The 136910-nt window shown below is 60.2% G+C and overlaps 4 protein-coding genes and 1 long non-coding RNA gene across 24 annotated transcripts in view; 3 read left to right on the top strand and 2 right to left on the bottom strand.

Moving 5' to 3' along the window:
- Window positions 1-734: 734 nt before the first annotated feature.
- Window positions 735-2640, top strand: LOC309633216 (uterocalin-like). 2 transcript variants are annotated; one of them, XM_082401713.1, is made up of 5 exons: window positions 735-962; window positions 1066-1199; window positions 1458-1531; window positions 1887-1997; window positions 2435-2640. In XM_082401713.1, the coding sequence occupies exons 1-5, from the start codon at window positions 867-869 to the stop codon at window positions 2623-2625; spliced, it is 606 nt and encodes a 201-aa protein (XP_082257839.1). In that variant the 5' UTR covers window positions 735-866; the 3' UTR covers window positions 2626-2640. The 2 variants fall into 2 exon arrangements, with proteins under 2 accessions (XP_082257839.1, XP_082257840.1); XM_082401714.1 differs by lacking the exon at window positions 1887-1997.
- Window positions 2641-9631: 6991 nt separating this feature from the next.
- Window positions 9632-15454, bottom strand: SOHLH1 (spermatogenesis and oogenesis specific basic helix-loop-helix 1). 7 transcript variants are annotated; one of them, XM_082401807.1, is made up of 11 exons: window positions 15098-15453; window positions 14486-14508; window positions 14232-14317; window positions 14094-14141; window positions 13364-13473; window positions 12781-12988; window positions 12192-12295; window positions 12060-12103; window positions 11206-11392; window positions 10644-10714; window positions 9632-10020 (listed from the first exon to the last, which is right to left on the bottom strand). In XM_082401807.1, the coding sequence occupies exons 1-11, from the start codon at window positions 15133-15135 to the stop codon at window positions 9803-9805; spliced, it is 1137 nt and encodes a 378-aa protein (XP_082257933.1). In that variant the 5' UTR covers window positions 15136-15453; the 3' UTR covers window positions 9632-9802. The 7 variants fall into 7 exon arrangements, with proteins under 7 accessions (XP_082257933.1, XP_082257932.1, XP_082257935.1 ...); XM_082401806.1 differs by having other exon boundaries at window positions 14486-15454; XM_082401809.1 differs by having other exon boundaries at window positions 12781-12928; window positions 14486-15452.
- A 2382-nt stretch (window positions 15455-17836) lies between these two features.
- KCNT1 (potassium sodium-activated channel subfamily T member 1) lies at window positions 17837-87366 on the top strand. 5 transcript variants are annotated; one of them, XM_082401819.1, is made up of 32 exons: window positions 28884-29036; window positions 51842-51883; window positions 59770-59849; window positions 60345-60444; window positions 62684-62740; window positions 64095-64143; window positions 64223-64282; window positions 64401-64475; window positions 64543-64626; window positions 65362-65456; window positions 66385-66565; window positions 68172-68336; window positions 68605-68741; window positions 69642-69705; window positions 69835-69943; window positions 70377-70485; window positions 71278-71427; window positions 71750-71988; window positions 72271-72505; window positions 73619-73724; window positions 75387-75559; window positions 75922-75993; window positions 76097-76231; window positions 76358-76469; window positions 79849-79950; window positions 80334-80417; window positions 80529-80654; window positions 80988-81008; window positions 81759-82086; window positions 83461-83523; window positions 86099-86183; window positions 86296-87366. In XM_082401819.1, the coding sequence occupies exons 1-32, from the start codon at window positions 28942-28944 to the stop codon at window positions 86414-86416; spliced, it is 3654 nt and encodes a 1217-aa protein (XP_082257945.1). In that variant the 5' UTR covers window positions 28884-28941; the 3' UTR covers window positions 86417-87366. The 5 variants fall into 5 exon arrangements, with proteins under 5 accessions (XP_082257941.1, XP_082257945.1, XP_082257944.1 ...); XM_082401816.1 differs by lacking the exon at window positions 28884-29036 and adding an exon at window positions 46539-46708; XM_082401815.1 differs by lacking the exons at window positions 51842-51883; window positions 83461-83523 and adding an exon at window positions 17837-17961 and having other exon boundaries at window positions 28878-29036.
- Window positions 87367-97939: 10573 nt separating this feature from the next.
- The window catches only part of CAMSAP1 (calmodulin regulated spectrin associated protein 1), a 55435-nt gene continuing 16464 nt past the window's right edge, over window positions 97940-136910 (bottom strand). Inside the window, exons 3-19 of one of the 9 annotated variants that reach the window (XM_082401798.1) lie at window positions 134752-135014; window positions 133794-133955; window positions 124252-124332; window positions 123284-123316; window positions 121143-121284; window positions 112402-112541; window positions 112218-112314; window positions 110553-110709; window positions 110004-110095; window positions 109379-109463; window positions 106374-108756; window positions 105337-105473; window positions 105008-105216; window positions 104624-104726; window positions 103062-103177; window positions 102484-102602; window positions 97940-99075 (exon numbers count right to left, since the gene is read on the bottom strand). In XM_082401798.1, the coding sequence (XP_082257924.1) occupies window positions 98773-99075; window positions 102484-102602; window positions 103062-103177; window positions 104624-104726; window positions 105008-105216; window positions 105337-105473; window positions 106374-108756; window positions 109379-109463; window positions 110004-110095; window positions 110553-110709; window positions 112218-112314; window positions 112402-112541; window positions 121143-121284; window positions 123284-123316; window positions 124252-124332; window positions 133794-133955; window positions 134752-135014 (4622 nt within the window). In that variant the 3' untranslated portion in view covers window positions 97940-98772. Of the gene's footprint in view, window positions 99076-102483; window positions 102603-103061; window positions 103181-104623; window positions 104727-105007; window positions 105217-105336; window positions 105474-106373; window positions 108757-109378; window positions 109464-110003; window positions 110096-110552; window positions 110710-112217; window positions 112315-112401; window positions 112542-121142; window positions 121285-123283; window positions 123317-124251; window positions 124333-133793; window positions 133956-134751; window positions 135015-136910 lie in introns of those variants that run through there. The other 8 variants (XM_082401797.1, XM_082401800.1, XM_082401799.1 and 5 more) reach the window with 8 other exon arrangements.
- Window positions 125008-133778, top strand: LOC309633257. Its single transcript, XR_014247402.1, has 3 exons — window positions 125008-128238; window positions 128306-128365; window positions 128676-133778. It is a non-coding gene; the product is annotated as an uncharacterized lncRNA (long non-coding RNA).

A 136910-nucleotide genomic window follows, 5' to 3' on the forward strand; every position in this document is an offset into this window, starting at 1 on the left:
GATGGGAGACCCCACACGAGCATCTTCAAAGGGTCTTGCAGCCAAGAAACGGGCCGGCAGTCAGCAGGCAGGCAGTGTCGTCACTGCCCCTTCAAAGGTGAGGAACCAAGGCTCGGAGAGCTAAGGACACAGCCCTGGGGGGGTGAGGGGGCCAGTGTCTGCACTCACGCTGCTCTGCTCTGTGCCCCACGGCCCCGGGGGTCCCTGTGCGGCACGAGGGAGTCAAACTCAGTCAGGCTCCAGCAGGGGAGTCGAGATGGGGCACATCCCGGCTCCCGCTCGCAGCACCCCCATTCCCGCTGTGCCTGGCTCTGCCCAGATGGCCCACTCCAGGGGAAGCGCCCGGCAGCACGGCCCAGGCCGTGTCACGGAGCCACCCCTGTCCCCCAAGCCAGGGTGGTCGGTCAGCCCCCCGGTGAGGCAGGGCATCCGGTGCTGCCACTCCCCCGGGGCCGCCCCCCGAGTCCCAGGGCCCCACGACCAAGCCACACAAACGCTTGGGTGGCCGTCAGAAGGGAGACCTCAGGGCTGCCCAGGGCTGCCAGGTCAGCAAGCGGCTCTGTGACTTGATCATCGGTGGGAACACGAGGACCCTGGAAGCCTGCCCAGGCGGACACACCCGCTGTTCTTGGAAACAGCATGACTGCACCACGGACAGGCAGGGGGGCTGCGGACAAGGGCAAAGTGGCCATTGTTGGCCGCAGGCTCAAGAAATAGAAGGTAATTGTGGTCAATGGGAGGGGGCTGGTGACAGCCCGCCACGTGGCCAGGAACCTCTCCCGGCAGGGGACAAAAGGGCCGCCACCACGGGCTCTGGACACCTGTCCGAGGTGCCGCCGGCCATCCCTCAGCCCCCCTGACTCGCCATGAACCTCCTGCTGCTGGCTGTGGGGCTGACCCTGCTCGGCTGCCCCCAGGCCCTGCACTGGGGGCCCCAGGACCCCAACTTCAACGAGACTCTGGTAGCCAGCCGCGGGCATCGGGCGTGGGATGGAGAGGCGGCTGGGGGCAGCGGCCGCAGGCACAGGGCCAGCCGGCACCAGCGCCCCCCCCTCTGCTCCCCAGGTCAGCGGCGAATGGTTCTTGGCAGGACTGGCCTCCAACCAACCCAGACTCCTGAAGGAGGACGAGGACGCACGGCTGCTCATCCACCGCGTCCAGGTGACCCCCAGGGCCCTGCAGCTCCACCTGCGCAGGAAGTAAGTCTGGGGCAGGTGCGGGCGGGGCGGAGCCCAGGTGAGTTGCACGACCCTGTCCCCCGCCCCCCTCACAGCCTGCTTCCCGGGCTCAGAGGTGATGTGGGACGGGGCGAGGGGCTCGCTGCCTGGAGACGGACACGAGAGTCCAAGGTCCAGGGTGGCCGGGCTCCCCCCAGTCCCAGCGAGGGGCTGCACGGAGAAGGCCGAGCCCTGCCTTCCAGACCCCAGGTTCCCAGGCGACCTGTCACCCCCTCCCAGGGTAAATGGTGCATGTGTCCCGATTACGATGACGGCAAATAAAACGAAAAGGAAATTTCAGTACCTGCTGGAGAGTAAGTATAGACTTGCCATCCTCCAGCCCCACCGCTGGAGGTGGAGTGTGGCCCCTTCCGCCCGGCCCCACTCCACCTCCAGTTCGGGGCCGAGTGTGGCCAGGAGCCCAGCTGCCAGGACGCCCACCTCGAGACGGCGTCCCCAGGCCGGGCGCGGCACCCCCCTGGCACCGGCAGCAGTGGCGGGCACGCGTGGGCGGAGGCGTCCGGGAAGGGCCCGAGGCCCACACCCGGTCCTGCCCAGCCGGGGCCCGGCTGGTCCTCAGGAGCAAGTCATCAGGCCCTGTGACGGGACCAGAGGGGTCCCAGGGTCTGGTTCTTGCCCCGCCTCCCACCCTGACCCCCGGGGTCACAGATGCCGCCCAGAACAGGGTCTTCCTGGGAAAAGCGGACCCCAAGAGCTACATCATCCTCTGCAACCACCGCGAGGAACGTGAGAAGGAGGTGGTGGCAGTGAGCCTCCTCAGTAAGTGCCCAGAAACCCCCGCCTGCCCGTGCCCACACGTGGACCACCCGCCACCCCGCAAGGGCAGAGCAAGCCCCTCCCCCCGCCCCCTCCGGGGACACCCAGTGCCCTGCAGGTCCCAGTCCCCAGGGAGGACACTGGGCCACAGCCAGCAAGACACAGGTCGGACCCCGGCCACCTCGAGGCCGTTTGGAGGTGATGTGACACCCTCAGACGTTCCTGGGGCCCCAGCCCTTTATCCCAACGTGGAGTAAACAAAGGACAGGGGACAGCGATGACCAGGACCCAGAGAAGAGGCCTGCCCCCACCCGAACGCTGGTCCTGTCCCCATAGCCACGCCCACACCCCGAGAGGGCAGCCTCCCAGCCCCCAGAACCCCACCGCCCGCTATCCCAAATGACCAGCAAGAGAGATGGCCCCTGTCACTCTGCCCCCAGGCCGGACACCTGAGGCAAGCCCGGACGCCCTGCTCATGTTTACCGACTACTGCAGAAACCACAGGATCCACACGACCAACATCATCGTGACCAGAACTGGTGGGTGCCCACCCCTGCCCCAGCCTCGGGGGGCGGAGGGCACAGCCCGGACCTCCACTCAGCTCGCCACAGATCGCTGCCTCTGCGCCTGACAACAGGGAGGCTGCGGGCCCAGGTGGGTGACCTCTGACCCTGCGGACACTGCAGCAGGGGGGGCCTGGGGGTGGGGGTCGGCAGCAGGTGCTGCTCAGCACACGCGGGGCCTTGGCGTCTCGGAGACTCAGGATGCAGTGCCGGGGGGCGTGGGAGGGACCCAAGGTGGGGACGCCCATCGGGCTGACCCAGGCTGACACGGGCAGGGCCAGCGGGGGGCAGAGGGGCCTGTGGACACACTCGGGGTGGGCCTGTAGGTGGAGGGCTGTAGGGGGCAGACCTTGGGGGTCCAGGGCCCGGCACGCGGCTGCCTGTGACAAAAGCCCCTCCCCATCACCTCCTCTGTCCCTCAACAGACGCCCCCAGGCCGTGACCCGGGGGAGGGCCCGGGGCAGTGGGGAGCCAGCTGCCCTGGCTCTCAAAACAGTGCCCCGCCCCTCCCGCAGATCTGCCCCGGCCATCCCACACCCCTGAGCCTGCCGCACCCCCTCTTGTTCACAGGGGTGTCTGCCAGGCACCGAAGGACCAGAAGATCTCGGTTAACCCAAGGAGCCCTTCAGCTGCCCCACCCGCTAGGAGCAGCCTCCGCCCTCCTGGAGGCCTGTCCTGCTGTGTCCAATAAACGATTGCCCCGGACCCAGTGTGCTCTGGGGGGCCTCAGCCCGAACACAAGCCTGGCCGGTGCCAGCATGGTGACCGGGAGCTGCCCACTGACACCCCATCCCAGGCCAAGGCTGCTGGGGACGGGGGATGGGGACCCTCCTGGCGACACCAAGCTGGCCTTGGACTCACGTCCACGAGGTTTGGAGAAGCTGCTAGGGGTTCACCGGGACGCCGTTCAGAGCGCAAAGCTGGGAGATGGTGCAGGGAGGGGGCGAGGCCAGGCCCCACGGCCACCCTGGTCCCCTCAGGCTCGGGGCTGCGGGCAGTGGCAGCCCCAGGGCTCACCCCAGTGGTGCAGTGGGGTGAGACCCCGGCAGTGGGGTCTCCGGGCAGAGAGCACAGCTCCGGTGGGTTGGCCGGCAGAGCGTCTGCAGCTTAGGGGCCCCTTCAGACCACACCCTGGTCTCCCCTAAATGACAGTGGCTGAGGCCCTGGGGGCGGACACGGTGGCTGGGAAGGTAGCAGAGGATGTGTCTTACCCTCCTCGAGCCGCCAGAGCCTGGTGGGTACCCCCTGAGGCCCGCTCCAATTCACAGTGCCCAGCCAGGGCTCCCACCTGGGGCCAGGGCCCAGGAGGCCCACCTGAGTCCCCCATCAGCCAGGGCCCCCTCCACTGGACCCCAGCCTCAGGGAAGCTCCCTGCCCCACAGCCGGTGAGCCCCTTTGCTCCCCCAAGGGCTGTACCTCTGGCCACTGCCGCCCCAGGCCAGGGGGCTCTCTCCGGTGGCCAAGAGTCCCCCGAGGCCATGTCTTGGGCCAGGCTCGGCCGTGTAGCACCAAGGCTTGCATCGTCCCAGGACGAGGGGGAGCTGGCTGCAGGGTCCCTCAGTCAGAGGAAGGGACCGCCCACCTCCACAGCTGGGACCAGGCCACACCCCAGCACCCAGGCAGCGCTGCCCCCGCCCTCTCTGCCTGCCCTCGCCCTGGGCTCCCCCAGGCGCCCCGCCCCCTCCACCCGAAGCCCATGTCCCGACCCACGTCCGCTCCCCTTGCCTCCTGCACGCCCTCAGCCTCGGGCAGCACCCACCCCCGGTCCACCCCACGGATGCCCTGGGTCCCAGTGGTCCGGGTCATGGTCTGCGGGTCTCCTCGCTCACTCCCACTTCCCCTCAGCACAAGCCACTCTCACCCCTGAGCCGCCGGCCCCCGCCCCCCTACTCTGGGAAAGGCCTAGCACCTCTTGCCTCCAGCCCCGATTCCACCCCCAGCACACTGGGGTGTGGGGGGCCTTTAGGATAAGGGAGGAGGGACCCCATCCCATCACCAGAGCTAAGCCGGCTCCGAAGGTGGTTTCAGAAATCCTGGATCCCAGACACAACTGCAGTGGCGGGGGGTTCTTGCTGAGCCCCGGGGTGTCCCGTCTACTCCCCACCCCCCGTCTCCTGCGAAGCAGCAGAAATTACAGGAGTGGCTGAAGCACACCACTCGGCAGCTTCTCATCCAACCCCTGGGGGCACGGCCCACCCGCTTCACGGATGGCCGGGCAGGGGGCTCAGGAGCACCCGCCTTCCCGCCCGGCCCAGCGCTGGAGGGGAGCCCCTCCTTCACTCCGCTGCCAGCGCCTACCACGGCCAGGCCCCCAGCACCCTGGGGCACACATCACAGGCGGGGGTATCAGCCGGCCAACCCCCAGCCCCTGGCACAGCTGAGCCCGCCCACCAGGCTTGGGAAAGTCAAGTGCATTTGGAAAGAGCCCAAGGGGCCATTTGAGCGAAGCCAGGCCTGCCGGGATCCCAAGGGGCTCACCCCGCCATGTACGCACAAAACACACACGGGCGCACACACACACACACACACACACACACACACACACACACACGCACACGCTCAGACGGGCCAGGCCAAAGGCATCTGGGGCAGAGGTCACAGCCCTGCTTTGGGCATCCCAAATATAAAAGGACATGCTGGTGGCAGGGGTGGGGGACAGCCTTCTAAGCCTGGTCTTTGTCCTTTGAGGCTCCGTGATACTCTGATGGGGACGGTGGGGTGAGTGCTGGGCCCTGACACCACGGAGGAAGAAGCACCCCTCCGGCACCCCCTCCGAGGACAGAGCTCCCACACCCTCCCCCTCAGGCCCTGAAACCGCACCAGAGACGTGCCTGGGGGCACTGTTAGCCCTGGAATCCCTCCCCCATTTGTAAAGCAAGAGCCGCTAAGGCGCCCGTGGGTTTAAAGGAGAGAAGAAGACTGGGGAATGGGAAGCCGTGTCCTCCAAAGGACCCTGGGGAGTCAGACTGCGGCTGTGATGTTGCTGGACTCGTCCCCCGGAGCCGCCCTCCACGAGGGGCGGGGACGCTGCAGACCCCAACACTCCTCCCAAGTGCCCTTCTGCGCTGCTTAGAACCCCTTCCACCACCCCACCCCGGGCACCGGGTTCAGGAGCCGCCTGCCCCAGCAGAGGCCGTGTGCCCGGTAGGTATCCTGACCCCTGGCCCCTCACAGACGGAGGAGCTGCGTTCTGAATAAGCTGCCCCCCGCCCCGATTTACAAGCCCCCGTGCAGCACAGGCGCTGCACCCCTGGGGTTACCGGGGGGCAGCCTGGACAGGGGCTTCCCAGCCGCCTGGCATCTGGGCTGCGTGGACCCACCTGGCCGGCTTGGCTGCACGTGACCGCAGGAAGCGCCAGGACAGGACGGCGGCCCAGCTCGGCCCCGCAAAAAGCCCAAGGGCGTTCTCCAGGGTCCAACGCTCCTCCTCCTTGCTGAAGGGTCTGCGTCTTGGTGGCCACTGTGCCATCACCTGGCCTCCGACGTCCATCCCAAACCCAGGAACAGGGCACTTTCGGGACAGTCCCCGAGCAGGCCCAGAGCAAGCTGGGGGGCAAAGGCTCATTGAGGAACGATACCCTGGGAGGACCCACCCAGAGAAACCCCAGCACCGGGAAACAAACCCACCACTGGCTGCCCCAGGCAGCTTCGCGGCCACTGAGGTCAGCCTGGGACGAGCCCTGAAGCTTCTGAGCGAGGCGTCCCCTCCACCTGCCACCCCGCACTTCACCAACAGCTTTCCTTTTTGGGTTAGGATCCCAAGCGTTCCAAATGAATTTGAGTGCATCCAACCTCCACGCTTACGAGGATAAAATGCAGTTTCTAAGGGGCGTAATGGGATTGTTTTCTGCGCCGAGAAGGCAGCACACAGCACCCATCCGTTCAGCGAAACCTCCTGGCCTGACTCTCCAGAAGGCAAACGCAGGAACCGGGAACGTCAGCTCGACCCCATCAGCAGGGACGGGGGAAATTCACATTATCCAGAAGCTTCTCTCCCACCGTCCCTCAGAAGCAGAGACAGCCATGTCCCTGGGGCTCGGGGAGGACCCAGAACCCACGCTCCTTAGAACCGGCACCACCAAGGGCAGCCCCTGCAGGAAGGGCTGGCCTGGCCCTGGACAAACCAGACACCAACTCTGGCCTCGCTGGGTGCTCCCTCCGCTGGCACCCAGGCCCCATCCAATGGCAGGGGCTTTGGAGTGCACTGGAGCGCAGGCCCCCCTTGCCATGGCTCTGCACATGCCACCCTCTCCAGCCCCATAAGCAGCAGGTGGGGCGCTGACCCGCTGGCCCACGAGTGGACACTGTGGGCGCCAGGGCCTCCCTGGGCAGCTGCCTCTGCAGGGTCAGCAGCTCCGAGGGCACCAGCTGCCTGCGTCGAGGGGCTGGGGGCCACCTGCAAGTCCCAGAGGGGCAGAGACTGCCGGACAGGGCGGGCGAGGGAAGGGGACCACCTCCACCTGCACCCCTTCCGACCACCAGCCCCGAAGCTCATTTCTGCCGAGACCCCTTCGGAGGAGAATCAGGATTCACATCCCCGGGACCTCCCTGGACCCCACGCCTCCATCCTGTGGCTCAGCTTCCCTCGCCCTGTCCCCCAGCACTTGGCCAGAACAGTGTCCCCTTCTCCTCTGGAAGAGTCAAAAAGATTCCAGAAGATTCTGGAAGAAGGAGGAGGGACTCATGGTGGGCCCTGGAAGGCGACCAGGTACAGCACCCACAGGTGACACTGGCTCCTGGCCACGGCGTGAGCTGCAGCTCTGAGACCCCTGCACAGGAGGGCCAGACCAAGGCCCCCCCCCCTCCCCGGCGTCAGGTACGACCCTGAAGAAAATGATGAAGCCAGGTGGGCCTGGGCATGGCTGCCCTGGGGGACCTTGTCATGCCATGGGCACCCTGCTGTGCCCAGGTGGCAGGCTGTGGCACCCGCTGGGGGATGACGAGGTGTTCTGGGTTTCAAGAGACCAAAGGCGGGGCTGGAGGAAGACTGAGCCTGTTTCTGGCTCTTTCAGGCCTGTAGAGTCCAGCTTCCAGGGCAGGTGGGGCCTGTCCTTTGCCCAGGTGTCCCCGTGTGCGGGGGAGCACACACGGGGGGGGCACAGTGAGGCCAGGCTGGTTGGGTGACAGTCTCAGGAGGGCTGAGACCTGAAGTAAGGGCACCATTTCTCTCACTCAGTGGGCACCTGGGTGGCAGACGGACAGGATGGGCCTGGCCTCGCCAAGAGGTGGTCACAGCCTGGCGGTAGGCAAGGCCCTGGGACCGTGCCCTCCAGACCCCTGAGGATGAGCAGTGGCCGGCCCCTCCCAGGTGGGCAGGGAGGCCCTTGGCTGTGCCAGGCTCCAGGTCAGGACCCGTGACCAGAGGCCGTGTGAGGCTCCTGGGCAGCACTGAGCACCTTGGCCACGGCACCGATGGGTAGTGACCCAAGGTGGCCTCGAAGTTCAAGGAGCAAGACGGGCAGCAGGGAGGGCAGGAGGCGGCAGGGTAAGCGGAAGAGAAAGGCAGGGCTCAGGGGCGGGTGGACGGCGGTGCTGGACAGAGCAGCTGGTCACCTCCCAGCTCAGCCGGGTGACAGTCACCAAGGCGCAGCCACAGACACTGCCCAGCAACAATGTCCGGGGCTGAGGGGTTCGTGGACCTGGGAGAGGGTGCAGCCTGAGGGTGTCTGGGGTCCTGCCGAGCCCCACGTCCCCCTCTGTGCAAGCAGCACCCACTGTCCTACTTCCGGGAGCCCCTGGGGGTGGGGGGAGGAGAGCAGGTCACCTCGCGAGCTGGGGGTGTTATGCTGAAACCCCCTCACGCCCCAAAACAAGCCTGTAGTCACCACCGTGCTGACTTTCTAGATCCACCCCTGAACACCCAACTGCAGCCAACAGGAATAATCTGGTTCGAAAAGGGCCAGAGCAGGGGAGGGGTGGAAAGCGAGCTGTTCCCGGGACGCCCAGCTCCTCTTCACTCCAGCAGCCGCGACAGCCCAGCCGCCACCAGGCCCGGGCGGCAGCCCTTTCTTCTCCCCGCCTCGGAGGGGGTCCACTTTCCCTGCAGTCCCCCAGGCAGCGAGGGAGGTCTGGCCCCAGACGGCCGCCCGTCCCGTGTGGGCGTCCGGAGCGGGGCCGTCTGACGCAGCTTCGTGTGCGTGGTCCCAGGGCCCGCGGGACCGGACCCAGGACCCTGGCACAGGCACAGGGTTGAAGGCTGCTCTCCTCCCGTGACGGGGCAGGCGCTGCTCATCCGCCCCTGCTCCGGCCCCGCCAGCCTGCCTGGGCCGCTGGACCCTTCTCAACACCAGCTCCGAGCACCCCCCCGCTTCACGGGCTGGAGGCAGCGCGAGCCCTCCTGCCACCCGGGGGGCGTCCTGCCCCTCGCCTTCTAAAGGGCTAAGTGGGGAGTTTAAGAGTCAGGGTGGGTCCATCCACCCGCTGGGGGTCTCGGTCAGGCTTCTGAACAAGCTGAGTCCCAGCTCCCAGGCCTCCCTCCCAGGGTGCTGGGGTGAAGATGCCCACGGCTCCAGAAAGGGACAAGCAGGGATCAGGGTGGGCTGAGCCCCTGACCAGCTTGGGTCAGAGACTGGCACCGCCCTCGCTGTGGCTGAAAGGTGATGGGATTCAGGCAGGGTCACTCCTCACAGGAAGCCAGCGCCTCCCCGATCCCTGGGGACGGGAGCAGCCGCGGGTCCAGACGCAAAAGCCAAGCGACCTCTGCCCCACGCCCCCCAACGGGCCCTGCACGGGGAGCGCAAAGGCCACCACCTCGAAGGCAGAGGTGGTTCCTTTCCCAGGCGCCCCACCCTGGTCCGGAAAGAGGCCTCCCCAGTGGACCTCTGTGGGGCCCCTCAGACCAGCCTCACAGGCGCAGGGAGCTGGGTCCCATGCCTGCCTCTTGGGGAGCAGACCAAGGACACAATTCTCCGTCTGTGGACCCCTCTCCTCCCTAGCCCCAGGGCCGGGATATTTAGGGATCCCACAGGCCAGGAACAAATCCCCAGGCAGGGGGGCCTGCACTTTGAACAGAAGCGGTGCCATCTGCCCAGTGAATCGCGTTAATTACACGAAAGCTGCACAAGTTTTGCTTCCTCCAGAAAAACTGCTTTTCCTCTTTAATATTCAGCCTCTGCTCCTCACAGCCCCACCAGCCTCGCTGGAATTAGAGCACAGCTGCAGCCCAAACCCAAAATATAACGCCCAAGCGTGCGGCACGGGCTGCTGCAAAGGCCCCGTGCCCCGCGGCCTGGCACGACCCGGCCCTCAGTAAGCAAAAAAGTCGGGGAAGATGCTGTCTACCTCGTCCCGCAGGGCCGAGCTGGGGCAGCTCACGTCTGAGCTCCATGGCTCCAGGGGCCCGTCTGGGGGATCCTGGGAGCCGGGCTCATGGTCGCCCAGGAAGCTGGGCTCTGCCTTGTCCAGCGGGCTGCTCCTGGCGGGGACCCGAGAAGGGACACTACTGCCTCTGCCCTCCAGGGACCCTGGAAGCAGACGGGACACGTCAGCAGAGCAGGCAGGTACCCCAGGGCACGCAGAGTGGACACAGCATGCGGAAGGGCCCCCCCCCCCGCCCATCTGTCCCACCCAACCAGGAAGCCCTCTGCTCATCCTTGAGGTGGGAGCAGAGGACCCCTGACCAGGTGGGTGGGCCCACTCCCGCCGGCCCAGCTCGAGACCCAGGAGCGCCAGAACCAGGAAGGGGCTCCCCCACCCCGTGACGCCAGATCCTGCAGAGACGGGACTCATCGCACATCCAGACGCCTCTGTGGGGACAAGGTCTCGGGAGAAGGCTCTGAAACTGACGCACAGCCGTACACAAGCAACCCCGTGTTGCCGTGCACTCATGCTCACAGGTAACTCCCCCCCAACACGCACACACACCACTTGTCATTCCCACCGGTGGTCCCCAAAACCACCAGCAGAGAAGGAAACGGGAGCTCAGAGACAGACGCTGGGACCTCAGTGTCACACAGCAAGCTGGACCCCGTCCCATCTCCCCAACAGTCCCAGCTGCCCGCCCAGCCCGCAGGAGGACCAACCCAAACCCCAAAGCCCGTCCCGGGTTAGGGGAGAAGGTGGCCCAGGCCGAGCGTCCCCCACTCACCCAGCCACCAGTCGGGACTCGCAGTCAACAGAAAGGACGACCCGTCTTCGGCGTCACATCCCGACACAGACCTGGATCCAACAAGCACACCCTCACCCTGAGTCACCCCACGTGGACCCCACGCCTTGCACCTCGAGAGAAGAGCGTGGGCCCTGAAAGGCAGCTTTGGGTTCAGAGACAGACGGGGTGCTCCCCGCCCCGGCCGGACCCTGAGCCCACCCTCCTGCCTGCCCGGAGCCAGCCCAGGCCGCTGTTGCTTCCTCTCCAGTCCCCGCAGCTCCCGGCCCACGCCCCAGCTGGTAGAGCTCGCAAAACACAAACTCACTTACTGTCAACCAAAACAGACGACCGTTAAGGAGACAACAGCGTTTCCAGAAACACGTTAGAAAGCCCCATGGCAGCGTCTGGCTGCTCCAGGACTGGGCCAGCAGCCTGGGCCATCCAGGCAGACACCGAGGACGTGGGGAGCAGAAACTTCCCAGGCAGTGGGGTCCAGGCAGAGCTCGGGCAGGGCTGGGAGGAGGCGTGTAGCGGGTCATGCACACACCACTGGGACACCCACCTGGCATCCAGCGTTATGGCCTTGTCAGTCCCTTGAGCTGGGGACCCAGCCTGGCCCAAGCAGCTCTGAGACTCTTCGCTCACCAGCGGCGAGGGTGGCTGCCGCGAGCGGGGAGACCACAGCGGGGGCGGCCTCAGCGCCTTGGAGGGACTCAGGCCTGGAGACCGGGGGACCAGGCTGGGCGGCTCTGTGAGGGAGGCGAGGCGTGGGTCAGCCTTCCCCACCTGGAGAGCAGCCCTCCCCTGAAGACCTGAGTCCCTGCCCACTCTGTCCTGCATCGGGAACACGTGAGTTTCAGGAGCAAAAAGCCAGCAAGTAATCAGGAGAAGATAGATGCCCGGAGGTGAGGCACCTGACACCTGGGGCCAGGGAGGCTTCCTGGTGGAGATGCCAACTCGGCCTCAGCTCAACCATGGGGAACTCAGACCTGGAGACCCTCGTGCTACTACCTCTCCCTCCATCTCCATGATTCCTGACCAAGGACTCCACCCTCAGACCACCGTGCTGTATGATCCCTGCACCCTCACACCCTGAGCTTGAGTCCCGACCTTCTTTGGGGCGCCCAGCTCTGCTGCCGGCCCTGGCGACAGCAAGACCCCTCCCCGCCTTGATGGGCACACCAGGGGAGGGGGAAGGCACAGTCTCGCCTCCCGTGGCACTCGGGGACCGGCAGCCACGGTCCAAGCAGTGACCAACAGCCGTGGCAGGCATCCAGCATGAGAGGAGTGTAGTCGTCATGCTGCCTTGTGGGCCTCGTCGGGGGCGGCACGACGGGAGGACAAGGACCCGCTCACGCTCACCAGGCAGGGCCGGCAGCCCACCCAGCACTGCGGCCGCCCCCACCGGGGCCTTACCGTCGTCCACACCCGCAGCGGCACAGCTCGGGGAGGCCCACTGCCTGAACCATGCAAAGACAGAAGGAGAGACCTGTGAACGGTCTGTACACACCATGCCCGGGAGTCCCCTGGCCCCCCAGGGACACTAACATGGTCACGCTGGACGTTCCCACGCCGGGGTCCGGGGCACCTGCTGGGGTCTGACTCGCCAGGGCCAGCTGCAACACGTCCTTCTGCCGCGTGTGCCACGTCTCCTTCGAAGAAGCAAGAATCAAAAAGGGAAATAAACACAAAAAACGCAACAGAGACCATCAACCGGAAAACCCACCAAAAAAAGCAGGCTGTGGTCCATCACTGACCACCCTGCCTAGGGTCCCAGAGGTCCTCCCTGAGTGCAGACCGTGTCCTCAAGACTGGGGGGTGGGGCAGGGAGGGAGGCTGAAGGCCATGTCCACCCGGGGACCTCACAGCAATGGGCCTGTTACCCATACCGGCCTTGGCACCATGGGCTAGAGTACAAGGAACGTAAATGGAGGCCACAGCTTGTCCCCGGGGCTCCCGGAGGAGGTGCGGTGCACAAATGGAGGCGTGTCTGCCAGAAATGCAGCAGCCCTGGCAGTGCAGGGCGGAGGGCAGAGGGAAGCCAGGCAGCCGGGTGGTCAGAGCTGCCCGGGGGGTCGGGGGGGATGCCCATGGCTCCTCCCCAGAGGGCTGACCGGGCTGCTGCAGGACAACTCACAGCCTGCTTCTCCCAGCCAGGCACCAGGGCGCTGGCGAGCTGGAGGAACTGCACCGACATCTCCAGGACCGAGGCCATGTCCTCCAGCCGGCCGTCGAACTGGGGCAGCAGGGCCCGCAGGCGCTCACAGCTCAAGGAGATCCGCTTCCTGCCTCCAGGGAAGTGACCACCGACCATGGGGCAGTCTGGCCTTGACCGGGAAAAAGCACTGCAGCCACCAGAACCCCCTGAGCCCTTCAGGGATCGTGTCAGGACACACACGGGCCCAGGGCCCTGGACCCCAAGCTGCAGGCTATCCAGGTGTTTGCCGCGGGCTACAGCCAAGCCTGCACCGTCACTGCCTGGGGGTGTCGGCTGCACATGCACAACCTCGAGATGCCCAGGACTTCAGGTCAAAGAAAGGGCTGCAACGGTGGCCCCTGGGACCCCCACCCCCAAGAGCATATGTTATATTCACCTCGGGGATGTGTTAAGCGTTCCCTTACCAGGCAGACGGCACGAGCCTGTCCCAGCCACCTGAAACCAGCTCGCTGGCACAAACCTGACCTCCTCTGACCCCCTCCCCCACTGCGCGGCCCCCCACCTGCGCTCCCTCTCGCTGAGCACGTTCCGCGGGAGGCAGGAGACTGGACCCTTCGCCACCGCAGGGGCCTTGGCCTGGCCTGAACCCTGGCCGAGATCCTCGCAGCATAACTGGGTAGCAAACAGGAAAGGGCCGCTGCCGAGAAAAGACAAGAGCGCCGGGCTCCGGGATCCCAGAAAACGCCCCCGGAGCCCCGAGGCGGTGATGGACATCTTGGGAGGCGGGTGTAGGACAAGGCCTGGGTCGCCCAGGAACACGGCCCTGGGCCCTACCTCTTGGCACCCCTCCCTCTTTCCTCGCAAGGGCCGGGGGTCGGGGTTCTGCCCCAGGTGGGCCATGCTGGGTGGGGACGGGGACTCGGTGCATATGAATTGGATAGAAGCGCCAAGTCTGGACACTCCGAGCACCCCCGGGCAGGGGCGTTCCAGCTGACCCCCTCCGGCGCCCCCCCCAATTCTCACCTGCACCCCTCGGAGCCGGACACTCCGGGAAGCCCAGCGTCTGACGCAGGACGCCTGGACGCCATGGGCACGCCGCTCGAGCCGGGGGAGAGAGCAACAACACGCCCGGGCCCCCACGTGCACCCCGCCCCGCGCATGCCGTCCTGCAGCCCCTCCCCCTCACGTGCACTCTGCCCACCCCCACGTGCTTCCCTCCCAGGCAGCACCTGGCCCGCCCCCCGTGCGCGCCCCGCCTCCCGCACATGCGCTCTGCCCCGCCTTTTACCCACGTGCAGTGAAGCTCCTCTCGCCAAGGAGTTGCCAGAAAGCAGCCGCGCCTGGGGTAGGTGCTCAAAGTAGGTGGTCCTCTTCCACCCCTTCCGGGTGGTCGGCCCAGCTCCCGCTCAGTGGGGTCTCCCCTCACCTACCCACTGCGGGCGCCCCCAGGTGCCAGCCCCGAGCTGGGCGCTACCCTCAAGGGTCTCACGACTGGGGGGCCAAGTAGACGACGAATCTGTGGAGGGAGGGGCAGGAGGGTGTCCTCAGGGCGAGGTGGTTTTCAGGACCGAGCTGGGCAGCGTCCCAAGCAGGAAACAACACGAGCCCAGGCAGTTCCCTGGGCTGGCACGTGAGCGAGGTGGGCAGGTAGGATCCCCTCTGTGGCAGGAGGAATTGGTCTTACCTGAGAGCAGAGGGGCCGGGGAGCTACAGGTGTGGGAGGAGAAGGTTTCAGGATTAGTGTGGCCCGCGGGGGACATTGAGGCCCAGGTAGGGGAGCTAAGATGGGAGCGGGGAGGCCGGTCAGCCAAGATCTACGGGACTCCGGCTGGTTAAGGATGGGCAGAGGGGCCCCACCTGCCTCTGAAGGCCTGCAGATCCAAGGTTCACTTGTGCCCGTCCCCCAAATGGCATCCTCTTCCAGGGTATGCTCTGCCTAAGCCAGTGCCACTGCCCACTCAGGAGCCAGGAGGCATGCAGATGCTTCCCAGCCCTGTCTCCGATCCCACGCACCCTCTCTGTGCCTTCCCTAGCACCCGGGCTTGCCTGAAGGCTGGCTGGCCTTCCTGCCTCTCCCAGCCCTGCCCTCTGCCTGCCCCCTGCCTGCCCCAGGCCCGGACCTTCATTCTCAGGGCTGAGCCTTCGCTCCTCCTCTTCCTCCCCGCCGCCCCCCTCCAGCTGCAGACTCACTCCGCGAAGCCCCCGTCTCCAGCAGGTTCTGGGCAGGGGGCTCCCAAAAAACCTCACTCTGCCCGCTTTTAGTGCTCAGTGTGAGTGGTTCCAGGTCTGCGCTCACCTCGTCGGATCTCCAGGGGCCGTCCCAGTGCTGGACATGAAGCCCACCGGGGCTTTGTTGGAGGAGTGACGGAAGGAAGGGAGGGAGGAAGGGGAAAGCGGAGACTGGTCTTTTTTCAGGGAGGTGGACCTTTAAGGGGAGGGGAGGGTACTAAAGCTCTATTTCAGTCGGGAGGACTTAAGAGCAGTGCTGTGGGCTGCCGTGGGCGGGCGTGGGGGGCAGTTGCTGGGGGAGTTCACGGGGAGGCGAGGCAAGAGGGAGCTGGGGCAGGTGTCACTGCGGTGGTCGAAGTGCGCCCCAGGTGCTGGGCCTGGGACGGAGCCAGGTGACAGAGCAGAGCCCCTGCCCCCGGGGAAGCAGGAAACCTGTCTCCAGCCGAGGAGGGGCTCAGGGCTGCGGGTGGGCGTCATGGGGTGGGGCTTTGGGCGGCGGGAGCACCCAGAGATAGGCGAAGTGCAGCCGTGGGAGGTCCTGCCATTTGAGGGCTTGGGCCCACGTCTCCACTGTGCTCAGCCCCGAGTCCTGAAGGCGGCATGGGGGAGGGGCCGGCCAGCCCAGGCTGGGGCCGCAGGTCAGATGCTGGGGGACTGGCGGGGGCAGTGATATGGGGCACATGGAGTCAGGCCCTGCAGGAGAGGCGGCAGGACCCTAGGAGGCCGGGCCTGGGATAAAGGGAGGGCTGGGCAGGGGACAGAAGTCGCGTCGCGAAGCGATCGAGGGTGACGCTGTGAGGATTGGTGGGCCTGAGGTCAGGTTGGGGAGCAGGGAGGCCAGGGCCCGTGTGCCAGGCCAGCACTCCCGACAGAAGGGGGCGCTGCGGGGCCCCTGCTGCCCAGTCCTGCTCAGCCCACAGCCTGGCTTCTGTGTTGAGTCCAAGAAAGGCTGGGGATGGCCGGTTCTGCCAGCACGTACGGCCCGGCATTTATGGGAGGTGTGAGAAGCCCGGCTCCTTGCCCTGGGAGGGTCCCCAGTGCCCAAGAGAGGGCAGTGCCAGAGCAGACCCCGCAGAGCATGTTGGCCCGGGTGTCCAGGGGCACAGTGGGGAGCTTTGGCGGAGCGATCCCATCTGCCGGCTGCCTTGCTGGGGCAGGTGGGCTGGAAGCCGGGGTCTGGGGCTCTCTCACCTTCCTGCTCCTGGTTGGGGAGGGACGGACACGCCGTTGTTCTGGGCTTGGCTCCTCCGTGGTAGAGAGGGGCCAAGTTTTGGTTTCCCTGAAGCTCTCAGGAATGTTACTGGGCTTGCCAGAGTTTCCCGTCACTGACAGCATGCCAGTCATCTCGTTGACCAGCCAGAGGGCACCTCCAAGGGGCCCGCAAGATGGACACACCCTGGCAGGAGTCCTGGGGGAGGGCAGAGACCTGCTGGGGGCCAGGGGTGGGTGGCACTCTTGCAGCAGCACCCTTCTCTCAGGAGGAAGTAGGCAAAGTCCCCAAGATGTAAGACTGCTGCTGAGCCTGGGGACAAGCTGCACTCCTTCTGGGGACTTGGGGGCAAGCCATGCCTTTGCCAAGTTCCCCCCCCCGCCCCCCCCCACACACAAAGTATCTGTGATCAGCTTGCTGTTTTCTGGAAGTAAACAGGGATGGGACTTGAGACTCGCTGCAGATGTCAGGACCACGAAGTACATGCCACGCACCCTCCAAATCGGCTGGCCCAGCTCTGCCCTGACAGCCCCCGCACTGACCACCCCGCGGTGGGTGGCTGGGTTGGTGCCCCAGGCCTTGAGATGAGCTTCGCGGGTGATGCTGGCTCAGCTCCGCCCCCCCCCGCCCCCCCCCCGCCTGACGCCGCAGTCCCTCGCCCTTCTTTGGGAGACGCCTCCCTTCCCTCTCTGTCTATTCCTCTGTGTTTCCGCCACGCTTATGGTTCACTGAGGGTCAGGCCAGCACTGGGGACAGAATAGAGGCTTCTGCCTGCGGGGGCGGGGGGCAGCTGAGCCAGGGTGGCAGTGTGAGCGTGTGGGGCCCTCCAGCGGATCCCCCTGCTTCCTGGATGCCTTCCTTTGGGTCGTGGGGTTGCAGCAGGCTGCGGGCCCTCCTCTGCCTGTTTGCCAGGTGCTCCGTGTGGGGCTGGGGCGAGAGCGGAGCAGGGCGGCCGCGCGCGGCAGAGGTGCCGGCGGCGGCAGGTGGCAGCGTGCAGTCACTCCCGCCTCCAGGGGTCCGACCGCCCTTCCCTCTCCGGGCCCAGCGGCCTCCCAGGTGTGCCGCGAGGACGGACAGACGGGGTCTGGGTGCAGGTCTCTGCAGGAGTGACAGGTGCCGTGGGGGGATGGGGGCGGGGCAGGTGCTGATCGGCCGCCCATCCCAGCGGCTCAGAGCGAGGGCAGGATCGAGCAGCGCAGGCGCCATCGCCGATGCTCGCGCTTTAAACAGGAAGCGCCCAGAGGCCCCCAGCCCTCTCGGAGCCCCTCCCACCATGCACCCCTGCCCCCGGGGGCGCTCTTAGGATTTTCTAGCCTTTAAAGAGCCTCTGTCCTGTTTCCCGGGATTACGGGGGCGCCGAGCGTCGCGATGGAGGCGGGTCCCCGGGGTGGGATGCGGGCGGACCCCCACCCCGTCCCCAGCCTGGTTCCCGACGCGGCCGGCAGGGGGCGCGCCCGCACAGGCGCCGGAACCGACCCTGGAACAGGCTCTTTTTTCCCACCCCCACCGTAGCCAGAGAAAAGTGTTTCAGGGCAAAGAGGGGGAAGAAGTCGCCAATCGCTCCCTGACTCGTTTGTTCCTCGGCTCCAAGTCGCAGCCGCCGCCAGCCCAATGCCGCTCCCGGACGGGGCGCGCAGCCCGGGGGGTGTTTACAGGGGGGCGCGCGGCGGGGGCCACACCAACCGGACCTTCGTGTTCGACGACGGCCGATGCGCAGCCAGGTACGGTCTGCAGTGCTCTCCCCCACGTGGAGGGACCCCGGACGGGGCTCATGCCACCCCAGGGCCCCTCATCCTCAAATCCCCACTTCCCAGGACTACCTGCCCCCAGGACCCCGGAGCGTGGGGAGCGTGGGGAACAGGGGTGCCCTTCAGAACCCGGTCGCAGTGAGGGGAGCACTTACTCAGATGACCAGCAGGTGGCCGGAGTGTGGCCATTCTTACATGCGGGGCTGTGAGCATCTCCCAGGCACCACGAGGCGCAGACCCTGCGGGCAGGAAGCTGGAGTGCCCTACGTGCCAGAGGGGCCAGGTGCTGTGCTGGCCTCCCAGCCCACTCTCTGGTCAAGCCTGGGGGAGGAGCCCGTGGGGGTGGCAGCGCTGTACCCAGCGAGGCACAGGGGCCAGGGTTCCTCAGGTAGAAGTGGGTTTTCAAGGGCAGCTTCTCCTAAGAAGACCCTTGTTTGGGGTGTGGGCTGCAGGTGGGCTGTCAGATGAAGGGCAGGAGTCCTGGGTTCTAGACGCTTGGTGATTTTCGGCTGGTCACTTGTCTTTCAGGGTCCCTGTTTATTCATCTGTGTGAGGAGAGAATTAACTGACAGGGGCTTTCAGGTGGCCTGGGAGCCGACCTTCCCTGTGCCGTGTCCCATGATGCCACGAAGCTCCTGCCTGTCCAGGTGACTGGCACAGAGGGCACCGTGCCGGTGGGCGTCCCAGGAAGGGCAGAGCGGTGACAATCCCGATGGGGGTTTGCCCCAGGGCCCTGTCCTCGGGGCCCTCTCCCCACCCCACCAGCCCCAGAGGACAGGCACACACATCTGCCCCTCACCCTGCGCCAGGAGCCAGACTCCAGGTCACCCACAGCCGCTGCCCTGTGTGACCCTCCCTGGCTGGGCAGAACCTTGGACTCTGGGTCCTGCTCGGTCAGCTGTTCTAAGGGCAGAGAAGGGGTGGATGCCGGGGTTCAAGGCCAGGTGCTACGGCTGTTTCCTTGAGGACTTGGCTTCCCAGCTTGTCAAGTGGGTGGCGGAGCGAATGGTCTTTAAGGGCCGTTTGTGGTGAGGGACCAGGATCAAGAGGGGACGCTTCCAGCCACACGTCAAGGGTCAGGGTGGTCCCTCTGCAGGGACAGCACCGGTCTGGCACCCGTGGGGTCCTGGGGGCACAGCTTGGGGTGAGAGGCAGGCACCCTGAGAGCAGGCTGTGCAGGTGGTGTCCTTGGGAAGTGGAGTTCACCCCGTAAGGTGGGCACAGCCTGGACCTCCCTCAGGCTGCCCTGAGGGATCAACCAGGTGGCATCTGTCAGGCACAGAATAAGTGACCAGAGAGGGGTCTTGTGACATGATCTGGCTGCCCCTCTGCCCATCTCCCTGCTCGGACAGGTGTCACCCATCTTTCTGGCGACCCATGTCCAGTTCCCCTGCCCCACTTGACTGCCTGCTGCAGGCGAGGTAGGGGCTTGGTCCCCCAGACTCCTCCGCGTCCGCCGGGACAGTGTTCCTCTCCCCCCGGTCGGAGCTGACCTCTGTCCCTGCAGTGATTCGCTGTCATGCTTCAGACACATCTGGAGTGGCTGCCGGGCCCAAGGGTATGTCAGGCCGGCTGGGTAGAGACCCCCCGACCGGGAAGGTCAGGCAGGGTAGAGATCCACCCCCCCCACCCCACCCAGAGCAGGGGAGACTGGCTGAGAGGGAAGCCTGGCTGGGGTGGGGGGGGGGCGGCGGAGGCCAAGGCTGGCAGCTCAGGGAGGTGGGCTTTAGCTCGGAGAGGGAAGACCCCTTGTAGGCGGGTGAGGATCCGGGTTGGGGGAGCTCGAGGGGCGGGTTCCTGCACCAGGCTTCCCAGCAGGGTCAGCCCTGGAAACCAGAGTCCTAGCTTTGCGCCTTCCCACTGGAGCCTCCTGGTCCCCCAACAGCCCTGCCTACCCAGGGCCAGCATGGGACCCTCTGGGCCCCAACGGTGGAAGGCGCAGATCCAGGGCTGGCATCCCGCCAGGGTGCATGTCTGGCTGGAGGTCACGGCCAGCCCTCCCGGCCCATATTAGGGAGCGGTGCCTGCAAGGCAGCAGGAAGTGGCCCAGGCTCCGTGGGAAGAGGTTCACAAGGCCCGAGGTACAGGCCAGTCCTGTCCGGCAGGAGGGACAGCTTCCTGGTCTGGAGGCTGGAGGGAACTTGGGGGTCTGCCTTCGGCCCGGGGTGGCTACGGCCACAGCTCGGGAGGACAGAGGTGAGTGAGCAGGGGATGGGGTGGGGGTACCTGCTCGGAGCTCGGCTTGTGTCCAGCGCGGGTCCGTGGGTATCGTCTGTGCGCTCATGCGGGTTCCGTCCACCGTTCACACGGGTGTCCCAGACTGTCCATGTGTCTGACCGACCCCGAGTTACCTGGCACGACCCTGCTTCGGCAGGGGTCGTGCTTTGTTAGAGGGTTTCGTGACTGAATCATGAACTCTCCCCTTAGGCGTCTCCTTCGGTCCCCGAGGATGTGGGGATTTGCAAGCTGCGCCCGGGTGTGTGGAGCCTCTGGGTGGAGCCCCGAGACGGGTGCTGGCCCAGGAGCAGCGCCTGATGACGCGGGCGATTTTAAAGGAGTCGTGGGAACTCTGGGGGCTGTGTGTGCGGATGGGCCACCCACGTTCACCAAAACCTCTTTCTCCTACCGTGCTTGGGGATGGGGAGGCCTGGCCCGTAGCCGAGGCCCGTGCTAGATGCTGGCAAGTTTAAACCATTTGCAGAGGACGAGGCAGGGTCAGTAGGCCAGCTCCGGGCTGGGGTTCCTGGAAAGGCCTTTCCCAAGAGGTCTGCTCTGCGGTTTAGACTTCCCACAGGGGGTGTGTTCAGGGGTCCCTTGTGCAGTCTCTCTGGCTGTGGCCAGCTTGTCCTGCATGGGGCAGTGAGCCCTGGAGACCACCCTGCAGTGCCAGCCTTGGGGGCCTGGGGTGCTGCCCTGCATGTTGACCATGACGTGACCAGAAACCCCCCTCCTGCCCATAGGACAGCCCCCCACCCCTGGGGTAGAACCCACGCGAGCCTTCAGCGAGCTTCACAGAGACCCTGGATGTCGGGCCAGAGGCCGCTGTTGGATACCTCTTGGCAGGTGTCTGATCTTGGGAAGAGCTCAGTCTTAAATCAGGGACAGAGGCCCTAGGTGCCAGGCGAGTGCGGAATTTCACCCCATCTGGCAGACATAGGGCCTCTAGGTTGTTGGGAGAGGTGAGCCTGGAGGTATTGGCAGATGTTACAGGACAAAGGACAGGGAAGCCAGCCAGGGAGTTGGATTCTCCAGGACATGAGGCTCTAAGGAGAGGGATCTGCCGGGTATGAGACGTGGGCAGGATGTCCCCACCTGGGCCTCAGCTTCCAGACAAGGCCCAGAGCGCCCCTGCAGGCCGTGCCAGCCCTCGGAGCCTGGCGGCTGAGCAGGGACACGGTGGTACCCCAGTCCCACGGCCGTGGGAGTGGGGCGCACAGGGCAGCCTTCCGCCTCAGCCCCCCGCAGCTCGGCCCAGGCCTCCCCCGGCACCTCCCAGTGGTCACCACGCATCCAGCCAGGGGACGGGCACCCGGGGGGTGAGTGCTGGGTCTGCGATCTGGACGTGGGCTCGCTGCCCGGCACTGAGGGCCCCAGGCACACTGCGTCCCCCGCTGGGGCGTGCAGCAGAGGGCTCTCCCCAGAGGTAGATCCAAGCCCAGGTGGGCGGCCGGGTAGGGTGGGAACTGCAATCCCCGTGGCTTCTGCCTCCCCTGTGTCCGGGGGGTGGGCCCACGGGGCGCCATCACCACCCCTGGCCATGCCCAAGGCCCCGTGTCCACACGGCTACCAGGCCCCTCCTCCCTGTCCTCTGGGCTGGCTTTGTGCCACGGGGTAGCTGCTATGAAGTGTCTGTTTCAGTAGCTCTCCAGCTTGAATTTGGCTCAACGACGTGTTCTGAGCTTTCCCTTTGGGATTTGATGCAGCTCGGAGACGGCGGTGAGCAGCGTCCACGGCGTTGACTCAAAGGCTCCTCCCCTAGGGAGAGGGTCGTCCTTCCCCAGAGATGCACAGCCACCAGCTCTAGGCAGCTTGAGCAGCTCTGGCTTTTTTATTATGGTGGGAAGGAAACACTTAGCTTTCCTGTCGCGGTCAGCAGGGAGATTCGGCGGCTTTCTGCTTGCCCGGGCACCCGGCCCAGCGCTCGACTGACTGCTCCCCGACCCTGGTGATGCCGTGACGTCTGCAGGACTCTCCTGCGGGGCACTGGGCAGGGATGTGTGCGCATGTGCGGGCAAACACACGTGTGTGCGCATGCGTGTGCATTGTGCATACATACATACACGCCTGTGTGCACGCAGGCGCACACAGGTCCATGCGTACCCACACATGTGCACACTCGTGCACACATCCCCCATCCCTCTCTCAGTCATAGGTCTCCAGTGTCCTTGGAAATTTTGAACCAAGTGTGAGCTATTGGAGAATGCATCTTAGGAGAGGGAGCATGTCTTTGAGCCAAAGGGGGTGTCCCTCAGTCCTCCTCCAGGTTGGCTTGAGCATTGCAAGCAATCTGGACTCCTTTATAAAGGAGCCTTGGGGGGAGAAGGGACATTTTCCCAGGATGTCATATGCCCTTCCTCCCCAGAGACCTGCCCGTGGCTGGGCCCAGGACAAGGGCTGGGGCTGCGGCTCCAGCCTGGTGATGCGTGGGGAGAGGCAGGTCGTCCCTGGCGCTTCTCACGTCTAGTAACTCAAGTCTTGCTCAATACGTCTCCTGGTGTAGCACCAAGGATGAGTCACAGCCCTTAGCCCACCATTTCCCCCCCCCAACACCGAACTGTCACCGTGCGGTGGGGACGTCCTGCACACCTGGTGTGAGCCAGGCAGCCAGAGAAAGCCCCGTCTCACTGGGGTCCTCTCCGAGCAGGTTGTGTTTAGTTTCTAACCTAAATGGGATCCTTTGGAAGGGCTGTTCTTTTGTGGAGACGTGTCCACTCGGGTCACTGGGACCTGCATGTTCACAGCACAGCATGTCCTGCGTAGCGGACGTCCGGGCCGTCTGCGGGGTCATCGTGAGGCTAGGGTCTGTGCCCAGCGTCCTAGGCACAGATGAGGGTGTCCCAGCTGGAGGCTCGGGGTCAGAGAGTGCCGCCCCCCATCGTGGTACTTGCTGGGCTGTCTCCCTAATGGCCAGGGAGGCAGGAGGTCCTTCACGTGTGTGCCGGTTGAATTTTTTGTTTTGTTTTCTCTTCTTTGAGCTGCTGTTCGTCCTTTGCCTCCTCCTGCCTGTCTGTCTTTCCTGCGTGACTTGCAGGCGTCCTTGCACTGACCTGATTTCTTTCACTGTTCTTCCCTTTCATCAGCGTGTCTTTAAACAAAAGCGTCTTGTTCCCACATGGAAGCATATATACGTCTGTCCTGCTAAACAAGAGGCCTTCTCGACCCCAAGCATCTTTGCCCTGCGTTCTCTTCCAGGCTCCTCCTCATTTTGGGGTTGTGAGCTGGGGTCTTTCTTTAGCTGACAGAAGGCCTGCGGCCAGATGGCGTAGCCACCGAGAGTACCTGAGCTCCGGCACTGGCCCTGCCCAGGTAGCTGAGTTACTTCAGTTCTGTGGCATCCGTTTCCCCATCAGCAAACTGGGGGGACGCCATTCCCACCACACAGGATGTTGCAAGCATCCCGTGAGAGGCCCTGAGGATGGGTTGGGCTGCTCTCATTCCAACACCAACACTGAATTACTGATGTCCCTCCCGAGGCCTCCTTTCTCTCCTGAATTCCCCTGCTCTGTGTTCTCTCTCATACCAAGCCCTAGAGATCCCGTTGCTGGAGCTATAAATTAGCCCTGACAGCTGGCAAGGCCCGTCCCTTCTCTGTTTTTCTCTCACACCCGTCCTGGCAGGTCTTGCATATTTATCCTTCAGCGTGAATCTCGGAAACAGGTTCTGAGAAGATGAGCGTTTGCATTGACGGGAGCTGATCAGCTTTGCCCCTTCCTCTGGAGGAGGCTTGTTGAGCTCTGGGAGCACAACCCCCTCCTGCCATCAGTGAGAGCGCCGGAGAGCGGCGGGCCGTTGCTCCGAGTGGTCCTGGAGGCCGGTGGCAAGTGGGGCCCCGGTTTCTGAGTTTGCACGGCTGCCGTGAGCAGGCCCTCCCTCCCGTGATGCTGCCACCGCCTTGTCACTCCTGCCTTCGGTTTGTGCGACTCTGTTAGATGCTCTCATTCGTTCTAATAGGTTTCAACTGATTCTCTTGGGTTTTCTTGGCAAACGGTGATGCCTGCTGCAGACAACGAGAGCCCCATCTCTTCCTTCTCTTAACTCTTTGCTTCGTCTCAGTGGGAGCCAAGGACTCCCATCGTGGTGGGCAGACTTGTGTTCCCAACTGGAGCGGGAATGCTTCCAGGATTCCACCATTGCCTGGATTTTTTTGGTTGTTGTTAATCAAATTAGGAACGTCTCCCCCTATATCTAATGTATTAATGGATTTGGGGGTCTTAACAAATCTTTTTTCTGTATCTACTCACAAGATCATATGGATTTTCTCCTTTAATTTCTTTCTTTTTTTTTTATAAATTTATTTGTTTATTTATTTTTGGCTGCATTGGGTCTTCGTTGCTGTGCGTGGGCTTTCTCTAGTTGCAGCGGCAGGGGCTACTCTTTGTTGCGGTGCGTGGGCTTCTCATTGTGGTGGCTTCTCTTGTTGCAGAGCACGGGCTCTAGGTGCACGGGCTTCAGTAGTTGTGGCTCACGAGCTCTAGAGCGCAGGCTCAGTAGTTGTGGCACACGGGCTTAGTTGCTCTGCGGCATGTGGGATCTTCCCGGACCAGAGATCAAACCCATGTCTCCTGCATTGGCAGGCGGATTCTTAACCACTGCACCACCAGGAAAGCCCTCCTTTAGTTTCTTTGCATAGTGAAGTATATTGCAGTCTTTTTTAGATAAATCCTATTTGGTATTGCTGGTACGGTGTTGTAATGCACTACTGCATTCCATTTAGTAACAGTTTACTTAGAATATTTGCACTTAGAGTATTAAGGGAGATTGCCTCATATATACATTGGTGTTGTCTGCACCTGATTTTGGTGATGGGATTAGGTCAGTTTAGGAAAATAAGCAAAGTCGCTTCTGTTTCTTTCTGTACTTTGGAATGGTTTGACTGAGGTGGCAGAACTTGTGCAACTACTGGGGCCTGGTGCCTTTGGCGGGAGAAGCAGGTTTTTGACCACTTTACCCTCCTCAGTTGTGCTTGACTCCTTGACTGCTAAGGGGGCGGATTTGGGAGGGAAGGGAAGCAGAAGTCCTGGCCCTCAGAGGGGTTCCCCTTGGCTGCCTGTAGGCAGTGCAGCTGCTGGTAAACAGGACGGCTCCACATCAGGTGCACCTGGCTTCCCCACGCCCCGCCTTGTGGGCCTCTTCCTAGGCTGTGTGAGCCCAGAGGTCCTCACCTCCTATCGGAGGGACGGGGAGTCCTGGCTGCATGCGGGGTTCTGAGGACTCTGTGCCACATGCCGCAGTCACAGTGCCTGGCACACGGCTGGCACTGGGTGCTGAGGCCCCGGCTCTCCCTCCCCTGGGCCCGGAGGGTCAGGGCGCGCGAGCACACGTGCACCAAACTGGGAGATGACTTCCCGCCGTGTGTGCCAGGTGCTGGCTTCCCTTCTCCTACTTAGCCTCCCTTGTTGGGTCCCGTAGGTCGGCATCCTGAGTCTAAGCCCCCCAAAGGGGCCTCCGGCCAAACTGGGGAGACCGTGATGGGGAGCTGGCCATCCCAGGAACCTGACGCTTGGGGTCAGAGCCTTTGTCTGCTGGAATTTGGCCAAACTGCTGGCTCACCAGCCCCAGATTAAAAACTGACGTGGATTACGCACCCAGGTGCTAGATACCACACTGCACACCTCAACCTTGCTGTCTCCTTACATCTTTACAATCACCTGCTAAAGGTAGAAGGCATCAGGAGATTCATTTACAGATGAGGAAACTGAGGCTCAGGGAGGTGAAGTGACTTTCATGGGGCCACCCAGCATGGACTAATGGGGCAGGACCGAGCCCGCTCAGTCATCAGGACCCTTGGCGGCTCCCTGGGCCTGCGGGTTTACGCCGATGGGCCCTGAGAGTCCCCAGGGCCTTGCCTGGGAGGGGGCCGCTCTGCCCTGGCTCGGCAGGGGGTTGGTGAGTCCCACAGATGAAGTTCCATGCCTTGTCCTGAGGGCAAGCAAGGGCCAGGAAGATGGACGCCTTCTTTATACCACCGAAGCACTGAGTTCTTATAGAAATCGGCTGTTCTTCCATGTGGCCATCACACAGAACAGAAAGGATAATGGGCGTGGTTTGGGGGTCCCAGACTTCCTCCCGGCCCCTCTGGGCACGCAGGGAGGAGGGAGTGGGAAGGGGAGACGAGGAGGCCGAGGTGGGGCCTTGCTTTCGCCCCACCTGGACCATCTCAGCTCCGAGGGGGATGGGACCCCCACCCCCACTCCCGCATGCCCAAGAGCTCTCAGTGACACAAGCCCTTGGGCTTGGAGAGAGGCCTCAACCAGCCCCTCGACACGGGGAGCAGCTGTCCAGCCACATCCCTCCTGCAAGGGGCACCATTCCAGGAGACCTGGGGCCCTGGTTCTCGACCAGCACAACAAACACTCGGGTTCATGTGGGCTTTCGGCTCCGCCGGTGCCACGAGGCAGGATGCCAGGAGGCCTGTGGGCTACCTGCTCTCCGCCCTGTGCTCACGCCAGCGTCCGGTGTCCCAGCGGCACCGTCAGGGAAGAGGGGCGGCGTTCCCTGTCGTCCTCCCCAGGCCACAGCGTGCGGGCAGGGGCCTGGCCTTCTGACTCCTGGTGCACTTCTTCCCCCCGCTGTGTCCCCCTGAAGCAAACAGAGGCCCTGGGTTCCGAGCGCTTCCACGGGCCCTGCCGTGTCCGGGCCTTGAGGCCGGGAGAGAAAGCCCAAAGCAGGTTAGAGTGGGGAGGGGGTCAGAGACAGCCATGCCCGGGGAGCTGGCAGTCTCTTGGGGTTCTGCCATTGAAAGAGGCTTTTGGCAAGAAAGGGGCAAAAGCAAGAAGACGCAGCCCCCAACCTCTGGCCATGTGGTTCCCCCGCCTGCTTGCCCCTACCCACGGCCCCACCAGCTTGTGACTAAGGAAAAACATGCAGCCACGCTGATGCAATTAAGGAAATGTTATTTCTCAAATGCTGCCAGACCCTCAGGGTTGACCCCGAGACCCGGGAGAACAGCACGCAGGCGTGTTGGGCCCACGTGGTCGCTCACAGCCTCGGCCTGGGACAGTCCTTGAGCAGCTCCCGATGGCCGTGGGCTGGGGGGCTGACACCTGCCTGCTGCTCGTCCAGGGGGTCGGGAGGCATGGGCCAGGCCCTCGGTGGGGGCCCAGGGAATGTGCCTGCCCTTCCCAGGTTGGGGAGGGAGAGGAGGGGTCCATAGTGCCCACCCGCCCGCGTGGACCTCGTGCTCCAGGTGAGTGGCCCTGGGCTCCCAGCCTCTCGTACGGCCTGCCCGTAGTTTTTCAGCGCGGGAGTGAGTGTGGTCAGCAGACCCCTGCACCTGCCCAGAGGCTGAGGCTGAGCTGGGCTCCTCTGTCCTCCTCCAACTCCTGTCCCTTGGGGGGATGGGCCTGACAGGGGGGAGAACCCACCTTCCCCCCACCCCCAGCTCATCTGCCCTGCCTCCTGTGGTGACTGAGAAGGGGCCCAGGAGGCCATTCCCGGGTCCACCACTAAAGGGTCACAGCTGATGTGCTGCTCCCCCGACCCCGGGGTCTTGGCTCTTAGAAGAGTGAGGGCTCAGCCCAGCGGGCAGAGGCTGCGGGGAGATATTATAATTCCTGCCTCCCCACCAGTGTCCCACCGGGCGCTGAGGGGCAGCACCTAGGGGTGGCCTGGGGCTGGACTCAACCTGGAAGGTCAGGTGGTTGCCAGAGGGCCGGGAGTCCCCAGGGTCTGACCTGACTCCCACTTGCGCTGGTGGCCCGGGCCCCCGCCCTGCCCACGTGCACCATGGAAATGAGAATCCCCACGGCTCTAGTTAACGATGTGCAGCTGCTCTGCTGCGTCCGGCACCACTGTGTTATGGCGGGGCTCCGGGGGTAGCTAGCGAGCCTCTGACTTGGAGGGCAGAGAGGGCCTGTTGTGATGTCCAGAGGGCCCTGGGGGCTGCTGCCCTGGACGCTGGAAACTGGGAGCCTCGGTGCGTGAGGGTAACTGCAGCCAGAACTCACCTGGGTGTGGGAATGGGGGCAGGAAAGGGGAAGGAGCCCCGGAAGACAAATGTTGGTGCCCCAGAAGGCTGCAGACCGCCAGGGACCCTCCCGGTTTACCGGGTGTGACCCCTGCTCTACCACTGCCAGGTGTTTGGGACAGGGGTCTCTGTGGCCCCAGAATCCTGGTGACGCTGGGCAGAGGGCAGCTGGGGGCTCAGAGGGATCCTGCCCTCCCCTGCTGACACCCCCTCGCAGGCTCTGATCCGACCTGAGCTGCTTGGCCCCAGGGAGGCCACAGATGAGGGCCTCTTCTTAAGCCTCCTGGTCACTTCCCCTGAGCCCAGCAGCCTGAGGGTCTGGAAGGGGGTCTTTGAGGGGGAGCTAGGTGTTCTGGACCCAGAGGAAGGCTGAGCAGCCAACTTTGGCAAAGGCTGTGTGGGGGGAGCTGGGAGGGCTTCCACGGCCCCCGTGGGATCGGGGGCGATGTGAGTGCCTGCCCCGACATCGGCAGTGGTGAACCTCCCCGACGCCCTGGAGCTGCTTGCTTTGGAGTGGGCCGCACAGCCCGGCAGCAGCGGTGGGTGCGGCGGCGGGGCTGTACCGCGCGGCCAGGCGCGTGGGGGGCGGCGGGGCGGGCGGGGGGCCGGGGGCGGCGGGGCGGGCAGGGGCTGTGCTGGCCGGGGGCCGCTCTGCGCGGCGAGCGCGGGCACAGGCTGAGCGGGCGCTGGCGTGTTCCCGCAGGCAGCCCGGCGCCGGGGACGGCGGCCGCGGGGACGGCGCGCTCCTGGACACCGCCAGCCTCAAGATGAGCGACCTGGACGCAGAGCTGGTGCCCCTGCCACCGCGGTACCGCTTCCGGGACCTGCTGCTGGGCGACCAGTCCTTCCAGAACGACGACAGGTAGGGCGGGGGTCGGCGCGCGGAGTTGTCCGCGGTGCTGAAGGCCGCCGCTGCGCCCGCGCTGCCCGGGGCCGGCGCCCTTCAACTTTCCCGGGTTTCCGGAACCCGGAGAAGTTGGGGGGTGGGAAGCATTTTCCCGGGAGGAACCTGGAGGATGGGACGGGAGGCTCTGTACTGGGGAGTCTCCGCAGAGACCAATCCCCGGGCCAGCCTCCCCGGCTCTGCCCACAGGCCCCCAGTCCCGCTGGCAGCTCTGCTGATTTTGGGCACGAGCCAGGGCCGGAAGCGCCACGTGGCGGAGCCCCGCAGGCTGGCTGAGGGCTGGCGTCCTCCAGACGCTGGCTATGGTCATTTATTATTAATTAAGGGATGGTGTCCTTCAAGCTCATGTTGTGGTCACTTACCAGGGATGACAATGTCCCCTCACCTCAGATTCTCCTGGGGGGCACGAAGCAAAAGAAACTTGAGTCTTTCGGCAAAGGACCAGCAAAATGAGCCCTTGGTAATAATTCATGTGCTGAGGAGGCTGGCAGGAAGCTGGGAGAAATGTTGCTTTTCTCTGCCCTTTCCCCAAATAGCTGTCTCAGTAAACACCCAGCACTATAGCTCTGTCAGCCTCAGGGGAAGTGCTTTTATGCGTGCAGGGACTCACGCTGGAGCCTGTGGGACTTCGGACCAGAACCACTTCCCTTGCAGTGTGTTGGGGGAGGGGCCCTGGTATCTGCGGGTCTCCTTCCCCACCCAGCCCTGAACTGGGCTCGTGAATCTGCAGTTGTGCCAACAGTGCAATTATTCAAGTTAGCACATAAAGTCCATGAGGTTGAAATTCGTCAGGGCACAGATCAGTCTCTCAGAATAATCCACTGCTGAAGCTGCAGCTGGGAAAGAAATCGTGCTTGTGAATGAGACCAGTATATAAGGACTGTGTGTGAGGCTTGTGGAAAGTGAGTTTAAAATCCATTCTGCGTGCCGGAAACAATATCCTTCCAGACCTCCCATAGCATTCAGTTGCATTCTCCAGGTAGAATCTGGAGGAGAAATGGAACCCAGAGTCTTCACCCACATAGAACCAAGGGTGCAAGCCCAGCAGAGGGGCACATTAAGGCCGTGTAGTTTTATCTTGTTGGACTGAGGACCGTGGTAATAGGTAAACCCACCCGAAAACACACACCCAGGTGAAGAGTTCATTTAGCTACCTGGGTGGGCAGAGGCAGAGGAGGGCAGTGCTGGGTGCTTCTCTAAGCCAAACGTGAGCTCAGCACCTTCCTAAGTCAGCACCAGCCCCTCACTGCCTGCTCCGCGGGGACTTGATTAATTCTCGTTAACAGCAGCCCCAGAGGTTCTTTCAGAGGCGGCAGGAAACGGCATCCATCTCCCCGAGTGGGCCTGGGGCCTCTAAATGCTCCAGAAATGCCTGATGTAATTGCAGTGACACATCCCTTAGATTTTAGGAGTGGATGGCAGGTCCTTGCCGTCAGCCAAGGGTGGCGTGTGTCTGCCTGGAGGGAACTGTCCCTGTCCCCTGGGAAATGGGAAGCTGGCACTGAATCCTCCACCGTGCTCTGGACCTTGTGGCTTGGGGTTTTTTTATTGTGGTAAAATATACAAAATCTAAAATATAAAGTGACATTTGGTACATACACATCATCACCACTATGTAGTTCCAGAGCATTCCATCACCCCCGACGGAAACCTCGTACCCGTGAGCAGTCACTGCCCTGCAGCTCCTGGCAACCCCCAGTCTCTGTTCTCCTCGACCTTGTTTTCAGGGGGAAAGTCTCCTGTGTGCTGGGCGCAGGGACTTTGTGCTTGTGCACTCGTGGTGTTCAGAGACGGGCTGTGTGTGTGTGTGTGTGGCGGGGGGAGCCCTCCAGAGGACAGGCCCCCTGGTCCCCGGGCAGGCCTGGAGACCCTGCGCTGCACGTGCGGAGAGGTGGTAAGGATGTGTGTGTACGTCGGGTGAGGGGAGGGAGCAGGCACTGGGGCTGAGAGGCTGTGGGGCGGCCGGAGGGCCCGGGAGGCTGGAGGCCAAGGCGGCCAGCCTGCCCCACCAGCAGGGCCATGTGCCCTCAGCCAGTGCTTCCGTGTGCCCCAGAGACAGTCCCACAGAGCCCGGGGCCGGGCCGGGGCCGGGGTCCTGGGGCCGCAGCAGGAAGGGCCGGTGGCCTGGGCGAATCGGCACTGCCGAGCGGGCGTCGTGGGTCCGGGGAGAAGAGCTGTGCTTTGCCCTCCCGCCGCGTGCTCCTGGGTCCCTGCTGCCTGGGCTCCTCTCCAGGCCCGCTCACGCGCCCCGGGGCAGCCTCCGTGGGGTGAGCGGGGGCGCTGCTGCCCGACTCCTGGCAGGCTGTGGGTAGGCGGCCAGGGCTGTGGGCTTCCTGTTCTCCAGGGGAATAAAGCCACAGCCGTGAGTCACCACAGCTTCACACACCGTGGCCTTGGGGGTGGGGGCGGGGCTCAGCCCACGTGAGCGGAGGAGACTGCTGGCCAGCCTCTTGCCGGGAGGGCAGCCAGGGTCCTAGGGGACCCTCATCACCGCCTGTGGCCGGGTCTCGGGGCTCCTGGGGAGCCAGGGCTCTAGCCCTAGGCCTGGACCCTGCAAGGCCCGGGGCGCGGGGCTCCCTGCCCTGTCCCGGGTCAGCTCACGGCCCCTTCGCCCCAGGAGCCAAGGGGCAGCTCCAGGAGGCCCCTCCCCGTCCGCAGCGGACCCTCCACTGCGCCTGGTGCACCTGGTCCTGGGGGCTGGACCTGGGGCTCTGAGGGCCCCCTGCGGGTCTCGGGGGCTGCAGGCCTGGCAGGGCGGTGAGTCCCCGCGCCCGCTTTTCTTCCTGCAGAGGGCCGATGGTAGCCCGGCCTGGAAGAGGCGGCTGTGAGGAGAGCGGGACAGGGCTTCGCAGACGGGGCTTTGGTCGCTCTAAGTGTTGCTCCCTTTCCTGGTCTGTAACGTGGACACGAGGCTTCAGCCAGCCACCCACCCCCCACCCTCTCCGCACCGCGGGGCGGGGGCCACGGGCTGTCACACCACACGCTCGTCTCCCACGAGGGGCAGATCCAGCCAGAGGCTGGGGTGGGCAGAGCCCCAGGTGAAGAGAAGGCCCGGCCAGGTGTTCTCCTGGCCTGCGTGCCGGGGACCAGCTGCTTTCCCCAGCTGCCTGTCCGGCCAGGACCCAGCCCGCAGCGGGAGGTGACGTCAGGGTCCGTGCCCCCCTCGCCCCCAGGCATCTCGTGGAGGACGGGGTGGGGGGTGGGGAGGTGTGTGCGCCCCCCTGGGGGCTCCGGGGCAGCGCCGGCTGCAGGGAGGTGAGGAGGCCAGGCCTCCAGGGGTTAGAGCACTGCCCCGAAGGGCCCTGTTCGGTGTTTCCCTAAGCTCTTCCAGCAACAGCGGATGGAACCTGACCGTTCCTGTGGGACTGAGCTGCACTCGGTGTTGTTTCACCAGCAAGCCGAGAAGTGGGGAGGCAGGCCCGCACTGCGGGGGGCTCCCTGAGGACAGACCCCGGCCCCGCCCTGCAGGAGCCACTGTTGGCAGCCACGGCCCCCAGGGCTGGACCCTCCGACCCCTGGGCTGGGCTCCGGGCGGGGCAGGCAGGGCTCAGAGAGGTGCCTTTGGAGCAGGCCCAGCCCCCGGGGTCCCCTGGGTTCCTCCTGCGCGGGGGCTGCGTTCAGGCCCCTGGTGTTACGCTTAAACTCCCAGGGCCTGCCTTCTGCTAAGCCGCAGTCAGGATGGGGCAAGGTGGGATCCCGGCCCCATCCTGGCCTTCTTGCCCCACCCTGGCCAGGGGCCTGTGTCCGTCACAGACCTGAAGGCCTTGGAGGACACGGCCCACCTGGGAAATGGCGGGGCCCAGGCAGGTTGGGGGTCCCCTGCCACCTTCAGCTCCGTGCAGAATAGGGCTGGATGGCACTGGGGTGCGGGGCATGTCGTCCAGCACCCCGGAGCGGGGGTCTAAAGCCAGACGCCTCGCCTCCCCCCACAGCCCCTCCCCAGCCCGGAGCAGCCACCTGGGTGTTCAGGCCCAAGGCCCGGGGGTGCTCCAGGACCCCCTCCCTGCGTAAGTTGGTCACCCCTGGGGCGGCTGCTTCTGCCCCCTGGACAGCTGCCCGCCCTCACGCCAGCCTCTCCAGTGGGCCCCCAACACCCCCAGCTTCGTCCGTCGCCCAGGCCTGAAATTCTTGCGCTCACCTCGGCTCCGTCCCACCTGCGCCCAGGGTCCTTCACCTCCTCCCGGGACCTGCCCACGTCCTCCGCAGCTGCGTGCCTTCTCCGGTCTGCCTCTGTCTCTGCAGTTTCTGACTTTAAACCATCGACGGAACAGTGGCGAGCGCGCTGGGTGCATGGACACCGGGAGCTGACCCGGACGCCGCCAGGCGGCTCTCTCAGTGTCCCTGTGTCTCTTGGGGACTCACTTTCCTCTGTCTGCATGATTGGGCCAAGGGAAGGCTCAGGTCCTGGCCGATTCTGTGTGCTGTGTCCCAAGGGGGTAAGATTTATATCGATCTTTCTAGCACTTTCCAGGCCTGGGGCTCATTTGCCTGCCTCTCTGCCACACCACCGTAGGACTGGGGCCAGGTCTAATTCTGCTCCCCATTGTCACCTGGGGGCCCCCCCGCAGAGAGCAGGGGCCTGGGAGGCGGTCAGGGAGGTGGCCGGGGCTCCCAGAGGCAGGTCGTGCCTTCCTCCTACCCTGTGTCCCTCCCTCTGGGTGGGCGTGTGGGGGCTTGGGTCGCCCCCGGTCCTGGGAGGCCAGGAGCAGGCAGGATCGGCAGCGGGCAGATGGAGGATAAAGGAATAAGAACAAACGGGACAGGGAGGGCGTGGGTGATGGAGGGGCGCACACGTGTGAGCAGCAGTGTGGACACCGAGGCGGGTCAGCGGGGCTCCTGGACCTGAGTCTGCACTTGGAAGACAGCCACGCTCTCAGTGATCCGGGATACACCAGTCAAGGTGTTAGCAGTTCTGTGATGAGAAGGGGCCCTGGCTCCCCTTGCCCACATCCCGAAGATACTGGGGGAGACCCTGAGATGGCGAATTGGGCGCCCCCGGTAGCCGGGTCCCCATCCCGGCCCCTGATGTTGCACATCTCACTGCATCTCTTTGCCTCTAAGCCTGCATCCCGGGGACTTGTGTGCCCGAATCAGAATTAAATTCCTCCCAGTTAGTGCAAAACAGAACACAGACATCCAGCGAGAGGGTGGCCAGCATCCTCCAGTGTCACGGAAACCGTGCTCGGTTCTGTTTCACATTGCGGTTCCCTTCACTCCTGATACGCTTCCCACGATGTGCCATTTGCCGTTGAAAATTCTGTGCATGTGTCATTCGGCTTCATCCACTTGGAGTGAAAATGGGAGGTGAGAGTGTCCAGGCTGTGTCTCAGGCAGCTCGAGCTGTGTGACAAACACCCCAGCCTAGGGGCTTCACCAGCAGACACTTAATTCTCACAGTTATGAGGCTGGAAGTCTGAGATCAGATACCAGCCAGGGGTGGAGGGGGGGGGTTCCTGGTGGGACCTCTTCCTGGTGTACAGACTCCTTCTCACCGTGTCCTCACGGGAGACGCAGAGACACAGAGAGCACGTGCTCTCATAAGGGCACTAATCCCATCTTGGGGCCCCACTCTTGGGACCTCATCTAACTTTAATCACCTCCCAAGGCCCCACCTTCAAACACCATCACACTGGGGGTTGGGGCTTCAATGTGAGTTTGGGGAGACACACACATTCCATCCACAGCAGGCTTGGGGAAACAAGGTGGACACTACAAAAGAGATGGCCGGGGTTTCCCTGGTGGTGCAGTGGTTAAGAATCCGCCTGCCAAGGCAGAGGACATGGGTTCGAGCCCTGGTCCAGGAAGATCCCACGTGCCGCGGAGCAACTAAGCCCGTGCGCCACAGCTACTTGGCCTGCGCTCTAGAGCCCGTGAGCCACAGCTACTGAGCCCGCGTTCCACAACTACTGAAGCCTTTGCGCCTAGAGCCGGTGCTCTGCAACAAGAGAAGCCACCGCAACGAGAAGCCCACACTCGCCGCAATTAAAGCCTGTGCACAGCAAAGACCTAACGCAGCCAAAACTAAAATTAATTAATTAAAAAAAAAAAAGATGGCCAGTAACCTTTCACGGGGTTAAGCTCTGCCTTGATTTCAAATTCCTTACGCCCCGAGAACATCCCAGGATTCCTGGAGGGAGAACCTTCCCTTCTCCCCTCACCCACGGGGTGCAGGCACCTGGTGAGTAGAGGCAGATCCCGCAGGAAAAGGACCCGTTCAAGGTCGCATAGCTGATTGGGGGAACTTCAGGAGAGGGGGTCTGCAGGAAAGAACTGCAGACCCACTGCAGTGCTTTGAATAGTGTCCCCCAAATTCATGTCCACCTGGCACCTGGGAACGTGACTTTTATTTAGCAATAGGGTCTTTGCAGGTGTAATTAAGGTAAAGATCTTGAGATGGGATGATCTTGGATTTAAGGTGGGCCCTACATCCGCTGACTGGTATCCTTGTAAGAAGAGAAACACACACAGGAGAAGCCTTGTGGAGACGGAGCAGAGACTGGGGTGACGTGGCCACAAGCCAGGGCCACCTGGGGCCGCCCGGAGCTGGAAGAAGCAGGAAGGACCCTCCCCTGGAGCCTCTGGGGGAGCACAGATTTCGTGTGGCATCTATGGGGCATCTCCTGAGACTTGTGTCTGCACTGGGGGGGCAGGAGGAGAGGAGGTGTCTCCCCTGAGAAGTCGGGGAGCCCCGGGTGGTGCCCATGAGGTGATCAGAGAGCCTGGGGGGAGTGGGTGAGGGCTCCTGGCTCCGGGTCTGCAGCCAGAGTGGAGTCCAGGGAGGGGGCAGCACATACCTGGCTTGGGGAAGACATTTCCCTGGTGGCCCCAACCTGTCCTTCTCAGCTGGTTTGTTTGGTCCAGGAATCTTGTGTTGCATCTGGTTATTAGGGTTCACTAACTCCTTTTAATCCAGAGTGACTCCTATCAGATGTGGCCTCCCCAGGTCCCCCACCCTAATCTCCAAGCTGGTAAAGATGGTGAGATGTCACCCCCAGGATCTCCTTATTTGGAAGTAGGATCTTTAGAGGTCATTACATGAGCATGAGGTCATTAGGGTGGGCCCTAATCCAACATGACTAGTGACCTTTTTTTTTTTTTTAACATTTATTTATTATTATTATTATTTTGTTTGGCTGCACCGGCTCTTAGTTGCAGCACGTGGGATCTTCGTTGCTATGTGCAGGATCTTTTAGTTGCAGCATGTGGGATCTAGTTCCCTGACCAGGGATCAAACCCGGACCCCCTGCATTGGGAATGCAGAGTCTTAGCCACTGGACCACCAGGGAAGTCCCTACTGGTGACCTTTTGAAAAAGGGAAATCTGGAGACAGACCTGGAATGATCCTTCCTCACGGCCTCACAAGGAGCCAGCCTTGCTGACACCTTGATCTTGGACTTCTGGCCTCCAGAACTGGGAGAGAACGAATTTCTGTTGTTCAAGCCATCCAGACTGTGGTACTTTGTTACGTCAGCCATAGGAAGCTCATACCCATGGCAATTTTGCATTATAAGTAAGGTTACTAATCAGTTGGCTGAGTTAATCACCAGGAGGTTGGGCCCTTTCTGGTCACAGGGGCCTTTTGAAAGCAAGAGTGTTTTCCCTGGCTGGAAGTGGAAGAAAAGATTTGGGGCACAGGGAAATCTGACCCACGATTGCCACCTTAAAGGTGGAGGGGCCCAGGGATGAGGGCAGCCTTTAGGGGCTGAGCAGCCAACAGCCAGCAGGAAAGGGGAACCTCAGTCCTACAGCCGCCAGGAGCTGAATCCAGCCAACTGAATGAGCCTGGAGGCGGATTTTCCCCAGGGGTCCAGGTGGAAACCCAGCCCTGCTAATGCTGATTTCAGATGCGTGGGACCCTAAGCAAGACACCAAGCTAAGCTACACCCGGTCTTCTAACCTCGGCACTGCGAGTATATGTTGCTTTAAGCTGTGAAGTTGGTGGCAGTTTGTCACACAGCATAGGTAGCTGATACGCCAGGCCTCTGGTCCTGCAGAATGTTCTGCCGTCTGTGTGTCTGGTTGCCTCTTGGTGGGTGGTTCAGCTTGTTGCTCTGCCTCCAGTATTCCTGTAAACTGGATGTTGGGTCTGAAGGTCTCGTGGATGGAACTCAAATGTTTCAGGCAAGAGAAGGTTTTAAGTGCCACCACGGTCCCCATGTTGCCCCATGTCCTGGTTGTTCCTCCGTTAGAGATGGCCAGGGGGACACGATGGCTTAACAATGACAGCCCAGCCTGTGCACTGGGCAGTTATGCAAGGTGATCCGTCATCATACGACCATGCGTTCCCCCTCCTTGGTGCAGCTAAGGGTGGCAACCCCACCGGACGTCCTCCCTGAGCCCCACATTCTGTGGCGGCTTGGACAAGCTCCTTTCCTGCTCTCCTCCACACTCCTTGAGTATAAGCCACATTCTTCTTTAACTGATGGTTTTCCTACATCAATGGGAGCTAGTTGTACACCCCGAAACGTAATTCCTGCTGAGAAAGCAGGAAAACACGCTCAATCCTTTCCATTTAATTACCAGTTTTCAAAGTGTATTATAGCAGCCTCAAAGGATGACAGCTGAAGGTGTTTTTTTCTGGACTACTCTTTCTGGGTTTCATGTATTGACCAATGGCGTTACATAGGTTCACCATGTGTGATGGACTGAGCAATGTGCCCCTCCCAAAGATGTACATGTCCTAATGCCTGTGACCTGCAAGTGTCTTAGGTGACGAGAGGGGCTTTGCAGATGTGTTGAAGTTAAGGATCTTGAGATGGGGAGACAGTCCTGGGATCATCTGGGTGGACACCATGGGATCACAGGGCTTTTTGAAGAGGGAGGTGGGAGGGCCAGAGTCAGTTTCTGTTTCTGAGTCTGTTTCTGTTTTGTTATGTTCATTCATTTGTTTTATTTTTAGAGTCTACGTATAAGTGATAACACAGTATTTGCCTTTCGCTTTCTGAATTATTTCACTAAACATAATACCCTCCAGGTCCATCCACGTTGCTGCAAATGGCAAAATTTCATTCTTTTTTTTTTTAGGACTGACTAGTATTCCACTGTATTTATACATACGTCTTCTTTGTCTGTTCATTTGTTGATGGACACTTAGGTTGCTTCCATATCGTGGCAATTGTAAGTAATGCTGCTATGAACATTGGGGTGCATGTATCTTTTTGAATTAGTGTTTTCAAGGATTTGGGGGATATATACCCAGGAGAGTGGGATTGTTGGATCATATGGTAGTTCTATTTTCACCTTCTTGAGGAAGCTCCATACTGTTTTCCAAAGTGGCTGCACCAATTTACATTCCCAACAGCAGTGTTCTAGGGCTCCCTTTTATCCACATCCTCGCCAACATTTTTTATTTGTGGTCTTTTTGATGTTAGCCATTCTGATAGGTGTGAGATGATACCTCGTTGTGGTTTTGATTTGCATTTCTCTGATGATTGGTGATGTTGAGCTTTTCATGTACCTGCTGGCCATCTGTATGCCTTCTTTGGGAAAATGTCTGTTCAGGTCTTCTGCCCATTTTTTAATCCAGTTGTTTGTTTTTTTGTTATTGAGTTGTATGAGCTCTTTATGTACTTTGAGTATTAACTCCTTATTGGTCATATCATTTGCAAATATTTTCTCCCATTTGGTAGGTTGTCTTTTCGTTTTGTTGATGGTTTCCTTTGCTGTGCAAAAGCTTTTAGTTTAATTAGGTCTCATTTGTTTACTTTTGTTTTTGTTTACTTTGCCTTGGGAGACAAATCCAAAAATATATTGCTGAGAACTTATGTCAGAGAGTGTTCTGCCATTGTTTTCTTCTAGGTTTTATGTTTTCAGGGCTTACATTTAGGTCTTTAATCCATTTTGAGTTTTTTTTTTTTTTATGGTGTTAGAGAGCATTCTAATTTCATTCTTTTACATGTAGCTGTCCAGTTTTCCCAGCACCACTGGGAAAGAGACTGTCTTTTCTGCATTGTATGTTCTTGCCTCCTCTGTCACAGATTGACTGACCATAAGTGTGTGGGTTTATTTCTGGGCTCTCTATTCTGTTCTGTTGATCTATATTTCTGTTTTTGTGCCAGTACCATACTGTTGTGATTACAATAGCTTTGTAGTATAGTCTGAAGTCAGGAAGCATGATACCTCCAGCTCTGTTCTTCTTTCTCAAGATTGCTTTGGCCAGTTGGGAGCTTTTGAAAAATGCCATTGGTGAAAAATGCCATTGGTATTTTGACAGGGATTGCATTGAATCTGTAGATTGCTTTGAGTAGTATGGTCATTTAAACAGTATTAATTTTTCCAATCCATGAGCATGGTATATCTTTCCCTCTGTGTCATCTTCAGTTCCTTTCATCAGTGTCTTACAGTTTTCTTACAGATCTTTTACTTCCTTAGTTAGATTTATTCCTAGGTTTTTTTTTTTTTGATGTGATGGTAAATAGGATTTTTTTAAACTTCTCTTTCTGATAGTTTGTTGTTAGTGTATAGAAGTACAACACATTTCTGTATATTAATTTTGTATCCTGCAATGTTACCGAATTCATTGGTGAGCTCTAGCAGTTTTCTGGTGGCATCTTTAGGATTTTCTTTGTATAGTATCATGTCATCTGCAAACAGTGACAGTTTTACTTCTTCCTTTCCAATTTGGATGTCTTTTTCTTGTCTGAGTGCTGTGGCTAGAACTCCCAATATTGTGTTTAATAGCAGTGGCAAGAATGGACATCCTTGTCTTGTTCCTGATCTTAGAGCAAATGCTTTCAGCTTTTCACCATTGACTATGTTGTTAATTGTGGACTTGTCATATGTGGCCTTTATTATGTTGAGGTTTGTTTCCTGTATACCCACTTTGTTGAGAGTTTTTAACATAAAAATATGTTGAATTTTCTCAAAAGCTTTTTTTGCATCTGTTGAGATGATCATATGATTAGTATTCTTCAATTTGTTAATGTGGTGTATCACATTGATTGATTTGTGGATATTGGACTACCCTTGCATCCCTGGGATGAATCCCACTTGATCATGGTGTATGATCTTTTTAATGTATTATTAAATTCAGTTTGGTAATATTTTGTTGAGTATTTTTGCATCTTTGTTCATCAGTGATATTAACCTGTAATTTTCTTTTTTTGTGTTATCTTTGTCTTGTTTTGGTTTCAGGGTGATGCTGGCCTCATAGAATGAGTTTGGAAGCATTCCTTCCTCTGCAATTTTCTAGAATAGTTTGAGAAGGGTAGGTGTTAACTCTTCTCTAGTGGTTTGGTAGAAGTCACTCGTGAAGCTATCTGGTCCTGGACTTTTGTTTGTGTGAGATTTTTACTACTGATTCAATTTCATTACTGGTAATTGGTCTGTTCCTATTTTCTATTTCTTCCTGGTTCAGTCTTGGGAGACTGTGCATTTCTAGGAATTTGTCCATTTCTTCTAGGTTGTCCATTTTATTGGCATATAATTGTTTGTAGTAATCACTTATGACCCTTTGTGTTTCTGTGGTATCAGCTGTAACTTCTTTTTCATTTCTAATTTTATTGATTTGGACCCTCTCTCTTTTTTTCTTGGTGAACCTGGCTAAAGGTTATCTATCTTCTTTACCCTTTCAAAGAACCAGCTCTCTGTTTCAGTGATCTCTTCTATTGATTTTTTTAGTCTCTACTTCATTTATTTCTGCTTCGATTTCTATGATTTCTTTCCTTCTATTAGCTTTGGGTTTTGTTTGTTCTTCTTTTTCTGGTTCCTTTAGGTGTAAAGTTTGGTTGTTTATTTGAGATTTTTCTTATTTCCTGACATAGGCTTGTATCACTATCACTATAAACTTCCCTCTTAGAACTGCTTTTGTTGCATCCCACAGATTTTGGATCATTGTGCTTCCACTTTCATTTGTCTCCAGGTATGTTTTTATTTTCTTCTTTAATTTCTTCAGTGATCCATTCGTTGTTCAGTAGCATATTGTTTAGCTTCCACGTGTTTGTGGTTTTTGCAGTTTTTTTCCTAGTTTCATAGTGTTGTGGTTGGAAAAGATGTTCGATACGATTTCAGTTTTTGTAAATTCACTGAGACTTGTTTTGTGGCCTAGCATGTGATCTATCCTGGAGAATGTTCCATATGCACTTGAAAAGAATGTGTATTCTGCTTTGGGATGAGACGTTCTATGTATATATATCTATTAAGTCCATCTGGTCTACTGTGTCATTTAAGACCAGTGTTTCCTTATTGATTTTCTGTCTGGATTGTCTGATCCATTGATGTAAGTGGGGTGTTAAAGTCCCCTATTATTATTGTGTTACTGTCAATTTCTCCCTTTATGTCTATTAATATTTGTTTTATGTGTTTAGGTGCTCCTTTGTTGAGTGCATATATACTTCTAATTGTTATATATTCTTCTTGTATTGATCCCTTGATCATTATGTAATGTCCTTCTTTGCTTCTTGTTGCAGTCTTTGTCTTTAAGTACAGTAAGCATATTCTTAATGTGCAACCATCACCACCATTCATCTCTTTCATCTTCCCAAACCAAAACTCTGTCTCCATTAAACATTCACTCCCCATCCCCTCCCCCAGCCCCTGAAGCCAGCTTGCTCTACCCTTCACTTGATTTGCTTTGTCTGTCTTATTGCCTGAAGAACTCTTTCTTTATCCTTTAAGCCCAGTAGATTAATGGGATCAATATCTGGGTGTGGCACATCCTGTACCTTATTTTCCTGGAACTCAGCGTGTAGTTTCTTTCATCATTATATTTCTCAATACTTTCTAAATATGTTTTAAATACTTAAAACAGGTTGGGGCCTCTGTCCAGGGCACAAGCAATTCTTTGGGTGAGTGTTCCCACAGCTCTCAGCTCCTGGATACTCTGCTCTGCATCTGCTTCTGTGCCAGCAGGGCCATCCCTCTGTCAGTAACTCCATTTTCAGTCATATCTTTTCTGGATTGGGTTCATTAGTGATCCCGTGTGATTTAGTCATTAGTGATCCCGTGTGATTTAGTATTTGGGCTCTCGGTTTGTCTCCAAAATTCTGTGATCTCCCTTTTTTCCCTCACTCTGTTGAGATACCGACGTATCTCATTTTTGAGATTGTCCCTGTCCAGTGGGTTTAGGGCTTGAAGCCTTTTTAGGGAATTCCTTCTGCTCCAGGTCATGTTTTATTGTTGGCTGGGTTCTTTGTCTTACGAAGTCCATCCTCTCTTTATCCCCCTTTTTTTCTTCTCTCTCTCCCTTCCTTCCTTCTTTTTAAAAAAATTGTTTATTTGAATTGTGGCAAAATATACCAAAAATGTACCATCTTAACCACTTTAAGCACACAGCTCAGTGGCTTTAAGCACATTCACGCTGTTGTGTAACCATCACCACATCCATCTCCAGATCTTTCCCATCTTCCCAAACTGAAGCTCTGTCCCCATTAAGTGCTAACTCCGTCTCCCAGCTCCTGGCCCCCACCATCTCCTTTCTGTCTCTATGGATTTGACTATTCTAGGTCCCTCAGATAAGTGGATCCTACAGGATTTGTCCTTTTGCGATGGGCTTATTTCTTTTATTTTTTTAATTAATTTTTTAATTTATTTATTTGGTTGCACCAGGTCTTAGTTGTGGTAGGTGGGCTCCTTAGTTGTGGCTCACAGGCTCCTTAGTTGTGGCACATGGGCTCCTTAGTTGCAGCCAGTGGGCTCCTTAGCTGCAGCTCGTGGGCTCCTTAATTGCAGCACATGGACTCCTTAGTTGCGGCTCGTGGGCTCCTTAGTTGTGGCATGCGAACTCTTAGTTGTGGCATGCAAGTGGAATCTAGTTCCCTGACCAGGGATCGAACCTGGGCCCCCTGCATTGGGAGCGCGGAGTCTTAACCAATCTGCCACCAGGGAAGTCCCACAACTGGCTTATTTCACTCAGCACAATATCTTCAAGATTCATCCATGTTGTAGCCTGTGTCAGAATTACCTTCCTTTTTTTTTTTTTTTTTAAATTTATTTATTTTATTTTTAGCTGTGTTGGGTCTTCGTTTCTGTGCGAGGGCTTTCTCTAGTTGCAGCGAGCGGGGGCCACTCCTCATCGCGGTGTGCGGGCCTCTCAGTATCGCGGCCTCTCTTGTTGCGGAGCACAGGCTCCAGACGCGCAGGCTCAGTAGTTGTGGCGCACGGGCCCAGTTGCTCCGCGGCATGTGGGATCTTCCGAGACCAGGGCTCGAACCCGCGTCCCCTGCATCGGCAGGCAGACTCCCAACCACTGCGCCACCAGGGAAGCCCGGGTTACCTTCCTCTTTAAGGCTGGATAATACTCCACTGCATGCACTATGGTTGTCTTGTGTACTTTGAGAACGTCCAACACAGGTCTGGGAAGACCCCGCCATCTGCTCCTCTGTCTGCCCCATCTCAGGTGACACCACCCACCCCTTTCCTCACCCCCGACTGAATCCCCCGCCATCCAGTCCTCCAGGAAGCCTGGCTAGTTCCACCCTCAAACACACCTTGGCTTCCACCTGGCTCCCCATCCTCCCACCCACCACCCCTGCCCCACCCCCACCCAGCCAGCAGTCCCCCCCCACAGAATGACACAGGGCTGCCGTGTGGCAGGAATGAAGCCCTTTGGAGGAAGGTGCAAGTGCTTGAGCAAAAGGAGCAGTCAGCCTTTCTGCCTGTCCCCTACCCCACCACACGCAGCCATGGGGTCTGAGTCTGTCTGAGCCCCGCGGGAGCGAGCAGTGCTGGGGCTCCTCAGGGCCTGGGGGCTGCTCTGCCTGCCTCGCCTCACGGGAGAGCATCCAGCCTGCCCGCTGGACACTCCCCACAGCGCCCTGGGGAGGCAGAGCCGTGGGGCACTGGTCCATGCAGGAGGGGTGTCTGTCCTCCCCACACAGGACAATACCACTAGACTTTGGATGATAAGAGTGGACCATTGTTTTCAAAATAAATCAAACCTTACCTAAATGATGCAGCAGCCGGTTGAAAGGCCTCCCCCAGCCCACTCCCAGACGTAACCACCACACATCAGCCTGTATTTGTCGTTAGATCCCGCCGCACAAAATGTTGGACATCCTGCCGTTGTCACCTGATCTGACCCTGGACCTCAGACACCATCGAGACCTGCCAACTCACTGCATTCTCAAAACCCAGAACGGAAAGACACAGCACTCGGGGTGGATGGGCTAGACACGCTGAGCCTTCCCCGTGGGTGGACGTGAGGCGTTTGCCATGCTGTGCCCTTACAGATGGCGCTTCCACGAGCATTCTGAGATGGGCTGCCACTCGCCGCCATTGCTCAAGGAAATCAAGTGCTGGTCTCTTTGTGGACCCTAGAGTCCCAAGGAGCCCCTCTCACAGCTTCCTGAGGTGCACAGGTGAACGTCCCTGATGGTCTATTGTGTGTGTGTTACCGACCAGGGTTCTTGGCCTCCTTAATCAATAGAAATTGATCAGAGGCCACATCAGAAATTCAGGCAAGACTTTATTGGGGGCCCTGCTGCTGCAGTGGGGAGCATGAACAAGTAATAGGTTCCCTTGCTCACTCACTGAGTGGTGGGGGCAGCTGGTTCCTTATATGGGGTGAGGGTAGGGGTGTGTCCAGGGGTCGGGCCGGAGGGGTGGCTTAGAAGGTCTGCCCACCCCTTGGTGGTGTGTGCAAGGGTCTCACGCAGGACCCTGCTTTTGCTCCCGGCTCTTCAGAAGTGGCAGTTGGGGTTTCTGTCTCTTTGTATCTTGTTGTCCATAATTTGCCCCAACTGTGCATGCACGCAGTTATTTTTAGTCCCTTATAGTTTCTTTGTATTTCGTTGCTCGAAGAGATGTTTGTTTTAGTGCAAGCACTGCAGCAAAGGGTCCCAGGTCCCAGCCTGTCTCGCGTGGACACACATGCAGAGGGGCCTCAGCGTGGCCCCACGGGCGGCGCTGCCCGTGCCGCGGTGCTGCTGGCTTTGTTTTACAGTCATCACCAGGCGTCTCGCTCACCAGCAGGCCCGAGGCACTTCCAGCCCTCACTCTTTTGCAGCCGCTCCATGCCTCTCCCTCCGCAGGAAGAGTAGGGAATGGCTGACAGAGGCTTGCCCTCCTCTGCCCAGGGCGGGCAGGGGCCTCCCAGTGCTTGGCCAGTACAAACACCTCGGCAGATACGGGACGGGATGGGACGTAGAAGGCGGTCGGGGGAAATGCACGTATGAGTGTTTGCTGAGACCGCCGAATGGCTTTACACGGCTTTATCCTGACAAGGCAATGTCTGGGGAGGGCCCAGGCCAGGGGCTGGGTGTACTGAGACCCACCTTCCTCTTGCAGACCTCTGTAAGCACCGGGCCCTGGTGGTTTGCTGGGTCACAGGTGGGGTGAAGAAATAGAGGTAGGCAGGCTGGCCAAGCTGGAGGCTCCGGTCTGGCGTCAGGGTTTGGACACATCGGCAGGGCCTGGAGCCCCCCGGCAGCCTGGACAGGTGTCGTCTGAGCCCCCCTGCACCCAGCTGGGCTCCAGGGTTGCCAACCCACAGCCTTGGTCCTCCCAGTGCCAACACCTGACGGCCATTACCTAGGCGGGTCACCTGTCCTTCCCAGCCTCAGGCCTCCCTCGTCTGTGAAAATGGAAGGAATTGGGCAGAAAAGCCACACAATGTGGCAACAGGGAGCAGAGGCTCCGTCAGCTGGTCCCGGGGGGAGACCTCGCTCCACTGCTTCCTGTCTGGCCTCCTGGGGAAGCCACTTCCCCCCCTCAGCGCCTTGGTTTCCCCACTTTGCAAATGGACAGAAATCTGCACACTTCCTCAAGCTGTCTGTATTCAGTGAGAGGATCCGAGCTCGCCCAGCAGGGCGTCGGGCGCAGACTGGGCTCCAGGAAGTAGCTGCCTCATCCACGGCTGGGATCTCAGGCCTGGCACGGAGCTGAGCCTGGCATGCGGGCACCGGTAAATGAGTACCCCGTGGACTCCCCGAAAGCTTTGGGGGGAAGGAAGTGGGGGAAGGGGCGGCCCCTGAGTGCCTGCGGTTGGGAGGACAGACAGCGATGTCCCCACCTGACCGAGGGGCTGGACCCACCCAGCCTGGGCAGCAGGGGTAGGGGCTGGCAGGTGCGCGTGGCTCTGGGCTGGCCAACTGGAGCCCCACCCGCGTCCCCAGAACCCACAGGCCGGCTGAGGCTCCCCTCGCCAGCAGCCCCCGCCTGCGGAGATGACCGGCCAAGAGCCACCAGCTGTCACCGCGCTACTATTCCTCCCCTCCTCCCAGCGCCGTGACCGTCAGCATGACTATTACTACTACTTCCGTTGTAAGGCAGCCCCTCGAAGCCTGGGGCGCCAAGACCCTCCTCCCACGTGGGGCGTCCTCTGCGCACCCGGCCTCCGGGGTGGGGAGGCGGCCGAGCCTGGGCGCCCCCGGGCCGCGGCGGGAGGGAGCCCGGCCGCCCCCAGTTTCCCAGCCCCCCTCGGCCGTTCCACTGCGGCGGCGGCGCGGGGAACGCGGGGCGGCGCGCGGAGATGGTAGCGCCCGCTCCTCTGCCGCCACCCGCCTACCGCCGCCCGCCGCCGCCGTGCGCTCCGGCAGGATGGCGCGGGCCAAGCTGCCGCGCTCGCCGTCCGAGGGCAAGGCGGGCCCGGGGGGCGCCCCGGCCGGCGCCTCGGCCCCCGAGGAGCCGCACGGGCTCAGCCCGCTGCTGCCGACCCGCGGCGGGGGCTCCGTAGGCAGCGACGTGGGCCAGAGGTAGGGGCGGGGGCGCGGGGCGCCGCCGGGAGGGGCTTTGCATCTCTGCGCTCGCATCCCGCACGGGCTCCGCTCGGCTGCACCTGCCGCGCTGCCTGCAGCCCCGGGAAGGGAGGGACGGCCGAGGTCTCCCTCGGGACCCCCAGCCAAGCGCCCCAACCGCTCTGTGTGTCTCCAGCCCGCCTCGGGGAGCCTGTGGGACCCCTGCTCCCTCCTGCTCTGAGAGGCTGAGCACAGAGGGCCTGCAGATACGACCGGAGGGGAGAAAGGCAGTGGGGACCTGGACGCTGTGCCAGGTGCCTTGGTGACCACTGCCCTAGCCCTGTCCCACTGGAGGCCACACTCATGTTGGTTCCAGCAGCCACCTGGGGGGATGCAGGGCCAGCATCTGTGTGCCGCTTCAGAGGTGAGCAGCGTGAGGCCCAGGGAGGCTGCATAGCCGATGGGAGCTGGGTGTATCAGGGCTCAGGCTCGCTGGGGCTGGTGCCTGGAGCCAGTGGCAGCTGAGGTGCAGGAGGCTGGTTCCCCAGCCAGGCAAGGGCAGTGCCAACCCCTGTCCGGCCCCTCCTTGAGCACCGGCGCAGCACGACACCCTTATTTCACAGATGAGGACATTGAGGCTCAGTCTGCAGGACTAATGCTTAGCCATCCCCTGCCCTGTGCCAGGAGCCCTTCTAGATGCTGCGGGGGAAACCGAGATGAATCAGACCCATTGGTGTGGGCACATGTGTGGGCATGGAAACCTGTGCCTGGTAGAGGGAGGTGCAGGCTGGGCCGGGGCAAGGAGAGCGGGGCTTCCTGGGGCACTGGCCCTTCGGGGGGGGGCACGGGGAGATGGGCAGGGGCTTCCAGGCAGAGGGAACAGCCAGGGCCAAAGCCTGGGGCGGTGGGGGCAGGCGCTGTGCTGTGTCAGGGTTGGGGCGAGGGGTTGGCAGAGACTCAGCCTGGCAGATGGCAGACCAAGGGTGCCTGGGGAGCCTCCCCCCACTCCTGCTGGCCACATGCCCTCTGGGCCCCTCCCTACCCTCAAACCCCATTTCCTGCTCCTTGACACGCCCCTGGGGGCCGCTGCCCAGCGGTCACTCCCATTTGCCGGAGGAGACTGCTAAGGCTGGAGATTAAGTGCCTCTAACAGGCACGCCTGGTGGCCTCAAGCAGCTGATGGGCAGCCCCTGGGCAGGAGGGAGGCAAGTGCCAGCCAAGGCCCTGGAGACCAGATTCCTCTCTTCTCCATCCTCTTCCTGGAGGCAGTGGGGGGCAGTGGATCCAGAGGCAGGCTGGCCCCTGCAAATGATTGGCTCCCCACTGTCCCTGTTAGTGCAGGGACAGAGGCATGGCAGGTCCTGTCCAGGCTGCATCTGAACCCACAGTGCAGCATGGGAGGTGCGGTGGCAGGGACACCTCCTCCAGGGAGCCCTCCTCCCATACCCACCCCTGCCGCCCCCAGTCCTGTGCTGATGACCCTTCACGTGAGCAGCCTCACTCAGTCCCCCTGCAGCCCCTGAGGTGCAGGGTCCTCATCAGCCTCCTTCTGCAGAGTAAAGGGCGTGTCTGCAGCTGCAGAGCCGGCCCAGCAGCACCAAGGGCTGGTGCCTGCAGCTTCCTCTCCCCAAGCGTTAGATGCACGCTCTGGAGTTTGCTGTGGACGGGAGCAGTAGGGAGCCATGGCAGGTTTCAGAGCAGAGGAGGACTTGCAGGCTTTGTTCCTTAGGAACACGAGTCTGATAGAGATTCCAGTAAGACCAGAGCAGGCAGGTGGGTGCCCTCTGCCGGAGGGAGCCTGTGGCCGTAGCTCCTGCAGCTGCCCGCATCCTGCACGCACCTTCTGGAGCCAGCCGGGGGCAGGGCTCGCTGGGCCACGAGGCCTCGGCCCTGCCCAGGGCGCCCCCCCACCTGCCCCTGAAGCACTGCACCCCCATCTCCTGGACGCTGTGGGGGGATAGTTAGAAACGTGACCTGGGGGAGGGGGTGATGAGGACCATCGCTTGAGAGCTTTGGAGCTAAAGAGCCGGTGAGGGAGAGGCTGGCCATGTAATGAGCTCTCCCGGAGGGTCACGGCTGGGCTAGGCCCCTTCATGCCCCCAGCAGCCCTGGGGTGCTGCCGTATAGCCTCACATCTGCTGGGGGGGCCCCAGCGCAACCCCCCACCTCCTGCTGAGTCTTCAGGAGCCCAGCCTCAGGTCAGGGCCAGGGAAGGCCAAGCTGGCCTGCATGGACTGGGGCCCGAGTTCAGGGGCCCCACTGGTGGCAGGGGGGGTGCATTCAGCCCTGGACGTGTGCTGCCCCCTGGCCCTTGAGAGACGAGTCCTTGGGCCCCAACAGCTGTGTGTGGGAGGAGGGGCCCCAGGAGCCAGAATGGGGTGAGGGTGCCAAGGCTCAGAGCTGTCACCCAGGGGCCAGCAGGAGGGCAGGGCAGGGCAGGGCAGTGTGCTGGCTTTGGGGGACACCCCTGCAGAGCCCCAGGCTGGTGGGGACAGAACCACTGGAAGGTGTAGGCAGGAGGTTTCCAGGCACAGCTCAGGTCCCAGCTAGGTGTCAGGTGTGCTGACCTGGAAGGAAGAGGGATGCAGAGGGGTGGGACAGCTGGGGCAGGTGAGGCTGGAGAGGAAGGGCCTGCTTACTCAGCAGCCCCCGCCCCCGTGGGTTTGGGTTGTGTCCCAAGCGAGGGGCTCACTGGTGGATTGCTGGAGGGGACATGGGGGTGGCCGGGAGGGCATGGCGGGGGCCCTGGTGAGAAGGAACGGGCTGCAGAAGGATCTAGGAGGTAGAATTCTGGGGTCTGAGTTGTGGGGAGTCACGGCAGGGAATGGGGAGTGCTCCGTGGACGGCTGAGTTTGGGGTACCTAGAGGCACGGCCACGGGGAGAAGTCCGGGAGGCAGAGCCCAGGCCGGGGAGTGGGGACCCTTGTGTGGGTGTGGCTTTGGATGGGGCCACACGGGCAAGGGGAGGAGCGGGAGGCCAGAGGCCAGAGGCCAGGACGAGCTCTGAGGTCCCGCTGGAGGCCGCTTACAGAGGTCAAGGGAACGGAACTCCAGGGCAGGAAGAGGGTCCCCGGGGGAGGGGAGGCGCAGGAGGACCTGGACGGAGGAGTGGGAGGCCGCCAGGAGGTGAGGCCTATAAGCTGGGCCAGGAGGCTCTCTTCGCCCTCCCCAGGGGTAGTTTCAGGGGCAGGGCTCACCAACCCTGGACCCTCACCCGGAGGGGACATCCAAGGAGGGGCTCGCTCAGAGCTGGGCTGACGGGAAGGTTTGGGGAGAGAGGGGGAGCTCCAGCCGCGGGGTCTTCGTGCAAAGGCTCACAGGTGGGGTGGGGCCTTGGGGCGCGGGGTGCAGTCAGGGGTGGGGGCTGGGCGGGGCCAGTGCAGGTGCTGCAGGGCCTGGGCGGGGGTTGAAAGCACCCGGAGACCCGGGTGGCAGCTGCAGAGAGTGGCCGCTGGGGGGCGCCCGTACACCCAGGGCCCTGACTCAGGGCGGCCCCTCTGAGCCTGGCTGCCCACCAAGGACGGGAGGTGGGGGGGGGGCGGCGGTCAGGCCCCGCCTCTGCGTGCAGAGCCCTGGGGGCTTCTGTGGACTGCGGGGGGCCGGGGAGGGCAGGGAAGCAAGGGCTGCAGGGAACACCGGCTTGGCCAGCCCAGGACCAACTGTGCACTTTGCTCTGGGGCCCCAAGCCCGCCCTCCCCGCGTGCTCTGAGCCCAACGCGTGGCCGCCTCGTCCGTCTCCCCCTCGGGCGGCTCCAGCGCGGCCCTGCTCTCCTGCTGTTCTCCCCAGGACCCTGGGGCCGCCTCCCCCGCCCCCGCCCCTCCTTCCCTGCAGATCTGCACCTTCATGTGCCTGCCCCCTCCAGGAACACGGCCACTCTCCCTCTCCTGTCCCCGTCCTCTCCTGCAGGCGCCCCTCACCCGCTCTCAGCAAGTTTCTGGTCCGCTGTGACGCTGTGACCGGCTCTGGCCCTGCCAGGTTCCTGCCACCCTGGGTGCAGCTGTCGCCTGACTCAGCAATGGGGGCAGCGCCCAGGCCAAAGGGAATCTGAGCTGGATAAACACGCAGAATCTGCCAGAACCTCCCAGCAACCCCAGGCCCAGTTAAGCCCAGGCTTCCCCTGCTCTCTGAAGCGCCCAGCCCCACCACGCCCGCCCAAGACCTCACCCGCCCGGGGAACTAGGAGCTGTAGGCCGGGGGTCCCACCCAGGGGGCCCCGCACAGGCAGGCAGGCAGGCTGCTCCCCACTCCCCGCCTGTGGCCTTAGGAAGGCAGTGGTCCTCTCTGAACCTTGGTTTCCTCTTCTGGAAGATGTTTGCTTTAAGGATTGAAGGAGAGGCCCCGTGAAGCCCTCTGCGGAGAAGCAGGCCCCAGGTGGGTGCGTCACCAGCACCACTCTGTGCCCCCCTCCCTACCCTGCCCCGACACAGGCCTCTTCCTCCCCGTCTCCCTCCCAGGTCGGCACAGGCCACGCCCACCTTGGTGTCATCTGGCTGTGGCCAGTCTGGGAGAGCCCTAGGCCAGGCCGCCCAAAGGGCAGCAGGTGTGTGTTGCTGGCCCAGTAGAGGGGTTGCCCCTGGGGGTCCCTGAAAGCACTGGCCTGTCTTGTCACCCGGAAGCCGAGGGGCAGGTTGCCCCTGGGGGTCCCTGAAAGCACTGGCCTGTCTTGTCACCAGGAAGCCGAGGGGCAGGGCAGGGGGTGCCCAGGAGAGGTCGTCCAGCCAGTGGCCCTGTGTGGGGCCCGCCTCTTGCTGCCGTCAGCTTCCTGGGTGTCAAGGGGGGGGCTCACAGTGCTGCCTCCTGGACACTGGGGTCACGCAGGGCCTGGGGCACGGTGAGCACTCGCCAGGCCTGCTGTCCTGCCGCTCGCTTGGCCACAGGCGGGTGTCCGTCCTGCGTGCGGTCTCCCAGGTCTGGTGGCCACGCCATCCCGCCTGGGTCGGGGCGGGGCACGTGTGCCGGCACTGCCGCGTGCACCGGGCTGCTGCTTGGGCGCCGAGGGCGCCCGGCCCCGTCGGGAGTGTGCGCACGGGCGCACCCCTGCTTCCCTTGGACCCTGCCCGGGTCCTCCCTGACCACGCCTGGTCCAGGAGTCCAGGCCCTCTGTCTATCCATCCGTCCACGTTGATGTGTCCACTCCATTCCGTCCCCAGGCTTCACGTGGAAGATTTCAGCCTGGACTCCTCTCTGTCTCAGTAAGTGCTTGGCTCACAGGTGGCCTCCCAGCCCCTGGCAGGCCCAGGGGGAGGGCGCCTCGGGCCGTGCCAGCCCAGGGGGGAGGGTCCGCTCCAGCCGCACTATCTGCCCTGCAGCCGGGTGAGAGCGGGGACACGGCCGGTGCTGCTGGGCCTTGGGTGGGGCTTCCTGGGGAGGAGCCTGGGGGTAAGAAATGGGGGTGTCCGGAGGCCAATACCCCACAGGTGGTGACCACAGCCCTCGGGAGGGAACAGGGACCCCTGCCGTGTTGCCTATGTGGGGACAGGTGTACAGGTGACCACTGGTGACCATTCGGACCCCCAGGCGCCTGGCTCGGCTGCCCCACTGTGAGCCCTGCCAGGCTTTTCCTGGCTTCAGCTAGGATCTAGGTCAAGCAGAGGGTGCCTTGAGGTCGGGGTACCCAAGTGCCCTCAGCAGCCCCATCAGGGGCATTCCTGGGAAAGAGCCCCCCACCTGCTCACACCCATGGCGTCCAGTGTGGCCACCGACTGGGGCCTGGTGTTTAGTCTCGTTAATTAACACCGTCGGCGTTGGCCACCACCGCGCGCTCGGGGCTTCTCCGCGCCGCCCCCTGCAGCCCGAGGCTTTGCGCTGTTACGCCGCAGGCAGGAGCCTGGGAGCTGCCCTGGGCCTCAGTCCCCCAGCGGTGGCGCAGTGGGTAACAGGAGGGGGAAGGCACCTCCGCCACCGTAGGGCTGTCCCAGCCCCACCAGGAGTGGGTCTGAGACCGTGGGAGGATGTGGACGGTTGCAGCCGCCTGAGGGGCCGAGGCTGGGGTCCTGCTGCCCCAGGATTGCATTGTCACGGGCAGAGCAAACGTCCCTGGGCCCTGGGAGGCCCAAGGAGGCTCACTGGGGCCCCTGACCGAGCCAAGGCTCCAGTACAAGGACGCTCTCGGACGGCGCCGTCTGTTGGTTTTCACCCGGAGCCCTTGCTTTCCTCGGGGTGCCAGGCACTGGGAGGGCTGACTGGCAGAGGGGAGGCGCATGGCCGCGGGCTGACGTGGGACGGCGGGCGGCCTGTGCCCCGGCCTGTACCGTGCGAGGAGCTGCAGGAGAGCCTGTGCCCCCGATGCCCCCACAGGCGAGGCTGCAGCTGGGGCAGAGCAGCCCGTCCGCCTGAGGGCCCCGCCTCCAAACCCAGAGCAGCCCGGCTCCTTGCCCGCCCACCCTGGGACCTACCACTGCCCGGGGAGCAGGGCGGGCCAGGTGTCTCTCCTTGTCCAGGCCCTTGGGCGGGGTCACAGGCTCTGCCCATTCTCAGAATAGCCGGCCTCAGGGTTGGCAGTTGGGTCCGGGCCCTGCTCTTCCATCTTGCTCGGGGCTCTGTGGCCTCCTGCGTGGAGCTCCCAGGTACCGGCTGGAGAGCCACCGGCACGCAGCGGCAGACTGGGGAGAAGGCCGCCAGACCCCGGCCCCATGTGAGTGCAAGGCTGTCACAGCCGGGCGGGGGGGCCTCCCCACAGCCGTGCGCCTGGTGTCTCGTCACCCTCCCCCCGGGACCGGCCGCCTGGCCCTGCGTTTGCCGCTTCCCGGCACAGGCCATCTGTGCCAGAGCCGCCTGCCAGGGATCCCTGGAAGGCCACTCCCCCAGGCTGCCGGTCGTCGGGGAGAGCTGTAGCCCCCTTCCTCTACCTGCCCTCGCCTGGCAGGTCCGGTCCTGGTGTGGGGTGGGTGGAGTTCAAGCTGCTCTGCTGGCACGAGGGGGCCTCCTCTGGTCCACCCCAGCGTGGGCAAGACCCTGCACACCGGCAGCGGGCCTGGGCCCACTCGAACGCAAGCCGAGTGGGGATGGGGCAGAGCCGCCTGCTGGGACCTGACTCCTACGCCCCTGAAGCTCGGGAGACCCAGGCCCCATCGGGAGTCCAGAGGCCTGTCTCCTCTGACCACTGGGTGACCTGAGCCAGCGTCCAGCCCGGGTGGGCCTCAGTTTCCACGTGTGTAGGGACGGGGCTGGCGGGACCCCGCCGAGAGGCCCTGTGGCCGGGCTCGGGGAGATGGCTCTCGAGCTGCCCGGCCTGGATCCCTGTCCTCGCCAGCCTGAGAGCTGCTCACTCCGTGAGGGACAGAAGGGAGCAGGGCTCAGGACTGTCCCGGGACAGGGTGTGGGTTTGGCCTGTCCAGTCCTTGGGGCTCGTGGCCTAGCCCCAGAGGGTACCCCAGGGACCGTCTGAGGCCGGGGCTCTCAGAAGCCTTGGGGCCCCGTGACCAGGCCTGCCCAGGGCTGTAGACCTTCCTGCGCCCCGGGCGTCCTGCCGAAGGAGCGGGTGGATGGATGTGAGGGGGTGCAGACGAAGTGCACCCCTCGCCTGCCCTCGCCCAGGGCTCTTGAGCTGTGTTTGCCGGGCCATCGCCCTGTGAGCCCTCGGCCGGCTCCTGGCTCCTGGGCCCCCACCCAGCCCTCCCCCGCTCCCCAGAGCAGCTTCCTTGGGCCTGGTCACCGGCTCCACCATGGGGCCACCACAGGGCCTCAAGCCACAGCTGGTGGCCGGCAGCCACGTGCCACCGGCAGCCATACACGTGGGTTTATGGCACGGGGCCGTCTCTTCTGGGTGATGGGAGTGATAGGTGTGGGCCAAAGTCATACGCAGAGCAAGTCCAGCCCCGATCGCTGGCACCGCCAAGCTGGTGGGTGCCAGGGCCCGAGCCACGGGCGTGGGCCGTCTCTCACTTCATCCTCTCTCTGAAAACCAACACTTACCTGGACTTTACGAGGGAGGACCTGAGGCCCAGAGAGGACCGTGTTAACTTGTGCACGGTCGCGGCAGCCCTGCCAGGCTCCCTCAGGATGCCCGTGGCAGGCGGCTCCTGTCACCGCGCGGGCCCCAGGTGAGGCGGCCGAGGCTCAGACAGGCGGGGCTCTGCCAGGCCAGGCGGTCCGTGACCCCAGCGTGGCCACATCCCCCAGGAACTTGTGGAGCCAAGAGCACGTCCTGCCGCTGCATTACACCCGTTGCACCCTCACTTCAGAGTAAATGGAAAGCTTGTAACTTACTTTCTCTGGTGGGAGAGGCGGGCAGACACAGCTCGTGAAAAATTAAAAGTGGAGGCGGCTCCGTGGATTTCCCCGGCACCCAGGCTCGACCTCCCGGGGCCGAGTCTCCGCCGGGCTCCGCCGCCCCCCACCCCTTTCTCTCCTCCCACGTGGAGAGCGCCCGGGGCCGGGGGCGCCTGTCCAGATGGGTGTCCACAGCCGCCCGGGCAGGGGGCTGACGGGTTCCATGTCTGAGGCGTGACCAGTCCCGGTTGGCAGTCCTGACCCCTGGGCCTAGGCGGGGACTTCCGGGGGCAGCAGGCAGCAGCCGTGAGAGGCATGCGGGCCGGGGGGCGCGGTGCACGGGGGGCAGGTCCCCGGGAGGCTGAGGAGGAAGGAGGGAGACTCGGCCACCAGCCACGCGCACCAGCCACGTGGGCCGAGCTGGGCCTTGCTGGCCAGGTGAGGGCCAGAAGGGGGTACCCGAGTGGAGGGGCACAAGGGGTGGGGACCCCTCCTTGCGGCTTTGCTGTGCGGTGCAGGACGGTGGGGGAGTGGTCCCTCGGGACACATGGGCACTGCCGAGGGGCGTCTGCCCCCTGACGTGGCCCAGGCCCAGCCCGGCTTGTCTGAGCCCCTCCTTCAGAGAGAAGGCGTTTGACTAACTCCCCAAAGGGACCCTCGGGGATTCCCGTGACCCAGCTCCGGGCAGCACCTACAGAGGAGGCTGGGGTTCAGGTCCAGTGGGGTGTGCTGAGGTACAGTGTACAGTGGATGCGTTGGGGTACAGTAGGGTATACTGGGGTGTAGTGTACAGTGGGGTACACAGAGATATACTGGAGTACAGTGCGTGTACCGGGGTACAGCGTACACTGAGATGTGCTGGGGTGCAGTGTACGCCGGGTGCGCTGGGGTACAGTGGTGTGCACAGGGATACACTGGGACACGACGGGGAGTGTGCTGGGCTGCTGTGTACAGTGGGTGTGCTGGGGTGCAGTGGGGTACGCAGAGACGTGCTGGAGCACAGCGGGCGTGCTGGCGTGCAGTGGGGTACGCAGAGACGTGCTGGAGCACAGGGGGCGTGCTGGGGTGCAGTGGGGTACGCAGGGACGTGCTGGAGTACAGCGGGCGTGCTGGCGTGCAGTGGGGTACGCAGAGAGGTGCTGGAGCACAGCGGGCGTGCTGGCGTGCAGTGGGGTACGCAGAGACGTGCTGGAGCACAGGGGGCGTGCTGGGGTGCAGTGGGGCACGCAGAGACGTGCTGGAGTACAGCGGGCGTGCTGGGGTGCAGTGGGGTACGCAGAGACGTGCTGGAGTACAGGGGGCGTGCTGGGGTGCAGTGGGGTACGCAGAGACGTGCTGGAGCACAGGGGGCGTGCTGGCGTGCAGTGGGGTACGCAGAGAGGTGCTGGAGTACAGCGGGCGTGCTGGGGTGCAGTGGGGTACGCAGAGACGTGCTGGAGCACAGGGGGCGTGCTGGCGTGCAGTGGGGTACGCAGAGACGTGCTGGAGCACAGCGGGCGTGCTGGGGTGCAGTGGGGTACGCAGAGACGTGCTGGAGCACAGGGGGCGTGCTGGGGTGCAGTGGGGTACGCAGAGACGTGCTGGAGCACAGGGGGCGTGCTGGGGTGCAGTGGGGTACGCAGAGACGTGCTGGAGTACAGGGGGCGTGCTGGGGTGCAGTGGGGTACGCGGAGAGGTGCTGGAGTACAGCGGGCGTGCTGGGGTGCAGTGGGGTACGCGGAGACGTGCTGGAGCACAGGGGGCGTGCTGGGGTGCAGTGGGGTACGCGGAGAGGTGCTGGAGTACAGGGGGCGTGCTGGGGTGCAGTGGGGTACGCGGAGACGTGCTGGAGTACAGCGGGCGTGCTGGGGTGCAGTGGGGTACGCAGAGACGTGCTGGAGCACAGGGGGCGTGCTGGGGTGCAGTGGGGTACGCGGAGACGTGCTGGAGCACAGGGGGCGTGCTGGGGTGCAGTGGGGTACGCAGAGACGTGCTGGAGTACAGCGGGCGTGCTGGCGTGCAGTGGGGTACGCAGAGACGTGCTGGAGCACAGGGGGCGTGCTGGGGTGCAGTGGGGTACGCAGAGACGTGCTGGAGCACAGCGGGCGTGCTGGGGTGCAGTGGGGTACGCAGAGACGTGCTGGAGCACAGGGGGCGTGCTGGGGTGCAGTGGGGTACGCAGAGACGTGCTGGAGCACAGGGGGCGTGCTGGGGTGCAGTGGGGTACGCAGAGACGTGCTGGAGCACAGGGGGCGTGCTGGGGTGCAGTGGGGTACGCAGAGACGTGCTGGAGCACAGGGGGCGTGCTGGGGTGCAGTGGGGTACGCAGAGACGTGCTGGAGCACAGCGGGCGTGCTGGCGTGCAGTGGGGTACGCAGAGACGTGCTGGAGCACAGGGGGCGTGCTGGGGTGCAGTGGGGTACGCAGAGACGTGCTGGAGCACAGCGGGCGTGCTGGGGTGCAGTGGGGTACGCAGAGACGTGCTGGAGCACAGGGGGCGTGCTGGGGTGCAGTGGGGTACGCAGAGACGTGCTGGAGCACAGGGGGCGTGCTGGGGTGCAGTGGGGTACGCAGAGACGTGCTGGAGCACAGGGGGCGTGCTGGGGTGCAGTGGGGTACGCAGAGACGTGCTGGAGTACAGCGGGCGTGCTGGCGTGCAGTGGGGTACGCAGAGACGTGCTGGAGTACAGCGGGCGTGCTGGGGTGCAGTGGGGTACGCAGAGACGTGCTGGAGCACAGCGGGCGTGCTGGCGTGCAGTGGGGTACGCAGAGACGTGCTGGAGCACAGGGGGCGTGCTGGCGTGCAGTGGGGTACGCAGAGACGTGCTGGAGCACAGGGGGGGTGCTGGCGTGCAGTGGGGTACGCAGAGACGTGCTGGAGCACAGGGGGCGTGCTGGGGTGCAGTGGGGTACGCAGAGACGTGCTGGAGTACAGGGGGCGTGCTGGGGTGCAGTGGGGTACGCAGAGACGTGCTGGAGCACAGGGGGGGTGCTGGGGTGCCGTAGAGCGTGCTGGGGTGCAGTGGGTGTATTGGGATGCTGTGTGCAGTGGGGTGCGTTGGGTAAAGTGTGCAGCGGGGTGTCCTGGGGTGCAGTGGGGTGCACTGACCACTGGCTCTGGGCTTGGACCCCGCCGGTCTGCGGGAGGCCTGTCCTGCCGCCCCGGCTGACCGCCCTGCACCAAGACCTGAGAGTGGGGAAGGGCCCACACCACCAGCTCCTCCCCCTGGGCCCTTCTTGAGCCCTGTGACCAGTGGGGGCCGCTGTGGTCAGGCCAGGGCCCCCGACCTGGCGAAGGTCAGGGAGGTGCTGGGGCTCTGCCCAAGTCCCCTCCCGCGGGCGCATCACCAGGGCAGGTCCAGACGGCTGCTGCCAACACATCAAGTCTGTGTCCCACACTGTGCCCGGAACAGGCCTGGGGAGTGATGAGTATTTTAAACACTTCTTGGAGATGTTGGGGCAGCCAGCCGCAGGCAGAGCAGTGCCATTAAACTTTCAAGGTGACAGCGGCATGAATTTCTGCATCGATAGGAGCTGGAGCCTGGTCAGAGGGGGAGGCGTTCACAGCCCTCCACCCTGGTGGACGACGACAGGGAGGTAGGGGTGGGGAGCAGGGACCTGGGCCAGCGTGCGCCTCACCTCTGCCTGTGGACCACTGTCCTGCATCCCATCTGCTCAACCGCCACCTCCTACATGCAGCCCTCCAAGATTCCTCTGGGTAGCACTACTCTGCCTTCAGGGTGCTCAGTCCCTCTGCCTCCTGTATCGCGGTCTTTACACAGAGCGTGGCTGAGCAGCTGCCTCACCTGGACAGTCTTAACGCACCCACAGGACATCCCTGAGGGTGGCGGGGCCGCCTCCACCTGACATCTGGGTGAGGTGAAGCACAGGGCATGGCATCTGGACCAGGCCTTTCCGGTCAAAAGCCCCGCCCCAAATCCCGGGCTTCTGGTGCCTCTGTCTGGTCAGGGGGTGAGAGCTGGCCACAGTGATGCCCACGGGCCGTTTGTGGGGTCCTAAGACCCACCTGCCAATGGGGCAGATGCAGCCTGGAACGGAGGCCGTGTGGGAGATGCCAGGTGCCAACCAGAGCAAGGCAGCCCAGCCCCGGTGCCCCCACCCCGCGAGGGAAGCCTAGACCATTCCCGCCACGGGAACCTGGCTACAGGGTCATTGTCGTCCTGCCTGCTGTCAACACTGGAGTTTCCATTATGGTGGAACATTAAGCCCTCGCCTGGCCAGCATGCCGGCCACAGCGGGCTCGCGGCCAAGGCGGGGGCAGCGGCCCATGGCCTCCGGGTCCCATGTTACCATAGTGACCAGACGGTCCATCCCCACCCCGCCTCCTCATTCGACAGGAAACTCCTGCCAGTCCGTGTGGTCTGTTCCCAGGATGCTGGGAGCCCGGGCAGGGGTCAGGGCCTCTGGGGATCGTCCAGGGAATGGCCTCGGCGGGAGGGGGCCCACTGCCGGCCTGTCTGCCTCGACCATCCCGCCGGCTGCAGCGAGTCTCCAGGCACAACCACCAGGGGCCTCCAGACAAAGCAGCTGACCATTGGCTTCTGGAACATTCTGTACTAATGATATGGCATGTTTTGAGCCAAGGGCCACACAGGCCACATGTAATCCTGGTGGCTGCCGTGACAGCCCAGGCTGGGGGCCTGTGAGCATTCACCTCTGCGGGGCCTGGAGGGCCCTGGGCACTGAGAAGGCGGCAGCCGGTGGGCAGGTCCGCTGGGGGCACGTGGGGATGTGGCACCCAGGGCCTTCTGCCCGAGGTGGCAGCGCTGACCCTGGCTCTGGCAGCAGGGAGGGGCCCGCCGTGTGGGGGGCTTTGGGCTGGAGCCCCCGCTGGCCCCGGGCCCACTCCTTCCTGCCCGCCCCCCAGGGTCCAGGTGGAGTTCTACGTCAACGAGAACACCTTCAAGGAGAGGCTTAAACTGTTCTTCATCAAAAACCAAAGATCCAGTGAGTGGGGCCTTCAGGGTGGGGGGCAGGGGCGGTGGGAGTGCCCCTCACCTCCGGCCCGCACCACGTTCCACCCTGTGGGGACCCGCCGCCCCTGGCAGCCGGGTGGCACCGCCTCGGCCCCTTCACCCCGAGGGGCTCCCTGGCCCCTCCGTGTGGCCCCACCCTCCCGTCATGGGTACCCTCCACCTGCATCCCAGCAGGAGCTTGGCCCCCTGGGATGCAAGATGGGGTGCGCAGGTGCCCGTGGGTCCTGGTCCGTCAGTCTGTCGGTTGCTCCCCCCACCCCCCGCCACCGGTGCCGGCAGCTCGGGGAGCCCTCTGTACCACGTCTGTGAGGCGGGACAGGGTGAAGCCTGTCAGAGGCCGGCCCAGCAGAGCCACGCTGTCAGTGCTGGCAGGGCAGCCGGTGCGGAGGCCCAGGTGCAGAGGGAGGAGTGCGGGCTGAGACCCCGGCCAGTCCGGGAGCCGTGACCAGCGTCCCGCCCCCCACAGGCCTGAGGATCCGGCTGTTCAACTTCTCCCTGAAGCTGCTGACCTGCCTGCTCTACATCGTCCGCGTCCTGCTGGACGACCCGGCCCTGGGGATCGGATGGTGGGTGACCCGCGGGCCCGGGGCTGGGCCTTCTTGTGGGCCCTCTGCCGTTACAGAGGCCCATGGGGTCCGCACAGGGGTCCGTGCCCGGCGCCCTGTGCCCAGGGCCTTGGGGAGTCAGTCCTTCCTGCCCCCATGGGACCCCACCCAGCATCCCTCCCCAACAGAGCCGTGGCCAGGACGCCACCCCCAGGCTCCTGCTGACCAGCCGGCTCAGCATGGGCAGGAGGGTGTCCTTGTCGTAGACGACGGCTGCGTTTGCAGCCACCCCCGGACCTGGACAGAGCTCTCCTTGGGGGTCTGGGATGCCCCCTCCCTGCTCGCCCAGGGGTGCGCGGGGGGGGTCTCAGCGAGGGGCTCTGGCTCCCTCAGCTCCGGCTGGGCAGGCAGGGGTGCCAGGCCTCGTGGTGCAGGGAGGGTGTGTGCCTCTTTCTTGGGGCTCCACCCGGTTCCCCTTGCCCCTCCCGGCCCACCTCCCCCTCTGCTCCGGGAGCCTCTCTGGACTCCCTCATACCCGGATGTGGGATTCTGGAAGGTTCTGGAACGGTCCTCTGTCTCCTGCTTCCCTCTTTTGCTCTTTCTGGGGGGTTTCCCCAGCTTTCTCTCCAGCCCTCTAGTTGAGATTTTCACTTCTGCTCTTGTGTTTTCTGGTTTCCGAGAACGCTTCATCTCCAAGGGTCGCTCCCCCTGCAGGCGCCCTGCCACCAGCACCTCGGGTTTGTCTGAAACGCTTTCCTTTCTTACAGTTTCCCCTTCTGCTCGGTCTCTGCTCCCCCGAGCTCATGTTGAAGGGACTTCCTCAAGCGTCTGGCCACTCACACTGAGGTTGGGCTCTCGGAGGCCGAGGGCCCTGCGGTCAGGGTGTGTGGCCGGTTGGTCACCACCGTCCCCTGGGTCTGCCCGGCTCCTCAGAGCAGATCCTTCCCCTCCTCCCTGCAGGGTAAGGCCTGGCCCCTGGGCTCCTGCCGGCTGAGCTGGGAAGGAGGCCGGGGTCAAAGTTCGCAGTGCAGGCTTGTAGTTACCTCCCCGCCACGTGCAGCGGGGCGGGTTCCCCAGGCCAGACCCTCACCCACTCCTGAGAACGGACCTCCTGTCTTCATCGGGGGTGCGGGAGGACAGATCCCACCGTGGTGGTTTGAGAAGGAAACCGGGGTTCTGACTCTCAAAGCACTTTCCTGGGTTCATCCCACCTTCTCCCACTCCCAGAGGCGTCTGGGACATCTGGCTTTACATCCCCACAGGGACCGGCTTTGTTGTATTCATTGCATAGCGCCTGGCACATGACGGGTGGGTGGGAGAGTGAATGGATGGGTGAGGGGGCTGGTAGATGTATGGGTGGATGGATGGAGGGATGAATAGATGGATGGACAATGGATGGATGGGTGGATGGATGAGTGGATAGATGGCGGGTGGATGGATGGGTGGATAAATGAGTGGATAGAAGGATGGATGGTGGATGAGCGGGTGGATGGATGGATGATGTAAGGATGGTGGATGGATGGATGGGTGGATGGATGGGAGGGTGGCCGGCGACTTCTATGGGCATTGAGTTTGCAACAACAGGCTCAGGCTAAGGAGGAAGTGGGTCAGTTGAGAAAAAAGGAGGAGGGAGCTGCCCGTCACCATGGGGCTCTGTGAGAGTGAGGTCCTGTTGGCCAGTGACCCTGGCTTTGGTTGTAATCTGGGGCAGAACTAGCATGTCTGCCGGGCCCCTGCCACCTTCCCAGTGATGGGCATCCAGGTGGCTTGGGGAGGCTTGTCCTCGGGAGTGACTTAGGAACATGCGTCTTGGAGTCGGCACCACGGGGCAGGAGCTCGGCTTTCTCTCCGTGTCTCACGCACATCGTCCAGCCTTGTTTCGGCAGCTCTGGCCTCCAGGAGGCCCTGAGTGCCCCATGGTCCATCTCTGGCCACACACAGCCCTTTCTCTGCCGGCAGCCCAGGTGGAATCCCCACTCCCTCCTGGGCTCCCCTCTTGTGTTCTCCTCACCCGGCCTGCCCCTCCTCCTGCCCCTCATCCGTTAGAGACCCTTCGAGAGCGTCTGCAGGGTGGGAGCAGGCTGCCTCATCCCCCAGGTGTTAGGATACAGATGCCTGTCTGAGATGTGGGGGCCTGGCCCTGGTTGGGGAGAGTGTGCCCCCCATACACCCTAAGCCCGTGGCAACCCTGGGAAGGGTCTGGTCCCTTTGGGGGCGGTGCTGGGAGGGGCCGTGGCCGGCCAGCTGTGTCTCTCCACAGCTGGGGCTGCCCGAAGCAGAATTACACCTTCAATGAGTCGTCTTCCGAGATCAATTGGTGAGTTTGCCACCCAGCTCCCACTCAGAGGCCCAGGGCCGGGGGGGGGGGGGTGGACAGAGGGTGACACTGCCCAGCCCCCCAGGATAGATGCCCAGCCGCAGCCCGTGACCCTTCTGGGATCCCCGGGCCCTGGCCAAGCAGCGGGCAGTGGCAGGGTGGCCCCTCAGAGTACAGCCCCTGAGGCCCAGGAGCAGTCTAAGAGTGACAGCAGGGGTCACCACCAGCCGGCTTGGCCCAGCCCTCATGGACTGTGGGTGGGAGGAGAGATGCCCCGAGGACCTGCCGGGGGGTCGATCGCTGCCTCTGCAACTCACGACCCTTTAGCCAAAGAGAGCAGGCGCCCAGTCAGGCAGTGGGAAGTGACACCAGAGCGGCGGAGGAGCCTGGTCCACAGGTTAGGACGTGTCCCAGGGCCTTGGCCGCCTTCTTGAGGGAGGCTTCTCCCTTCCAGCCTCCCCAAACCCAGAGGCCCCCTTTGGCATTAGCCTGCACCTGCGCCCCTCCCCTGGCACCCCCGGCCCAGCCTTGCAGAGCAGCGCTGGTCCTTCGCAGCAGCAGGACCCAGTGCGGCAGCCCCTCAGCACTCTGTCCCGGGCTCCTCCGCTTCTCCCACTCCGGCCCGGCGCCCGGGCCCCCGGAAGGCACGCACAGGTGGGGTGGAAGGGACACGCCAGCCCCTCCCTTTGCACCCGGCCCTGGAGGCCTCTCCTTTCCGGGCCTGTGACTCGGAGTGGCGGCCAGCGCAGCTCCTGAGCCCGGGCCCAACTCTCATCCAAGCAGCCCGGAAGGCCTGGGGATTTCAGGGTCTGTGTCCCTCGGCCGAGGAAATAACTGCCTAACGCCCCCGCTGCGGCGGGGGCCCTCCCACCCCACAGGGGCACACGGGGGTCAGGGCCTTGGCCGTCTGGGGTCTGGCTCTGCCTGGGGAGGGTGGGCAGGGTCGGCACTGAGCTCGGCCACCCGACCCCTCCTGCTGGTCTCACCCCAACCTTTGTCCCGAGGCTGCGTCTGGGCAGGGACCCCCCCCCCAAGTCACTCCCCTCCCCTGCTGGGTCATGGGCGAGGAACTGAGGTCGGAAACCGGGCACCGTGATGGCCAGCGCCCCGCCCCTGCAGGGACCCGCACAGGAGCCTGTGCTGGGAGCCCGGCCGAGAAGGGGAGGCCGCCTGGGCCAGCTGCGGGCTCTGAGCCCACGGCCCGTCCCCGGGGCAGCCCGCTTAGGCCCTGGCCTCACGGGCCCCGCCCTGGGGCCTCCTTTTCCCGGAGAGCCTCCCCTTCCCTCCTGCTCTCGGCCCCTCCGTCCAGCCTGCGGTCAGCAGAGGCCCAGGGCTCACCTCCCTCTCTCCCCAGGGCCCCCATCCTGTGGGTGGAGAGGAAGACGGCTCTGTGGGCCATTCAGGTGAGTGGAGGGGGCACGGCTCTGGGGGACCCCTGCCTGCCCTGGCCCCACTCAGAGGCTCCGCCCCTCCCCGCCCCAGGTCATCGTGGCCATTATCAGCTTCCTGGAGACCATGCTCCTCATTTACCTCAGCTACAAAGTGAGTGCCCCCCAGGCCTGGCCCTGCCCTCGCCCAGCCCCACTCCCTGCCCTCCCTGCCCCACCCTGGGCCCCCTCCCCGCCCACCTGCTCTGAAGCCCACCCCCTTGGCTCCCCAGGGCAACATCTGGGAGCAGATCTTCCGCGTGGCCTTCATCCTGGAGATGATCAACACGCTGCCCTTCATCATCACGGTGGGTGAACCGCCGGCCGAGGAAGGGGGCCGCCGAGCCCCCCGCCCCTGACCCGTCTCCTCCGCAGATATTCTGGCCGCCGCTGCGGAACCTGTTCATCCCGGTGTTTCTGAACTGCTGGCTGGCCAAGCACGCCCTGGAGAACATGATCGTGAGCCGTGGGCCGGGCAGCTCTGGACAGAGTGGGCTCCCCCCCGCCCCGCCCCGCCCCGCCCCGCCCGCTTCACCTCTGCGAGGCCCCCAGGACCCCAGGGCACAGCTCGCCGTGCCCTGGCCCTGCGGAGAGCTGGCCCGCTTCCTTCGGTGCCCAGGAGGCCGGGTTGACCGGTGGACATACGTGTCTCTGTCACCACGAGGTGCCCTCACGCCTCCTTCCTGACCAGCCGGAGCCCCAGCCCTGATGCCCAGGGGGGAGAGTCACCCAGGCCTGTCCCTGACCCTGGAATCATGGCTGGAGGAGGGAGAGGGTGAAAGTGCAAGTGAGCGCAGGCGGGGCCCCGAGACCCAGGGCCACGGGCAGACCCCGTGCTGAGGTCTGAGCAAGGCCCCTGTCGGCAGGCAGCGCAATGACTCTTTTCTCCCAGGGCACCCTCCCCAGCCCAGGCTCCCTTGGTTCACCCCGTCCCAACTGCAAAGTGAGGCGAGGGTGCTGAGGTCACAGACGGCCTCTGGCCTGTGCCCGGGGTCCTCCCCTGGCATGGCGGAGGCCAGACGGGGAGAGCGAGAGTTGAGGTCAGGTGGAGCCGCGGCCACGCCCTCCCCCCCCCCCCCCCGACCCCGTTCACTCATTCTCGTGCATCTGGGACGTGCGGGGAGGGGGTGGGGGGGAAGGGCCCTGGGCTCCGTCCAGTCCCTGCTCTGCCCCTGATGGCGCCACTTCCCACAGAACGACTTCCACCGCGCCATCCTGCGCACCCAGTCGGCCATGTTCAACCAGGTCCTCATCCTCTTCTGCACCCTGCTCTGCCTGGTCTTCACGGGGTGAGTCCCTGCCCGGCGGCCGCATAGCCCGGCCCCAGGCAGAGCCAGGCCCTCGCGTCTAAGAAGCCGGGATGGAGGACCGGGAGGCAGCTCGGAGCCCCTGTTCCTAGGCCAGGGCTGCCGAGTTCGGCTCCTCTGGGCCCCGGGGAGACGTCGTGGAGGAGGGCACTGGCTCCTGGCTGGGGGGGGTGGGGGGGCACCCTTGGCTCGAGGTCCAGCTGAGAATAAGGTCTGGGAGCAGCCAGGGGGCTGGAGCGGAGAGCCTGCCACCCCGTGCCCCGAGCGAGGACGCGGGCAGGTCCCAAGGTGTGCCTCCCACCTCCCCTCCCCCACGCCCCCCGACACACACACACACACTTCAGCGGAGCGGGGCGGGGTGTCCGCGGGGTAGGAAACGCCAGGGTGGTCCAGCCGGCCCCCTGCCCGCAGCCAGCGCGTCCACCCTGGGCAGGGCCCCAGCACCGCTGTGTGCTGCGCCGCGGTGTACGTGGGGTCGGGACGCAGGGCCACGGCGGGGGAAGGACTGTCCAGCTCTAGCTGGGCGGGGGGCTGAGCGGGCCCCGCGCCGTCTGACCTCCTGGGGGAGGACGAGCTCCGAGGTGGGTGGCAGGTAGGGGCTCGCAGCCTGGGTGGCCTCGCCCACCCGCTCTGACCCCAGGCCCACGCTGCACCCACGCAGCGCCGTGTCCGCGCTCCCGGCCAATTTTCTAGGGGCCTCAAAAGCGCCTCGGGGCAGGAAAGGAAGGTCCGGGGGACGTGCTGGGTGTGCCAGCTCCGCAGGCCGGGGTCGGAAAGCGCAGAGCTGGACCCAGGCCCAGGCTGGGGGGCCGTGTCGGCGACAGCTGACGTGCTGTCGCGGGCAGGCCCAGCCTCGCCCCAGGAGCCAGGGCGGCCGAGGCCCCGCCACCACCCCCATCCCCGGTTCCAGGACCTGCGGCATCCAGCACCTGGAGCGCGCGGGCGACAACCTGTCCCTCCTGACGTCCTTCTACTTCTGCATCGTCACCTTCTCCACCGTGGGCTACGGAGACGTGACGCCCAAGATCTGGCCGTCCCAGCTGCTGGTGGTCATCATGATCTGCGTGGCCCTCGTGGTGCTCCCGCTGCAGGTGGGCCCTGCCCGGCAGGAGGCGAGAGGGTAGAGGAGGGGCGCCACTCCTGGGAGGGGCCGCAAGGCCAAGACCCCGACGGGGGCACGGGGGGTGTGGACGCCGCTTCACGGGGGCCTGCCGGGGCCTCCTGGGGGTCTGTAGCTAGTGAGGCCCCGCAGCCGTCAGGACAGTGGGGGGGGGGCGTCCTCAGACGGCACCCCCAGGTCCCATGCGGAGTGTGGGGGGGCTGCCAGGGTGTCCCGTGGGCTGGGCATCAGGAGTCCTCAGCCGGTGCAGCAGCAGCCGTCAGGACCGTGTGGGGCACAGCTGCTTCCCCGTCACCTGTCAGCAAGGCCAATCTGCCGGCTGAGCCACCCGTGTTTAGGTACGAAAGGTAGAGGCCTGGAGAGGGGCCCAGTGGCTGCAGGCACCCCCAACCCTTCAGAGGGCAGGAAAAGGCCCAGGGAGGGATCAGGATGGACTGGGGGAAGCCAGACCCCACGGGGGACACGCAGGACTTGGAGGGACGGGGCGGGGGAGGTGCCTAACTGTGGCTGCAACAGGGGCCAGTCCACCCCGGGGGTCCTCTGCTGACCCTGAGCTCAACTCCCCACCCCCGCCCTGCAGCTCGGAGCCCCCAGCCCCAGCCGACACCCCCTCTTCCCTGCTTCCCCCTGGTCCGGAGCACAGCCCACCCCCCTCCAGGAAGGCCTGCTGCGTGTGAGGGACACCCGTGGGCCGAGAGCCCTAAGCAGAGGTCTCACCCCCACCACCGGGCTCGCCGGAACTTGCCCTCCTGGACCTGGTCCAGCGCTGGCCTCCTCCGCGGCCTCCACCTGAAGCCCCGGCCTCCCCCCATTCCCTCCCGCCCCCAGCGGAGCCCCCTCAGGCCACGAGCACCTCAAGGGGGGCCGTCCGCCTTCCCAGGGCCCTGGCTGCTTTTAGAATCCATGTTCACATTTTATTAATTATATTTTTATACAATCATCTTTTCTAAATCGTATTTTTAATATTTTAGGTATCTAAATTTATATATTTTACTTTTTGTTATGTGTTGCATTTTTACTTACATAGTTATGAGTTATGAACATCATTAGTTGTTTTATGTTTTTAATTCTAATTAATCATCTTTAAGTTTAAAATTAATTTTTACATTACTATCTGGAACTTTTTCAAGCATGGAAAGTCTGTCACACTCAGGAGCTACCTCAGGAGAGAGGGGGAGGGTCTCCCCTCCCTGGGGCAGGTGTGGGGTGGGGACTGTCGCCCGTGTGTGTGCCCCCCGTGAGTGCACAGAGGGGTCGTGTGTGGTTTCAAGTAAACGGTGCCAGGCAAGCTGGCTCCTGCTCCGTGGCATCCTGGACGCCTCCGCAAGGCTCTGCCCTTGTCCCACGGCTGCGGAGCTTCTGTCCCTGGGGTGCTCTGGCCCCCACGCTCCTGGCGGGTGCAGGGGCCGCTCAGAGCTGGCGCTTACATCCCATCACCCAGGCCAGGCTGGCGCCCAAGCCCCAAGGAGAGGGAGGCCGCAGGGCCCGGCAAGTGCTGCCAGCCGCCCGCCCTGCTCTGTGCTGTCGCAGCTCCCGGAGCCCCAGGCCGCCTGGAGCTCACACGCTCTTCCCTGCAGTTTGAGGAGCTCGTCTACCTGTGGATGGAGCGGCAGAAGTCAGGGGGCAACTACAGCCGCCACCGGGCCCAGACGGAGAAGCACGTGATCCTGTGCGTCAGTTCCCTCAAGATCGACCTGCTCATGGACTTTCTGAACGAGTTCTACGCCCACCCCCGGCTGCAGGTGAGGCCCCGCCCACGGCCCCACGCCACCCCAGGGCCCCCTGAGCTCCCTGGGCCTGGGTTTCCCTGCCTGTGCGGTGGAGCCCCGGTGGTCTCCCGCACTGTGGGGGTGGGTCTGTGGGGTCCTGCCTTTCCCTCCTGCCAGATACCCTGTCACAGAGAAGGCTGGGGCTCCTGAGAGGCGACTGGTGTGGAAACACTAGGAAGGAGGGAGGGTGGGCCGGAGCCGAGCGAGCCTGCCAGCGGGGCTGACCCCATCCTACCTGCAGGACTACTACGTCGTCATCCTGTGCCCCACTGAGATGGACATCCAGGTTCGCAGGGTCCTGCAGATCCCCCTGTGGTCCCAGCGGGTCATCTACCTCCAGGGCTCCGCGCTCAAGGACCAGGACCTCATGCGGGCCAAGTGAGCGCCAGCCGGGGGTGAGGGTGCGGTACTGCGCCACGGGCAGGCCAGGGAGGGGCCCTCAGGCGGGCAGCAGCAGCTCCGTCTCTGTGCCTGTCACCCAGCCGGGCGAGCCGGGCCCCCCGCTGACCCCAGCAGAGCCGCCAGGGCAAGCCCACCAGCCTCCTCTCCCACCTGCCTAGCTGTTCATCTGGGGGCTGGGGGGCAGCTGCTGCTCTGAGTCAGGTGGGAAGCCGAGGCTGTGGGCAGGTTTTCTTCTAAAGACAAGGTGACAGGGTGACTTGAGGTAAGGAGGCTGAGTTGTGAACGGAACTTTCCAGAATCTGCTGCAGCACACTGAGACACCCCGGAGGCTCCCCCATCACCCGTCAGAATTTTATTCCAGAGCCTGATGTAACCTTCGAGGTGAAATGTGGGTTGTGTGGAGGCCAAGGGAGCAGGAGACCCGGCAGCCGGGTCCCCCCACGCCCACCTCCTGAGCCTTGGGCCCCACAGGCTCGCCCAGGAATCAAGGCCCCCGACAGGGACAAGTTGGGCTGCCGGGCGACGGGGTGGGAGCCGCCAGGCCCCGCAGCCCTGGGGCGTGGAGTTTCTCAGCCACGCTTTGTGCAGCCAGGGGCTCTGGGGGGCATGAGGGGAGCAGAACGGGTCATCCCCAGGCCTCGGGCAGCCTGTCCCGGGAGAGGACAGGCCAGCGGGCAGGGTCCAGCATCTCTGCCACCAAGTGGGCCCTTCATTCCGTGCCCCAGCCCCACCCCGGGTTAGCGGGAGCCCATCCTCAGCCCATCCAGGGCTGGTCAGAGCGAGTTGGGGTCTCGACAAGGCCCAACTCTTCCCCTGACGGCCGAGACGGGAGCACCACGGACGGCCCTGGTGGTGCTCAGGCCCGGTGTTTTGCAGGATGGACAACGGGGAGGCCTGCTTTATCCTCAGCAGCCGGAACGAGGTGGACCGCACCGCAGCGGTGAGTGCCCCCCACTGCCGCCCACCACCTGCCCGCAGGCCGGGGGCGGGAGGGAGGGCGCCTGGGGGCAGAGCCCCTCCCCCAGCCTGCTGCTGCCCGTCAGCACTGACCGTGGCCTCCCCGCCCCAGGACCACCAGACCATTCTGCGCGCCTGGGCTGTGAAGGACTTCGCCCCCAACTGCCCTCTCTACGTCCAGATCCTCAAGCCTGAGAACAAGTTCCACGTCAAGTTTGCAGGTATGTTTGGCCCGGAGGGGGGCGCCTGTGTGCTCACGGGTGAGCGTGCCGGGGGAGGGGGATAGAGGCAGAGCCCGTGCAGGCCCTGCACCTGGGCCTGGGGGTCAGGGAGGGCAGGAGCGCTGTCTGACGAGCACCTCTGTGGGCACGCCCGAGCTGGGCACCCGTGCCGACCCCTGGAGGGGACAGGCGAGCAGGCCTGTGCTGGACACCTGGGGGGCCAATGAGCAGCCCCCAGGCCCCCAGCCCTGGAGCTCTCGGTCAAGCCCGGAGACAAGCACAGAAGGGCCGAGAGAATGAACAGGCTCCCGGGGGCGGGGCACTGGATGGGGCTGAGCAGAGGAGGGAGGGGTTCTGGGGGGGTGCCGGGCAAGGGGGCGTCTGCCGTGGGGCAGCAAGAGCCGTGCGGTGGCCCTGGCGCTCCTGCCCACAGAGCACGTGGTGTGTGAGGAGGAGTGCAAGTACGCCATGCTGGCCCTGAGCTGCATCTGCCCGGCCACGCCCACCCTCATCACCCTGCTGGTGCACACGTCCCGCGGCCAGTGAGTGCTGCCCCCAGGGCCGCGCAGCCGGGGAGACGAGGGGGCTGCTGGGGGAGCGGGAGGCGTTGAGGAGACCTGTGATGGGAGCGGGGCGAGGCCCGGGGGAAGGGCAAGGATGCCGCGGCGGGCGACCGCCATGGACCCAGCTGAGGAAGCAGTCGGTGCCTCGCCGGGCGAGGGGTCAGAGCTGGGGGGCGGCCTGGGGGCTGCTGGGAATGGCAGGCGGGGCCCACCGTGGAGCAGAGGGCCGTAGCGGGGGCAGCAGGAGAGCCCTGGGATTGAGGCAGAGTGACGGGGTCCGGCGGGGCTTGGTTTGTAAGAGAAGGCGCGTTTGGTGTCTGGCACCTGGGCTGGGGTCCCAGGCAGAGCCTGAGGCGAGGGGCTGCCCTGGGACAGAGGAGGGGCGCCATCTTCTCTCTGGGAAGACCAGGCTGGGGTGTGGGGGGCCCCGACGGGTGGCCTCGGCTCCTTGTGGGGCCTGGGCGGCCCTAGGGGAGGGACCGGGAAGAGGACGTGGCCCGGGGCTCCTGGGAGGACCCACAGGCCACAGAGGCCAGTCTTGACTCGGAAACATTTTGACACCCCTAAAAATCAGACCACTGTGTTTACAGCTTTTTAAAACTGGCCAAGGACCCATCAGGCCACCCAGGTCTAGTCTCAGCCAGACGGGGAGGGGCTGGGGTCAGGGGTCACGCTGGCTTCCACCCACACCGGCAGAAGCCACACTGGGGGGGGCACCATAGCCCCGCTGGGCGGGGGCACCGTGGGGGTGACATCCTCCGCACGCCCCAGGGAAGGCCAGGACTCACCAGAGCAGTGGCAGCGCATGTACGGACGCTGCTCGGGCAACGAGGTCTACCACATCCGCATGGGCGACAGCAAGTTCTTCCGCGAGTACGAGGGCAAGAGCTTCACCTACGCTGCATTCCACGCGCACAAGAAGTACGGCCCCCCGGCCCGATCCGGGCCAGGGTGGGAGGAGTGCGGGGCGGGGTCCGGAGGCTGAAATGGGCGTGGCCCGTGCCCGCTGCGGGGTGGACCAGCGGGGCCTCAGGGTCAGACATCACGCCCTCTCAGCCATGAGACCCGCGCGGGGCCTCTCTCTCTCTCTCTCTGAGGCTCCCTCGAGGCTGCCCTCGGTGGGTCTTTGGGTCGAGTGGGAAGGGATCCCGACACCCACGAGAGGAGGGCTGCACCGTCAGCCCCCAAGGAGCCCAGGAGGGGCAGCTTTGGGCCCCATCGAGCCCCCGCCCTGCCCGCTCAGGTACGGCGTGTGTCTCATTGGCCTGAAGCGGGAGGAGAACAAGAGCATCCTGCTGAACCCGGGGCCCCGGCACATCCTGGCCGCCTCCGACACCTGCTTCTACATCAACATCACCAAGGAGGAGAACTCGGCCTTCATCTTCAAGCAGGAGGAGAAGCAGAAGAAGAAGGGCTCCGCGGGGCAGGGGCTGTACGAGGGCTCGTCCCGCCTGCCCGTGCACAGTATCATCGCCTCCATGGGTGAGGCCGGGCCCAGCTCCCGGCGGGGCGGGCGGGGGACCCTCCCAGAAGACCCAGGTGCTCAGGCCTGCAGCGCAACCCTGGGCAAGTCCCGTCTCTCTGGCCTCAGTTTGCACATCTGTCCCGTGGGGGCATCCTGCCTTCCTGTGGGGACCTTTGTCGGCATCGACGTCCAAGTGCCTGCCCGGGTGAGACCGCCCTGCGTCAAGGGTCACTGGGAACCCCTGCCCCCAGGACAGACAGGGGAGGGGCTTCCAGCCAAGTTCAGCCGCTCTGTTCCAGGGACAGTGGCCATGGACCTCCAGAACACGGAGTGCCGGCCAGCACAGAGCGGCGGAGGCAGCGGGGGCAGCAAGCTGGCGCTCCCCACGGAGAACGGCTCGGGCAGCCGGCGGCCCAGCATCGCGCCCGTGCTGGAGGTGGCCGACAGCTCGACCCTGCTGCCCTGCGACCTGCTGAGTGACCAGTCGGAGGACGAGATGACGCCGTCGGACGAGGAGGGGCTGTCTGTGGCGGAGTGAGTGCCGCCGGGGCTGGAGGGGGAACAGAAAGAAGCCTTCCACGGGAGAGGGGAGGTGCAGCACGTGAGTGCCCGGCGCCCAGGAAGAGGCGGGCCGGCGGCGCTGGTCCTGGGTCTGCCCCATGCTCTGAACAAGGCTTCCAAACAGTTTCCCCGGAGACCTTGTTTGGCAAGTGGAATCATCTGGGGACCCAGCTCGTGGACGGGAAGGCCAGGCGGTGCCCGCCCTCACCCCTCGTCCTCCCCTATCACGCCCTGGGTGGCCAGGCCTCAGTGCCACGGCCCGCTTGGCAGGGTGGCCGCCCTCTGAGCATGGTCTGCAGAGGTCACTGACAGGGGAGCCCTGGGTGAGGTGCTGTCCGGGCCTGGAGGCCACTGGCCCATCCTGAGCCGTCATGCTGCCCTGGGTTTGGGCCCAGGTCTTCCTCTGAGATTACGAGACAGAAGAGACCCCAGTGTGTCCCCAGGTCTTGGCCACTTGGCCTCATCCGGGACAGACAGGCGGCGCCTGACCCCAGGGCCACGGCCAGCCGCCGGCCTGCACGGCCGATGCTTCCCAGCTGGGCTGTCACTGTGGCCGCTCTCTGCTCCTGCCTTTGCCCAGTGGTGGAGTAAACGTGCTTTAAACACAGGCTGCCAGGGACCGGCTCTGAGATCGAGGGGCCCGGCAGGGCTCCTGCACACCTGGGGCAGGTGGCGGGCTGGCCTCGGACGCCACATCCCTAAAGCCAACCAGAGGTGGAGCAGGAGGCCAGCCCCTCTCCAGGCGGCCTGGGGGGACAACCACGGCAGGGCGACCACCCCGTGTGTGTGCGTGGGACAGCAGGGGGAGTACAGCCTGTGGGGCGACCAGCCTGGCCCAGGGAAACCAGTGGAGCGGGGACCACGGGCCAGCGTCTGCCCCAGCGTTGGGGTGCTGGGGGCTCCAGGGGGTGATGGACCATCAGAGCCCCTTAAGGTTCTTTCGTGGCCTGTGTAAGCTCACGTGTGTGTGTGCGCGCGCATTGCATGCAATCTCACCCGGCCCAGTCAGGTCTGCGGGCGTCTGGCACCCCCGTGTGGCAGCCTAGGGCCCGAGGGCCGGGCTAAGGCTCCCGCCTGTCCCCCCAGGTACGTGAAGGGCTACCCCCCCAACTCGCCCTACATTGGCAGCTCCCCTACCCTGTGCCACCTCCTGCCCGTGAGAGCCCCCTTCTGCTGCCTGCGGCTGGACAAGGTAGGTCACGGCAAAGTTGGGGAAGTGGCAAGGACGCGCCGAGGACGTCCTGGACCCTGTCTGCCCTCCCCGACGTCTGTGTCTGTTGTAGGGGCGTGTTCTCCCCCTCCTGTATCCACGTGCGCTTGCTGAAGCGAGGGTGCCCCTCTCGTAACCACCGTCCACTCACCACAACCGGCCTGGCCCGCAGCCCACACTCCACTCACCCTGGTTGTCCCAGGGGCCCTCGCTGCCCTTCCCGGCCAGAGCCACAGCTTGTCTCCCTCCATCTGGACGCTCCCTGCCCCCACCCCTCCCCAGGGTCTCTGGGCCTCCGTGTTTTGGGCTTGGTGGAGCGTCCCTGGCGGGGGGCCGGGGGGGGGTGACTCGGCCCATGCGCTGGGGGCTGGACCCCCCAGAGGTGCCACGTCCTCCTGGAGGCCTCCCCGTGATGCTGCCTTAGAGCGCGTGGTACGGGTGCCTCGCCCACCCAGTCTCTCTGCTGGAGGAGCTACTGTTCTGCCTTTGCAGTTAGGACGTCATTTGTGGGGAGACGCATGGGGACCAGGTACATGAGCCGGTCTTGACCGAGCTCCCCTGATGCACTTCCGGCACAGCCGATGGTTTGCTGATTCCACTTCCTTCTGTGTTTATGTCAGCTTTTCACTGAGAGAAAGTGCTTCCCCTTTCTTAGCCATTTGTGTACATCAGCGTGGCCTCACTTTTTCACTCAGAGGGTAAACCAGTTGGTCATTACTGCTACATCGGCATTCCATATGGATCACGCTGGTTTTGACATGCGGACTTTTGCTGGTGGGCCCTCAGGCTGGCCTCCTGGTCCTTCCAACGTGTCCCCTCATCTTTGAACACGTCCATGCCTTTGAACCCACGGTGCCCCCCCCGCACCTTGTTCCTGCCTTGCTCAAGTCCTGGAACCAACTGTTCCTCCAAGAAACCTGATTCCTTTTAGTGGAAACCACGTTTAGAAATAAGGTCTGGGCACTTGGCGTGCTCACTGCTGCTTTGTGTCTGAGCCTCTCCACGCAGAGAGCTAGAAAGTGTGTGTACACACAAGCACACACAACCAAATGTGTACACATGTGCATGCATGACCAAATGTGTACGCACACGACCAAATGTGTGCACACATGCACACATGACCAAATGTATATGCACACAACCAAATGTGTACACACATGCACACAACCAAATGTGTACACACGTGCATGCATGACCAAATATGTACGCACACGACCAAACGTGTGCACACATGCACACACGACCAAATGTATATGCACACGACCAAATGTGTACACACGACCAAATTTGTACGTGCACAAGCAAATGTATGCACACAAGACAATGTGTACGCACATGACCCAAATGTGTGCACATGTGCACGCACGACAGTGTGTACGCATACGACCAAATGTGTGCACACACACAATTCATCTGTCCGTATCTGCATCTGCTAAGACCATGTGCTTGCACAGATACCTCCCTTCCGTCCCGGACGTGACCTCTCCGGCGCTGGCCCCAGCTCACACTCGCTCTGTGCGGCAAGCTGGTGGCCTGTAGCCCCGTGAGGCCAGGTGGCTGGCGACCAGGCGCCATTTGGCCGAGGACTCCTGCACAGCACCCTCTCTCCCTCCCTGGTGGTGGATTCTGGCGTCTCCCCCGCAGGGCTGCAAGCACAACAGCTATGAAGACGCCAAGGCCTACGGCTTCAAGAATAAGCTGATCATCGTGTCGGCGGAGACAGCGGGCAATGGGCTGTACAACTTCATCGTGCCGCTCCGGGCCTACTACCGGCCCCGCAGAGAGCTCAACCCCATCGTGCTGCTGCTGGACAACAAGTGAGGGGCAGAGGGCGCCCCAGACCTTCGGGAGGGAGGGGAGCAGCCCCTGGCCCTCGGCAGTGCTCTGTCGTCCTCCCGCAGGGCTTCTGGCCCTACTGGGTCCCCACGACCGTGAGCCCCCAGGGGCCAACCTCCATCACTGCTGCCCCCAGAGGCCTGGCAGCCCAGAGGCCGAGGTCCAGCCTCGGCTGTCCTGACCACTGGGGCCTCGGTTGCCCCGCGGGTACATAAAGAGCAGCCCCATGGGCCTCTGAAGGCCCCGCTGGTCCCACGCGCTGCGGTCCTGGGGCCCCTGCTCGCCCAGGTCAGGGCTGGCGGCAGAGCAGCGGGGGCGCCTCCAGGACCTGCTGTGCCCACAGGCCTGACCACCACTTCCTGGAGGCCATCTGCTGCTTCCCCATGGTCTACTACATGGAGGGCTCCGTGGACAAGTAAGGCGCTGCCCGCGGGAGGAGCCCCGCCCACGCCCCTCCTCCCCGGGCGGCCAGGGCGGAGCGGGAGGGACAGGACGCACCCAAGGGCGCCTCCCCGCAGCCTGGACAGCCTGCTGCAGTGCGGCATCATCTACGCCGACAACCTGGTGGTGGTGGACAAGGAGAGCACCATGAGCGCCGAGGAGGACTACATGGCCGACGCGAAGACCATCGTCAGCGTGCAGACCATGTTCCGGTGAGACGCGCGGCCGCCCGGAGCCCCGCCCGCGCCCGTGACCGGGGCCCGCCCTGAGCCCCCCGCCCGCGCCTGTGACCGGGGCCCACGCCCGTGACCGGGGCCCGCCCCCCGCCCCCCGCCCAGGCTCTTCCCCAGCCTCAGCATCACCACGGAGCTCACCCACCCGTCCAACATGCGGTTCATGCAGTTCCGTGCCAAGGACAGCTATTCGCTGGCTCTCTCCAGGCTGGAGAAGGTAAGCAGCCCCGCGCGACCTGCCGTGCTGAGGGCTGCGGCGCCTGCGCCACAGTCTGGAGGGAGTGGGCGACTGGGGCCACGGGAGGCCAGGGTGCCTGCCCTCCTCCGGCCAGGGGGCTCAGAGACCTGGGCTCAGCCCCAGCGTGAGGCTCTTGAGTGACCTCAGGGTCATCGGCCAGGAGTGGACGTCGTCCCCGTAAGGCAGGGCCTGGGCCGGCCTTGTGTGGGGCAGAGGTTGCCCATCACGCCAGAAATTACTAGCCCAGGTGACACCGGCCCCGACACCGCGCCCAAACCTGAACCGTGCCCATTCTGTCAATTGCCCAGCAGGGACGTGTTCGTCCCGGTACAGACGGGGCGGGGGGTAAGGGGGCGCAACTTGCCTCAGGTCGCACAGCAGTGTGGTGGGACGGCTGAGGTCAGCTGTCTGCTTCTCGGGCTCCAGGAAGGGCATCAGCTGGGCTCAGGTGTGGAGCCCAAGGACACGGGCGGCGCGGGCCTGGTGGTGCCGCCCTGGCACATCTGTGGACCCCAGACCCCTGCCCGGGTCAGTGCAGCAGTACCCCCCACCAAGGGCAGGGCCGTGCTCAGGCTGCCTTGGGTGAAACCAGGAGGCACGTGGGCTGCCACGGAGGAGACCCTGGGCGCTGTGGTCGGAAGCAGTGACCATTCCCCGTGAGCCTGGGCGGAGGTCCTTGTCAGGGGACGGCTTGCACTTGCGTGGCTACCCTGTGCCACACCGGGGAGGACCCCCGAACGGCTGCTCACCCAGGCCTGGCCTGGCCACCGACAGCAGACAGAGGGACAGCATGGGAGCTCTGAACCCGGACAGACAACAGAAGTGAGTTCCCCCAGGAGGCCCGTGGTGGCCCTGGAGCTCCTTGGATGGCAGCTGGGGGCCTCGGTCAGCGACCCGGGAGCTCGGGCCGTCCTGCTCTCGGAGGAGGCTTGGCCTGCACCCCACGCGACGGCCCACTGGCCCCCCCTCAACGCCCCCTTGCAGTGACCCGTGAGCTGAGCCTCCCTCCGCTCAAGGCTGGGGCCGTGGGCTTTGGAAGTCGGCCTCAGCAGCCCCAGCCGGACTGTATCCAGGCGCTCGGGCCAGCCTGATCCAAGCACGGGCGGGAATGACCGGCACAGAATTGGGGTCAAGGCTGACATCCTGGTGCTGGTCCTCACTTTCCGCCTTCCCTCGAGCAAACCCAATTCCCCACAGGCCTTGCACCCTGACCTGTTCCGGAGGTGGGCGTGAAGTAGGTCCGTCAGCCAACACGCAGCGAATGTCCTCCCACGCCCCTTTCCTTGCACGGCAGACGTCGCAAATCCCCCTCCCACGCCCCTCCCTCTGTGGCAGGCATCGCCACTCGATCCGCCTTCCCCTGCAGCGTTGCCTCCAGGGGCGGGGCCGGGCAGAGCCACGTGATGCCACCCAGTCTCGGGAGATGGAGCTGGCGCGCCCACCCCGCGCAGAGAGGATTCCGCGGAGGATGGGGAGGGAAGATGGGATCGCGCTGTGCATACAACCTGCATAAGACAAGTCCTGTTTAATGAGTAGAAACTGAAGGAACACTGGAAATATTTCCGGCATTCAGGTCAACGTGCTTCCAAGAGGTCGCACTGGCACTGGGGGCTGATTCAGGTGCAGAGGGTGACATCCGTGTCTCCCTGGAGGTTGTTCTCAGGAAGATCTCCCAGAGTCGGGGCTCCCCACCGCATCCCAGGACGCAGGCTCCCAGTGGCCTCATCGTTCTGACAGTCTCCGCGCCTGTGACGGTGACCTCGGCCGGGGGCCCGTTCAGACAGGCTCCTCCTTGGCAGGGCCCCGGATGCCCGTCCACTCCTGCGCCTGCTTCCCTCCGGCCGCGTGGTTCTCAGGAGGGCTCGTCCTCGTATGTTACCCACGTTTCACTGTCGCGTGTGACCTCGGAGCTCAGGCTAAAGCCTTTGGACCCTCCGCGGCCACTACAGAGTGGACAGCGTGAAACCAGGGCCCACGTTCAGAAAGCAGGAAAGTCCTGTGAAGCCACTAAAACGTCAAGCCTCTTCCTTCCTCCTCCATCTCCCGACCCATTCTTGTTCTTTTCTTCTCAAACCATTCATTGTCTGAGTGAAGGGAAACCGACAACTTTAATGATTTCGGGACTCTCTCCGTTTGTCCTCATAACGTGCGACCTGGGCTCTGAATGCCGCCGTGGGAAGACGCAGCCTGGAGTCACCACGCCACACGGCTCTGGTTCTGCGGCTCTTACGTGATAACGCACTGTTTCCCTCCTGGATGCCCGCGTGCCGTCCAGCGCGCCCTTGGGCTCCGTGCTGGTGGGGAGGGACAGAGGCGAGGCCTCCTGCCCGGGCGTCTGTCTGTCTGTCCCGCCATGCAACTTTGCAGCAAGGAGCCTGCCGAGGCAAGGAGCAGCCCCAGTGAGAAGGGCCACAAGAGGGCTCTTGTGGTCTACGCGGCCCACCTTCTGTCTGTCTGAAGCGTGTCTGGTCCAGCAGGAAGGACAGTGTCTCGGGCTCAGAGCCACCTCTCAACCATAGGCCGACCTGGTGCGGCAGGGACAACGCCCCCAGAAGCCCCCGCCCTAGCCCCGGAACCAGCACAGGGTGGGGAACACGATTCCATGAAGCATCCTGAGATGGAGGGGGCCCTGGTTCACCCAGGGGCCACACGCCATCACCAGGGGCCTCGCGAGAGGGAGGCCGGAGGTCAGCGTGGAGGGGGAGGAAGGGCCAGAGGCCGGGAGGCCGGGGACGTGGTCAGCCTCTGGAAATGGGGAGGAGGGAGGAAAGGGTCGTCCTCTGGGGCCGCCGGCCGGAGCACGGCACTGTGATGCCTGATTCCAGCCCCTGAAATCCGTTCGGACTTGCAACGTCCAGAACCAACAGAGGGTAAACGGGTGTGGTTTTGAGCTTCGGGGTTTGTGGTCGTCTGTTCCGCAGCCACGGGAGACGCACACAGCGGGTCTAAGGGACCCGCGTGGAGCCTCGCGACGCCACGCACGCAGCAGAGGCACACACGTCTGTCTCTGCTCACGCGCACGCCCTGCCGTCCCCTCCATTTCGCTCACGGGCTCGTGCTCCGGGGTGAAATTACCGCAAGGGTTAGGGTTCCGCGACGGCAACGGCAGGGCATTAAACCAAGCACAGGCCCCCGTTTCTTCCCAGCAGAGCCCCGAATCCTTACCCCTGCCTCTGGCCCCTCATGTGTCTGGGGGGACGCGTAGCTGGGTGCTCGGCCGTCTGCTGTGTGTGTTCGCACACTCACCCTGCACACGCGTGCACACACCCCACGCACGCAGAGGCCCCTGGGCTGCCTGCCCCGCGCGGCCGCGGCCGTGGCCGTGGGCAGCAGCCAGCCTGAGCCCCGTGTCCTGCAGAGGGAGCGGGAGAACGGCTCCAACCTGGCCTTCATGTTCCGCCTGCCCTTCGCCGCCGGCCGCGTCTTCAGCATCAGCATGTTGGACACGCTGCTGTATCAGGTCAGCCCGGCATCCGGTCCCGGTTCTGAGCCACGGGCCCCTCTCTGAGCACCCACCCCTGGGCGCCCAGGAGGCCGGCCAGCACTGGGAGGCTCTGGGCCCCATCCCTGCCGGGGAGCAGCAGGGGTTCACCCGAGTGTCCCCCGTCCTTTCCTCCCAGGAGAGCGCTGCCCTGGGGTCGGCTCCCGGCAGCCTCTGGGTTTCTGATCCCTTTTGACCTAGTGCACTCGGCCTAGTGAGTGACCACGGCCAGGAAAGGCCACCCAGCTCCGTCTGCTGGGCGCACCGCGTGGGAAGCTGTGGGTGCCCGGTGGGCGTGTCCAGGGGACGTGGAGGCAGATCCGCCCGCACCGCCCGGCCTCACTGCGGCCCCTCCTCTCCAGTCCTTCGTGAAGGACTACATGATCCCCATCACCAGGCTGCTCCTGGGGCTGGACACCACGCCGGGCTCGGGCTACCTCTGTGCCGTGAGTGCCTGGGCCAGGCGGGCGGGGCGGGCAGGCAGGGCGGGCGGGCGGGCCCTGCTGGGGAGGGTCCTCCCGCCCGAGGCCGGCCCAGCCCAGGCTCCCTTGTTCCAGATGAAGGTCACAGAGGACGACCTGTGGATCCGCACCTACGGCCGCCTCTTCCAGAAGCTGTGCTCCTCCAGCGCCGAGATCCCCATCGGCATCTACAGGACCGAGTGCCACGTCTTCTCCTCGGAGGTGCGGGGAAGGGGAGGAGCAGGGCTCCCCGAGGCGGCCCCGTTTCTCTGTGACTCGGGCCACCCCGTTTCTAGTTTGGGGATCTGGGCCTTTGCTGTCAGGCCCTTTTGGGGTCAGGCCCTCATACCGCCGTACGTGGGCATCCCCTGGGTGGCTGTGACCCCCCCCCGTGGGGGAGGGGAGGCTCGAGAGCACTGTGGGGCCCCTGTGCCGCCCGCTGGAACCGCAGAGGGTGGCCTGCCCACGGGTCCCGAGTCCACGAGGGCTCAGGCAGCCTTGGGGGTCAGGGCAGGAGCCCCACAGGTACCCAGGCTGCCCTGGTTTCCTTTGCAGCCTCACAACCTCAGGGCCCAGGTGAGTGGTCCCTTCAGGCCCACAGGGGTGCACTTAACACGCGCGAGTCCCGCCTGGCAGGGGCGCAGGGCCCTGGGCTGTGGGTGACAGGTCAGGGAGCAAGGCCCCAGGATGCGCCAGCCAAGGTGCAGCTCAGAGAGGGCTCCTGGCATCACCCCAGCCCCCATACAGACGGGGAAACTGAGGCCCAGGACGGGAAGCCCAGGCTCCCCCAGCCCCCATGACATCTGCTTTTCGTGCCACGGCCCCTGTCCTGGCAGGTACCCCTTCCTCCCTGCTGTCCATCTCAACCTCCACACCCCCAGAGCCCCACACCCCGACTGAGCCACGCAGGGCCCTGGCACTTCCCAGCCCACCATGCACCCCGCCCCCGCTCTCTCTTGCCCCCCAAGATGAGGAAACCGAGTAGCACAAAGGAGGTGCCCCCGCCCCCATGGCAAAGTCAGGACATGCAGGGCCCGGAGAGGTTGAGGGAGGTGCCCCCTCTCCCCAGCAAGTCAGAGACAGACCTAGAGCCAGCAGCTTGGACGGCGGAGCGGTTTGGGGCTCTGGCCCGGCACCCCCTCCCCAGCTGCAGAGGCTGAGGTGCCCCCAGGGGCTGTGATTATCCTCCTCCCCGTCACCCCAGCTGCTCCGTGGGTCACCCCATCCTCTGCCCGGCACCCCTCCCGACCCGTCCCGTCCCCTCCCCCGTCCCCAGTCCCCGGGTCCCCCTCCTCTCCTGGGCCCTCACCCTTCCTCCCCGGCCAGTCCCAGGTCTCGGTGAGCATGGGGGACCGCGAGGACGCCCGGGAGGCGAAGGGGCCCTGGGGCTCACGGGCAGGCCCGGGCAGCGGCGGCGGCACCCACGGCCGGCACGCGGTGGGCGGCGACTCGGCGGAGCCCCCGCTCCTGCGGCGCAAGAGCCTGCCGTGGGCACGGAGGCTGAGCCGCAAGGGCGCCGGGCACACGGGGAAGGCGGCGGCCGAGTGGATCAGCCAGCAGCGGCTCAGCCTGTACCAGCGATCCGAGCGGCAGGAGCTCTCCGAGCTGGTCAAGAACCGCATGAAGCACCTGGGGCTGCCCACCACCGGCTACGGTAAGGCCGGCAGGGCCGTCTGTCCGTCCGCCTTCCTGGCTGCGCTCTGCCTGCCAGGGCACCCGCCCCACGGCCCGTCGGAGCTCCCCATGTGGAGCTTCCCCATGAGGAAGGGCTCACCCCTCCGCTCTGGGGCCTCAGTTTCCCCATCTGTAAAATAAAGGCCCAGGCCGGCTGAGCCCAGCAGGCAGCTCTCCTGCAGGAGGCAGCTTGGGGTGGGGAGGGCTGGGTCGGGCTCCCCGAAAGCCAAGGGCACAGGCCTCGGTCGGGGACAGACTGGCCACCTGCAGCCGGTCCTGCTGGGGTCAGAAACACAGGGGCCCGCTGCGTACCGTGAGAACAAGAACAGGGTGTGGCAGGGAGACCCCAGAGCCCCCGGCCACCCCTCCCCCTGCCCTCCCAGCAGCTGGAGCTCGGGATTACGGGGGCAGATCTGGGGGCCGCCGGTCGAATGGCCGAGCACCAAAACACTCTTCCCAGGCCACGGGGGCCCCACCGTTGCTCCTGGCGCACGGCCACCCCATCCCTGCGACTTCAGGGCGACACCGCCAGGGCGTTTGTCTTCATCGGCAGATTTTCTCCATAGCTTGTTTTGGGGAGAAGTTTGTGACATGACCGTGAACAGGCCGGGGGTACCCTGGCTGGGCCAGAGGAGAGAAGCCCGTCCCCTCCCCTCACTCCAGAGTTGCTGCCTCCGTTGATGGGGCCGAAAGGGGCCCAAGCCCCCCACCGCCGCCCGGCCTGGTGAAGGCTCTGGCCTCCGCTGGGTTCCGTCTCGGGGACTCTGCCCACTTCCCAGGCCTGGCTCTGTCCTCGGGCGCCCACCTCCTGGGTCAGGGGCCCCTGAGTACCCTCCAAGTGGGATGAGGCAGCTCGGGCTTCACCCAGGAGCTGCCCAAGGGTCACCTGGCCCTGGCCGTCTGCTGGGTCCGAGGTGGACGGCCGCCCAAGAGAGCTGCCCAGCCCCTCCGGCCACACCCCAGCCGCACGATTTACCTTTGTCCCCTCTCGGTGTCCCTTCCCTGGGAGGGTGCTGTCACCCCCCTTCCGGGTGGCACACTGACCACCGAGGCTCCGAGTGGGGTGTCCCGTGTTCTCGGCCCCTTGTTGCGCACTGGCAGGGACTCCAGCCCGGCTGAGCCCCAGAGCGGGCGCCCCTGGGTGGGCACTCGGCGCTCCCCTGGGCCTCCTCGCCCCCCGCCCCCCCACCAGAGCTTGGCAGATGAGGGGCCGACTTCTGTTCAGGGACAGACGGGCCTCCCGCCTTGCAGCCGCCCCCTGCCCCCCTCCCCGCTGTGCGGCCACCTCCTCTGCGCTGCTTGCTGACCTGTCTCTCTCTGTTTCTGTCTGTCCCTCTTCCTGTGTGTTCCGTAGAGGATGTAGCAAATTTAACAGCCAGTGATGTCATGAATCGGGTAAACCTGGGATATTTGCAAGGTAATTTTGCTCCGGTGGCCGGAGTCTGGCAGAGGGGCAGGCCAACCCTTCGCCGACGGTCCACCTGGTGGCCGCCCGCCCCGGTCAGGCAGGCAGACAGGACAAGACACGAGAGAGGGTCCCTGCAGGCAGGGGCCCACGAGCTCCCAGGCCGCCCCACCGCAGGGACCTTAACCTTCCTCCTTCATTTGCTGACTTCGGTACTGACCCTAGTACCCCAGTCCTTCTGCCCCGTCTGTTGTCTGAGATAAGCCCAGCCCTGAGCACGCAGGTGGCCGTCGGCCTGCAGCCAGCCCCTGGGAGCCCACCCAGCTCTCGGGAAGCACCCAGATGGAGGGTCCCAGGCCAGGGTGCCCGTGCCCCTGCGTGGTGGAGCACGGTGAGGCCTGGGCTGGCGCCTGAGGCCCTGGGGTCTGCTGCGCCCTGAGCCTTTGGAGGGCCACCCAAGCCCGGTGGACGGTTGACCTCCACGCCCCCGCTGGGGCTTCGAGAGGGGGTTCCCTCTCCAGTTGAGGCAAAGCCCGTTTGTACCCCATTCTCATCCGGAGGCTCAGGTGCTGCGTGGGCCCCCTGTGTCTTCCAAGAAGACACCCCACGGCCCCCAGACGTGCCCCCAGACCCCAGCAGAGGTCAGAGCAGAGTCCAGGCCCCAGGCCTCACTGCCGAGGCCCCTTCGCTCCCTGGGGGTTCCTCACGATCCCGGGAAGCTCAGAGCCCGCACGCCCCGGCCCCCTGGGGTTAGGGGTGACCCAAGTGCACGGAGGAGAGTGAGGCTGTGGTCAGGGTGGGGCTCCAGAGGAACGCGTGGACGCCCAGGGCCGGGCCGGGCGCCTGGTCTGCGGGCTGAAGGAGGTGGGCCCGCACAGAGGCTTGCGGTGCCAGGTAGGGGGTGCAAGGGGGATCACAGCAGCACTGCCCTTGGTCACTGGCCAGGAGTGCCATCGCCAGCCCCCGGCCGCACCCCAGGCCCTCACCAGAGCACAGCAGGCACGGCGAGGCTGCCCCGTCCCAGGGAAGTCGGGGTCTGGGCCTCGCGACCGAGCACACCCAGCCCCGGGCGCCACAGCCGGGCCCCCGTAAGCACGGAGCTGGGCCTGCCTCGGGCCGGGAACGCCCGTGATCCGTGCCCCCCGGGGGCGAAGCAGGGTCCAGGCCGGAGGGGAGGGCCCAGCGAGGCAGGCGCGGCTCCCCCTCTCCCCGGCCACACAGAGGGGCGGGGCCTGGCCCGGCACCGGCCTCTCCGTTTCCTTGTTCTGACCGTGCGCCTGTCCCCGTGGAGCCGCCCTGCCTGTGGTCAGGGGTGCGGGGTCCCTGAGAGCCTTCGGGAGCCTCCCCGCTCCCACCTGCGCCACTCGCTGCCCCCACTGCCCGGCTCCGTGCTGCCCACCCTGGAGGCACGCAGCCTCCAGCGTGAGCCAACGTGGCTCGTGAGCCCGCGCGGGGGGCGGGAGAGGGGGTCAGGCTGTCCCCTTCCCGGCGTGGACGCGAGGTTGGCACCAGCTGATGCCCGTCAAGGTCTGCGCAAGCCCGTCAGCTCCCGGGTCCCAGCCTGTGCCCCGACCTCTCCCCAGGAAGCACGCCGCGCTCCGCCTGCCGCCGTGCGGGTCCCGAATGCACCGCCAGATGCGGCCCTGAACTCGTCAGTTCAGAGGCGCGAGCTGTAGCCCCCCGCCCGCCCGGCTAGTCAGCGGGCAGCTGCCCCAGCTTCGCAGAGAATCCCGCCCCTCAGTGGACCGAACGGGAGGGACGGTGCCGAGAGAAGGGAACGGGAGGGGCTGGGGGCAGAGGCCACCCAGGGCCTGGTCCCCCTGGAGGGCCGTCCCCTTGATGCCGGGTCCTGGGTCAGGAGGCACCTTTAGGCATCACCAGATGGGTAAACTGAGGCCGCCAGCCATTCGTTTCCTGCCAGTGAGCTTGGGGTCACTGCCAGACAGTGGCCAGCCCTGTCCCTGTATCTGGCCGGAGAGGCACCTGTGAGGTGAGCAGGGTTCCTCCAGAATCCACAGCCACCCCGTGAGCGGGACACCAGGCTGTCTCTATGACGGGCAGCTCGGACCCCGAGTGTGCCAAGGGCCCCTCTGGAAGACTGAGCTGGGCGGACCCTGGGCTGGTGCCCCGGGAGCAGGTCTTGGGAAAGAGAGGCCAAGTCCAAAGTGGAGGGTTGAGGAGGGGGTCAGGGGTGGCCTGTATGGGGTGGGGATGCAGGGCGCTGGGGGGCGGGGGAGGGAGTGAGTCTGAGGGCTGCACTAGGTGTGAGTGCGGGTGTGTGGGTGTGTGCACACGTGTCGGTGTGCACAGGTGTGCTCCGTGTTCAGGGCCAGCGCATCCTAAGATGCTGATGACTCAGCGCCCGCTGCCCTCGTGGCCGCCCCCATGCCCGTGCGCGCGGGGGCCGAGGCCAGCGTCGGTCAGGGAGGACCGGCCCCGCTGGGCTCGCCAGGACGAGGGCTCAGGCAGGACGGCTGAAGGGCCGGGAGGGTTCTGCAGCTGGAGCAGAGCCGCCAGCTCCTCGGGGCCCCCCAGAGCGGAGGTGGGGGGGGCTGAGAGGTGACCGCACTGGGCCCTGTCTCCGCAGACGAGATGAACGACCACCAGAACACCCTGTCCTATGTGCTCATCAACCCCCCACCGGACACGCGGCTGGAGCCCAACGACATCGTGTGAGTACCGGGTCCCCGGGCAAGTGCAGACACCTGCCCATCTGACGCGTGGGCGTCCAGCCCAGCCTCCCAGGCGCAGGGCGACATCAGGGACCTCCCGCCCTCCCCGCAGGTATCTCATCCGCTCCGACCCTCTGGCCCACGTGGCCAGCAGCTCCCAGAGCCGGAAGAGCAGCTGCGGCAACAAGCTGGCTTCCTGCAGCCCCGAGACGCGGGACGAGACGCAGTTCTGAGCACCGTGTGGAGCCCTCCGGGCTGACCTCGTCCTGCCAGGGTCCGTGAGCCGCGTGATGCATGAGCGCAGGGCCCCGACCCCCGCCTGCCGCCCAGCCCAGAGCTGCTCCCGGGACTGGACCCGGTGAGGGCCGAGGCTGCCCCGGGCACTGCCAGGCGCTGGTGGGAAGCCTTTTTAACCTATTTTTACAAATCTATACAATCCCTGGCCCTTCGCACAAACGCACCGCAACTCGTGACCGGGTCTGGCCGCAGTGCAGCGACAGGAGCCGGGCCGGACCGCAGAGGCCCGGGCCGGGGGCTCGCACCGGAGCAGGAGAGCACACTGCAGCCCCTGAACTGCCCGTTTCCACGGCCACGGCTGGTATTGATTCCTGGGCCTTGCCCACCGCTCTCAGCCAAGCCACGGGGCCGTGGGCCACCCTTGTCTGCCCTGTGGGTCCCCTGTGGTCTCACTTGTGAGGGTCTGGCCCAGAGTCGGGCCGCTGAGGCAGGCAAGCGAAGGGAGCCTTTTCGAGAAGGAAATGGAAAGCAAGAGGGTCTGCAGCGCAGGCGAGCCCTTGGCAGGGGCGGGGCGGGCTCTGGAGAGGTGCCGGCAGCCTGGGCTCGTTAGGAGGGAGGCGGGGCTGCTGTGAGACCCCACAGCGGCCCTGCGAGTCACCGGGGCTCCCGCGGCCCTTGACTTTGTGGAAGAAAATCAGATGACGGCCTTTTCCTCTGTTTTTACGCTGAACTTTCGCAGCCGCGCCATCTGACCTCCTTTTAACACCAGACCTGAAGCACAATTCAGCCGCTGGGCTACTGGCCCAGGCCTCGGCGAGGGAGATTTCTCCTTATGAGGGAGGGACTCGGGGCACCACCGCGGTTCCTGTGTGACTGTTTCTGACAGGTTTTGCACGCTCAGTGCTGGAAACTTCTATTAAATGGATGCATCCTGCAGACAAGAGGATTGCTCGTGAGGCCTCCCCTCCGTGGCTTCAAGCTCTGGGCCTGGGCCTGGGCCTGCCCCGGCCACCCAGTTTCACCACTTGCTCTGGTCCCCAACCCACCGGACCCCACAGGGAAGCCCCTACCCCAAGGAGATGCTGCTGGCCCGAGCCTTCTCCAAAAGCAGGAAGCAACTCAGGTGGCGGCGGGGACGGGGTCCCGGAGCGCTCCCTGGCGAGCTGCCCGGCCCTGGAGCCCGGCCGTGCCCAGGAGGGGTGTGTGCCCCTCGCCAGCACAAGGCAGCCGGGTCTGTCTTGGGGCGGGGCTCCGCTCCCACAGAGCACTCCCAGAGGCTGGCGGAGGAGGAGCCATCACAGCCCCCTGGGGGGGGCGGGACCACACAGCTGCTGGAGGGGCCTGCCCTGAGGGAGGGACACGCGTGCGGCTCCTCTCCCCCACGCTGGCCGCCCGGGACGCTCCCTCCCGCCCAGAGAGCGTCTACGTGCCCAGGGGATGGTGCGGGCTGTGGGCGGTCAGGAAGGGCACTGACCGGGCTTGGGAAACCCCAGGGCCCTTGATGGAGCGACAGGCCGCCAGCGTGGGGTAGGGTGGCCTCTGGGGCCAGGGCCCGTCCCAGCGGGGTCCGTGGCTCCCAGGGTCCTGCCAGCGAGCGTCCTCTCCTGCACCCACCGCCTCTCCTGGCACCCATGCTCCAACTCCCTGAGGGGAGGGGACCCTGCTTGGCCGCTGGACCGGGGGCTCCAACCAGGTGGGGCTGCAGCCCCTGGAACCCCACAGGGGGAAGATGGCATCCGACGCGGATCCTCGGGAGTTGCCTGACTTGAGTGTGGGGTGCACAGGCAGGCGGTGAGAAGTGGGGTTCATCTCCAGACCGGGATGCACACTCACACCCACCGCCAAGTGCACACAGAGGGCCCCGCGGAGGCTGGAGACCTGCATCCAGGCGCCCTGACCGGGCGAGTGGAGAACATTTCTCAATGTTTTGCCAAGTTTTTCAAACATAACCCAATCAGAGAAAAACCTCTGGGTTTTTTATTCCCATAGAAAGCTGCTCAAAACAGTAACGCCAGCAGCGTGCTGGCCATTCCGGCTGGTCAGGGGCGCAGGGCCTGGGAACACCGGCTTAAGGTGCCCGCTCGCCCCACCCCGGAACCGAGCGTTCACAGGCAGACGGGCAGCAGGTGCGAGTGGGCGCCCGGCTCGGGGCAGCCACCCAGAGTCTCGCAAAGCGCGACTGGCATCTGGGGGACGGAAGGAGGTGGGACCACAGCAGATGCTGACTGCAGCCAGAGGAGGCAGGACAAGGGAGGGAGGGACAAAGGCCAGGGCGCGCACGGCACAGCCCTCCGCCCACACCCACCCGTCAAGAGAGGAAGGGGGCCCCGCCTCGGGACGGCGCCGGCCCGCCCCACGCCCCGCGGAGGAGTGTTCGGCCTCCGCGGGACCACAAGGCGGGCACCCCACGACGCTCTCGGACCTCATCTCGACCCCAGTCCACACCCAGTGGTCTCAGAGGTGCCTCTTCCTTTTGGGGGTAGCTGTGTGCCCTGATGGGTGGGTCTCAGAAGAGTCGCAGCATTTTCCTGTGAGATTGGAGAGCTACGGCTTCCTGCGTCCCGGGCAGGGCCGCGTCCCGGGGTCTGCCGTCCAGGACCTTAGTCCGCCCGCCCTGAAGGCAGCCCCGCCCTACTGGGGCTTGGGGGGCTCGGCTGGGGCCTCCAGGGGCAGGGGCTGGGGGAGCACCCCCGGCATTCCAGGCCCCCAGGGGCGGCCAGACGGCCAGAGCCACCTTCGTCCTCAGTGATATCAGCAGGAGCTTGGGGGCCTAGCAGGGTGGTCTTGGGGAACTCAGGGATGCCCAGAGCAGGCCCTCCAGGCGGGACTGTCCGAGACAGTCTGCAGCACGTCCCATGGCCCTGGTCACAGAGCGCAGAGCTGGGAATGACCATCAGGTCCTCCATACCCCGGGCACCCTGCATGGGCACCTCCAGGTACCCTCAAGGGCCTGCCTGGGGGCGCGGGGGGAGGGCACATGGCACTGACCCACACCCTCTGCAGCCCTTCTGCAGCAGGGGGACCTCCTGGCCCCCAGCCTGGCACATCACTGCAGGCTCCACGAGGCCCGCTGGACCTGGAAGTGTGGTCCAGGCTTGGCTGCACCTTCCTTTCTCCAGGGAGACACCCTTCCTGGCAGCGCGGCCTCCATCAGGGACCTGACTGTGGCTGTGAGTTCCCAGCAGGCCCGAGGCCCCGCCTGTCAGGGCCAGACAGCTTCTCTCCCAGGTCCTGAACTCAGGCCGCTGCCTGGAAGATGGAGAAGCAGCAGACCATCCGTCCTTCAGGGAGGGGCCTCGGTCAGGACTCTGCCTCGCCCTCCTCTTGGGCACCTGGGCAGCCTCGGGGGCCGGGCAGCCAGGAGGTGGAGGTTCAGGGGCACGAGGTTTGCACCGGGGATGCGGTGTGAGCATGTGGAATGGGGGGGCAGTGCAGGGAGCCTGTGTCCACCCCTGAGGGTCTCGTCGTGGCACTCTAAGACCCCTGCCTGGGCTGGCTGTGGGGTCCCTGTCACCCCAGGGCCTGTCCCCTCTCACGGGGACTTGGGCAGCAGGTGCAGCATCACGCCGTGGGCTGAGACCTGCCTCCCCGCCATCCCCAGGCAGGCTTGGGGCTCTGAGGCCGCAGACCGTACCCGGTCCCACTGTGGGCCCACCAGGGAGGGGACCCTCAGGCTTGAGTCTCATCCTTTAGGAGATTGTGGTACGGCGGGCGAGGGGTGCGAGATGAGTCTGGATAGAAAAAGCACCTCTACCCAGGGCTACTCCACACCAGCCTCCCCCAAGTTCCGCGTGACTGAGGCCCAAGCTAACAACGCGGGCTCACAGCGGACCTCCACCCTGGCCCTGGTCACCTGCAGGGAGACCCCCCCGGCCCCTGCAGGTCCCTTCTCTGGCTGGGACCCCTGTCACCTCAGAGCGGCTCCTCGTCAGGGGGGAGGGTCCTGGAAGGTGTTCAGGGAACCTGGCCCCGAGGCGGGGGTCCTCGAAGCCAAGCACCACACCTCCAGGGTCCCTCTGGGGTCCTGCTGGGGAGGACGGCTCAGCCAGGCCGCCTTCCTGCTGCCCCGCACCGTCCCAGGGCCCCGGGCCACAGCCCCCGGGGCGCCAGGGGCTCCACACTCGCTCTGGGCATCTGCCACAGCCCCACCTCCTGACCATCTCGGGGCTGGCCCTTCAGGCCAGCAGCTCCAAGAGTCTGGACGGAGGGGGGCCATGGGGAGCTCAATGCCCACCTTGGCTCTGAGGCAATCCCTGTGGCTGCTTCCCGGCTGCCCTGCTGCACAGCGGGGTTCGGGGGTCTTCCCAGGGGAACTCCTCCCCCAGGGCCTCCCCCAAGAGCTGGTGCTGAGCCTGGGTCCTCACTGAGGCTGGACGGGGAACCAAATAAGTCTTTAGAAACGCTGCTTATCACAACACCAAAAAGAGAGTGAAGAAGCGCTGAACGGGTAAGATAACATACAGAAGATAACATAAATATGTTTCAAAAACTTATCTTCTGTATATTGTTTAGAAAAAGACAGAGGACCCAGCAGGACAATAGGCAAACAACTTGAAGAGACGTTTCACAAAAGAAGAAAATCAAAAAGACCAACAAAGAGATGGAAATATGCTCTACTCATCTGTAACCAGGGAAACGCCAATTAAAAACACTAAGAGGGGCTTCCCTGGTGGCGCAGTGGTTAAGAATCCGCCTGCCAATGCAGGGGACACGGGTTCGAGCCCTGGTCCGGGAAGATCCCACATGCCGCAGAGCAACTAAGCCCGTGCGTCACAACTACTGAGCCTGTGCTCTAGAGCCCGTGAGCCACAACTACTGAGCCCACCTGCCACTACTACTGAAGCCCGCACACCTACAGCCCGTGCTCCGCAACGAGAGAAGCCACCGCAATGAGAAGCCCGCGCACCGCAATGAAGAGTAGCCCCTGCTCGCCGCAACTAGAGAAAGTCCGCGCACAGCAACGAAGACCCAACACAGCCAAAAATAAATAAATAAATAAATAACACTAAGAGAAGGGGTTATATTCCAAACACCAACAGTTAAAAAAAAAAAAAAAAAAAAAGGCCACGCTTTGGCATATATGCTGCTCCCATAATGAAAGAATCCTGTCTAGATTATTTAAAAATCTTCTATGAATCCGTAAGAAAAAGAACCACCCAGTTAAAGAAGCCCAATTGAAAGTGGGCAAAGGAAAGGACCAGGAATCTCCCAGAAAGGGAAGCATGAATTTGCTCTGTAGACATCTGAGAAGATGCCTCACCCTCATGTCAGGGGACACCCAGTGACACCAGCAGGACAGCCGTGGGCTTCCGCGTGAGCCCGCCGTGCACCCACCGTGCCGGCCCGAGCAGAGCCCCGCACCCCCCGACCTGCCCTGAGACCCCAGGGCTCGTGGGCTCAGTCGCGCAGGACGGACTCCCAGCCACGCCACCCCCAGCGGGGCTGCACCCCGCGTGGAGGCACGTGGCCCTGCTCACCCGCTGGGGCCCAGCCCCTCCCAAGCCCACACGACAGGGCGACGGCAGGCACCCGAGTCAGGGCTCCTTGTCCTGGGTCCCCAGAGCCAAACCCCGAATCAGCAGATGACACCCCATGGAGAGTCCTCTGGGGATTGTGTGTGGGGTGGCGGCCCATCTGCAGACCCGGTGCGAGGGGTCGGCACCTGGTGACTTTGAACCTCGGGCTTTGTCACACCTCCAGGACGCCCTAAGTGACCGTAAGCGGCTGTTCGAGGGGTCAGCAGTGGGCTTCACTTCCCGTGACCGCCCTGCTCGGTGCACGTGCTGGTCACGAGCGGGTCTGGAAACGCTTCAGTTTGCACGCTGGTCGCTGCACTTCTAACGCTCACCACCTGTTCCTGTGCTTTTCTAGGAGGACTTTCATATCTCTGCCAATAAAGACGGTTTGGGCTTTTCTTTTCCTCCCTTTAAACCTCCTGTTTCCCCGTCTTAGTACAACGGCTCAGACGTCCAGGAAAGCCCTGGCTACTCACTGTGACCACAGGCAAACCGGCCTCCACCCTGACTTAACAGTGAAACACTGCAAGTGTCCCCAGTTAAGTGTGGGGCTCGCTGGAGGTCTCTGGCGGGTATTACCAAATTACGAGAATTCTACTGGCAACGTTTTTCATCGTGAATAATACATATTGAACGTCATCAACATTTTTTTAAGTGGTTTCCCTCTTACACTCAACGTAAATTACACTTTCTCACGTTGAATCTTTATGCCCATTCAAACACTGCTGAGCATAATGTCTCAGTCTGGGTTCATTTGAGTATTTTATATTCACCAGCAGGAACTGGACCATGATTTTCTGTCCCTGCGTCTCTGGCCGGGTTTTGATGCAGAGAAACCTAGTTTTAAGCGTCACTCTACTGCGTGTCCTTGCACAGCACCCCTGCCTGAGCCTCCTCGCGCCTGAGATGTGCCCTCTGCCCCGCGCCCACGCACACCTGAACACCTCGGAGGCGGGGGCGTCTCCCGATCAGCGACACGGCGCAGTCTCCGTGGCAGCACTTCCCCTTCTTGGTGGCACAAAACAGTGGCACATCTTAGACCAGCAAACACGGGTCCTCCTAGTCACCCGTCTCAGAGGCTCCACGAGGACAGGGCACCCAGGGGCCGCTTGCTGACGCCACCTGCCCCGCGTGTGTGTGACGTCCGAGTCTGCGGATGCCCGGGAGGGTCTGGAAGCGTGGACAGCGGTGACCCCCTGGGCACTGGCACCGGGGGCAGGCAGCCTTCAGCTTCCCCTGGTGTGATTCTCAACTGTTTGCCACATTTGATGCTTTCAAGGAGTATGTTATTTTATAAATAAACAAAAGTAACATAAAACAGAATTGTCCAGAGAGCAGGGCTTGTTTGTTCATTTGATCCATTTCTAGTCCAAGGAAAGCATCTCCAAGTAGGAAGCACTACCCAGTGTTTCCTCAAGGGCGGCGCCTTTGGGCAGGGTGGGTTCCGGGCAGCAGGAGGCCTGGCAGGGGCGGGGGGGTTGCCCTCACCGAGGGCTGCCTGCCCTGCGTGAAACCCCCCTTCCCCCTGCCCCAAGTTCCCGGGCGAGGCCTTCCCCCTGTACCTAGTTCTATGCAGCTGAGGTGCCACCTGCCCGGGGCTTCTAGAACGAGGTCTGCAGAGCCAGTGTGTACGCGAGGGCCTGGGCACTCAGAAAGCCAGACCAGACGCCCCGGTCCCGGCACCCAAATCATCCGTAGGTCTGTCTCTAACAGATGATCCTGCCTGACTTCAGGGTGGCCGTCCACTCCTGCCCTTCCCATGGGACCACACCTGGCACCGGACGGTGAGCAGGGCTCCAGGTGAGACGGGCCCCGTCCCGTTCCCCAGTCCACGTGTGACCGGGCAGTGGCCTCCACATCCCCGTCACTGGGCTCTGGGCCCCACCCTACGCCCCATGGGTCCCCGGGATTTGTGATGCAAACGTCCCGCAAGATCATTCCACATCCAGGTGCAAGAGCAAGGGCTTGGTGTCCCCCAGCTCCAACCCGGCAGCAAGTTTAACCAACTTTCACCAAATGTCCAGCTGGTGCCAGCAACATGGTCCGAGGGCCGAGAACAAATAAAGGGAGACGCCCCCGCTGCCCCCAAGAAGCCCCGTGCCCGCCCCACGTGCCCTCACCTGGCTGGTCATCTCCCCCCGACCCTCCCCCTCACGCACACCCTCCCAAAGCAGCCACGTCGTCCTAAGCAGGTGACACCTAATGCCTGACCCCCGTGGATCCCGCCCGGGAGGGCTGCCCATCTGACGCAGCAAGCACTCCTTGGATGAGGAATCTTAGCACCCATAAAACACAGGGCACTCGCGAGCCGAACAGGAGTCCGATGTGAAGAAATAACACACAAAGATAACAACGTGTTTTCCACCCCGCAAACGGTGGCTTGCAACGATGCTTCTCCAGCTGATCGACTCCTACCGGCAGTTCCACGCCTACCACGAAAACCGGACAAAGTAACCATTAATAAACATACTTTAGAAGCAAAAAACTCTAGGGAGAACTTTGGTGACAAATACTGAGAACCACTCATTTAAAAAATGAGAATAAACACTTGGTCAAATTTGATCAAGCTCTGTATGTACTTGGGATCCGTTTGCTTTTCTGTAGGTACGTTCTACTTCAATTTAAAAAAAAGAGCAAGGGTTGTACTGTGATGAAAACAACAAAAAACTCACCACCTAGAGTTAAAAGGGCAAAAAACCAAATTGTTTCTTGCAAAAATGGAGACTAGAGGGGTTTATCAGTTCAACTGAAAATAACTGCTTTAAAAAAAAAACAAGCAAACGCTTTAAATTCAAGTCCTGATGCTTCAGCCTGCCTAGCAGTGCTGTTGACGCCTTCTGGATGCTCAGAAACTCCCATCACAGGATCCTGACCTGGATTAGCAAAGAGCACGCATGGTCCAAGGCCATCTGAGCCCCCATCTCAATGCCTGGTCCTTGGAGCTGCAGGCTTGTCGATTTAACCCATCACATCACACAGCATTTCAAACTGTAAACGTGGAGCGTGTGCGCAGCCGAGGCCCAGAGTAAAGGTACCTCAGAGTTCCCAGTTCCAGACAGTCAGTCACCAAATGAAAACACAGGCCCAGAGACGTGACTCCAAGGCCAAGATTGCTAGCTTCTGACCTTCGTAATGGCACCAGCCTAGACTTCACTTTTATGGGAAAGTCGGTTTTTATGCTGTCGCTATTTCTTTGCACCAGCGGCGACCCCAAATTCTCACTGCCAAGAAAGGGTTCCCGTGAAACAAATCCTTCATAAATTACATCCGGGCTTGACGACGTGGAGTTCAGGCTATAATTTTTACTACGCTTTGTTCAATTATTCATTCCCACTGTAAGTGGCTTTTCCTTGCTATTTAGGAAATCACTTGGATACGGTAACTTGCTCTTTCTAAAGAACAGAGAACAAGGTAAGGAGCGGAGATCACCCCCTCCTAGATGAGCACAGGGAGGGGCAGGGAGACAGAGGAGCCTTGCTTCTTCCCAGGGCAAGTTCTGCCCCCGAGATCTCAAACGGTCCCCACAGCTCGGGCCTTCGCACGGAGATGCCGTCAGGGACAGCCCGGAGAAGGTTCCAGACCACAGCAAGGTGCCCCCAACCCCTGCAAGAGACGGCCTGGCGGGATGCCACCCGGACGCGTTCTGCTCCCCGCCAACGCGGCGGACTTGGCCGTGACCGTGACGCAGAAGCACAGCCCATCTTCCCCACACGCAGAGCCCCCACCAGAAACTAGGGCCACGAACTGGGAGGGGGCTGCCTAAAGCCGCTCACTCCCACTTCTCAAAGGCCAAACCGCATCTCACAGAGTAGGTCAGCATCAGTTAGGAAAGGCTGTCCAAGTTCATCTTAAGAGGAAATTTTATTTCAGGTACTTTTCCCCCCAAGTAAGAACAACAGTTTCAAGAAATAAAAGTGTAACCTAGGGACTTCCCTGGCGGTCCAGTGGTTAGGACTCCACGCTTCCACTGCAGGGGGCGCGTGCTCGATCTCTGGTCGGGGAACTAAGATCCCACAAGCTGCGCAGTGCAGCCAAAAATAAATAATAAGTAAAAGAAGACAACACACACAAAAAAAGCATAACCTAGACATAACCTTGGAATTATTCTATTTTTCAATTTGCCAGAGCAAAGAACATAGTTTGGGTCCAAACAGCCTGATCAGACACTGCTCTGGAGTGACGTGCAAAGTCAAGTCAAAGGACACACGGGAAAGACAGTCCGCCTCTGGTGTGTGCGAGCGTCCAAACCGCCCCCCGCCACGTACGCACACTCACGCACACGCGTGTGGGGATAAGTTAATACATCTGCACATATATCTGTAAAATATGGGGCTCACTCACCGCAGTTTGATTTAGGCTCCTGGGACCCCAGCTCACCACCAAGGACTCACACGTGAGCCTCATCGTGTGCTCAACCGTTTGGGCAACACTTTCTTCACCAAGTTAAATGCTAAATGGGTAGACAGGTGGCTGGTCAGAGTGCTGAGAAGCAAGGAAAGACGTACAACCCTCCACCGTAAGAACACGACACAAATACGCAGGTGCCCTGGAAGGCGAAACAGTTACAGACAGACCTACAAGGCAATTCACGACTTTACCACCACCAAAGCCAGAGAGGACGGAAACCTCCACCACGAAAGGGAATCCTGCGTCTGAAACTCCCTGCGACGCACAGGGGGCCCGAGGGGGGCATCCGTCCCCACGTCCCCGAGCACAGGGGGCCCGAGGGGGGCATCCGTCCCCACGTCCCCGAGCACAGGGGGCCCGAGGGGGGCATCCGTCCCCACGTCCCGAGCACTGGCCGGGGTGGCGTAGCTGCCACCGGTCCTCACTGGCTTAACCAAGGGCACAACGCTCCACATGCGAACCACCTTCACAACGCTCCACAGGCTGACTGACTGCATCAGAAAACCCAGAGTTTACCCAGAACTTTGGAAGGAACGAGATTTCCAGCACTGGGCCGGGAGTGCCTCTAAATCTTCACTGAAAACAATCACATTCCGCTGACTTCAACAGGACTGTGTTATAAAATGACAGAGACGTTGTCACACGTCTTGAGCACATAAAGGAAGAGGTTGGAAGGCGTCCCTTCTCTAGAAGAAGGATGTGATTCTCTAATAAAAGGGACGCTAGTTAACTAGAAACCACGTGAAGTTTCTCTGCAGCAAGGAGCTGGGCACACTGGCCAGCAGAGCGAGTCAGGACAGCCTCAGGCAAACGTGACCATCCAAAGCAAGTCAGTCAATTACTTTATTACACTGTAGTGCTTTCTCAAAATAAATATAATAATATCATATCAAACATACAGTGAGAAATAAAGCACACGTGTGAACGGCACGGTAACAGGAAAGTTCACTCAGGACTGTTTAATACTCAGCACTGGAGAAACCGCACAGCTTCGTTACCTATTTACAGACAGAGCTGCTGGCTACCGATATATACAAACCCAACCGGGAGAGGGCAAGGCCCTGCCGTTTCTGCACCACGTTCCCTCCACCCTCATGGACACGGTCCCCTCACCTTTTCATCTACAATGACCAGTATACTTGTCTTAACTGTTTCTCTCCACTGATCTGTAGTTTTTTTCTGCAGTTTGAGATAGATTCAAGTAACACTCCCAAGAAAATATGTGCAAAACTAACACATGTGACTCCAGAATCTTCCGGCAGTCAGGTCAGCTGGTCAGTTGCACAGGTGTCGGCAGACTTCCGGTGCCGTGTGGAGGCCGGGCGGGAACGTCTGGTCCGGAGAAGCACTAGTGACTGTCAGGACCACCGTGGAGAGAACCCAGAGCATTCCGCTGACATGGAGTTCCGAGACAGCTGCAAATAACCCCTTTATAATTGTCTTTAAGTAGGCGACACAACAAAATGGTCAATCTAAACCGAGAACCGCACGCTTACTGCTCTTCCAGAAGCAAGAATCAGGACGGGTGAGTGATGACATGATAAAAACACTAAAAGAACTGTCAGCGTAAGAGAAACATGCTCAGAGTGAAAAAGATTCTACTTTACCAAACTCTGTCTTTATTAAAGTGAACAAATCATTAGCGCACTATCCCAAACGTAATGAACGAGGGCTGTAATTGGCTCAGCTTCCTATTTTCAACTAGGCAAGCACCAGCAAGAGTACCATTCACCATCCTCATGATTGCATGTCGGCGAGAACCCCTCCGTACTTGTAAACGTTATTTTAGCAGAAGACAGACTTTGCAGATTTCAGTGCTTTTAGTGAACTGGTATTTTCAGTAAACTTTTTCTGAGCAGCAAGGAACAAGAATTTTTTTCAGAAATCTTAGAATTGGATATAAACGTTGGCAGTAGACACAATCAATAAATATACAATTTCTCAAATGAAAACGATTTCCCCAACACGAGCTCCTTTCCTACAGACATTCAAAAACCCTGACCCAAGATCGAGTCTCAGTCCTATAATCTCGCGAGATTACAGCTGGCCAACAAGAGGGGTGTCAGGTCATGTGCAAAAGGGGGTGAGTTGAGAGGCAAGAAAGCAAAGGAAATCACTTTTAATTTATACCGAAGGAGAACTTCAAGTAAAAGGAATCCGCTGCCTGGAGCTCCTGGGCACGCACCCCTCGTCTGGGAGCCTCCGCGCAGTGGTGACCACGGCGGCCGCGAGCCGCTGGGAACGGGGCTGAGTCCTCACTCCGGCTCCACCTGCCGTCCTGTGTGCTGGGACCTAAGGGAGGGTTTTCTCGTGTTGTCTAGAAGCCTCTTTGAAAAAGGTCTGTGACTTTGCACACTTCGTACCCAAAAGGAGGAAAATAATAAATATCGAGCCGGCCGGCGCGTCCTCAGGCTCCTGCCGCACCGGGGTCATTTCCGAGTCTGCGTCTTCTTTGGCACCGAGGGCCGCTTGGGCTGCCACAAGTGGTTATGAATGGTGAGCGCGTCCACACTGACGGACATGGTTTTGGCCGGGATCAGGTTGAACTGTTTTCGGTCTGAGCTGTATTTATACAGTTTGTCGATCATCTTCTTGGTGATGCTCTTTGGCCCCGTGCCAGTCAGTTTGTAGATTTCTTCAGTGTCGGGATAGTAGCAATAAAGTGCCCTGAACTGGCAGCCAGCGTCACGAAACAGTATGATGTAGTGATTCGCGTCACACTTCTCCAGCTCCTGTGTGGAGGGAGTGAAGGAGAAGAGACAGGGAACGTGAGTCCCTCCCGCAGTCACACCGCAGCATCCACCGTCCTGACCAGGAGGCCCGCGGCCAGCTGACCGCCCACCCCGGGGCAAGCTTTCTAGGACACAAAGCTATGGGTTAGCCGTTCAGTGGAGCACCATCTACCACTGAGGTTTTACTTCAGTCCAGGTATCCAAGGAAAAAAATGCTTTTAACATGAAGTGAAAAATCACATGAAAAGACGCTCAACATCATTAGCCATCAGGGAAATACCAATCAAAACCACAATGGGGGACTTCCCTGGTGGCGCAGTGGTTAAGAATCTGCCTGCCAATGCAGGGGACACGGGTTTCAGCCCTGGTCTGGGAAGATCCCACATGCCTTGGAGCAACTAAGCCCGTGCGCCACAACTACTGAGCCCGCATGCCACAACTGCTGAAGCCCGTGCACCCAGAGCCCATGCTCTGCAACAAGAGAAACCACCACAGTGAGAAGCCTGTGCACCACAACGAAGAGTAGCCCCCGCTCCCCGCAACTAGAGAAAGCCCGTGTGCAGCAATGAAGACCCAATGCAGCCAAAAATAAGTAAATAAAATAAATAAACTAAAAAAAAAAAAAAAAAAGACAAAGTTCCATTAAAAAAAAAAACAAACCACAATGGGGGTTACTTCCCTGGTGGCACAGTGGCTAAGACTCTGCACTCCCAATGCAAGGGGCCTGGGTTCGATCCCTGGTCAGGGAGGGAACTAGATCCCACATGCATGCCGCAACTACGACCCAGCACAACCAAACACATAAATATTAAAAAAAAAAAAAGCCACAAGGGGGTAGCACCTCATGCCCACTAAGCTAGAGTCAGACAGACAATAACAAGCGCAGGTGCTGGTGCGAAGAAGCAAGCGCTCATTTTCCACCGGTGGAGGGAAGGTGACACAGCCTCTGTGTTGGCCAGTCAGTCGGCCAGTGGTTCAGAATGTCACACAGAGTTACCACACGACCCAGCCATTCTTCTCTCAGTTAGATACTCAAGAGAAGTTAAAACACGCATCCACGTAAAACCTGCGCACAAACTTTTACATTCATAACAGTCAAAAGTAGAAACAATCCAAGTGTCCATCAACAGATGAAAGGATAAACAAAATGGTCTAGACGTACAACGGGAAGCTGTTCAGTCGTAAAAAGGAAGGAAGCGCCACACTCGCAACTCGGAGGAGCCTCAGCAACACCACGCGGAGCGAAAGAAGCCGCCCCAAAAGGCCGCCCCAGGTGTGAGTCCCTGCACGGGAAGTGTCCAGAAGAGGCAAACACACAGAGGGGACCGCAGGCCTGTGGGGCCGGGGGCTGGGGGACGAGCACGGCGAGCGGCCTCGGTACAGGAGCCTTCTGCGGGGGGCAGGTGCTGGGATCAACTGGTGATGGCCGCACCCCCTGGGAACAGACCGAACAGCCCTGAGCTAGCACTGAAGGGGGATCTCACGCTGCGTGGGTGATCTCTCGATAACGCTGCCGCAGAAGAACCTGAAGCAGGCACGACCGTCAGTACTTGTTACAGCGTCTGCCGTACCGTGTTCTCAACTTTAAGAAATCACTAATACGAAAACATTTTAAAACAGATTCTCCTCGTGCTTGAAAATGTCTAGTTTCGTTTTCTACCCCTGCAGCTCTCTGAGCATGGGCCAGGGTTCCTGACACCCTCTCCGGGTCTCCGCTTACTACGGAGACCCCTCCCACAGTATCCCGAGACGTTATCTGCCTCTTCATCCGCCCCTCAGGGTACACTGCCATTGTCCAGTGGCCACGGGACACGTGGTCTGTAACAGATGGACTCGGAAGCGGGTCACACCCAGCTGTCTTCTACGTAGCCAGGAGCTAAAAAGATTCGTATGATGTAAAACAACGCCACTCTTCTCACTCTGTTTTTGTTTTAGAAAACTATAATTTTTCACAAATGGATACTATTCTTTTCAGAATCTAACAGGCTTGTTATTTTTTTAAAATAAATTAATAAACCAATACATTTATAAAATTAAGAAGAAAAAGCAAAATTTAAAGCTGCAAGTATAATACTGATTTCAACGACATAAAAACTGTTTAAACGTGAACAGAACTAGAGACGCAAAGACACATCCAGGCCTCTGGGCCCCGCCCTCCGCAGGCTGATCACGGCCCCGCCTCCACCCTCACGCGGCTCGCGCCTGTCCCGGCCGGCAGCCAACATGGTGCTCAGGAGGCCGTGGCTCACGGCCGTCCTCTGCCCACAGCGGCATTCACCCTCTCACCCAAGGCAAAGCCGGGTCCCTTCGGCCCACAGAGGCCCGACTGGAGCTGCCCCGTGACCTCTGACCCCCAGCTCCCCGGCTCCAGCCCCAACCTGGGGATCAGTCCCACCCGGAGCCCGTGCGCCTCCCCAGATCTGCGGGGCACCCTCCCCGCTCCAGGCCTCTGCTCAAGTGACACCTTCGAGTGAGACCCACTGACCGGCCAGCCTACTGACCATTGCAGCCACCCTCGGGCCCGCATCCTGCTCCCCTTTCACTCTTTCCAGACCGCGGCCAGAATCAGCACCACCCACTTCTGTAAACAGGTTCTTGGGGGCCGAGCCGCCCTCTGGTCAGTCTGTGGCTGTCCTCACGCTGTGACAGCACAGCCGAGCAGACCCGCCGGCCGCCAGTGTTTCTCGTGCGACCGCTCTGTCGCGGGGCTGCCTCGTGCCTGGGACCGCCGGCTCCACAGCCAGGCCTTTGCGTCTGCTCCTGGACCAGCCCAGAGGCTGGAGCAGCCCGGTGACACGTGAGTGGAGAGGAGCCCCGCGCCCCGCACGGTGCCCCTAGCCGGAGCGTCAGTCAGGTCACGGCACGCAGTCCTGACCTGGACCCTCCTTCCACATCTTCTACCTGCTGAGGCCACCAACACTCACCATTAGTGACCGAGGGCTGCTGCCCCCGGGGAGCAAACAAGTCGACCCAACGGGACAGAAACGACCAGCATTTTGCCCCAAACTCCCACTTCTCCAGTGGCCCCAGCTCAGAGCTGGGGTCCCTCCTGTCTCCATCCGACACCTCCTCCGACCCCCGCAGACACCCTACCCTCAACACCAAACTAACTCAAGAAATCTCACCCACTTCCCGTGCCCCACCCCGGAGGGCCTGCCCTGGACCCCCAGCCCCGACCCCCGTGCAGCCCCCTCCGTCTCGCTGGTCTGAATCCCGCTCTGCCGCAGAGCCGTCCCAACCGCAAGGGCCTGGGACACGAGTGTCCTGCGTGTCCTCACACACGAGTCACACACATGCAGGACGGCAGCCTCACGTGTCAACAATCAGGATGTTCTCCTCTAGAAAGAACCCTCATTTATAAACACCCTTATCCTACATAAAAAACTGGAGGTGAAATTTGATACTTGCCTCTAATATTGAATTCTTGTGAGGTTCATTCACCTTTCCGGCCAGACAGCAATGGGATATAGCATTGTGAATAATCGGTTTGTTTGATTTGCTGCTAGGCTCCTTAAACAGCTTGGGACCTATGAAAAGCAGGCCAAGATTTGCAAAATTAATATTTACAGCATATACACACACACACACACACACACACACAAAAGAAAGGCAACAATTTTGTAGAAGCAAGCAGCAGCTAGGCTGAATTAGGGATGTTCATTAATTTTTTGAAAATGGTAAGTAATAGCCACTTCAAATCTATGACAGAACTCTAAGTTACAGATTTTAAATAAAGTAAGGAAAAGACTAAAGTAAGTAATAATTTATTCCCTTTCTAATTTTGGTTTCTTTGATTCAAAAAAAAAAAAAAAAAAAGAAACCAAGAAACAGTAATTTTTAAAAGCCTAAGGTTCCAAAGTGCCCAAGACGCCATAGTGAGCCGTGAGCTGTGCAGACATAAGGGCACGTCACCCACTGTGCCCGGGCCCCGCCCCCCACCAGGACGCGGCCATGTGCCCGTGCCCCACAGAGAGCGAGGCCGTCACCTGTGTACTCGGCCACCGAGGCAAGGGAGGACGCGGCGGACGCCGTCTCCCAGTCTCTGTCGGTGCTCCTGCTGGGGTTGCGGCTCAGGATGGGCAAGGCTTCCAGGGACTCGACTCTGCTGGGGAAGAGGGACGGGGGCGGGGCTGGGAGGGCGGCGGGCATGCCTCCTCTCGCCCGCAACTGGCACCGGCTGGCGGGATCCCACCCTGAAACGGGCCAGGCTGCACCATCGGCACATGAAGGGCCATCGGCCGCGGCAGGAGGCTGGCAGCAACAGTGGGGAACGCAGCCGGTCCGCTCCCCGGAGAACACGATGACAGACTCAGGGCAAGACACAAAGACACCACCCGCCTCGGGCACCAGAGTGACCTCATCAGGGAAGGTTCGCCCTCACGCTCAGCCCTAATGGCGTGGGAACCAGAGGACCCGGTTTGGGCCAGCTGCGCCGCTGTCAGACAAGGGACGGGACCCCGGGAAGGAAGGATGGGCAGAGCGGGCCGAGTCCAAAACCCCGGCAGGTCTCAAACGACTCTCCGATCCCTGGCAGGCCTGAGCCGCGTCCCTGCAGGGCCGTCTCCGCTGAGCGGGACACAGACGCTCACACAAGAGAGGCAGGTTCAGGCGAAGTCTGAATCCAATGCTGGTACCCGACCGCCTGGACAAAATTCCAACCAGAATCCAGAATCCCTGGGAGGTGTCCTCCACAAAGCCCCGGCGACGAGAAGCCACCGGACGTGTGGAGAGGCAGGACAACACTCATGATAAAGGACAGGCGGGGAACCTGCCTACCAGGAGGCCAGCCCCACCCGTGAAGGTGGCTGCTGAGGCCCGTGGGCAGACGTTCAGTGCCATCGACAGGGTCCCCAGGCCTCCGCCCAAATTACTCCTTAATCACAAAGGGAAATCCTCCAGCACCCGTGGGAAAACAGCACCTTAACCCAAGTCAAAGTGACACACACAACTGGCTGCACTGAGAAAGACACAGCCTCCTCTCTGGGGTGTTTCCGCCAAAAACGCACAGCCTGGACCTAATCCTGGGAAACCCACTGGGGGGCGGGCAACAAAATAACTGGCCCATACTCAGCAGAAGCGTCAAGGCCCAGGAGGACAAAGGAGGGTGAGGGCCTGTTCCAGACAGAAGGGACACAGTGACTCAGGGCGACCGTGGTCCCGCACGGGCCTGGGCTCTCAAGGACACTCTGACAATCGGCCACGGCGGGCATGGACTGGGGACCTAACGGCAGCGCTGGTTTGATGACTGTGGTGACACAAGACAACGTCCTTGTTCAGAGAACGTACGCTCCAAAGTGTTTAAGGATAAAGAGGATGTCACCAATTTACTCGTAAACGATTAAAAACGAAAACGCATACAGGGCTGGGAGGACAAGGGGACAGAGGACAAAAATGTCGAAACATTTCACTAATTGGTGAACCTCGGTGAAGGGCAATTAGCTCCTGTGACATTACTGCCATGGCTCGGGACGTCTGAAATTGCACCAAAATCACAGTGACAGAACCACTGCCCACATGGTGTCCCGCTGCACAGCACCCGGCCCCTTACCGCTGGGAAGGCGTGCCCCCCGAATGCACGCTCTCGGGCTCTGTGGTCGTTGCGGAGGCCAAGGACAGGCTGGAGCCCGACTGGGCCCGGCTCAGGTCATCCGCTGCCAGAGACAAGACAAGACAAGCGTTCACGACACGCGTGTTTGGCCCGCCAGCCATCTATGCAGCAGGAGAAAGAGCCGGGGGACTGACGCCAGCGGGACGCGGGCCCCAGGCTGGGACCCTCCCCGTGTCCACGGCTCTCACCACCTGAGGACCCAGCGCTCAGTCTCAACCTTCCCTTCTGTGAAACGGGAGAGCCCCCTCCAGCCCAGCCTCACAGCTCCGGGAGAACTGGAGTGAGTCAGGGCCGCGAAGGGGGGGCCCCACGCCGCCTGCTCACGTGGGGGGGTGCTCTTCGGTCCCGAATCGCTGCTGGGCTCCTCCCGATGCACGGACTTGGGCCGCGGCTTCCGGGGCCTGGACTTGGGTTTCCCCAGGCCCTGCTCCTCCAGAATCTGCTGCTGCTTCCGCCGCAGGTACTCCTGCTTGATGAGCTCCCGCCGCGCCTTCTCCTCCTCCTTGCGGATCCGATCTTCCTCCGCTTTACGCCTGCGGAAAGGAGCGGCCAGGACGTCCTGGTCACGCCAGCGCCGCGCCATGGGAGCGGACGACAGACACGGCGGCCAGGCCGACTGTGCGCGGTGCCTGCCGGGCCCCCAGGCCACCTACCGTGCCTCGTCTCTCCTGAGCTCGACCTCCACCTCCAGCTGCTGCCGCCGCATGCGGGCCTCCTCGGCCTTGCGCTGCTGCTTCAGAAGGAAGGCTGCCCGCTTCCTGGCGAGCTCGTCGTCCGCCTTCTGTTCATCCTGCAGGGCAGATGCCACCTACAGCGCGGCCGGGCACGACCCCCGCGGGTCCCCAGCACTGCCGCCCCCGGCCCTCAACGCACCCCAAGAACGTGAAACGTTTCCTACTCCTCGTAACTGATGGGTGAGCGAGCGTCTCTCTACAGACGCTAAAATACAAACGGGAGTCAAACCACGCCCTTAGAGAAGCATTTAGCCTGCTGGCACTGAATTCCATTCGCCTTAAAAACTGCGCTTGTATCTCCACAACAGGAGCCAAAACCCAGATGGGTCATTTGTCCGTTTCCAGTTTAAGAGCACAAACGTCAGGCAAGGGCCGTGCACGTCTCCTGAGAAGTCGGCCCTCACAGCTCCGGGGTGTGTCAGCCGCCTCCTAAGCGCCAGGACAAAGGGAGCCGCGATCAAGACAGAAGGGATCTCACAACTCACTGCTCTCTCCTCAAGGAAACGCTGCAAGAAGGGCGCTGATAGAAACAAACACGTTTCCTGAAGTTTCTACACCCGCCCGCACTCTTAACAGGGGGAAGCACACCTCGGTCAAAAGGCCAAGTGCAGCCCGTGGCCTGTTCTGCAGAGTCTGCGAGCTAAGAGTGTTTCTTCATTCTTAAACGGTTGGAAAACCATCAAAAGAGAAACATTTCGTGACACACGAGGACGAGTGAGAACTCCCGTTTCAGGGCCCAAGGTCAAGCTCTGCTGGTGCCCAGCCAGGCCCCTGCAAGCAGGTGCTCCCGGCTGCTTAGGGCGCGGTGGGTCCTTGCGGAGACCACGTAGCCCCGAAGCCGCACGCGCCTCGCCCCAGCCTCCACAGAAGAGGTTAGGTTCGCTGTGACACCCTCGCGACTAGGCCAGAGTGGCGTGCCCGCCCACCACGTGACACAGATGCCACCAGCGCTTTACCTTGAAGAAGAAGCCGACCCCCGGCTTCTGGTCGCCCTCGCTGGCGAGGTCCGCGGAGCTGTGGCGGCCTTCCGTCCCCCCATCATCATCGGGGGCCTTCAGGTCGGAGAGGTCCACCTCGATGAGGCTAGCCTTGCTCCTCGGGGGCCCATCCAGGGGCGCGTCCCCGTTTCCTGGCCCGCTGAGGGCACCGAGCCCCGCCCCCCTCACGCCGTCTTCCAGAACCTCCCTGAAGCTCATCTGTTCCGAGGTGACACTGGCATCCCTGGAGGAGGGCAAGACAAATGTCCGCTGGTTGCTCTCATCGTGGAGCCTGTAACCGGCGAAGCAGCACTCCTCGTGGGGGTCACTCCCAGGGTCGGCGACCCCGTCCCAGCCCGGGTCAGAGGGCGTCCGGGCGGGGATGGACCGTAAGCGAGGGGCGGCCTCGACACCAGGTGTGAGGGCCTTGCTTCGGGAGGAGCCCTGCGGCCGCTCTTTTGGCACCTTCAGCTCAGTCGGTCTTCCCGAACGGGAATTCCGACCCGGACCGAGACGGGGGGGCTTGCGGTGGCCGGCCAGTGCGGTCGGAGAGAGCGGCTCAACAAAGTGGACGGCCCCCTTGACCTTGGGGTCCTGGGAGTTGCTCCTGGGGCCCGGCGTGGGCACCGCGGGGGACGTGAGCAGCAGCTGCTCCTGCTGCTGGGAGATCCTGAGGATGGCCTGCTGCAGCGTGCTGATGGTCTCGTTCAGCTTCTCGATGGACAGGTCGCACTCGCCCACGTCCACGCCCACGTCCACGCCCTCGACGGCCTCCAGGAGCACCGCCGACAGCGCCTTGCTCCGCTCCAGCTCGGGGAGGGCGGCGGGGTCCTTCCGTTGATGCTGCTGGACCAGAGCCAGGTCCTCTCCGTCCACGTCGGGAGGCCCCAGGAGGTCTCCCCTCCCCTCCTCCTTGCCAAGGAAGTCTCCCACGCGGGACACGCCACTGTCGAAGTCGTCCCCGTTGTGCTGGGAATGCTCTCCCGCCGAGGCCCCCGCTCTCAGCGGCCGGGGGGCGGCGTCGGCCCGGCCCCTCCTGACCACGTGCAGAAAGGCCGCCTTGCCCAGCTTCAGGCGCTGCCGGGCCGAGAGCGCCTCCACCTTCTTCTTCTGCGCCTCGATGGCCCGGCGCTTCTCCTCCAGCTGCATGTGCAGCTGCACCAGCTCGGAAGCCAGCAGGCTGGCCTGGTCGCCGCCCTGCCAGCTCGGGCTCTGCTCGCCCCTCTGCTTCCACGTGGTCAGCGGGGCCGGGCAGCTCTCCGAGGTGTCGGGCGTGGTCTTCTGGGAGCTGCTCGTGCTCGACTTGGTCTCACAGCTGTTGAGCCTGTGAAGCTTCCTCTCGGCAAAGCTGGTCATCTTCACGCTCCCGCTGGCCACGGAGACGCTGCTGAGCTGGCTGAGACACGGGCTGGAGCGGCCACTGGCGGCGTCCTTGTCCTCGTGCTCCTTCACTTCCAGGTCCGCCTGCAGCTTCGCCGACTCCTCCTCCCCCCCGTACCCGGCCCCCGCCGCGGGGCGCTCCTCACCGGCGAAGTCCTGCTCGGCTCCTTCCAGGTCCGCGACGTCGGAGTCAGAGTCCTGCCTCAGGATGGCCCAGGCCTCCGGGCCAAGGGTGCTGGGGCTCTGCGCACAGCTCGTGGACAGCCTGCCCTCCCCGTCCTCGTCAGCTCTGCCCACGTGAAGGAAGAAGCCATCGGCTGGCTGTCCCTGAGATGGCAGACTGAAAGCGCCGCCGGCCGGGGGCCCGCCACGGGCGTCCCCCGCTGCCTGCAGCCCCGCCTCAGTGGGCGTGGGGTCGAAGCCCGTGGGAAGCTCTGAACAGGAGATCGGGGTGAAAGTCCTATTTAAGTCTCGACTGACGTGACTGCCGGGCGCCTTCTTCCGCCCAGGAGGCTGGTGGCCCTCGCCGGACCTCCTGGACGTGAAGCCCCTCGGCCGCCCCTCTCCGCACTCATCCTCCTTGGTGACCGCCTGCTTCTCCTTGGCTGGCCTGAGCACGGCCGGCATCAGTGGCTCCAGGAAGAAACTGTCGGGCTGACTTTCTAAGGCGTCTGCCAGCCTCTGGGGAGACCTGGCACTTGCCATCAGGCCGGGGTCAGCGCCCTGGTGAGCCACATCCGTCCTAACGATGGCCAGGAGCTCCTCATCCTCGTCCTCAATATCGACATTGTTCAGGAGGCTTTTTCCATCGGTCCTGAGGGCTGCGGGCTGGGGCTGGTTCTGCGGGGTCAGATGAATGACACTGGACGCCAAGCTGTCCTTGCTGATGGAGCGGGCCAGGCTGACACTGTCGCCAGAGCCTGGGTCCACGTCGCAGCTCACAGCGTGATGGAGAGCAAAGGGCGCTGGCTGAGACACAGGCCTGCAACATGGGGAAAGAAGCCATTGCACACGCCACATCCCCACGAGAGGCTACACAAGCTCGTGAGTGACAAGAACGTGAGTTACGAAGAGAGAATCCAAATCTTACACACGGGAGACTTAAAGAAACCCTCTCCTGGGCAAAAGAAAACCAGAGAGCCTTTCAGTTCAGCAATTCTCAGACACCCTGGCCCAGCTCCCCTTAAAGATGCTGAGGATCCCAAAGAGTTTTTATTTATTCATCAATATTTATCACTTTAGAAATTCAAGCTAAGATGTTTTTAAAATGATTAAAACTTCCAGTGAGAAATCTATCACATGAGCAGTGGCCATATTTTCTCAAACAGACAAGTGCAGAGTGTAAAGAGTGGTATCATTCACATTTTTGCAGACCTGACATCTGGTTGGATTCTTGCGTCTGATCTGATTCAACCTGCTGTGATCCCACACTTCGCGAGGCCCTCAGAATGGGAAAAGCAGTGACATCCCAGCATTGTTACGGATATAATTCTGCCTCCAAGGGACACCGTGGGCCCCAGGGGTCCCTGCACCACATCTGGGGCACTGCTCTGAGACTAACGAACACTTCAAGGAGAAATGTATTTGACGCGCGGACACGTCACCTGTTTTTTTTTTCTGTCCATGCTATTGATGCTCCTCGGGGCTGACCGTCGACTCGGGTTAAGGAATTAGATCGGTGTCGCTGGTCTGCAGTTTGGAGAAAACAGTTTATGTTCAGCATTAAGTAAATGATTTTATATCATTTGAAATTCTTTCACTATAATAACCATTTCTCAAGGAAATGCACCATAACTCAGTACATCAAAACTGCTAAGGAAAGCAAATAATCACAATACAATTTTTAACAGTTTCGATAATAGGCAGTGTGTAATTCAACAGTGATCACGGTCATGAAAATAATCAGTGTTAATTACACGTCGATATCAATTAAATGATGTCAACGGCCCACTGAGATAACGAGTGGATGTCAATGTATAAGCTCTTGCCGCAAGACAACGGTAATTTTCTGTGTGCTCCATGTGATTCATTACGTCTCAGGAATATTTTCACTGTAAAGACTATAAATTCTAAGGTACACCAATAAAAACCAGAACAAATTCTGCCACAGTCTTCTCAACTAACATTACTACATCATGATGAGTCCATTTATTTTGAGAGCCACGATATTAATGAACTCCAGTGAGAGGGATGAGAAACCGCAGGCCAAGGGGAGACGGCGCTTCTTACCAGGGGGGTCCTCTCCCTGCACTGTCTTTTGCTGTTTCTGTCTCAGTGGCAACAACGGATGCGATGGGCTAAAGGCAGAGGGCCCCTTCCCCCTAAACAGAGAAAGGATGGGAGAGAAAAATCACTACCTCACCAATCTTCAAGTTCAAAAACAAATGCGTAAGAAGCTACGGAGACCATCATGAATTCACACCAACCTGGAAGAAGTTCACAGATTCCTTGGGAAAATTAATTATTATAAAAATGAACCAAAAATGTGCCAAGAACTTCAAACTTGGGATAAACATCCAAACTGCAGCTAGGGGACATACTGACCTCTGGTTATGGCCTGTAATACAACAGGTTTCAACTTTTCACAGTAAATTCAAGTTCTCATTCAGGCTACCCTGCTCGCCTCCAGGGGAGCAGGGGCCAGAGGGGGCCCTCTCACTACCTACTCCGCACAGGCTTGCCATCACCCCTGAGAAAAGGTCATTCCCACGGGAACTGTAAACCAGCAAGAAAAGGGAGGCAGGATGGCGGCCCTGTCCCGAGAGCAGACAGACTTACAGGAGCTCAGGCTCTTCGAGGTGCAGGTGGTGCAGCTGGGTGGGGGGCTGCGAATCGGCTGGGCTCGCCGCCGCGGGGCTGGCCAGGAAGCTGCGCTTGGTGGCGTTGGAGATGGGGACAGGAGGCCGCGTGCTTCGGGGGTGCGACACTGATTTAGCTGCAGAAACGATTTTATAGAAATGTATTATTTACAGTTACAACATCAGCAAGAAGACTCTAAAAAAAATCCGGTTTTATAAGCACTACAAACCCAACTTTTACCTGAAACCAGAACTTCTCCAAAAAAATAAAATGGTTTCAAGGTCAACAAATGTATTCTGCAGAGAATACGATAAATATTATACCAACGTGAGTACTAAGATCAAAAGAGCCGACACAGCGGAAGAGCGAGCACTGGGACTGCAGGCGGCGTCCGGGCGACTAACAAGCGGCCTCGTCGCCGGGGCCCTGCGGTGGGGGGGCCGCCACGCCGCCTGCCGGCCAAACCCTCAAGGAGGCGGCTGCTCAGCTGCAGAGACCCGGTCCTCTGAGCCCAGCACGTGACTGACCACCTCAGTGGCCACTTCGGCTCAGGCCCCCGTGGGGTCAGGGGAGGAGATCAGGCCCAGCCCGAAGCTCCAGTCTGAACAGGAACCCCATCTCTGAGGCTGCTCCCCAGAACGTCAGCCCCAGGCGTCACCAAGGCGGTGCCAGGGACAGTCCCGGCAGCAGGAGCTGGACTCCGGAGCCGGACCGCGCACCGCCCGGGGGAGCCGCCGCGGTCCTCAGGGGCAGGGCGCACGCCTTGGCCACCGCCCCGAGCCCTGGCCCTGTCTGGGCGTCTGCTCTGCCGGCACGGCGGGGGTGTCTCTGTGTGTCACTTCTGGTTTAATCCCTGATGAGGCTGAGCACCTTTTCATAACGTTATTAGGCACCCGGAGTCCTGCTTTCACGAAGCACCTGTTCAAGTCTTTTGCTCTTTTTTTTATTGGTTTGTCTTTTTCGTCTTTGGATATGTTCTGGACACTGTATCTGCTGTAGGTATACGACAAGGATCTTCTACCCCTGGTAGCTACTTGATTTCCTTTTTTTTTTTTTTTTTTTTTTACTCTTTTCATCATCTTTTAATGAAAAAAAGGTCTACATTTTAATGTGGCCAATTATCAATCTTTTCCTCTGTGGCTAAAATTTTTATATTCTTTGTAAGAAATCACAAGGACATGAAAACATTCTCCCATATCATCTTCTTAAAGTTTTGTAGATTCTCAAGGCTGGCAGATCATTTTACTCTGTGGTAAAACAGATTTTTTTCTGCCTTGTTTTAGGGGCAAAAAAGTCAGAGCTGCGGAGGGTGAGGACTGGCATCACAGACCAGAGCACTTCCTGCCAGAAGTTCGTCAGAATCACCTGGAACCTTCTCTCCAACGTCTCCTGCTTGCCCTTGGATTCTGACGCCGCGGGGCCAGGACGGACCCCGAGCTCACCGTCTGGAGGAGCTCTGTGCGCGACCACCACGGCGCACCAGACAGGGGCCCAGACTGTGACAGCGCCCTGTCCTCCCAAAAGAAACCACTTAAACACCACTGTCGTACAAAAACCAGGAACCAGCTTAGTACACCTTCTGAGTGCTGGGCCACGACTCCCTGAGAGGAAACAGCTGCCACTTATGGAAAGTTTGTCACTCACCATCTTTCAGCTCCTGAACATCCCTGGGCTGAACAAAGTCTGGTTTGACATTCTCAAACCACCAGAAGAGTTCGGCAATAAAAACCATAACGTTTGGCTAAAAGGAAAACAAGAAATCAAGGACACAGTGAGGAGCTTATTCACACAGCGTTTTAAAAATGTGTTTTTAATAATTCATTATTACCTTCAACACTAAGGGAGCATACAGCATATCTTCTAGAGTGAGATAAAAGCACTTGTTAAGATATTCATTTGAGAATTCTCTCAGAAGCCGAATATTATACAGACTGTCCGCCATCGACGTTACCTCTTTCAAGCATATATCTAATAGATAAAAAGAAAACTACAATTTATTAGAAAGATATTCTGCTTCATAAGTGTGTGTGTGCACATATATTTGTGTGTGTGTGTGTACATATACATGCAATTTTCAACTGAAAAACAATTTAAATAAAGGTAGAGGTGATATTTAAAAAGGTAATAACATTAACAGATTTAAACATCACAACAAGTATTATAAATAATGTTATAGAAAGAAAACACTCAAGAAAAAGACAGGAGAAATCGCCAGGACCTGAATTTAATTGTTAACGTCTAAAAAGTATACAATCATTACCTGAACTTTTAAGACTGGGCCTCCAATAGGAACAGTAACAATCACCTTCCAGTTTTATAAAGGACCTGGCGGCATAAGGCCACTTAACGTTTAACCAAGTTCCTTTCCCCCGTCCTTCGAGTGAGGTTATCTCCGTGGTTGGGGGAGGGGAGCATACAACAGGAAACGTCAGGCTTATCCACAGAGAAGCACAGGAACTGCTAATCACACAACTCAGGCACTGTGCAGAGCCCAAGTCCTCCTCTGCTGCCTGTCTGCACCTGTAGCAGGACAACCGTCCATTTTACGCTGCTCTGCAGGATGCCAGCCCCTCACCCAGAAAATTCCAGCGCAGACACCCACACTGGGTACCGGGCAGGCTCCGTGGGGGGAGGTGGGCCCGCCCTCAGACAGGAACCTCTAGAACACCTAGGTACCACTCAAGACTGAATCGGAGGTAGCTATACTGACGACTTAACTTTGCCTCTAAATAAATAAACAGGATTGAGAAACATAACTTATTTTAAAATAACTTTACTCCTAAGAAGAAATCATTTTTAATGATTTAGAAATCTCATGCACACATGGGATTCACAGCATCCGGGATCTACGTATGAATTCTGTCCTATGCGGCGATGCCCTAGCACTACGAATTCTCAAGAGAAAACTTCTATAAGCTGAGTAACTGTGCACATTTATATTGCTAAGAAATGTTTCTTTTTTACAATTCAGATTATGAAATATTACAAACGGAAAGAACAGGCTCCCACGTGCTCTCTACCCAGATGGCACGGATATTAACATCCTGCCTTCTCTGATGCAGATCTCATTTTCTTCCAGTAACAAAGCATCACAGTGCAGAAGCCCGCCTCCCCACAAGGCAACCACCCTCCTCAAGCCCCGTGACCTGTCTCGTGCGGGTGTCTTTACCACATGTGGTCTCTGCCCATAAATCATATAAACAGTGCACTGCTGACCTGGCTGTCTTCAATTTACATTCATGACAACAAACTGCCTATCACGTTGCAGCCTGTTATTTTCCCCAAACTCGGAATTACGTTTCCAAATAGTTCTACACTGCCGTGGGCAGATTTCAGTCACTCATTTTAACAGCTATTTAGGATTCCACAATTTTCACTATTGCGTAAAATGCCAGAAAAACCAAACTTGCATGCTCTTTGCACCGGCACCCTCCCGGAAGGGGCCGCAAGCTGCGCTGTCCACACCTGACCGTCGCCGGGCCACGCCCCACCCCGCCAGTACCACCGGGCCTCTCACCTGTGCCACCCCGCTGGGCCTGCTCTGCTTTCCTGCAATGGCGCACCCGCCACTGCTGTGGGCTCGCCCCGACCTCGTCTTCTGTGAAAAGGCTGTTCTTGTTTTGCCTCTGGGTTGTTCATCTTTTTCCTACTGATTTGTAGGAATTCTTTTTGTATTATGGTTACAAAACAACTGTGTGACAATCCTTTGTCAATTTATATTTGTTGAAAATACTTTACTTTTTCATGGGTACAGCTTTTATCACTTAATTTTGTCTATGATGTTCCTCTGTCACCACAGTGAATTTTAATATGGTTAAATACAGGAATTTTTTCTATTACTTGGCTATTTTGTAATTTAAATAATCCATCCCAACACCAATGTCATAAAAATATTTTCCTTGATTTTCTTTTCAAAGTTTTTAAATTCTGCTTTTCCGGTTTATGTCTGTCATCCAAGGAAGAGTGTTTGGCTCATGTGGGGTGCAGTCTCACTGCACTTCCCCCCCACAGATGGCGCTTTGCCCCACATTCTGCGCTGGCCAGTCCCCCTTGCCCTACAAGCTGTGGGCCACCCCAGGCACTGGGGTCCCACAGAGAGTCACCGTTGGGACCTCTCTGCACGGCTCCCCTGCCTTTAGCGGATGTAAAGTTAAACAAAACTCGGTCTTTGCAGAGCAAGTACCCCAGGCTCCTCTTCTTCAAAATCACAACTTGTCTGAAATCTGGGACAAGGCAAGAGAACAATGAATGTCATGGATCATAATCCGTTGAGTAAAGTAAGAATCCACGAGGCCATCTTGATACAAATCACCGCGTGGATAAATAACGCGAGAGGAGAGGAGAGCAGCCCCCTGCACAGGAGTGCTGACCCACCAGAGAACAAGAAGCAGAGCTACAAACTCCCGACAGATGACAACGCTGGGGTGAAAGCGCGACGAGAGACCGAAGCCACTCCCCAATCACTAGTCGGTCATAAAGCAAAGAGCAGTGACCTCAGAGTGGAGGAAGCCAGCGCACGCCACCTGAACCCAGGGACCATCCCTGCGGCATCATTCCTGCTGGAAACACAGGCCCTGAAGGCCACCAGGAGGGAACGCCAGGCAAAGCCAGACAAGGGACAGTCAACCAACTAAGCGACCTGCATGCCTGGAAAACGTCAAGGGCAAGAAGGGCTGAGAAAGGCTGGGACTCAGCTCCAAGTACAGGGAAGCAGAGATGTGACCCTCAACAGGGTGGTGATGCTGGGCCAGAGCCTGGATTGCACAGAAGAAAACAACACCAGGGACTTTCCTGGCGGCGCAGTGGTTAGGACTCCACGCTCCCAATGCAGGGGCCCAGGTTCAATCCCTGGTCAGGGAACTAGATCCCACATGCATGCCGCAACTAAGAATTCACAGGCCACAACTAAGGAGCCCGCCTGCCGCGACTAAGAGCTGGCACAACCAAATAAAAATAAGTAAATAAATGATGATAAATAAATATAAAAAACAAAAAAGAAAGAAAGAAGACCACACCAAGCCCCACACCAAGTCTTCACACGGACCCAAACGTGTGACATGAGACATGTGAAGGCCGCCACCCTGGGACAAGATCCACAGCGTGGACCCCATCAAGCTCATGGGTTCTGCTTCAGTGTTCAGAGACCTGGCCCAGCCCCGCGCAGTCTGGAAAACACTTATAAAGAGCTATCTGCACACACGATGGTTTTGTTCATCCTGGTCACGGAGGTTTACTAGACGGGCCAGCGAGGTGCTCTCCAGCTCACCGCTGCCCTCACCGCCCAGCATATCAGGCCAGTTCTCAAACAGGCCGGGAGCACCTCACCGGCGCGGCTGCGTCCTGGCTCAATCCAACCGCGAGAGGCCCTGTCTCCGGCTCTGGGGCTCCTACGTTCAGGAGAAAGGCAGTGCCACAGACCGCGCATCCCTCCCCGCTGTCGGTGCACAGAGGGCTCCCTGGGTGCAGACAGTTCTCTAAAATCAACGCACTGCTGCCCAAGGCCAGCGAAGGGCCCGTCAACTGGAAGGATCTGTGGCCGTGACCTCGGGGGAAGTCCTCTGAGCAGTTTTCTAGAAGTTGCTATCCAAGTATCCGTCAGTGACAAAGTCAAATTGAAAACATAATTTCCCTGGTAATTCTTTTTTTTTTAATGCTTATTTTATCTATTTATTTATTTATTTGGTTGTGCTGGGTCTTAGTTGCAGCAGACGAGCTCCTTAGTTGCGGCACGTGTGTTCCTTAGTTGCGGCTGACGGGCTCCTTAGTTGCGGCTCGCCAGCTCTTTAGTTGTGGCATGCGAACTCTTGGTTGCGCTATGCATGTGGGATCTAGTTCCCTGACCAGGGATCGAACCCGGGCCCCCTGCATTGGCAGCGTGGAGTCCTAACCACTGTGCCACCAGGGAAGCCCCCTCCCTGGTAATTCTTAAGCACCCTGCACAAGGGAACACAGCGTCCACGGAGCGGCCATGAGCCAGGCTGCCAGGAGCGGCCAGAAATGGAAAAGCTCCCCTGCGACCTCGGCCTGGAGTACGCCGCCCATGGCTCCAAGTTCCTGGCAGGGACGTGAGGTCAAACACTCTGGACTCTCCTCCTCTTCGTTACTACTTTTATGGGTAAAGCAGGGAGACCAGCACTCTTTGGGTAGGGCCAGCTGCTACTAGTTTTCACCTGGTAGGTTAAACTTCAGGTTTGAAGGTGTCGGGTGTCTTCATTTGGAAAAGCCCCCTTCGCCCAGCCTGCATTCCCATCTCAGTCAGGGTACACTGACCCGCGATCTTTCACGGAGCCCCCAGGAAGCCTGAGGACATTTTGCAGGTTCTCAGAAATTAGGGGTCAATTTCCCGACTGCAGTCGAGGTGACAATCGCTACGGAACAGTCCTTGGTGGGAACCTCCAGCGACAGGCAGAGGCTGGGGAGTGTGACTGGGGCCTGTTCGTGCAGTCACTGGGTATTTCCAGGAATAAGCTGTGTAAGCTGAACAGGAAGAAGGAGATAGGTGGATTTCTTTTTTAAGAGGAAATGCTTTTCTCCTAGGTGCATCCTGAGTTGAGGTTTCTGAGCCAGCACAGACTGCCATGCTGGATTTTGGTTTTTTTGGATTGAAATCACTTGGGGATTTTTTTTTTTACAAGACTGGTGAATTTTGCTTTTTTAAAAAATACTTATTCAAGTGTGTGTATATTTTTTTTTATTCTTTTTTTTAACAGACAATCTTTATTAGGTGTGCACCTCCATCTTAGATCCTGTTGGAGATGCTGTTTTGCTGTTAGGTGGGTTAAAGGGTTAACCCTGCGTGAGTTTGGTAATAAAAGGTTGTTGAAGTTTAAAAAAAAAAAAAAAGAATGTATTTGTTCTCCAGTTATTCCCAACTAGCTCAGGGAGAAAGAGCACAAATGTGACAAGATGTAACGGCTGGAAAGTCTGGGGACAAGTACGCACCAATTCCTGCACCTTCTCTGTAAAAGTAAACTCACATCGAAATAAAGTCTCCAGGACTTCCCTGGTGGCACAGTGGTTAAGAATCCACCTGTCAATGCAGGGGACACGGGTTTGAGCGCTGATCTGGGAAGATCCCACATGCTGCGGAGCCACTAAGCCTGCGAGTCACAACTACTGAACCCCGCGCGCCTAGAGCCCGTGCTCCGCAACAAGAGAAGCCACCGCAACGAGAAGCCCACGCACCGCAACGAAGAGTAGCCCCCACTCGCCGCGACTAGAGAAAGCCTGCGCACAGCAACAAAGACCCAACGCAGCCAAAAATAAATAAAAATAAAGTATCCAAATCATCCATTTTGTCCCTTTGGCCTCCAGTCTTCCACATGAATGCTCACATTCCCTTGTCAATTTCTGTAGAAAGCACTCGCAACAACTGCATGAACAATCAGGGGAAACCACAATTTTTATACTGCTTCTTGGCATCTAAGAATATAGTTTAAGTCCCACCCTACGGCAGAGTTCACGATTTTTCCCACGGTCTCACATCTTTTGGTTGAGTTTATTCCCCAGCACTACAGACAGGTCTTCTGTGGGTCCCAACACTCACCAGGAGCTGGCACCGCGCGCAGGGCAGGTGGACAGAGCCACCCTGCCAGGGCTGGGGCTACGTACGGCACACCCTCCCGGCCCCCTGACTGCAACAGTCTGGGGTCGAGAACCTCTGTGGGGTCAGAGCACGTCAGCGGCAGGCCAAGGGCGTCCATCACAAACGGGCAGTGGCTTCTAACAGATCTTGGTCTGTGCCTCCTCAGATGACTGCACAGAACACGCTCAGGCATTCAATTCTTGTTTTCTAGGACTTTACACAGGATTTTCAACCCACGTTAAGAAGGAAAGAAAGCCTATGCCCTTCCTCCCATGCTCTGCTCCTGGTGCCGGAATAACCCCGACAAAGACGACCTGCACGCCCGTTCCGGAGCCCTCCCAGGACCCTCGGCTCGGCCACCTCTGCACCCCTCTACTCCGCTCCTTCACCAGGCGGCTTGTCCAGAGCCCAGGCGGGCCGTCCTCTTCAGGACGGAACCTGCAATTCAGTCTGCCTCCTCCATGTGCTGGGCTGATTTCTGACCAGAGGAGAAACACTACTCTCTTATTTTTCTTCCTTCAGCTTTTTTGGGTTTATTTCTATGTTCTTTTTGAATGCGCTGAGATCAACCTGGTCCATTAATTCTTAAATTCCTTACTGTCCAGACTAGGCACTGAGGCGACGTTTCCCTTCACCTGTCACTCTGAGCTGCGTCCTGTGAGCTCTGGCATGTACGTCATTCATTCATTTAATTCAACAAATACCTGACCAAACGCCAATTTGTCCCAGACGCTATTTTAGACGATTGCGATGTATCAGTGAACAAACAGATAAAAACGCCTGCCCTTATAGAGCTCCCACTAGAAAATTCCACTATGATTTCTACTTTGATCCATGAACTATTTTGAAGTATCTTCTCTGGTTTCTAAGCATTATCAATTTTAAAGGTTTGGAGAAAAGACGCTGCACGTTTGTTACTGACTTCTCGTTTTACTGTGTTGTGAGGAACTATCAATTCTCTGCAATCTGTCGAGGTTTCTTCCGTGGCCTGAATCAAGCCCATTTTTGTAAAGGCCTCCAGGCTTCCTCATTTTAAAAGAGCACGACCCCTACGAGCTGGTGCACTGGGCCCAGCCTGCGTCCGCGTGTTCACGTCCCCTCCGGCCTCACTCTGCTCTCACCTGCTTCCTCAGCCTGGTCCTGCAAGTTAAGTCATGAGTCTGGCTCTGGTCCCTCCACCCTGTGGTTCTGTCGTTTTTAAAGCCCCGTTTTGACGTTCTGCTATTAGGCGCAATGAGCTTTGACACTCACATCCTGCCGTGGGTTTTCCCTTCTTGGTAGCAGAGGCTCTCTGTCCCTCGTAGCTGTTTTTGTCTCGAGACCCCGGAGGACAGGTTAGAGACAGGCTGAACAAAGCTCGAGCCGGGACTGCCCACCCACACACGCAGCGGGCGGAGGGCCGAGGGGAGGGAGCCCCGCGTGCTCGAGCGCCCCGGACGCTGGCATTTTCAACACCCTGCGCTCACATCCAGGCGCTCTTGCTCAGCCAGGTCTGTCCGCGGCGCCTGCCAGCCTGGCGGAGGCGGGGCCCTTCTCTGCGGGTCTGGCAGGCCTGGCGGCGGCTGGGTCCTTCCCCGCAGCCCTGGAGGCAGCGGGGTCCTTCCCTGTGGGTCTGGCGGCCCTGGCGGCGGCGGGCCCCTTCCCTGCGGGTCTGGCGGGCCTGGCGGCGGCGGGGCCATTCCCTGCATGTCTGGCGGGCCTGGCGGCGGCAGGCCCCTTCTCTGTGGGTCTGACGGGTCTGGCGGCGGCGGCGGGCCCCTTCTCTGCGGGTCTGGCGGGCCTGGCGGCGGCGGGGCCATTCCCTGCATGTCTGGCGGGCCTGGCGGTGGCGGGCCCCTTCTCTGTGGGTCTGACGGGTCTGGCGGCGGCAAGGCCCTTCTCTGTGGGTCTGACGGGTCTGGCGGCGGCGGGGCCATTCCCTGCATGTCTGGCGGGCCTGGCGGTGGCGGGCCCCTTCTCTGCGGGTCTGGCGGGCCTGGCGGCGGCCGCGCTCCCACACAGCAACACTCTGCTCTGACTCCCGCCGAACGAGTCCTGTACCGAACAAACTCGCCTGGGACGCAGCCTGGCAGCTCACTTCCTCAGCAACGACCTCCGCCTCCGGCCTGAGACGAGCCTCCTGGGTCTTCCCTGGCCGCGGGAGAGCCTCCCCAGTCCTTCCCAGGGCCCTGGTTACAGGTCTCAGCGGCACACGGCCCAGGCCGCCCGGGGACAGAGGCCTGACGGGCCCGGGGCCACCACGCACCAATTTGGGGGTTTTCAATCACCGATGGAGAACCCCTCTTGGAACCTGAGCCCCCCTCTCTTTCAAGGTCAGCCGTGTGCTTCAGAAACTACAAAACCCAGCACTTCCGCATTCGGATCAGAAGCACGACCGACGTCAGCTCAGCGACGGCAGTGAGTCTGAGAGACGCTCCACGTGTGGCCAGCGGTCGGGGCATCCGTGGGCCTCACACCGCCCTCCCCCAGAAAGAAGCAGACTCAGCAAAACCTACACCAGGGTTCCTGTCCGCACGGCCCTGGAGGGGGGCCCGGCGCCACGCTGCTCTCGGCATCTCCCACACCTCTCCCCGCGGCCAGGCGTGAGCACCTCAGAGACACACGACACGGTGGTGCCGCCAACACCAAGCCCACGTGGGTCACTCACGGTTTGGCAACAGATGGGTCTGCACTCATTTTCCTAAACCACATTCTAGATGTTTAAATCAACTAGAGTAGGGCTGACGAGCTGTCAACCGTTCTGAGACTGAAGTACAGTCACCAGTATTTAACACATTGCCCAAATATTTCAAAGTCCCATTTCTCCACCAGAGAAAACGCAGGCTAAAGACAAACACATCATCGTCAGAGCTGTCCGTCTCTGCGCTGCCCCAGTCAGCACTAAGGACTCAGGGTGACTCTCCGGTGTTTTCATTGTCTGGATCAGAGCATCCTAACAGCCTCCTGCGCCTCAGGTCCGTTCCAGAGGCACACGCTCCACTCACCGTCCAGCTTCATCTGCTCCGGGCAGTAGTAGTGGACCACGGCCAAGAGAGCAGCCCCGTGGCTGCCGTCCCGCATCAGGTCCTCCAACAGCGGGAAGTAGGGCGGCTGCCTCGTTGACAGGTGCTCTCGGCGGTAGCGCACCTGCGACGGAGAAAAGGGAAAGGGTCACTACGCACGAGGTGCCGTCACTGCCGCCTACGTCACAGGCAGGCCGCCAAATCTAGAGTTAACAGAAGTCCTGCAGGACGATGTTTAGAACAGCGGCAATCACATGGGAAAGCCCCAAATGTCTGGACTGCCTACTCTGCCTGGAACGTATGTCAATCCAGGGAACTGGGCTTCGTGGCCACACTGGGTGACAGCAATTAGCTGCTAATGACGCCGGGCCGTCTCACTCTAAAGGGCTGGGCACACCCAGGGGAAGGAAGCAGGACACACGTCTACACTGCCAGAGGCCGCGCACCACCAGCGGATGAGAAACAAGTTAAATGGTGAACGCCCTACGCTGGCAAGACCCACGTTACTGTTACTTTTCTCAGGATTAGCAGCATTAACCTTGGCCACTATGAAAAACACAAAGCAGCATTAACATAGAGTGTGCGGAATTCCCCAAACCAGGTTAGACGAAGTGCCGTCTAATCCGTCGACCAGCCCCTCCGTAAGTGCACGGAAGCGCCAGGAACCTGAGTGCTAGAAAAAATAAGCATTTTTCAAGGTTTCTGTGCTTCTGCCTTCACAGGAAACCACGTGCACGGTGCTCTGAGCCTCCCCGCGGCCCTGGGCGCTGCCCCTGTAACTGGGCCTCGCTCACAAGCACAGACACACGGGCCGCCAGGCCACCACGTCCTGTGGCACAGGTGAGCCTGGCATTTCCTGCAGCCGCGCTTTAACTTGTTTCTCGGGCCAGCCGTGGCGCTCCCGCATGCAGAGCCCGAGGCGCCCGCCGGGCCAGGTCTCCACACACACAGACAGCGCGGGCCGAGCGCGGCAAGCGGGGAAGCAGCCGGTCTCGCGGCCGAGGGCGGGCGCCATGCGTCTGCATCAGGGAAAGCGCGGAAGCCCGGGGCCGGGGCAGCCGGTGCCGCCCCTCGAGGGGGCCCTGCTCCAAACCCCCAGCGGCCTGCTCGCGCTCAGCCCGCTCCCGACGGGCCAGACGTGCGCTCAGGCAGCCGTGGCGACCAAGTGCTAGGAGGAAACCTACAGGCGCTCTGCTCGCGGCCACATCTTCCCGTTTTTATGCAAGTCTCGTCTGAAACCCCACTTCCTGGAGGACACCTGCATTTCTGACTGTGTCCTCACTACACCTCGTAACTGCTTTTAATAGTTCTCTCTCTGGCCTTCAGTTTTCGAGGAGTTAAGAGATACGTAAATATGCATAAAAATGCTTACCCCCTCTTTGTTATTAATAGATTTCAAAGAGAAGCAAAATTATCCATCAGCTACAAAGCAGACTGTATCACTGCTCACGCGGATCGCACTGACAGTTTATATCCGCGGTATCTCCTTTATGATGGAATTCTAAGGATCATTTAATCCAAATAATTAAACTAAAGGATCAGGCAAATAAAGGAGTCTTCAAAAAGATTTGTTCTCCAAAACTTCATTTTAAAATGCACCACTTGGAGCGCCAGGTACTTTTCCGTGGGAAACAGTGTAACAAACCGGTTCTGCTTCCAGAACAGGTCACCAGGTGAAGCACAGCTAGAGCTGCAGACCGAATCACCATGCACCGTAACACCAGGAAGGACAAATCCAAAGGGTAACTCGGCAAATTGGATGATTTGTCATTCCTGCTGGTACCTATTAGAAAGGAGAATACAGCCTGTCACTGACCTTGAAGATCATCATACAAAAAAGTTAACTATGTGTACAAAGAAGAAACTGTCTGCAAGTCTACCTAAGGAACTGGGCAAAACCACAGTCTGGGTGTTGGCTACAAAATGCACCTTAGGGCTCCAGAGGGCCTTGTTACGGTCTACTGTGCCCAGAACCGGGCCATCACTGCCCCGCAGGAAATGCAACAACACCACCAAGGAGGACATTCAGACAAACAGTCACGAGCAATCTGTAATGGAAGCAAGTGGTTGCGGCGGGATGGCCCACTGGACGGCAGCTGGGCGCACACGCGGAGCTCACTTACAGGCACTAACTTCCAGTACCACTTGGAGGGAGACTGCTCGGGAAGCAAGGGAAGGAAGACAGGAGAGGAGGTCAGCAGGGCAGGTCCACGTGTGGACAGACGAGACACACACTTGCACACCACGTTCACACGAGAGGCGGGACGTCCTCTGAGAGGTAAGATCTGTCCAGCGCACGGGACCCTCTGCACTAGCAGATGACCGCGGGGGAAGCTCACAGGCACCTCTACGACACTGGCCTCTGCGGGAGCAAAGGCTACTCTGGAAACTCTGCACGGGCCGGGCACCAAAAAGGACAGGTGCCAACCGCCATTCGGGGAGGGGCTCAGCGAGCCGTCCATGCCCACCTGAGGAAGGGGGGGGCTCACAGAAGCGTGGCCGGGGTGAGGTGCCCACGGACAGCATCCCTGGGGTCCAGGGTAAGAGAGGGGAGCAAGGGGACGGTCGCTCACCCCGCAGCCCAGGGGCCCGCAGCCCGGGCCGTGTCGTACACGCGTTTGAGGAACATGGATTCAGTCACACACGTGCTTGGCCAAAAAATAATAATAATAATAATCAGGTCACACAGGACGTTAGTGGGTCATTTCACTGGAAACATGACATTTACCGCCTGAATCCCACACTGGACTCAGCCCGTGAGGGCTCCAAGGGGACCTCTGGCTGCAGGCAACCCCCACCCCCACCCCCCATGCTGACTTCAACCCGGGTGACCCTACGTCCCTTCCTCTGGAGCTTCCGACACCTCCCACCTCTCCCCCACCCTCCCAAGTTCAACACTAGGCTGCCCCCGCCTGGGAGAAAGGGCAGTGGGCCACCGCGCCCTCGCCACCAGGGCCGGGGCCCAGGGCACTCGCTCCCTGCTTGGTGAGTAAGAACAAAGAACAAGCACGGAGCACACACAGACACAGTTCTTTAAAACGGGAGCAACGTTAACTTGGTGCGTTCCAGAGAAGTGAAATTTACCCTTTACCTTTTGATGAGCTGGACTTTCCAATAACTGCTGTTTTAACTTAACTTCTTTCTCTGTTATCTCTCTCATTTTAAGATTTACCTAAAGTAGAAGAAATTAAATGCATTAAAAAGGCAAGTGAAATTGATTTCCAACACTGGTGTGTACATCTTTCCAGAACCCACCTTAGTTGTTTGAACTCAGGCTCTTAGATGCAGGTAATATTTAGACCCATTACACACATGCAGAAATACATGGATTCCCTGTGACCTGTGATTCAACACAGAGAGCAAGGAAGGCCCTCACGCCCCACGGCGCCCGCGTGATGCTTTCCACCTCACGACAGGATCGACAGCCTCAGCGCTGAGTGTCCCCCGTGCACGGGCAGCCCAAGTTCGCTGCCACCATCAGCGAACGCTGCTGATAACATGGTCTGGCTGAAACCCCCCGAAGCCTAACAGGTGCTCGCACATTCCCTGACCACCAAAATAGCGCTAAGAACTGTCATGAGACACTCGTAAGCAATTAATACAACTGCTCAGAAATAAAAGTATCCTCTTCTGGAATTATTAACTCAAAGATAAAATCAAAATTGCAATTATAAAGTAATACCGTAGAGAAAAACACTCATCAATGCTAACAGGGACATGGTCAAAGCTATAATCAGATGAAATGCCACAGAACTGAATGTCTTCTAATTAAACAAGAATACAGATAAGTGAACTCATGCACATCAAATCAAGAACGTAGAAAAATTGTTTTTTTTTTTTTTAGAAAAATTGTTTTTTAAAAGAGAAAAACAAAAGAAAAATCAATGTTGATAAGTTTTAAAATAAATGAATTAGGGCTTCCCTGGTGGCACAGTGGTTAAGAATCCGCCTGCCAATGCATGGGAGACAGGTTCGATCCCTGGTCTGGGAAGATCCCACATGCCACAGAGCAACTAAGCCCGTGCGTCACAACTACTGAGTCTGCGCTCTAGAGCCCGCGAGCCACAACTACTGAGCCTGCAAGCCACAACTTACTGAAGCCCACGTGCCTAGAGTCCGTACTCCGCAACAAGAGAAGCCCGCGCACTGCAAAGAAGAGTAGCCCCCGCTCGCCACAAATAGAGAAAGCCCGTGTGCAGCAACAAAGACCCAACGCAGCCAAAAAAAAAAGAAAAGAAAAGTTCACTGGGCTAGTATCTAGGTTATATAAAAGAATCCTTGCAACAATAAAAAGAGAAATAATCCAATTTTAAAATGGGCAAAGGATGTGAATAGACATTTCTCCAAAAAAGATCTACAAATAGCCAATAAACACATGAAAAAAGGTTTCCCATCATTACTATCAGGGAAATGTGAATCTAAACCACAATGAGATACCATCTCACACCCTCCAGAATGACTAGAATCAAAAAACCAGAAAATGAGTGTTAGCAAGGACGTGGAAACCCGGAAACCTCTGGTGTTGCTGGGGGAATATAAACGGTGCAGCAGCCGTGGAGACAGTCTGCCAGCTCTTCACAGAGTTAAACACAGAGTTCCTATACGACCCAGCAATTCCACCTCTAGATATAAACCCAAGAGAAGTGAAAACACAGCCACACAAACACTCGTACTTGAATGTTCATAGCAGGAGTCACGATAGCCAAAAAGTGGAAAACACACATGCCCACCAGCTGAGGAATGGCTAAACAAAACTCAGCGTATCTATACGACTGAGCATTACTCAACCATAAAAGGAATGTGGTACTGATAAGTGCTACAACACGCATGAGACGTGAAAATATGCTACATGAATAAAGTCAGAGACAACAGGCCACGTACTGTAGATTTCACTTAAATGAAATGTTCAGAACAGGCAAATCCAGAGAGACAGAAAGCGGAGGAGTGGCTGCCAGGGGCTGCCAGGGAAGGGCTGCTGATGGCACCAGCGTCTCTTTCTGGGAATGACAAAAATGTGCGCAATTGGTGGTGACAGCTGCACAACCTGGTGAATAGCTTAAAAACCACTGACCCATACACTTTAAAATAGTGAATTTTACAGCATGTGAATTATATCTCAACTTTTTAAAAAAGTTAGTTGGTAAACAGTTTCAAATTCCACATTTCAGTTAACCTTCAAGAAACTACCACTTGGGGCTTCCCTGGTGGCGCAGCAGTTGAGAATCTGCCTGCCAATGCAGGGGACACGGGTTCGAGCCCTGGTCTGGGAAGATCCCACATGCCACGGAGCAACTAGGCCCGTGAGCCACAACTACTGAGCCTGCGCATCTGGAGCTTGTGCTCCGCAACAAGAGAGGCTGCAACAGTGAGAGGCCCGCGCACCGCGATGAAGAGTGCGCCCTGCTCACCGCAACTAGAGAAAACCCTCGCACAGAAACGAAGACCCAACACAGCCATAAAAAAAAAAAAAAAAAAATTCAGCAACATTTAAAAAAAAAAAAGAAACTACCACTAGTCAAGTTTTGGTATAGAATCAAAAAGAGATGTGCATAATTATCTGAAAAGATTATGAAAGCACTGTCCCTTCAACTACGTATCCACACGAAACCGACTTTCTTCCTTTACATCAATAAAAACAACATATTGTAGCAGATGAAATGCAAAGGCAGCTAAGAATCCAGCTGTCTTCTGGTAAGTCAGACATTAAAGAAACTTAGAAAACTATAAAATATCACCACTTGTTTCATTTTTGAGAATACAGTTATTTTTCATTAAAAACACATCGCTTACATTAACATGGCATGAGCTGTTACTTTTAAGTGAATTAATAAATATTTTTAAATTTTCCTGTTTTTAATTTCTAATACAGTAAATATTGATAGATTTTTTAAAAATTCTTTGAGGGCCACGGTATTTAAGAGTATAAAGGGGTTCTGAGACCAAAAGGTTTGAGAACTCTTTATCTATACAAGGGAATGAAGAGCAATAAAAATGGAAAATATGTGGATAAATATTGCTAACCATTTTTAATTACTTTAAAAGATAAGTGGCTGTTGAAGGTGAAAGTAACTTATCTGGGGCTGTAATGAAATGAATGACAACAGTGGCACAAAGGCCTAAAGGGGAAAAGACATTTCTGATCCTATTTGTGAAATGGTATCACTTTATTTGAAGGCAGACTATGAAAACCTGAAGATGAAATTTGTAAACCCTACAGCAGCCCCCCCAAAATATATTGGAGATAAAACGTAGTAGTAAAAATGCCCAATCCAAAATAAGCCAGAAAAGAAGGAAGACAAAGAAAAGATATAGAAGGCAGACAAGATGTAAAACCCCGACGTCTCCATAATCACATGAAATGCAATTAAATTAAACACTACGATGATAAGGCCCACATTGCCTATAGGGTACCCATAAGAAACTCACTTTAAACAGAAAGACAACGAGGAGTTAAAAATAAGAGGAAGGGAAGGGATAAGTCGTGTACACACTAGTCACGCCAAGGCCGGAGGCAAGGATTGTCACCTGTGATAAAGAGACATCTCATGACCACAAAAGGACAGAAAAATCCTAAACGTGTATCCATGTAACAACAGACTAAAAATACACAAAGCAAAAACTGACACAACCAAAAGGTAAAATAGACAAAATTACTGCTGGAGATTTCAACTCTCCTCTCTGGGTGGGTGACTGATGGGGCCTAAGACTCCAGCGATGCAAGCACACCCAAACCACCCTGACCTGACACTTACGAAGTACTCCACTGACAACAGCAGAACACACAGGCTCTTTTCAAGTGCGCACGGGAACACTCTGCAAGACCATGCAGTGGACCACAAAACAAGCCTCGATAAATCCAGAAGGACGGAAATGAAACCACACAGACTACGCTCTCTGACCACAACAGAATTAGAAACCAAAACACTAAGATACCTAGAACCACCCCACCTCCACACATATGAAAACTAAACTACAAACTTCTAGATAATCCATTGATAAAACGAGAATTTGCAACTAAAACAAAATATTTTAAAGGCAATGAAGAAAACCACAACATATAAAAATGTGTACACAGAAAGTGGGCATAGAGGGAACCTACCTCAACATAATAAAGGCCATTAAAAAAAAAAATGTGTACAATGCAGCTAAAGCACTACTTAAAGAGGAATTATCAACTTTAAATGTTTATATTAAAATGTAGAAAGGTGGGGCTTCCCTGGTGGCGCAGTGGTTGAGAATCTGCCTGCCAATGCAGGGGACACGGGTTCGAGCCCTGGTCTGGGAAGATCCCACATGCCGCAGAGCAACTGGGCCCGTGAGCCACAATTACTGAGCCTGCGCGTCTGGAGCATGTGCTCCGCAACAAGAGAGGCCGTGACAGTGAGAGGCCCGCGCACCGCGATGAAGAGTGGCCCCCGCTTGCCACAACTAGAGAAAGCTCTCGCACAGAAACGAAGACCCAACACAGCCAAAAATAAATAAATTAATTAATTAAAAAAAAAAAAATGTAGAAAGGTGTAAAAGAACTAGTCTTCTACTATAACAAACTAGAAAAGAGAGAAAAATAAATTCAAAATAAACAGAAAGAAAAATAATAAAAGCAAGAGGAGGAATTATATAGAAAATTGGAGAAATCAATAAAAACCAAAAGCAGGTTTTTTAGAAGATTAATAAAGTTGATAAACCAAACCAACAAAGGGAAGAAAAAAAAGACAGAAATTACAGAGCAGGAAACAAGAGGGGACATCACTACAGATCATAATACACTAAAAGGATGATAAAGAAATATTAATATGCCAATAAAGTCAAAAATTTAAATAAAATTCACAAATTCCGTAAAAGTCACAAAATTAAATAGAAATCCTAAATACCTTATATGTACACTAAAGACATTGAATTCATAATTAAAACCTTCCAAGAAAACTCCAGGCCCAGATGGCTTCACCAGTGACTCCATCAAAGATTTAAGGACAAAATAATACTAGTAATACTAATAATACAAAAAGAGTTTCACAAAATGAAGGAGGGAATACTTCCCAACTCTTTTTTTTGACACCCGCATTATCCTGACACCAAAACAATAAAAACACATTACAAGAATATATACCTTGGGGGCTTCCCTGGTGGCGCAGTGGTTGAGAGTCTGCCTGCCAATGCAGGGGACACGGGTTCGAGCCCTGGTCTGGGAAGATCCCACATGCCGCAGAGCAGCTAGGCCCGTGAGCCACAATTACTGAGCCTGTGCGTCTGGAGCCTGTGCTCCGCAATGGGAGAGGCCACGACAGTGAGAGGCCCGCGCACAGCGATGAAGAGTGGCCCCCACTTGCCGCAACCAGAGAGAGCCCTCGCACAGAAACGAAGACCCAACACAGCCATAAATTAATTAATTAATTAATTAATTTTTAAAAAAACAAAGAATATATACCTTGGAAAGCACTGGATCCCTAAATCTTTATACACATAAAATATTCTTGAAACTCATTAAGACAAACAACCTCATTAAAAATTGGGCAAAATATGTGAACAGACACCTAACAAGATACACAGAAACATCTTTAGTCATTAAAGAAATGCAAATTAAAACCATGACATACCTCTACACATCCACCCAAATGGCTGAAACCGAAAGACTGACGATACCAAGTGTCAGCAGAACGTGGACACTGGAATTCTCCTGTCCTGCTGGTGGGAGTCTAAGACGGCACAGTCACTTCAGATAACACTCAGACAGTTTCTTCTAGAGGTAAACTGATCGTCACGTGACCCAGCAACTCACTCCTAAGTATTTACTCAAAGAAATGAAAATACATCTGCACATAAAGACTTGTGCACAAATGTTCCCAGAAGCTCTATGTGTAACAGACAAAACTAGAAACCGAGTGCCCATCTACAGGTGAACAGATAAACAAACTGTAGCGCATTCGTGCAGTGGAATCCTACCGAGTTTCCAAAGCACCAAACTACTGATGGACACAATGGCGTGGATCAACTTCAACAACACTGTAGTCAGTGAAAGACACAAAAAGAGCACATACCACGTGACTCCGTCTCTACCAGGACCTAGAAGAGAGACAACTAATCCGTAGTGAAGAAAGCAGATCAGTAGTTATTTGGGCCAGGCAGGAGATTAACTGCAAACGAGCACAGAGGAACTTTTTTTGGATGACGGAAGTGTTACCTTGATTGCGAATGCTAAACTTATGTAGCCACTTGTCAACACTCAAGGAACTGGGTCCATTTATTGCATATAAAACATGTTTGGGCAAAGCTGGGGAGTTTTTTAGTAAAAGACTCAAGCTACTGGCCAGGCGTCAATAAAAAATAAAAAGAGCCACAGCAAGACGGTTCGTGGGAAAACTCCCGGAACAGAGAGGAGATCACCCAGTCACACTCACACGGGACAGGGAAGCCGGCAGATGGCTCGGTGGCGCCCCCAAGCCCAGGGAGCGATTCTGGCCCCCAGGGTGACTGATCACCCGCGGAGGGGGGCTGCTCCAGAGGGCGTGGTGCGGGAAGGGTCAGCCGCGGCCTTCCTGAGCAGGGCCGGGGGCGCACTGCAAGGGCGCGCTCCCCACACGGCGCAGGGGCAGCAGCGGGGCTGGCCCGGCGCCAGGCGGAGGGGTCTCTGAACGCCTCAGGTGGTGGGCGTGCAGGAGGCCTGTCAGCAACCGTCCAGTCTGCGGCAGGACGGTCCCCAAAACAATGCCACACGGCAAGAGAAACTCAGAGGCCACTTGACAGGCCTGCCCTGTGGATCCAGAGATGCCGACGGGGATGAGGGCACCCGCACGCGGAGCCAAACGTGAGACGCGACCCCCTGGAAAGACCCCACAGGAGAAAGGCAGGCCGGGGCGGGTGTGAGGGGAGCTCACACCTGCCTCAGGTGTGCGCACACAGCCGCAATCCTGGGAACACGGAACCTAGGAACAGAGTTTCCAAGAGACTTCAGATCTTGTTAGACATCTAAGATTGATGCTGAAGAGAAAACTCACCGATGTCAAACCTCCCCAGAGCCCAAACCTCATTAAACGCGCAGCAATTTTCTGTGGAGAGAAAACACATCAGCGTGAGGAAGGAGGGAAGGTCTCCAGGCCCGGCTGGAAGCCTGTCAGGCGACAGCGTCCACAGTGGAGAGGCCGCGGGGAGCTAAGGTCCCGTCACAGTTCAGGGAAGGCACGTGAGCAGACACCCTCCGAAGGCACAGAAGGCGGGAGCACATCTCACCCTGCACCAGAGGATCCGCCCCTGAGAGGAGCCCCAGGAAGGCAGCGACTGCGGGAACCCCCCCCCCCGCAGATGGGACACTGGGGAGAACCTGCAGGACGGCAGCGGGTGTGGAGGTCAGAGAACTCACCTGAGGGAAAAACCTCCCAACTGAGAAACTGAAATTCACACGGATGCTAAGGAAACAGCAAAACATGGAGCACGTGGAATAAAAACATAAATACTGGGCAAGGGAAAAAGGATCATGAAAAGCTGAAGCCAGCATTAACTCCTGGGAGAACAGAGCGCGGCACGAGAAGGGGCGTGAGCTGTGACAAACCCACACACAGTCAGCACAGCGTCAGGTGCGACTGCGGACCTGGCCAAGGCGGCCACGTGACCACGCCGAGCAGTGGGGACACCTGTCACAACAGCAAGTCAGGAAGCGGTGTCCACACGGCGGGGACACCACATGGAGGGAAAAGCCACAGCGGTGCTGCTGGGCCGGCCACCAAGTCCCAGGCAAACAGGCCACGAGCACCCGGGAAGCGCCGATGAACACACGGCAAACACCCTGGAAACAGGAGGGTCCTGGGCAGGAAGCGGAAGGCACGTTCCCCCACCCCTACCCAAAGAACCCTGGCCAAAACAAGTTACCCAAAAGGGAGAAAAACAGCCAGACGACATACACTCTCTTCCTTAAACTTCAACTTTATCAGCGAGTGAAGAAATAAAAGTAAAAGGTGCTATTTTTCACCTTTCAACTCAGCAGGTATTTTTTAATAATATCCAATATATGAGAAGACACAGGGGAAAAAAACACTTACACAGACTAAACAGTATGAGAAAAACGGTACAATCTTTATGGTCAGAATTTGGCAAAAACTAAACAAAAGTCTTTAAAAATGCACCTCAGCTTAATCTCAACCACTGCCCACCAGGAACACGTGGGCGGAAGTCATCGAGATGCTCAGGGAGACGGCTGCTTATGGCGGGAGGGGACAGCTCGGCCCCGACGCGTCGAGACCACGGCAGGCGGGCGGGCGGCCTCAGAACGGCCCGAGCCACACTCACCACATCTCACCAAATGCAAACCTCAGCCTGTGGTCAAGTGCCTGGAAGGCCCCAGCTGTGCCTTTAAGTCTGGGTGTTACACCCAGATAAATAAAAACTATGAGAATTTAGCACACTTTACTACAAAACACTACGTTTACAGGTGGCAAGGTCATGGGGAATTTTCACTTTCTTCTGTTTGCTCATCCGTGTTTTCTAAATGTCTATAATAACCATACCATTCCTTTGATAAGGGGGGGAAAATCAATAAAAGTTGTTAAAAGAAAATCTGAACTTGCAGCCATAGGAAGGGAGCTCGGGCTCGGATCACAGAACCATGCCCCGGAGGCCCGGGCTCCCGTGGAAACAGCACTCCAGAACATCGTTTTTTAACCAAATCCCTGTGGGCCGCCTCCCGCATGTACTACTACGTGAAGCCAGGGGACGGGGACGAGGACGAGGAGGTGCCGCCACCGAGAAGCGACCTTGTGGGCACTGGCCAGCTCCCGAGTCCCACCAGGACCAGAGGTTCCACAGGAGTCCTAGAAAAGCCCTCCACCCCAGTGCGGGGTCAGAGGGTGAAGGCGGTCCGCTCATCCACTTGATGCCCCAGACCCACACGCGGGAGGAAACCAAGTAAAGAGCAGGGCGGCATCACTGCGATGAGGCGGCCGTCCAAGGGAGCAGTACACAGACTCTGCCAGGCTCTGCTGCGTTCTTTAACTAATCCCACGGCCACGGACTTTCACCTCAGCTCTGATAAAGCCCTTACGTGACAGGGAATACACGTGCAAACTGTGTAACAAAATAACTCCAAATTCCCTACATATGATACAACTCTGCAAGGAGCTGCTCAATCTTCCATTTCCTCTGCTTAATCAAGTGTCCCTAATTGAATACCTTTTGGCAAATGAGGAGGCTTAATAACCAAAAGCCTTCGGTAAGGTAATCCTATAATCACACACCGTGAAAAATGAACATTCTTTATGAAGACTGTATAGACAGACACATTGTAAGCTTCTAAACATAAAAGGAAAAAAACAGCACTTAGGAAGGTACCATTTTTCTCTTAATCAAAATGCCTTCTAAATTGAGATCTCCATGAATGCACATAGGTGCTTGAGATAAAAATAAAACGAATTTATTAACTTGAACCGCCAACACACCTGTGCTTCCTACAGGCCCGTGCTGCTCCCCTCTGCAGCACCTGTCTGTCTGAACCACAGTGGACACACTTCTGAGGCCACTGCTGGGCCAGGGTCGCAGCAGGACACACAGGAGGGTGCTGCTCTCAGGGGGAAGAGGACCCACACCCAAGGAGCACCCCGGCCACTCACGCTGCTCGCCCCCATTCCGGGCAGGGCCCCCAGCGCTCACCTTGTTGACCCAGAAGACCATGGCGTCCTCAAGGTCGTAGGGAAGCTCTTTCGAGGCACTGAACGTGGAGAAGCGCTGGACGCTGGCCACCACCTTCTCAATGCTGATCATCTCCACGGTGTAGGCCATCATGAGCGCGTCCACCATCGCCATGTGAGCGCTCTGGGGGCAGAAGCGGCAGTCAGTCACCCAAACTTGCCTTTCCGCCCCGGGTCAACGCGGAGACCCTCCCTAGACCCACAGCTGAACGCCTCCGTTGTCTGTCTTCCTCTGCGTCTAAGGAGGCACTCAGATCTCTACTTGTACGTGACCCCCTTCCTCATCTCTGATGACCCTGTGAGAGCCCAGGGCTTCCCTACTGCTCAGCTGTGGGCAAAGGTACAAGGGGCCGAGAGACGTGCCTGAGGCCCCACGACCACCACAGGCCCCTGGGGCCAGTCAGGGGCCCTGCACACTGAACTCACGCCAGGCCTTCGAGCCCTTTCTTCCCAGAACCAGTAACATCCACAAAGGCCAAGAGTGAGAAACCACAGAAGGCAGAACGCCTGAGAATGGCCTAAGCTTAAAGCCACGTGGGAGGTGCCACAAGCGGCTTAGACCTGGAGCAGCCTGGAAAAGTCACTCTGGTGGGATGGCGTTCCGGGAAAGATGCGGGGAGACACTCGGGGAGGAAAAGTGTATTTCTTTCTTTATTTTGGCACAAAAATACTTAGAAGATACACGTGCAACAACCTAATAGGGTGGGCTCAACAATTCTATGGCACAACACATGCAAGGAGTTTGCTCCCCGTGAGAAAAAGCCGACAGGAAGCTGTTCCCTCCCCCTTTTCCAAATCAGCCACTGGCCCGCAGAGAGAAGGTGGTCTCAAACCCTGAACTTTTGGGGTGGCTCTGCTGTGCTGCAGGGGGACAGCGGCAGCCCAGCAGCCGCCCCCGCCCCGCCGCCCCGGCCACTCACCATCTTTATGGGCGCGCGGCTGAGCTCGGGCTCCGTCACGGGCGTGTCGTCGCCCTCCATCACGTAAATCCCTCTCCGGGACAGGGCCTGGACGACAGACTGGTGCCCCTGCAGAGCGGCCACCTGGTCCCCTCTGAGGATGAGGCTGCAGACGCGGCAGTACAGCTCGCTGGACAGCAGGAGCTTGATGACCGGAGGCTTGATGTGCTCCTGCTCGTACTGGTCGACGTAGAAGGGGTCCCTGAGGTCCTCCGGGATGTCATCTGCACGGGGGAGAGACCGCCGCGTGAGCACGGCGGCATCCCCACTCTCTCCAGACACGGCTCAGGGCCGACGGCACACAGACGACGGACAGGGGGGCTGTGAACGATGACAGGCGACTAACAACGTGGGGACCCCGGCCACTCGGCAAGCCCCGCTCTCCTCCGCCAGCAGAGGCAAGCAAGCCACGCACAGCGCTGAGCGACACCACCGCCCGACCCCCACGAGCATCTCTCCTGACGCAGGAGAGCGAGGAGCCGGGGTGGGAGCTGGAGGGGGAGCTGGAGGGGCTCGTGGGCCGAAGGGAGGCCAGGACCGCGCACAGCCAGGCCGCACCGAGCACCCAGCACCAGCCCTGGGGAGGAAGCCAGGCGCATCCCCTGTCTGCTGCCAAATCAGGTGACGACAAGGCCAGACGCCAGGTCTTTAGAGGAAAGCGCCAGGCCTGCCGCTGCTGCGACCACCAGGCCGGAACCGCAGCCGTGAGCCTCTGCGCATCTTTGGACCGGGCGGCACAGAACAATATGAGCCATGTTACCAAGCATCCCCTCGATCCCCTCAAATCAAGACTTCTGTCCCTACATCACCAATGAGGAAACCGAAGCACAGAGAAAGTCAGCAACGTGCCCAAGGCCACGAGAGTCAGAAACCAACTATGAACCCAGCGTGGTCCACGGCATCTACACCGCTTCCCATACACACACACCCGCCGTGCGTGCAAAGCTTTCCCGGTGGCTGCGACAGTCTCCCCACCCGCTGTCCTTCACGCTTGCTCTGCAAGCTGTCAACCACTGTCCCCCAAAGGGGGGACTCTGCAGTCCAGTCCAGCTGCACCTCACTTTGCTGTGCTCTGCGGACACCGTGCTTTCTCCAGGTTGAAGGTCTGGGGGAACCCTGCGTCTAGCCAGTCACTAGCTCCATTTTTCCAACAGCATTTGCTCACTTTGTGTCTGTGCGCCATTTTAGTAACTCTTGCAGTTTTCAAACTTTGTCATTACTATTATTTTTGTTAAGGTGATCTGCAGTCTATTGTAACTGGAATTTCGTAGCAAGAGTGTTTTTTTTTTTCTTTCTTTTTTTGGCTGCATTGGGTCTTCGTTGCTGCGCGCGGGATTTCTCTAGTTGCGGCGCGCGGGATTTCTCTAGTTGCGGCGAGCGGGGGCTACTCTTCATTGCGGTGTGCGGGCTTCTCATTGCAGTGGCTTCTCCTGTGGAGCACAGGCTCTAGGCGCGCAGGCTTCAGTAGTTGTGGCACGCGGGCTCAGTAGTTGTGGCTTACGGGCTCTAGAGCGCAGGCTCAGTAGTTGTGGCGCACGGGCTAAGTTGCTCCCCGGCATGTGGGATCTTCCTGCACCAGGGCTGGAACCCGTGTCCCTGCATTGGCAGGCGGATTCTTAACCACGGCGCCACCAGGGAAGTCCCCAACAGAGTGTTTTTAACGAAGCCGTGTAGGTTGTCTTTTAGACATAACGCTGCTGCACACTTGATCGACTACAGTCCAGTGTAAACGTCAGGTTCAGATGCACCGGGAAACCAGACCTCCGTGCGACTCGCTCAGCCTGGGGCTGAGCCCGGGTCTCTGGTCTCTCACTCCCACCCCCGCGCCGCCCCCTTGGCGCCCAGGCCTCGCGGGCAGCGCCGTCGCGCATGCGCAGTGACCCCACCCAGGAGCACAGACAGCGCTCGCTCAGCACAGGGGGCCACCTTCTCCGCCAGCGAGGAGCGCGGTCGGGGGACCCACGCTGGGAGTCAGGGCAGGACCCGGCCGCAGCCCCGCGACGCCGCCCACCTGCAGCTCACGCGGCTGGCTGGGAAGTGAGCCTGGGAGGGAGGCAGGGTCACCTCCGGGGGCAGCGCCGGGACCCGCCCCTCCCCGCTCGGCCGCCAGCTCGCTCGCC

Source organism: Balaenoptera borealis (genome assembly GCF_965194805.1).
Source record: "Balaenoptera borealis genome assembly, chromosome: 8".
Taxonomy (NCBI): Eukaryota; Metazoa; Chordata; class Mammalia; order Artiodactyla; family Balaenopteridae; genus Balaenoptera; species Balaenoptera borealis.

What these genes read in the sequence shown, in the direction of transcription:
- KCNT1 (XM_082401815.1), top strand. Translation starts at nt 17,852, where the DNA reads ATGCCGCTCCCGGACGGGGCGCGCAGCCCGGGGGGTGTTTACAGGGGG. An exon ending in CGCTGCCCTTCATCATCACG is followed by an intron (nt 64,476 to 64,542) that starts GTGGGTGAACCG and finishes TCTCCTCCGCAG; the next exon opens with ATATTCTGGCCGCCGCTGCG. An exon ending in GAGGGGCTGTCTGTGGCGGA is followed by an intron (nt 72,506 to 73,618) that starts GTGAGTGCCGCC and finishes CTGTCCCCCCAG; the next exon opens with GTACGTGAAGGGCTACCCCC.
- SOHLH1 (XM_082401806.1), bottom strand. Translation starts at nt 14,561, where the DNA reads ATGTCCCCCGCGGGCCACACTAATCCTGAAACCTTCTCCTCCCACACC. An exon ending in CCTGGGGGCGCCCGCAGTGG is followed by an intron (nt 14,142 to 14,231) that starts GTAGGTGAGGGG and finishes CACCTACCCCAG; the next exon opens with GCGCGGCTGCTTTCTGGCAA. An exon ending in CTCAGCGAGAGGGAGCGCAG is followed by an intron (nt 12,989 to 13,363) that starts GTGGGGGGCCGC and finishes TGGTGGCTGCAG; the next exon opens with TGCTTTTTCCCGGTCAAGGC.
- LOC309633216 (XM_082401713.1), top strand. Translation starts at nt 867, where the DNA reads ATGAACCTCCTGCTGCTGGCTGTGGGGCTGACCCTGCTCGGCTGCCCC. An exon ending in CCAACTTCAACGAGACTCTG is followed by an intron (nt 963 to 1,065) that starts GTAGCCAGCCGC and finishes TCTGCTCCCCAG; the next exon opens with GTCAGCGGCGAATGGTTCTT. An exon ending in ATTTCAGTACCTGCTGGAGA is followed by an intron (nt 1,532 to 1,886) that starts GTAAGTATAGAC and finishes CCGGGGTCACAG; the next exon opens with ATGCCGCCCAGAACAGGGTC.